The 144,179-nt window shown below is 49.6% G+C and overlaps 1 protein-coding gene across 1 annotated transcript; it reads right to left on the reverse strand.

Moving 5' to 3' along the window:
- Window positions 1–1,786: 1,786 nt before the first annotated feature.
- IGF2R (insulin like growth factor 2 receptor) lies at window positions 1,787–111,444 on the reverse strand. Its single transcript, XM_082855862.1, has 48 exons — window positions 111,142–111,444; window positions 90,628–90,767; window positions 81,075–81,199; window positions 79,403–79,501; window positions 73,867–73,999; window positions 72,493–72,622; window positions 70,645–70,750; window positions 67,942–68,104; window positions 67,605–67,779; window positions 66,666–66,769; window positions 61,170–61,334; window positions 58,602–58,742; window positions 57,348–57,488; window positions 56,142–56,279; window positions 55,415–55,562; window positions 54,738–54,915; window positions 53,955–54,070; window positions 53,173–53,341; window positions 51,462–51,641; window positions 49,048–49,149; window positions 47,821–47,922; window positions 45,315–45,510; window positions 42,321–42,491; window positions 41,374–41,517; window positions 41,118–41,293; window positions 40,769–40,856; window positions 40,101–40,316; window positions 32,938–33,068; window positions 32,613–32,710; window positions 26,814–26,950; window positions 25,485–25,675; window positions 23,875–24,001; window positions 23,102–23,221; window positions 22,549–22,805; window positions 22,066–22,284; window positions 20,319–20,468; window positions 18,013–18,174; window positions 16,687–16,894; window positions 16,211–16,357; window positions 14,717–14,951; window positions 13,863–13,999; window positions 11,542–11,656; window positions 10,666–10,812; window positions 9,905–10,092; window positions 5,972–6,158; window positions 5,343–5,495; window positions 4,317–4,386; window positions 1,787–3,589 (listed from the first exon to the last, which is right to left on the reverse strand). Exons 1-48 carry the CDS (start codon window positions 111,288–111,290, stop codon window positions 3,191–3,193), a joined length of 7,473 nt encoding a protein of 2,490 aa, XP_082711988.1. The 5' UTR covers window positions 111,291–111,444; the 3' UTR covers window positions 1,787–3,190.
- Between the last annotated feature and the right edge of the window lie 32,735 nt (window positions 111,445–144,179).

Below are 144,179 nucleotides of genomic sequence, written 5' to 3' on the forward strand. Positions count from 1 at the left end.
AAATAGAATAAGAGGGAAAGAAACATGAGTAGCTAATAATTCGCGGCCTACCTTTGGCCTTTCCCTACCTTTGGCCTTTCCCTCTACCTTTAGGGGAAACACTGCATTTCCCCCAGGGTGGTACTGACAGCGACTTCCATGGGACTCTCCAAGTTCCAGGACTGTTCCAGCCTTACCTTTGCAGCGCCTCCAGCCCCTCTGTCCCCGAGCACACGGCTGCCTGTCTCCAGGCCCACCCCAGCCCAGAGAGGAGCTGCAGGACCACCCGGCCAGGCCACCCCGCCCGGGCTTTGTGCAGCGAGCCACCCCGGGTGCCCGTCCTTCCAGGGGGCACAGCACACTCAGCTTCCCTTGAGAGACGCCGGCCCCACATCAGCCACGTTCATTTGGGGAAATAAGAAGTCGTGTCGTGACGTCAGAGTCGCGGGGATTCTCCAAAGCTGGTGAGGGGGGTTTTATCAATCTAAGCTGGCCCGTACCTTCCGCTCCCGAGGCACACCATCCCCCTGTGACCTGATCCCCTGGAAGGGAGCTAAGACCTCCACGCCCACTTCTTGAACTGGTACAAAGGGACCAGAGAATTCCTTCTGAATCCCGGGTGGCAGTCGGCCCCCCTAAAGGAATCGTCGGACGATCAGCCTATGTCAGAGGTTGGTGGAGAAATGGATTCAGCTGCGGTTAGAACGTTCTTGGCGGGAGCCGCGTTTCCACTCTCCCGTGGATTTCCTGGGCCCACGGTTTGCCTACACCGTCCTGACCCTCCACTTATCCCACTCCTCCGCCATTCAATGGACAGTCTCAAAAAAGCGGCGGGGCTTAAAGAATTTGGTTAAAAGGAAACTAACTGGAATCTTAAAAGATTCCAATTCCTATTTGCTGTCAGGGAGCGTTTTCCTAAATTACCTGTGACCACAGCTGGCACGGGCTGTTAGTCTGTTTGCAGCTCAAGAGCCTGAGCGAAAGCTTCACGCACACGGTCACTTCCCCATCCCTCTGCGGCCGGCACAAGCTGGGCACCAGGGCAGGTGGCCCGAGGTGCAGACGGAGAACTTCCCCAACATCAAGTTCACCAACAGGGCCAGTGAGCACCTGCAAGTGCCCCGCCCCCGGAAGAGAGGGGCGTGGCTTAGAGAACAGCCCCCTGGGCAGTGTCCAAGGACCAGCAACTCTGGGGTCACAATGTAAACCCTGATAAGACCCCAGAGTGCCTGTCTCAGGAGTGACATTGTAAAATACTTAAACATAAAAAAAAAGTCACCCCAATTGGAAATCATCAGAAAATGAGGCGGGAAGGATGCTAACGCGGAGAAGTCTAGTCTGACATTGTAGTAACTCCCTGTCGGGTCTGCTTTCACATTAATATCCAAGCAGCTCTCATTACTAGTCAGTAATTTCAGATGGAAACCCAACTTGTGCAGGAGAAGCCCTCCTGCCCCCATGTTGGCTCGGGCTGCGCACCAGGATGCCTTCTGGTAGTATGGGATCTGCACACACGGTGGCTGTTTTTTGGTAACAATACCCTTTCTCGGAAGGAGGAAGAATCAGGTGTGGATGAAGCTGACAGAAGCCCTGGGGGCCTCGGGTGAGCACCTACACGCAGGGAGACTCCAGAGAGAAAGCTGATGTGCTGCACGTGAAGGGTCGGCTGCCATCCGGACGTGTAACAGGAGGCACAGAGAGGGCACTGGGCTTGGCAACTAACCAGGCAGCTTTTCACTCTCGTGGGGAAGAAGCAGGAACACCCGGTTAATAATTTATCTTTTATTCAAATTGTTGAATACTTCATATTACAGTAAATTTGATTGAAAAAAAAATGAGGAAAGAAATCAACTTTTAAAAATACACTCATGTTGAAATCAAATAAGCCATCAGCCAAACGGAGTACAAAGCAAGGAGCCCTTAGGCTGGTTTGCTTTCCAGGATATGAATACCACTGAGTCTATATACAGTTCTATAATGCAAGGAAAGTCATTCATTAAACACTTCAAGAAAGGAGCCGACAGCCGGGAAGGACAGTGGTCTCGCCCTCCCGTCCTGCAGACTGAGAGGCCGGCCTTAGCCGCCCCCCTCCCCACCCCCCACCGAGCAGGAATCCAGGTGCAACGCTAGGAGCGAGAATCTGGCCCACTGGCTTTCATGCAATTTCCGTGAGTCACACACTGTGCAAATTAAGGCTTCTTATAGGTCGAATGGTTGATAAACACTTTCTTCTTAAAAAAAAAAAATAAGCACAGTAAAGGTGGTATCATGTGAACCTGAAGAGGTGAGACCTACACCCCCAAGTCCGGAAAAAAGTCTGACATCTCAACTCCATTCTCTCTCTCTCACACACACATACACACACACACACACACACACACACACACACACACACACGCACGCACAAATCAATCTTTGGGTGGGTTGTCTGACTTCACCAGCTGGCGAAAGAAATACTGATAACTGTGCTCTGTGCACCTAGGATTGAAGACGTCATGCAAAAAGCTGCAGCCGTTACTGACCAGAGGCAAACAGCAGGCAGACCCTCCAGAGCCCAGGCACTAGGGACCCACACGTGTGTGTGTGCGCGCACGCACACACGCGCCCTTACGAGACAGAAGCAAAAGGGAAAAGAGACAGAACGGCGGAGTCTAACTTAGAGGACGTGTCGTGGAGCAGTTCAAAACCTCGTATGAAACCACCCGAGCGCCCCAGCAGCCTCCCCGCTAAGGGACAGACAGATAGATTACCCCCTGCCGGCAGGAAAAAACTGTTGTTGTTATTGTGTTTTTCCTTTTTCGCAAACCTGAGTAATTGTCAAAGTCAATAAATAGGAGGAGAGAATTAAATGCTAAAATATAATGATCAAATACCCTACAGGGCCTAAAGCAGCACGGGTTTTCCGCAAACGCAGCCCTCTGTTCCCAGATGCGTCTGGCCCGGGCGCAGTAGGAAGCGCCCGGCGGCCACGTTCTGTGCGAGGACTTGGGACTGAACACGGGGCCCCGGTGCTGCCCTCTGGCAGCTGGAGCGATGCCCCATCCCGGTGACCACAGAGAGCGGCACCCACCTCCTCACCCTCTCCCCCATCAGCAAAACTCTTCCCTTTTGAAACAGTTTTTGTTAAAGGCAAAAATGACAGAAGCATCACGGAGTCAAAAGTCTCATTTGGTTGGAGGTGCCGGCGGAGGCGCCGAGCGCGCCCCGCAGTCTAGATGTGCAGGAGGTCCTCGTCGCTGTCGTCGTGGAAGGAGCTCACGGCCTTCTGCGCGGCCCGGGGCCTCCCCCTCCTGGCCTGCTCCCCACTCATCAGCCCCACCCGGTCGTCCGCTCGCTCCCGAAGTGCCTTCCTGGGCGGGGGCCTCAGTGGCTGCACGCCCTCTGCCCCGGTCCCTCTGCCCAGGTGCACTTTCACCTCCGGGATGGTCAGCACCTCATCCTCGCTGTCTTGGTCGTCGCCGTGCAGGGAGGTGAGGGCTTCGGCTTTCACGGACTTGGTAGTGATGTGACCATTTTCCTGCCCCTCCTTCCCGGGCCTCGGTGACGGCAGCTGGATCTCTTCCATCAGCCACTCAGTTTCGTTTTCGTCCGCCTCTTCCTCCTTGTTCACCTGCCGGGACACAGCAGAGACCGTGGGTCCGCCTGAGACCTCATCAGCCTCCTCTGCCCCCCTCCCTCCATGACCCACCCGGAGTCGGGGACCTCTTCCCAGCCCACCACAGCCATCACGGTCCCATGTTCCTCCTCAGGGAGAAGGGGAGGGCTGGCGACTGCCAGCTCCTGCTGAGACCCAACCAAGGCAGATGGTGTCAGGAGGCAAGAAGGCGGCCAGCGACAAGGACAAGGCGGCAGTGCTGGGGGACGGAGCCCCTCTGCTCCAGGTGCCCTCGGGCAGCAGGGAGAGGGGCCGCGCGCAGGACACGTGGATGACTGTAGTTGAGGGAAGCCTTTCAGAAAGCAGCTGGCAGTACAGTCAAGAGCCGTGAGTGCACTCAGGCACTCTGGCCTAAATTTCTACACACTTATCCTAAGGAAGCCATCTAAATGCCAGAGGCACAGGTATTTTCATTACCATCTTTTTTTGTAGAATAGCCAAAAAAGTATAAGTAAGCTAATACTAAACACTGTGAGAAATTAGCTGCAACCACAACGACAAAAACTTGAAGGCAAAAGAACAGAAAGTGTGTTGGGGTTAAGAGCAGAGGGACATTTTCCCTCTGTCCATTTCGAACTTCCCGCGATGTCAGTTTCCCTGTAGTCACTGACCAACAGCGTGACAACGGTTCGAGCGCGCGCCTGCGTGCGTGTTGTCACCGAAGACCTCAGCAGGGAGCTACCTTTGAGTATCTGTAGGACACGTTTGCGCCTCCTCGGCAGCAGCTGGTGAGCTTGCTCATCACCGTCTCCCTGAAAGGAGACCCAAGTTACTCCAGGCTGGAGCCGCGCCCCCCTCCGGCTCCCGAGTGCCTGCACCCCCAAGAGCACGCGCTCCCTCAACCCTCGACAGCAGGGCTGTGGCCAGCTCAGCAGGAAGGCCGCTTTACAATCAGACGGACGCGGGTCCAAATCCTGCTCCCCGTTTGCATGGTGTAAGAAGGGCCAGAGTGAGTGAGCCAGCATTTGTCCTTCTGCTTTTTCACGTCAATATGAGGACCCACACCTTCCCGCCACCCCAGGGCTGCGCTGAGATTACTGGGCTGACGGACGAACGCAGGGCCGGCTCCCACCCAGACCTCCTGCCCCAATCCTGCGACCCGCTGATAGCCTCTCAGGGTTGGGATGGCTGCGGTCAGCACTCCCCGACCCTCTCTCGCTTGCCTCTGGCTCCTCGGGCAGGTGAGAGAGGCAACAGGGAGCCCCAGGGCTGGACCATCCCTGCGCTCTGGACAGGGCTGACTACACACAGAGCCCTGGGCCTCATTCGTGTGTGACATGAAATCTGCTGGACGGTCGTGCTGCCTGTGAGTGACAAGACCTTTCACCAGCAAAGAGGAGCCCATAGAGAAGGTGTCACAGCCGGTCCCGAACAAATGCTCCCCTTTTAAAGGGCAGACAAGCCAGCTGATCAGAAGGAAGTCAGCTCGTGACAGGTGTTTAACTCTGTCCATCTGTGGACACGTGCAGAGAGCCACATCCTGGGAACAGGTGGGCCAGGCCAAGGCCCGCAGAGCATCTGCCACGTGACCTGACAGGATCCACAGCCCTGGTCAGACAGGACACATCGTCACAAGGATGCAGACGGTTACAAAACACAGCTTTGGGGACCGCTTCCACACTCTGGCTGCTGACGGGCTCAGAAAAAGGAGCCCAGATATCCACTCTGAACCACTGGCCCGTCCCCCGGCCCACTCCCCTCTCCTTACCGTCGCTCCTTCTTATGGAGCAGCAGGGCGAGCAGGCAGCCAGTGAGCGCCACCAGCAGCAGGCTGAGGACGGCCCCGACGGCCTGGCTCCGCTCCGAGAGCCCCTTGCGCTCCTGCGCGTCGTCCCCGGCGCTCTCACTGTCAAAGCCCACCCTGCGGGGAGGCCACAACACTCAGCCACCGCCACCGCCAGTGCCTCGCGAGGCCCAGCTCAGGCGGAGGCCCTGCCTTTGCAGCCCCGCACAGTGAGACGGGATCCGCCAGAGGCGGAGGTCAACAGCGGACAAACCCCTCTGATGATGAGACTAAGGCAAGAGGACTAGGAAAGGCAACCCCCAGCCACACGACCCTCGTCACTCAGGGAACAAGAAAGCCGAGCTTTGGGCAACACGCCTCCCCAAGGCCTCTCTGATCCCTCTGCAAGGCCCCGAGAGCACAGAGGCGCTTCTGGAGCAAAGACTCAGGGACACGCTGGCCGCCCTGGTCTCCCGGGAACACGGCTCTCTTCTCTGGGAGGAAACAGTGATCACAGCCCAGGTAATAGCTTCTCCCTCTCAACAACTCACCTTGGGACACAGCCTCAATGCTCCTGGAGTTAAGGGAACACCGCGGGGCAGGACCCCACTTACCCCAGAGGACACACGGCAGAGGTGTACCAGGAGAAGAGGTACTGGCAGTCGGCGGTCTCGTGGCTGAACTCGGGGATCCCGTCCTTCACCAAGGGGTCACAGTGGAAGAAGATGGTGGAGGAGACAGATTTCGTCTTGTCTTTTCCACACTTGGAGGAAGAGGCAAACACCACATCCAGATCGCCATCTGTCAACAAGGCAGGCGCACACACAAGCACAGCACCATTACCATTGGGGTTTCAGTAGTGGGCCAAGTTTACCTATTCATAGCCTGTAGAAAGTTTGCAGAGACTTAAAATCAGACGTAAGGGTCCTTCATCAAATGTCCCAGATGAGCTCTCACAGACTGCTCAACGCACATTATGGGGCCCCTGCCCTAAGTCAGAATGTGGGAAAGACTTGAACCTTGCCCAGAAAGAGGTCTGGCCTTTGTCCTCCACTAACAATATGACCTGGAGGGGGGGCTGCCTACACGGTATCAGTGCACCTGGAGACCGAGGTTGACCAACCAACCAACCAACCGGCCAGCCAGTCAGCCAACCAACCCACCAGTCAACCAACGAATCAGTTAACTAACCAACCAGCCAGTCAACCAACCCACCAGTCAACCAACGAATCAGTTGACCAACCAGCCAGTCAGCCAACCCACCAGTCAACCAACGAATCAGTTAACCAACCAACCAGCCAGTCAACCAATGAATCAGTTAACCAACCAACCAGCCAGTCAACCAACAAATTAGTTAACCAACCAACCAGCCAACCAACCAGCCAGTCAACCAACCAACCAACCAGCCAACCAACCTACCAACCGAGTGATCAATCAGTCAAGTCTACGTAATGAAGCCCCAATAAAACCTCTGGACACTGAGGGATGGGTGGGCTTCCCTGGTCAGCTCCTGAGCTCTTGTGTGTGCGTTGTCACGTTTATGCTGAGAACATAACACGTCCTGATTCCACAGGGAGAAGACAACAGAAGCGTCTGGCTCCCTCCCAGACTGTACCCTACACACTTCTCCCACTGGCTGACTTGACTCTACGTCCTTTCATTGTAATAAACTGTACGCACGACTGAAACAGCTGTTGGTTCTGGGCATCCGTCTAGTGAATTATCCAATCTGAGGCGGAGATGGAGCCCCCTGAACTTGCAGCTGGTGTCAGAAGTGAGAGGAGCTTGTGTGGACTCTGCCTTGTGTGGACAGCTTTGTGGTTGGAGACTCAAAATCCTCACGACCGGCCACCACGGGAGCACCAGGGAGTGCAGCGTGTGCAGCAACACGCTCGGAGGGCGGCCGAGACCCGGCCCCGCGGGCTGGGCTCGGGAACGCCCCGCGCGTCCTTACTCATAACTGTCTGAGCCATGACCCGAGTGGGCTGTCCCCCAGGCTGGAACGAGGGCACAAACTGGTGAGCCAGTGAGGGGCCGAGGTGGCAGCTCTGAATCTCAGCCAGAGACGGGCTTTGCGGCTTCCCACTCTTGCCCACTCGGATGCATGCAGACTTGTGAAGGGCGTTAAACTGCATTCTTCCTGAAATGTGGACGAAGGCTTAAAACTAAACCTACTTCCTCGCGCTGGTGAATGAAGGCAGTGAAATGATTTCGTTAACCAAGAATAAATAAACGTGCGCACACAAGTGTGTGTGTACATACAGACGCACGCACACCCTGAAGCTGGGGGGCCGCAGGAGGCCAACTAGACTAGATGCAGGCCTTACGGACGCGAAGGTTCTCACTCTAGTGGCTGGGCCCCTGACCTGGGCTGTGGCATGGAGCCTGACCACTGCTGCAGGCACACCCGCAGCTGCGCCCCTGAGTGTGAGAAGGGAGCACGTCGCTGGGACAGGCAGCAGGAGAAGGATAGGGCAGGCGGAGGCAGTCCAGCGGGAAGGCCCGTGCAGTGGCGGCGTGGGACCTGCAGGGGCTCGTGAGTAACCTGATGGCTGGGTCTGGGTGCATTTGAAGGACCAGCTGCTAAGAAAACAGGAGTCTGTCAAAATCTTCCAGGCTGTGTTCAAAAGAGCTTGGACTTTCCTTCTCTGCAGAGCAGTGGCCTTGGAGGCGTTTAAAGCAGCCCTTCAGTCAGTCAACAAACATTTACCAAACACTTACTACAGGGCCAGGCCCTGAGGACAGCACCTCAAGAGAGGGCCCAACGCCACTGCACGACTCCAGCATCTGACCCAGAATCACCGGAAGAGAACAGGGGACCAGTGGGCTGACCCTATGACAGGGAATCACGGAAGCGGAAGCGAGCCAGACTGACCTGGCAGGTCTCTGCCCGGCCCCTGGTGGGCGCTGTCAAGTGCAGCGACCAGCTCAGTACCTGAGCACGGAAACGCCCTCTTCTAGGCTACACCTACTCAGGGAGCAGCTGCTCCCCCCTCCTCGCCGGGAATCTCTCTCTCAGCAGCCCTTTGAGGTCGAAGTCAGCTGGTTTTGTAAACACATTTAATTGCTTAAAAAGCGAGTTCATTCACCTCGTTCAAAAATCACATCATGGGGCTTCCCTGGTGGCGCAGTGGTTGAGAGTCCGCCTGCCAATGCAGGGGACACGGGTTCGAGCCCTGGTCTGGGAGGATCCCACATGCCACGGAGCAACTGGGCCCGTGAGCCACAACTACTGAGCCTGTGCATCTGGAGCCTGTGCTCCGCAACAAGAGAGGCTGCGATAGTGAGAGGCCCGCACACTGCGATGAAGAGTGGCCCCCGCTCGCCACAACTAGAGAAAGCCCTCGCACAGAAACGAAGACCCAACATAGCCATAAATTAATTAATTAATTAATTTAAAAAAAATCAAATCATGAAATGGTATATAGTGAAAGACTAGCTGTTTAAAACAAAAGCACATGAGCTGCCTCCTGGAAATATTCTTTCAAGGTCAAGAAGGAATTAGGAAAGAAGTAAGCGAGGGCAATTAAGAGGTACAAACTTCCAGGCACAAAATAAATGAGTCACGGGTATGAAGTGTAGAGTGTGGGGAATATGGTCAATAATTACGTAATATCTTCGTGTGGTGACACATGGTAACTAGACTTAGCGGGGTGATCATTTTGAAATAGCATTGTAGGTCAACTGTACTTCAAAAACAAACAAACTCACAGAAAAAGAGATTAGATTTGCGGTTACCAGGGGAAGAGGGTGTGGGGAGAGGAAACTGGATGAAGGTGGTCAAAAGGTACAAACTTCTAATTCTAAATTAGTAACAGGGATATCATATGCTACACGCTAAACATAATTAACCCTGCTGTATGTTATATCTGAAAGTCACTAGGGGTGTGAATCCTAAGAGTTCTCATCACAAGAAAAAAAAATTTTTTTTTTCTCTTTAATTTTGTAACCACATGAGATGACAGATGTTCATTAAACTTGCAGTCATCATTTCATGATGTATATAAGTCAAATCATGATGCTGTGCCCCTTAAACTTATACAGTGCTGTATGTCAATTATATTTCAATAAAGCTGGAAGGGAACAAAAGGAACGAAGGAGACGCTCCCTCAGCGCAGCGGCACGCCCTCCCCTCCACACCCACCCAAATACCTGGGTCAGGCCTCTCTTTTCTTCTCATCCTTCTGACAAACACGAAACCTCTCACCCTTCTACAGTAACATCTGAAGTTTCAAAACAAAGATGTATTGTGACAAAAACTAAACCAAAGGGAATGCCGGATGTGGCCATGCACGCCCACCTCACCACCTCTGGTTTAGACCAGGTTTTGCTTGTTTGTTTAGGAGGTGAATCTTCCCTACAGTGAACCGCTCGGGTCTGACACACGCTGCTCAGTCCGCTATGACAGCGCGTGTCAAGACAGAGGATCGGACCCAGGGCTTTTGTGCTAAAACCGATCTGACGTTTCAACCGCAGGGCGTTTGTTCATGAAAATACGTTACAGATCCTCCAAGGAAGTTAAACGTGGCACATGGATGGAGAGTTACCTTGAACGTAGTATTTGGTTTTGTCAGAAGTTCCAACTTTCCTACTGAAGTGCTGGTCGTTGGGCTTCACCTGACAGATGTTGGCCCCGGAGCATGCGGGGTTCGTGGAGCTCGTGATGGAGGACAGCTGGATCTCGTACAGGTACTTGTCCCCATTCGTTCTCATGTCCCCAGAGGCGCTGAATCGCCTAAAGAGACAGTAAAGGTCGGGTGACTCCAACGGTCCTTCAAGAGAGCCCTTTGTCACCTGGACCCAAAGCCCAGGTACGGGGCAGGGCTGCAGGATACTGCCGAGGGCACCTGCCGTCTCTCCGTCCTACTGCCCACCCCTCCGTGCTCTGAGCTTCGCTGTGCTGTTCTCAGGTGCTGTGCCCCGCACCATGCCCGCTTCCCCTGCCCAGGCACAGCCCCGGACCCCCAGACCCACCCAGTGACACCGCTGAGCAACTGACTTTTTAATTCACAAACTAGTAAGCCCAGAAGTTCCTCATCAAAAATTGTTTCAGAAGGTTCCAGCTCCAACCCCTGGGCGAGGGAGGAGGGGCGACTTTATTTTTACGCTCAAGAGAACTCAGCACCTTTGTTGCCACATCCAGTAGCTGAGCAGTGCTTGCCCTCTGCTTGAGCGAAATTTGACGACTACCTGGACCTGGAAACAGTAACTAAAACACACAAACGCTTGGGCCTCTTTATCTCGCAGCCCTCGGCCGGGGAGAGATCTGAATACATGGCCGCGCCCGGAAGGAAAATGCTCCACTGACTTGAAATAAATGTCCCCGAGGCTGAAGCTCCTGCCGGTGGCCGGGTTGGTGATGGTCCCGTTCACCATCTGCACCTCCTGCGGCTTCACGGCGCAGGCTGCGCGCGAGTCCCAGCTGAAGTGGTAGGTGCAGCTGTCCACGTCGAACCTGCAGGCGGCACACAGACCACGGTCACGGCCGCCCTCCCAAACCAGAGGACGCCGCCGAGCTAGGAGGGCGACTTACGATCAGGAAGATGCCCACCCAGCATATCTGCCACGTGAAAAAGCAGGCAAGCGCTTGCATGTGTTCTTAAAATTTAGAAACTGCAACGTCTAAAAGCTGGAAAGATTTGCTCCTAGATTTTTGAATATTTGCTTTACAAGCACCTCACGCTCTCCAACTGATTGAATCCTTTGACAACGCCTGGGTCTCCCCTTTCCCAAGCCCAGTTTCTGGAAGGAATCGGTCGGTTCACAAACACAGCAGCTCACACGCTCCCTCTGCTGGCCAAACGGTGCCGCCCCCCAGCCCCAGACACGTAGCTGCCCAGACGCTTCCAGGATAGTCCAAGAGCAAGCATCCCAGGCGCCACCCTGCAGGCCGCGGGTCCCAGACAGGCTGCTGGAACAGCTGGCCTTGGGTGGCACCCATCAATGCCCTTTTGGTTACACTGTGACATTCAAAGCCGGAAGCCGGTGAAATCCTGCTTTTATGCCTGTCGCAGCCCCCATCCAGGGAACCCTCCCTGTGCGGGGCAGCCCCGACTCCACCAGGCCGCGGGTCTCAGCGGCCGGTGCCCCTCGCCGCCCCCAAGGGGAAACCACGGGGAGAAATTCCGACGGGATCGCGGCACACCCTGCGCACAGCTTCCCTGGGGGACGCCCCTCCCCTCACCTTGTGAACGAAGGCCGGCCCACTGTCTTCGCACAGGTCAGCTCGATGACGGCGGATGCCGTCTTATTGTCACCACACTGATGGCCTTTTGAATAAGTCATGATGACTCTGTCATCTGAAACACAAACGACAGAACTGACGCTATTTCTAGGGCATCGCCGGAGCCCCAGCGTCAGAAGCGAATCCTGCATCACGAACAAACGTCTGTGCCTCTGGAGACTCATTACGCGGGTCATCAGCACCGCCAAGCCTGGCGACCAGCCCGGCCCGCGTCGCTGCCCGCACAGCAAGAGGAGACCGGGTTCAGACCCCAGCCGACCCCCGCTCGCCGTCTCCTCACCTGTGCGGCCGGGAGACCCCCGCAGCATGCGGTCCGGGGCCAAGCGGGGAGCACCCGGTGCAGCGTGCATGCGGGGCCCCCGCCGTGCGCAACTTCTGTGCTGTTTTAGGCGCTTCCCCACCCTGAGCCTCCCGGGCAGGACAGGGCAGGTGCCAGACGTCCACCCTCCAGCGTGACACTCCACACACAACAGCTCTGGTTTCCTCAGGCCCCCTGGCTCCACGTGGAGCTCTTCCTGCTTCTGAAGATGACGTGGTCAAAGAACCAGGGGAAGCCCAGCCTGCAGGGGCCGCGAAAAGCAAGGCCGCGCTTCCAGGGGCACGTCTCACAGGGGCCAGCGACTCCGACCGGCAGCCGAGAGCTGTCCTGGGGGTGCCTGAGGCCAGCCCGGCTCAGCGCACAGACGGTGGCTCTCGGGGGCAGCACGGGGCAGTCCTCCGGCCTGACCCTCAACACACCCGACCCATGTCCTTCGAGGCAGGGGATGCGGAGGGGACGGCACCCGCTGCCCAGGTGTTCTCCGGGGCGTGGCCAAGGCACGGGGACCCCTCGACAGGAGGTGAGGCCCACGCTCCCGGACCCACCCAGGCTCAAGGCTGCTCTGGGTGAGTTTGTTTTAAATATTGGGCTTTGGTGAAAATTTTGTTAAGAAAGGGTTTCACAGCTTTGAAGAGAAATTCTTAAACTTCTGGAACGTGGAACCAACAGGTATAGGTCTTGACGAAGTGCCCCTAGCCCCATACTAGATGAACAACACACTCAACCTTCCACACATCCAGTTACCCAACCTGTGAAATGGAGTCTAACACCTACCCGGGCCACCGAGGACTACACGTGTACACACGCGTAAATCACACACGTACGCACACGTATAAAGCCTGGTTGCCAGGAATGTTAATTCCTCGGACAAGAGTCCAACTCTTCGCCCCACAAGGTCACACCCCCCAAATGCTCATGGGGGTCACGGCGACTGGCGTTAGATGGTGGTCCTCTTGGGGCCTAAGGGTGAGAGCCCGCCTGGCGCGCCAGGGAACAGGTTTTGCTGCCTCATCTTTTCCCGAGGCTTCAACGTTCTAGTTTTTCTCACCTGGCTGTGGGAACCCGAGGGAGAGACGGGTCAAATATCTACATGTGAGGACGAGACAGCAGGGACAGACCCACCTGCAGCCCCATGCCCTTCGTGGCGGCCATGGCCAAGATCTCCGACGGAGGGCGAGCCGTGGGCCAGGAGGTCTGGCCACTCCTGCCGGGGGGCGGGGGGTGACTCGCCCCACTTCCAACCTGCAGAGTCGGAGTTTTTCTCAAGGGTGACAGTGGTTCCCCAGAATTCCTTTTCTCCCTGTCAACAGCTGGAGTGGACATAGGCTCCCCGTGTTCTAATCAGGACAGCTCGGGGACCCCCTCCAGCCAGACAGGCACAGTGAGCGTTGTTTCTTCCTCGTCCTCCCAACGCACCTGACAGCTCCTAAACTAAGAAAACCCTGCCTTTTCCTTTTACGTGATGAAAGAATCTTTCAACAACCAACTGCAAGATGAATCTTCTATTAAAACTACTAAGACAAGCTTCATTTTGTGTTTCCAAATTAAAACATTACGAAAATGTACCCTGAATCGTCTTTACCAGGTTCTCTCATGCCATCGTTCGGCTTCCCCGGACAAACACGTGCATATATACACGGCGGCTGGAGCAGGGACTCAGAGGAACCCTGAACGTTCTGCCCTCCTCCTGAGGACAAATACCTTCCCAAGATCGCCCAGCGCTCTAGACACACAGACTAGGTACCTGCCGTCCCGGAGGATACAGAGCAGTACCTATTCTGATGCTCCAGGAGGTGCCAAGTGCCTGAGAAACAGTTGCTGAAAATGACACCTGGAGGCTTCAACCAAAGCCAGTGCTGACCCTCTGGTCACAGGAAGACACCTCCACATTCCCGAATCTGACACAACACCTGTGACCATGCGACAAGGGTCCAGGCCTTACCTATGACGTCCAGCCTCTGCGTGTGAACGAGCCCCAAGACCTGGACGTCGCCAGAGGGGCTCTTTCTGCAAACGCTGGCTCTTTCAGAGCAGTCCAGGGGCCCTTTGTATATTTTTTGACACAAATTGATGTAGTACCTGTAAAATGACACAGAGAGAGAGGCAAGGTCAGTGTCTGTCCTGCGCACTCAGGGGCAGCTCCTTCCATTCCTTTCAGAAAAGGTAATCGCTCTGATAGCCAAGGATTTCACAGCACCTCTGGACGCAGCACTGAAACAGGTCTCTGGGTAAAGAAAGGCCAAAGAGCGGCTGGATGCCAAAGAAGCGAGTGTGCCAGCCAGGCACGCGGGGTGACCCGAGACCCGGGTGGTTTAGAGTCAGGACAGGCAGCGGCTCAAACCCCGGCGAGTCGTTCCCTCGCTTACGGCTTAGGCCCTCCAGTTCCACGCTCCCCCCTGCCGTGTGGACGGAAGGATCCCGGAGCGCCTGGGGGAAGGCTCTATGCAGGGAGCAGTCAGTGCAGCTAACCCACCGCGGGCCAGCATGGCCTAGGGACTTGGGGTAGCAGAGCTGGGACAGTTCACGCGCCCCGACACACACAGCCACAGACGGCTGCCCCTCACAAACATGAACCAAACCGAGACTAATTCCACCAGGCCCACAGCTGACCAGCAGCTTCTCTGGGTTCTGAAGGTTTCTGTCGCCTCTGCTTCCAAACCACCCGCCGCGCACCAGGCCGCCCTGAGCGTCAGAGGAACGAGGCCATCCCGCCTTCAGAGTCTGCGCTCGAGCACCAAGCACCCAGCCCGTCGGCACGCGGCCAAGGTGGCGGGGGGGGGGGGAGGGGGCACTCACGAGGTCCCATCATGGACGAAGAACCAGGAGCCGGTGAGGGAGGACAGCAGCCGCAGGTCGTAGGTCCTGTGTTTCTGGATGAACTTGCACTCCATCTTCTTCGGGGGGCAGATGACTTTGGTTTTCCACTCAAACGTCACCTCGCACCCACGGATTTCACTGAAGACCTGTGGCCGTCCCACATCGGCATCCTCGTCGCACTTGAAGATAATCGCGGACGTCCGGTGGCTGTTGGCTGGGGCAGCACACGGGGACCAGTCAGACCCGGCCTGTCCCTTGCTCGTCCTTAGGCTCCTCCCCGCCTCCGCTGCGCTGGCCCTTAGGAACCCTGTGCATCCCTGGCCGCTCCCCACGCAGCCCCGGCCAGGTCTCTTGTGTTCCATTCATGTATCTCAACCCTAGACAGACTAAGTTCCCTCGGGGCACAGTATCTCCTGCACTCATCAAGCTCACAGCGATAGCGCGGTGCCTTGCAGACAGATATTCAGTGTTCGATTATGTATGAATGACAATAAAAAATGAAAACAGGGGCTTCCCTGGTGGCGCAGCGGTTGGGAGTCCACCTGCCAATGCAGGGGACGCGGGTTCGTGCCCCGGTCCGGGAAGATCCCACATGCCGCGGAGCGGCTGGGCCGGTGAGCCATGGCCACTGAGCCTGTGCGTCCGGAGCCTGTGCTCCGCAGCGGGAGAGGCCACAACAGTGAGAGGCCCGCGTACCGCAAAAAAAAAAAAAAAAAAGGAAACAGTAACAATAAGATACCTGTAATTCATTACCTAAAAACGCGTCATCCGACAGACCAGGAGAAAGGTCCTGGCCTAACAAGCCTCCAAAGAGAGCTACAGTTGTCCCTTGTAAACCTACCGTTCCTGACTCCTTAATTTGTATCATTTTGCTCCCTGATGACTTACAAACACTAAACAACTTCTCGTGCATTTATCCCATCGCCATCCTTGGGAACTCGCATCAGTCTGTGCCACACGTGTTACTAGGACTCCCTCGTGTGCCGGTTCTCCACGCGGCAGCAGCAAGTTTGCTGGACCTGGCTGGCCGTGACCCCCGCCCCAGCCCAGCCCAGCCCAGCCCCCCACAGAGCAGACGGTCAACCTACGAGCCCCTGCAGGCCTGATCACCCCACCACCACCCTGCAGACCCAGGACAGTAGCAATTCTGCTGAGAGTGAACGTGAATCACTGGTGCTGAAAACTGGTGTGTGGACACAAGTCCCTCGAGCCGGGGAGTGGGCAAGCTGACCACCTCGAACCTGCCCCTCACCTGGCCCCGCCGCGGTGCACGTTCACGGTTACGCAATACGCCCCACAAAACAATTAAAGATGACTTTTCTTTATGGAAAAGAGGCCTGGCTAGAAGATTATATGCAACAGAATCACTGCCGTTGACTTGGACGTCCAGAAAGATCTGAGCACAAAGCAGGCCTCCACCGGGTACAAGGCTACCTCACTGGCCTGGCTGGGACCCGGCGCTCTCCCACTTACAGTGTCTGCAGAAGCCCCACTCGTGGTCTCTGTCGTAGTTTGCGGTGGTCGCACACCAGAGCCTGGCCCTGCCCTCCAGAACACACTCCTCATAGCTCTTCCCATTGAACACGAAGGGGAACACGCACGGGTCGCCTTCTTCAGTTTCTGGAAAGAGAAGAAGTCTGCGTAACCCTGATTATCAGCACCACGCTGGCTGTGCCTTACCAGGCGCCGTCACCTCAAACAAGGATTCCCCGTAGAAATGGTCACCCCCAGCCAACGTGGGGACGCCAGGCCTCCCGGCCACAACGTGACAAGCAGTTCGGGGGCCTGAGAGCTCACACCTAGGGCTGTTAGGATGGATCGTCCCATGGTCTGAGCCAAGGTCCCAGTGCTCGCAGCACCTACAGCATCATTCCTCAGTTCTCTCCTCCTGCCAGGTCTACTTTCATATTTCCTGGGAACGTAAAATTCACCCCCCTGCAAAGATTTACCTGGAGGACAATTATCTCCGTTGGCGTAACTTAAAATGACAGCTTCGTCCTGGTGCCTGTAATCCAGTCTCATCGACGCCAGCCTCCCGAAAGACACCCCCTTGCTCCCGGAGAGCAGACAGACGCTTCCGTCCTTGCAGCCTCCTTGGTCCAGGCCTGCAGCCGCGGTGCACACCCCGACGCTGTAGGTGCGTGAGTCTCGGGTCACCTGGAGAGACATAACCCCGCGGCTGTGAGGGGTCTCCAGGTGCAGGGGGCCAGCGCTGCAGGAGGCAGGCGCTTGCCGGCAAGTGGCGGCTGGGTCCGCAGGCTGTGCCTGGGCGCCTTGGCGCTCACCTCTTCCTCTGGGGCCCTGACGCCCTCCAGAGGGCGACGCCCTGTCCACTCTCTGGGCGCCTTCCACACCGAGGCCCTGCCCTCCGGTGGCAGCCCTGCTGGCCGTGCTCCCGCGGGCCCGTGGGGGGCAGCAGCTGCGAGACCCCAGCCAGCTTGCCCCCCCTTCCCGAAGCCCGCATGTCCCGCCTGTAACCTGGGAGCGCCGGGGACTCAGAGCTGAGCGCAGAGTGGCCACAGCCTGACCGAAGGTGCCTCCCTTGCCGCCCAGCCTCTGCAGGCCGCACCTGCTGCACACCTGTCAGAAGGGCCTGCACCCAGGCACGGTCTCTGTTACAGCAGCCAGGCCGCTGGCACCTAGGCACGCAACTCAGAGCTCACCGCTCACCAGCTGCCGTCCCCTGCAAGGCAGGGATCTCGCGGGCTCGGTCCACGGCCATACGACTTAGCAACGCCTACATCACAGGGACGTAGGCCACGGCCCCAGACACGTAATGAACAGTCCACAGCGCTCAGGCCGGGACCGAGCTAGCCCCCTACACACCCAAACGTGTTCGAGTCGGGGGGCCCACAGCTCCCTCCCCCCGGCACCTCTGTGGTCACGCTGGAAACAGAGGGGGTCCACGTGGCCTCTGTCGGCCTCGCCCCTTACAGGCACGTGGTCACACACATGTCCACACGCGGTCACACACGAGCAGCCACCTGCTCTCCATCTGCGACATGAAGAGCCCCCCTGCCCCCCAACCAGGCCGCAGAACCCTCCAAAACAGAGAATCGCTCTGACCGCGACACTCGTCTCAGGTGTGAGCCGCGACTGGTTTGCACACCGTCCGAGCCCCACCCGGGACAGGGTAAGGCCACCCCCGGCCACGCACTGCCTCGTGGCCACATGTCCTCCAATGATCACACGTGCCACGCTGCGAAATGCAAGCGAGCGTCAGAAAGAACCCAGGCGGCGGCCCCGAGATAGCGGCGCCGGGGGAGCAGCGCTACCTTGAAGGTGCTCTTGGAGAGGGTGGACAGGTTGAAGCTGTAGTGCAGCTGCTCGTCCGTCAGGGAGCAGCCCTCTGCCTTCACCTCGTCAGGACACACCAGCGGGGTCTCCCACTCGAACACGAAGTCGCAGTCGCTGGTCCTCAGCAGCTTCGGAGTCCCCTGTTTTAAGGAAGGGCTCGGGCTTGAACCCACGCGGGTTAATAAGCACAGCGTCCTCCCTGTTCCCCCGCCGAGTGCCAGAGACACCTGCCCGGGGGGCTGCGGGCTCCTGCGCTGCCTCCAGACCGCCAGGGGCTCAGGGTGACCCACGGTGGCCTCTCTCCAAGAGGAGGGAGCCATCGCCCTTGCCAGCGGCAAGGAAGCAGCACTGCCCTCCAGCACTGCGAGGCAGGCCGGCCCACGCCCCAGCTCCTCGCTGCCCCTAGGCTGTGGCCCTGCACCTAGAGAGGGACAGCGTCTCAATGCTCCACGCTGCCAGCTCAAAGGCAGAAAGGGAGGGATCTTTAAATGTCGTCGTGACAGAGAAGTGTGTGAAACCAAGACCCTCCCGCTGCAAAGGACGGAGGCACGTGATTCTGTATGCGTCTCTGCTCCACCGTCTCTGGAAGCTCAGGATGTTTACAGTAAGGTAGAGAAGTGACCTGGCAAGACATTCCACAGGCCAAGTATCATAAATAAATATAAGTCAAGGTGCTTTCTCCCTCCCTCATTCAGCAACAGCCACAAAAACAGATGAGGAATTTCATTTTTAGCTGTAGCTGAAAATCTGTTTTTCTATAAATGTAAGTGAATAAAATATCTCCACTAAAGATAAGAGACAAGGAAATAAAATCTCCTTGAAAATCTTTCCAAACTTGACTGCACACGCAGCGTGAGATACCGTTTCTAAAACCCCAAATTACTGATCACTCTTAGCGCACCGCTGCTCCGAGACCAGCGCAAGTCCAGGGTTACCTGCGGACGTGTGTCCAGACGCCCCCACTTGCAGAGACAAGGGAGCCGACGGTCACGGCTTCCCTCGCCTTGATCACTCACGATTATCCTCACACCCAACAATCTCTGAACAGGGAAAGGTCTGTCTGGGAGCTGTGGGCTCTATATGCAGAGGCCCCAGAAAGCAATGGTTTGTTTCTCCCCCTTCTCTCAATGGCGGTACTGTCTGTCCCTCCTCAGCAGGCTGCTGCCAGGCCACTTCCTGCCACTGTCCAGTCACCCATCTGTGGCAGCCACAGCCCCCCTCCCTCACAAACCTGCTACAGGCCAGGGAATCAGAATGTCATCTTACTGAGATTCTGTTACAGAACCACGATCTTCACTTGCACTCCTTCAGCCACAAGAGCCTTAGAATTCATCACCAGGCAGTTCAGGATATGCGTTTCTTACACACACACACACACACACACACACACACACACACACACACACACACACACGGTCCTGTAATCAAGTACATTAACACTTCTACATATTCACGTTAGCTGAGACAAATACAGACCATAAGTAGCCCCAGTCCACTCACATCAAAGGATTGTAAGTTTTTGGAGTTTTAGAGATTTCAGAAGCACAGGTAAGGGGCCGAAAGCTAGGCTGCCTGGAGCAAAGAGTTCTCCACTGGAGCAGTGGGTGGGCGCCCAGCTGCCCCTGCAGAGCCATGTGACATCAGGCGGCCCTTCTGAGTCAGTGCAAAACAGGGGCCACAATCTACCAATTTATCTCCCATTCTCAGAGCGAGGTTGAGAGAAAATGAATGCAAAACTCTTTATAAAATAGCACTTTTTTTTTTAATGGAAACCAGTTCTGTTTTTTAAATGCATGTAAAACAAAAATCAGTGGCCTCCTTGAAAGTAGACTGTACGAATTTGTTGTAGCTATTTTGATTCCAGAGGTCTTCTTTCCTTTGCTAACTTCCAAAATTTGGATTATGTCCTGAGTGACTACAGCTGCCAAAACATCTGACTTCCGAATAAGATCAGTAATGTTATAATTTTTTAAAAAAAAACTAAAGTTGACACTTTTGTATATTGGTAGGCAAAGGTGAAGGCCGCTTCTATGCTCAAGTGTTTCACATTTTTAAATTACAACAGGCCTCTGTGAGCAAAATCTGCCCTGGTAACTCAGGGTGGGCTTACTTATTGTTAAATTAATGGCTTTACGTTACTCCATGCACCACTGGCATACCACATGATGCGAGACAGGCGTTGTGAATACAGGCATTCTTGGTCCGAAACAGATTTTATGGGTTTCCAGCTCTGGTTCATCGACCCACACTTTGGCTCCTACCTTGTAGACAGGCGCTCACTTACCATGCTCACACCCCTCTTACAATGAAAGGTGATCAGCGAGGTGTAGTTGAAACGCTTGTTCACCAGACAAGGAGTAGTACTTTCAAAGTTCAAGTAAACTTCGTTAGCTATGGGATTGAGTATCGGAGGTCCTGTGACTCGACCAATATCCTAAACAAAGAAAAAAGCAATGTTTCAGAAAAGTAATTTTTCCCCAAGTTAGTGGAGAAACGGCTAGCAGAGAATTGCAAAAATTACATGCCATCTGTTTCAAAGATGAGTAGCACCTAAAGACACTGGGTCAACAGCAGCTCACTTGAAACGTCCTGACAGGAAGGCACCACAAAGAAACCTCAGTTTGCCAGAGTGGTTATCAGTTTCGGTCCTACATTAATAACAATGGTTCTACTTCTGCTCAGGGTCAATTTTTGACGATTCCAGGCAACAGGAATTTCTCTCCCCAGTTACGCCGGGGCGGCTGCACAGTCTCTGGCTCCGGCTGGTGGGAAGCAGGAGCCCACGTGGCTGCCCGAACGATGCCCGTCTCCTCCTGCCCAGCACTGCGCCGGGACAGCTGCTTCCTCGGTGGTGCCCACGGTGTGGCCTCAGGGGGCACTGAGCACAAGCTTACTCACCCCCCCGCCATCTTCTGCGGCTTCGCACAGCCCCTGGCACACACTGGCTGCTCAGCAAGTGTTTTCGAGCAAATGAACACGCAAGTGAAAGGAAAGAAGTGACCGGCCAGGAACAGTGTGTATGTACGTGTGTGTGATGACTGTGCGTGTGTGTGTGATGAGTGCATGTGATGAGTGTGTGTGTGAGATGAGTATGTGTGTATTGAGTATGTGTGTGTGAATGAAGCCACAACGTGCTTTGTTCACCACTGTGGGGCATGTTAGGTCCACAATGACACAACACTCTAATTAGTTCTCTAATTAGAGAACTTGCTGCGTTTTTTTTAAATCTGAGAAAAGGTAGCCAGGTGGGAAAAGCAGACTGGATCTGTAAGCAAGTGGTTCACACCAAGGCTCCCCCCCGCACCACTAGAAAGGCTGACACCACAGCACCTCCTGCCAACATCTGGTTGCTCCAGGCCCTGCACTTGTCACGTAGCTACGCCTCTGTCAAGTTCATAATACGGCCAACTTCCCCACCCCTCCCAACATCTCTCCCCACCAACACCACAGCCAACATCCATTTTTTAAAAGGACATCTAGATACCTTATGACAGGACTCAGTGTTTAAAGAATGCAGAGAAACACACCACTTTTGAGATGCATTTCAAATAAAACATACCAAGAATCTGACAAACCGTGAATACAACTCATGGAGACAAGGTTTAGAGTTCCAAATCTATAACGGAAGGCAGAATACTTGGCTATTAGCAAAGCAGCTTATACCCTTAATTACAACTCATTTACCAAAGAACCTGCCTGCACTTCACAAGCGTTTCAATGACACAAGACCCGCGTGTAGGCCAAGAAAGCAAGTTCCATCGACACCCTTGAGCCTCCTGACCTGATACAAAACGGTGTGTCTACACGTGTGCGTCCACGTTGTCTCCCGTAACTGACTACCCTCCTCCGCCGACAGCTCGACGCACAATTCCTTACAGCCCGCCTCCCCTAGTGGACTCAGACTCACATGGTCCTGGCTCATTTCCCCATTCTTTCTGCCTGAAAACGCTCCAGTGAAAGCCAGAAACACGGCATGAAGGAGATTGTTAAAAATCTTGCAGGATGGTCTCCGCCCTTGGTTCCCTACTCACCATGGGGGCGCCGTCGATGGGAACCTTGCACACAGCGGTGCCGGCGGGACAAGGCACCCCGTGCATGGGGTTCAGCGGCTGGCAGATGTTGATGTAAAAGTCAGGGCTGGTGTCAGAGGCGTCGTCCTCGCTCTCATCGTACGCTTCGTACCCCCCAGTGCGGTGGATGAGGGGGGACAAGTCGATGATGGAGCTGCCGTTCCTCACAGAACATTCCGTCTGTCAAGCAGGAAACACGCCTCGTTGGTGTGTGCAATACGTGTTCCTGACCAAGGCACCCACGACAATAGAAGCTGAACCAAAAAGGCACAAAGGGTGGAAGCAGTGCCCCAAACGCTTGGTTACCTAACATCGGGCACTTTGAACCACGTATGACTGGGGGCCCCAGGAGTGGGGGAGACAGGCTGGGGGCCCGAGGGAGTCGCAGGAGAGGTGGAGCAGGGCCCCTGGGGGGGCCGTGCCACACGTGCCCACCCGACTCACCGCCTGCTCGCAGGCCAGGGGCGTGTGCCAGTAGAAGAAGAGCGTGCACGTCTGCTTGTCCAGGGAGATGAGCGCGGGCCTGTTCGCGGGCCCCGCCTCGGGCCTGCACACGAAGCTGATCACGCTCTTGTAGCTCAGGCCGGTCTTGGAAGGACAGGGGGAGCCGTCCTCGTACACCAGCTGTAAGACCTGGTCCACGTACTTCAGCCTCTTGCTCGCCTTGCCCACGCTGATCCTGGTCTGTCCGAAGCAGGCCCCTGTCCCAAACACAGAAGGGAGAGTGGAAAACACACAATTACGGATTCAAACCACTCGCTTTCCGATGAGAACTTTCTGCAGAACCAGACTTTGAAATTCACAGCCAACACTCTGGAGGGTCCCGTGTGGTTTTAGCAAACGTTACACATCTAGTATTCCATCACGTGGCCACGAAGCCCCCACACCCCTACCAGCCCACTGCTGCCGATGAAGGAAGGCATCTGACCTCTTCGCTGGAGGGACGCGGAGACCGAGGCCGACCTCGGGGCCGGGAGGGCGGGCCACACACACTCACCTACACCAGGGGCGCAGTTCTCGTTGTCCCCGCACACGCTGAGGTAGACCAGCCCCTTCTCACTGTAGGCGGCAGTGTACCCGGCCCTGCCGCTTAGAGAGCTCAGGTCAAACAGGTGTCCTGCTCGGGGGAAAGGATGGGGACACCGTGACCCATCACCGGCGCTCACACACAGATGCCGCCGGCCATCGGGCCTCCTGATTCCTTGTCACGTGTCACTGCCCCCCTTCACTGACGTGGCCCCCAAAACCTTCCTGACAGCTAGAAAGTACCCAGGAGACAGCAGCTCAGGGCGTCCTCCTGCGCCTGGGCCACGGCGATTCCAGTGGGGTTGGGAGGGCCCGTCAGCATCCCTCCCGCTGCCAGTGACCCAGCCCCAAACCTTTCCGGGCCCCAGAGCTGAGATCCTGTGGTTTCCTCGTTGCCCCACGTCAACTCTGAAAGGAGCGGAAGACTGACTCCAGCTCCGCCAGCCTAAAGCTTGGGACCAGCACCCCAGAAACAGGAGTTACGGGGAGCACGGCTTTCAGGGAGGTGCTTAGTCTCTTCTCCACTGAAGAACCACAAGTCAACAGGACCGGGCAGATCCAGCAGAAAAGGCCAAACGCGCACCCACAGGACATGATGCTGCTGCCCGGGGTGCCTGCCCCCCAGCCTCACACTGGGTCTCTCACCGCTTGCATGCACGTGCGCCCACGTGTGTGTGCGCGTGTATGCGTGTGTACCTGTGTGTGTTGAGGGTGTGGGGATGGGCGGCCGGCAGCGGCCCTCACCTGTAGAGGGGTTGGTGACCTGGCAGTTGTCGTGCACGTTGCTCTTCACGGGGCAGGCAGCGGCCGTAGGCCAGGAAAAGGTGTACTCGCAGTCCTCCACGGCACTGAGGAACATGGGCCTGGAGTTCTAGAAACAAGCGAAGGGCAGACAGCTGCTGACAGGGTGCGCGCCTGACGCAGGTAACAGCGCCCACTGGCGCCAAGCAGGAGCTCCCCTGTGACGCACCACAAGCCCGTGACACACCTGTCTCGGTGTCTTCACGGGACGAGGGCAGACTGGGGAGAAGCAAAGGGTCAGGGTTTGCTCCTGAGATACCCCTGGGGGCTTGACACACACAGGGTGAGACAGAGCCGGAAATCCACTCGGGGGGCAGGGACGTTTTCCTACAGCTAAGGCTTTTAAGGTGGGGTCGGGGACAGGGTGGCGAAGGATGCTCAAAGGGCTACTGTAAGGCACGAATGAGGAAATAAATGATAAAGTCCTGAAAAACGGAACCGACATCTGTTATGATGGACATAACAGGAAGACCCTCAGGGAGAACTAGTCATGAACTAACTAATCCCTCCACCACCCGGGCTAAGGCTCCCTGCCTCTCAGACGTGTCTCGTCCACACGGCGAGGGTAAAAGGGTAAGATTCGTGCAGCAGCGCCCTCCTTCCCAGATAAACCAGCCCCCGGCACCCGCGTGCAGAGCCCTCCACGGACCAAGCAGCTGTCTTGCTCTGCCGTGAGCCTCTCTCCTCAGATACACAGCTGAGCTAGTCTATGGGGGCCCAAGAGTCCAGACCCCAGCAGCACAGGGGTCCAGGCTCAGCCTCTGCACAGCCTCCTGAGGCGGAACCTCAGCTGCCACCCCGTCAAGGGGGCAGACCTCAGGCTCCTCCTGCCACAGCTGGCCGCATGCAGCTGGACAGTGGTGCTCTGTCCTGACACTGAGGATGGAGTGCACTGGGCCAGCCTGACCTCACTCCCGAATCTTACAAGACAGCACACAGGCTGCACCTTCATCTCCGTGGCAGAGATGCTCCCGCGGTGAAAACACAGTCCAGAGAAACCATTAATTCCGCCCCCACCTGCTGCACTGCATGTACCAACCCGTCAGGGAAGGAACCATCCAGAGATGAGACGGGAACCCAGTTCCCACGCGCCAACCACACGCCAGAAACAGTGCCCGGCGCTTCACGCCGCCTCTCTCTAACCTCATGGCGATCTGGCAGGACAGGCCGAGCTCGTGCTGGTAACAGGTGCCCCGTTTAGGGAGGTTAAGTGACCGAGGTCCACGGCCAGGAAGTGGAAGAGCGACCTTGGAACCGGGTCTGCCCGACCTTCTGCTTTACCCAAGTGCCTTAATGAGGACAAGGGCAGGTTACCAAACACCAGTTCCCTCTGCGGCCTTCAGGGATCTGAGTCAGACTCCCAAGAGAACCACCGAATTCTGGAACAGGAACTGCCAGGGTGGACACCCCGGGACCACGGGCCCGAGCCGCGCCGCCCACGCCCTTTGTTAGGCTGGGTCACCCCGAGCTCTTCAGCTCACATCCCAGGAAGTGAGACATCGGTCTCGCTGACCCTGGACTCGCACTGGGGCCGAGACAGCTGCGTCACTTACGACTTGGCTCTCGCTGCACGAGAAGCGGATGGTGGTTGACTTCTTCCGGATCTGGTCCGGACACGGGTCACCATCGACGTACCTCAGGAGAGTCATGCCCTCGCTCCCCTGAGGGCCATCCCTCACTCTGCCCAGGTTCACGGGCTTGGAGCCACCCAGCAGACACACGGCCGCCTCCGGAGGGCACGGCTCTGCAGCACAAGCAGAGACAATTAAGAGTGACCGTCAGTCCCTGTCCAGTCTAGGACTTAACAAGGGACGTAACGTCCGGCACGTGACACAGTTGATTCTAACAATTACCTCAAAATATCAGTGATTTCTCTCATTAAGTCAGATGCCAGTGACACCGTGAGTTCTCACTCCATGAAACGCCATTTTACCACAGATGGGTTGGGGGTGAGCATGAGGTGTGGGGAGAATTCAAGGCAGAACAGCCTCAATTATTTCTGATCCCCAAACGAGATGAAGCTGAAACACCTAGATTACGCCCGTGGAACATTTTAAATGGCCTCTATTCACGTGCTACCTTACTTTAAGAAGTCACCAAGAACTGTGCCAACCTCCCAGCCCCCGAAATGTCTGAGTCATCTGCGCTGGGTAAAGAACGGGTCCCACTTCGTGGATTAATAAGAGCCTCAGCGTCACCAATCTAGCCAGCATACAAAGCGAGGGGAAGTGGGCCGTGGCCTCAACCATGCAGAGGAGAAAAATAACTTTCTGGGTTTTTGTTTTTAAAAAAAAAAAAAAAAAAAAGACAGCAGCAGTGCCCACTGTGAGTTGAGCCAGACAAGAGGCTGCCTCAGTAAGGCTGCATAAACTCCAAGAAAACGGGACAAGTTTCGTCCCCAGGATCCCAGGGGGCCGCGGACGGCACCAAGGTCTCCGTGGGCTGCTGCTCCCAGTTGCACGGGCACAACTGAGTTCTAGCCTCATCACCCGCACCACGGGTCTGGGTGCATCCTAACAAGACCCCCCCCCACTCTGCTCTCAGTGAATACAGAGGGCACATACCCAGAGCTCCATTTCCCACCCTCCTATCTCCTGCCCTGGCTAAGAATTACCTGCCACGGTGATTATTTCTACCTACCCTCCAGCTCCCCACATTCAAACAATGGTTACAACGCTCCCAACAGAGCCTTCAGCACTGATTTATCCTGGACCACGCCAGGGATGGGTCATCAAGACCCTCAGATAATTCCTCCTGCTGCTTATTGGCAAAACCACTCATGTGTCAGAGAGCGGTGCACCATTGAAGAATCCGTTCTTACTTCCTCTTCACCCATAAATTCACGACAAGCCATGAGCGCCTCTGCCGGAGACCTCACTCACCCGAGCCGGCCCGCGGAGCCAGAGACTTGCACACGTTGATGAGGTAGTGCTCAGTGGCTCCCGTCCTCGTGACGGCTTCCCAGTTGTCGCTGTACCTCGACAGGGATGAGAGATCGAAGGTGTTCCCAGCCCCGTCTCTGAAGGAAAGAAAGCACCACGGTGAGGTTCGGCTGGATTCTAACGGAGTCTAGCGCTCCGTCTGCAAAGGATCAGTATAAAGGCAGAGTCTACTCCCGACACCCTGGGAATCAGACCCTGCCAGGGACAGAACTCGACACTGGACTCTCCCAGATCCAGGCGGAACCAGCAACAACACAGCTTGAGTTCAGGAAATGTCAAGCCTTAGCTCAACAAAATTATGTATTAACCAAAAAAAGCTAAGAGTAAGCACCTGTCCTGCTCAGGCCGGTGAGAAGACAAGGGTACACAGACAGCTAAGACACGCAGCGCCCAGGGCAGCCCGGGCAGCCCTGTCCAAGCTGGAGGACACCAAGAGTCACTGAAATAAACCAGGCTGATGTTGACCTGCTCAGGTAACGGTTTACTTACTGCATGAACCCCAAGTAGGGACAGACACCGAGAGCCAGCCCTACGCCAGGTGCAGAGTTAATGGTAAGCAAGACAAACACTCCCTCTGCAGGGCGCCAGACCCAGGTGGAGACAGAGGACAGCCACAGGTGCCACTTCACCAGGCGGTAACCTCAGCACATCAGAGGGGACTGACTGCGAATCACCCATTCATTCAAAAACTACATGCCAACTGGGGCTACTGTGTTGAAGGAGAGATAAAAATCGCCCGTTTTATGAAGTCTGCAGAAGTCACAAAGTAATATTGTAAAACGTACAGACGTCAGGTGGCAATTAGAGCGAAGAGGGAAAAAGGCAGGGAGGTGGGTATGAAGTTTGGGAGGGGAAAGAGGAGGTGAGATTTTAGACAATGGCCGCAGAAGGCCTTCCTGAGGAGGCCACCTCTGAATAAACTCAGAAAAACGCGGAAGAGCTAGTCACGCGGGGACGCGGCAAAGCGCAGCACAGGCAGAGGCAGCAGCGGGAGCGAAGGGCCTGAGGTGCAGAGAGCCCGGTGCACCCACAGGAAAGCAAGGAGCCCCATGTGGCCGGAGCAGAGCAGACACGAGGAGTGACACAGCAGGGGCTGAGCGCAGCATCACATGGAGCGCTCCAGCCAGCAGAGACGGGCTTCACCGCATCGAGGGGCACAGCAACAGCCTGGGCCGACTTACAGTCTAACGGGGCCACTGTAATCACTGTGCGGGGCTAGCCCAGCGTGGGTCAGGGGACCCCTGAGGGGCCACTGCGGCGATGCAGGGGCGAGATGAAGACGGCCTGAACCAGGGCAGGGAGGTGCTTCCGCAAGAGAGAACTCTAGATATTTTGAAAGCTGATGGGCCATAAATGGGATGAGAGCGAAAGGATGGAGCTGGCATTGATACTGGCCTATGTGGGAGACACGGGTATTTATTTGCAAAAGCAGGTCCTCAAGAACTTCATATAATGGACCATCTGATAGAAACTTATTGTAAATGGTTAAAGACCTAAAAGAAGAAATTGAAACTATAATAAAAGAAGGGGGGTAGAATGGAGGGAAGAAATGATGAATCAGAGTACCAACAGGGACTTCCCTGGTGGTCCAGTGGTTAAGAATCCACCTTCCAATGCAGGGGATGTGGGTTCAATCCCTGGTTGGGGAACTAAGATCCCACATGCCCTGTGGGGCAACTAAGCCTGCGTGCCGCAACTACTGAGCCCGAGCGCCACAACTGAAGAGAAGCCCGCATGCCGCAACGAAGATCCCGCATTCCGCAGCTAAGACCCAACACAGCCAAAATAAATTTAAAAAAATTTTTTAATTAAAAAAAATAATAAACTGTTTCTAAAATAAGTTTTAAAACAGAAAGAGTACCAAACAGAACTCCTAGCATGAAAAGGACAGTCATGAAAATTAAAAAAGGGGAACAGTCAAAACAGCAAATTAAATCAGCTGATAAAGAGTATCACTAAGTTGGAAATAGGTCTAAGGAAACAGAATACAGTCCAAAAACAGATAAGTAAGATATCTAAAAGACATGGTGAGGGCTTCCCTGGTGGCACAGTGGTTAAGAATCCGCCTGCCAATGCAGGGGACAGGGGTTCGAGCCCTAGTCCAGGAAGATCCCACATGCCACGGAGCAACTAAGCCCACACGCCACAACTACTGAGTCCACATTCCTAGAGCCCATGCTCTGCAACAAGAGAAGCCACTGCGATGAAAAGCCCGTGCACCGCAACGAAGAGTAGCCCCCACTCACCACAACTAGAGAAAGCTCGCATGCAGCAACAAAGACGCAACACAGCCAAAAATAAATAAATGAAAAAAATAAATTTTTTTAAATTAAAAAAATAAATAAATAGAAGACATGGTGGATAGAATAGGAAAGCCTAAGATATGATTAATACAAGTCCCAGAAGAAAAGAGACAGAATAGGTTAGAGGCAACCTTCAAATATACAATCACTGTAAATATTCCTAAGTGAGTAACAGACATTCATCTTTAGCTTAGAAAGCATCAACTTCCAAGCAACATAAATAACAAAGCCATACCTAACAAATCAGACTGAGACTGCAGAACAAATACGAGAGAAAATATACAGAAAAGGTAGGTTATCTACAAAGGAATGAAAACAGGACGGACGGGGACAGATTCTCTAACAGCAATACCAAGCACCGGAAGATGGTAGATTACCTTCAAAGTGCTGACACACACAAAAAACGTATTCACCTGGAATTCTGTACCAAGCTAGTGACAATAAAACTAAGCCTTTTCAAGTAAAGACCAATATTTAACTCGACAGAGTCTCTGTTCGAACCAGCAAGCAGTGTGACTCACAGTGCAATTTGTACCCAGGACCAGTCAGCAACCGTGGAAGGAGCCAGCGCCACAAGATGAACCAGTAATGGACACTGGTTCCTTCGCTGTCCCTAGTGCAAGGGGACACAGCTCTTCACCCCATCAGAGGCCAGAAGCAAATAGTTTGCAAACCAGCACTGCGCACAGCATTATACTAAACAGATTACTTAGAGAAAGAGAACTGGGTCAAAAGCAAGGGGTAAAGTGCAAAGAGGAAGGTGGCCAAAGAAAGAGGGGCATTTCTTTTCCTCTTCAAAAGAAGAAATTTATATAGTCAAGCGACCAATGGATATTTTTAAAAATCGCAATAGTGACTTATTCAAGAAGTAAGAAAACACGTCAGAACAAAAGCACTCGACCACAATACCATGGAGATGGGGAGAGAGTGTTGGGGCTACGACACTCTACGTTATTGTATTGTTGGAGAGATGGGTATAGTTACTAACTTTAGCTTTCCATTAAATCAAAAATACATGTTTAAGGCAACCATTAAAAGAAAATGAATTATAATTCAGGGAACGCATGGTGAGATTTTTTTAAAAAGAAACAAAAAAATATCATTAGTATCCTCAGAGATGATCAGAAGGACTTATTTGAAATTCCAAATAAAAATCTCCAAAGGATAGCTGATTTTCTCAAGTTCAGAAAATATTCCAGAACGGAGTAAAAACACGAAAACAGAAGACGAGCAATTAACTTTTCCACCAAACATACACAGTTCTTGTAGGAAATGGGACAATGCCTTCAAAACTGAGGAGAAATTAATTTGAATCTGTAATCCTACTACAGCCAATCAGATTGAAGAGCAAGTTATGGGCATTTTCAGACAACGCGTGGGTTCTCTCCCATCCAACCTCTCTAAAGTATAGGAGGATACACTCTAACCAAACGAAAAAGGAAGCCATGACAAAGGGCGTGAAATCCAAGAAGCAGGGGATCCAAGCCAGGAGTGATCCCCAAATGAGCTCTGATCAAAGAGCAGAAAACACACGGCCCAAGTCCGAACTGAGTCCTTTCCGAAGAAGAACGGTGATTATTCGTAGACACAGCATCATGAAGAGCCCCGACAGTCTGAGATACAACGGGAAGGCATATTATTCTGTCAACAATAAAAGAGAAAGACTACGTAAAATGCCAAGATTTAAAACCTGTTCGAGGTAGCTATGTTCCAAGTATTAAGCAAACTAAACGTGGAATGATTTTTGGAGCAACTTATGAAATAGAACAAATGGGAATCCTCTGACCTAAACACTAAACCTATCTTCCTTCAGTTAAGAGGAAGCTAAGAGACACAAGATGATGTCATTTCTCTGCAGATCCAATCAGACCGTGTGATTTTGCAGCAAATGATGTTTATGCAATACTGTAAACGCCACTTATTAGTTTTTGATTCTTTAGAACCACCCTCTGAATAAAGCAGGTAAGACCATTAGAGTTACCCAGCAGGAGACACATGTTCTAAACCTTGGCAATGCACCAGCGACAGCCTGCTGGCATTGAGGCAGTGGGAGGAGCGGCTGAAGGACAGGCAGCATCCGAGGCCCTCATCTTAACTTAGCGGGAAGTCAAGAGATGTCTAAAAGTGATGAAACAAGAAATAGAGCTTAGAGTGTATCATCCCATATTCTAAAGGCAACCAGAAGAGGAAATAAAAATGGAACTAATGAACGCGGGGCAGGGGAGAGGGGAGAGGAGACCAGAATTACATTTCTGGTGTCTGAAGACAGAGTCGACCGATACCATTTGAGGTTGACAAGCACGGGTATATCGATCATGCAGAGTCATGCAAGGCTCCAGACAGAACTACAAGAAGACACGGTAGAAAGTGGGATGAGGCTGAGGTGGGGGAAGCTTACTTCATCTGACACAGTTTTCTACACTTACGAATTCATACAATATACACGCATAAGCTTTCATTTTAACTGATTCTTCAATTAAGAATAAAAACTGGAAGGAAACAGGGAAATGATTTTTCCCCAGGATGGAATGCTGTAACTCAGTGATTCTTTTCAGGCTGGGTCCTCATGCAACAGAAACGTCAGCATCTCCCTTAAACATCCAGAAATGTGTAGACCTGTGAAAGCAAAATCTCCAGGGATGGAACCCAAGATGTGTATTTTGTAACAGTTCTGAGGGTGACGCTGATGAAATTCACACACAGTGAAGACCTCCACCTTATCTCAGGAGCTGCCAACCACCTCATTTCAGGAGCCTCCTTGAGCCACAGGAAACAGGACAAAGGAACTGGTGATGGCAGCTGAGAACCTGCAGGGTGGGTGTCGCCCCCTGGCGCTCTCTCCACACACACACACCCCACCATGCAGCTCCACCATCTCCCTCTCCACGTCCTTTTCACCAAACACAGGCAGCATCCAGGGAGGTGCAGAGGCCAGGGGACACCCTGGTCACTCCAATCCACTCACACCCATGAATCATACAAGGTTTCCTGTTTCAACTCCAGTCACTTCCTTGTACCTTAACACAAGGTAATCAAAAAATATGAAAGTCGTGAAGGATTTAGCAGTTACCCTAATCCAACTCCTCAGTTTAACATTCAGGAACTAAGGCTTAGAGAAATCACCTGACTAATCTAATCCCATCCCCCACCCAGCCACTAACTTTTTTTTTCCTTTTTTCATATTTATTTATTTATTTGGTTGTGCCCGGTCTTAGTTGCTGCATGTGGGCTCCTTAGTTGTGGCATGTGAACTCTTACTCGCAGCATGCATGAGGGATCTAGTTCCCTGGCCAGGGATCAAACCCGGGCCCCCTGCATTGGGAGCATGAAGCCTTAGCCACTGTGCCACCAGGGAAGCCCCCGGCCACTAACTATTAAAGCAAAATATTATCAAGTAAACATGACTGCCCCAGGGTCAACACCCGCATCGACTTACTTGAATGAGCACTCGGTCAGGTCGAAGGGCGGGCAGGCATACTGCGTGTGCCACTCGAACAAGTAGGAGCAGTCAGAAGTCTCCTGGAGAAACACCGGCTGCGGAAGTGGAGAGACGTGTCCATGAAACGGGACACGTCAGATAGTCGGCGCTTTAAGGATGCAAATAGTAAGGGATGGGCCGCTCATTACACTCTACACAGACGATCAAGGTGTGAACACAGTGACCAGGAAGTTTTATGAGACGGAAAAGCAGATTCACTTTGTAAAGACAAAGGCAAAGGGGTGAGGGCAGAGCGGCCCCCTGCTGCGTTGAGCACACTCACCGCCTGGGTGCTGCGGTCACAGTAGAAGATGATGGTCGTGGAGCGCCGGTACACCTTATGGCAGGTGTCCCCACCGGTGTAGTTCATCTTCAACACCCCATTCTCATAGGTCAGCTTCTGCGTAAGGAGACCTGCTCAAGAAGCAGCCAGTTCAACAAGGATCAGTTCAGGAAGCCCCAGGCTGGTCAACACAGACACGGTGCCTCACACACGCTGAACAAACACAAGACCAAGCGTGCCTGGCCTATTGGCACTGGACCACTGGCTCCGTCACGTGCCACTGTAGAGACCAGAAACAGTCCTCCTCTCGCCCAAGGCTGCGATCTTATAGACTGACCACGGGATCGATGACGTACAGAGACCCCCGGCCTGACGAGCTCAGAGGATAGCACTTCCTCTTCACAGCCCCTCAGGGAGGCCCATGTACTCACCCCATCAGCTACTTCAACTTCTTTCTTAAAAGATTCTTAAACTTATCATCACTGGCCCAGATGCTGAGACAGCATGAGGACCAACAGCCTGTCTTATATATTTTACAGTCCAACCCTGTATGAAATGTGTCCCCTTTGTCTCAGTTCTAGAAAGTACTACCTCAGAACACCCATTAATAGTCCAGTGCGTCCCAAAGTTGGAATAAAAAGAAGACATATAATCTCAGAATTGGTAACTGGTATTGCTAAATAAGAATGAAATAAACACTAACACCACTTATCAGTACATGTCATGGTGACAAAAATCAAGTAAAATCAGAAACATCATTGGGCACGTGGGGGCAGGGGGGAGGGCCGGAGGCGGAGCCAAGATAGCAGTGTGGGAAGACGCAGAGTTCGCATCTCCCCACAACTAAGGCGCCTGCCGGACGCTGGTGGGGGACCCTGACATCTAAGGGAATGGGAAGAACCCCCGACCAAACTGGTAGGATGTGGGGGGCTGAGGGGGTTGGAGAAGTGGAGACCCGACAGGACCGGCGCGCCCCTGAGGGGTGGCTGAGGTGGGGAGGGGTTCCCATGCCTGAAGGGACCCCCAGGGGCTCCGATCAGCGGGGAGCAGGCCCAGCGTTTTCCCCGCCCAATCGGCCGGGGAAGTCTGCCCAGCTCCCGGACCAGGTCCTATACCCTCAGAGGTCCCCTCCTGGCCGGGCTGATCCTGGGGACATAGGAGGGAGGCCAGGAGAGAAGGAGAGGCAGGAGGGAGGCGGCTCTCCAGGACCAGAGGGGCGGGAACGGAGCAAGGCCGTTTGCCCCACCCACTCGAACCCAGGAAGGCTGCTGGGCTCCCAGGTGGGGTCCCCCGCCCTATGAGACCAGGGGCGGGAGGCATGCCTGGGCCCCTTCTGTTCCTTGAGCCTGAGCCCCACCCCCTACACCCCCCCCGGGCCTTTTCCAGCCCTGTGGGTACTAAGCACAGGCCCCGCCCACCAGCCAAATCTTGCCCCTGCTAAGGCCCCGCCCTCCACAGCCAAGGCCTTTTCCACCTTTTTTTTTTTTTTTTACTATTGTGGTTCCTTTTTACCTTCCAGTTGTTGTTTCGTCTATATTTTTATTTTTATATTTTTTCTAACATACCTGTTAGTTTCCTAGTCTAACTGTATTTTTTACTTTGTTATTGTTCTTTTATTTTTTTTGCCACCCCTCACGGCTTGCAGGATCTTGGTTCACAAGCCAGAGGTCAGGCCAAAGCTCCGGCAGTGGGCACTCTGAGTCTCAACCACTGGACTAACAGAGAACTTCAGACCCCAGGGAATATTCATCGGAGTGAGGTCTCCCAGAGGTCCTCATCTCAGCACCAAGACCCAGCTCCACCCAACAGCCTACGAACTCCAGTGTTGGAAGCCTCAGGCCAAACAACTAGTAAGACAGGAGCACAATCCCACTCATAAACAAACAAACAAACAAAAAAAGAGACAGCAAAATAATATATCACAGATGAAGGAGCAAGGTAAAAACCTACAAGATCAAATAAATGAGGAGGAAATAGGCAATCTACCTGAAAAAGAATTCAGAGTAATGACAGTAAAGATGATCCAGAATCTCGGAAATAGAATGGAGGCACGGATTGAGAAAATACAAGAAATGCTCAAGAAAGATCTAGAAGAACTAAAGAACAAACAAACAGAGATGAACAACACAATACGTGAACTGAAAAATACACTAGAAGGAATCAATAACAGAATAACAGAGGCAGAAGAACGAGTACGTGAGCTGAAGACAAAACGGTGGAAATAACTGCTGAGGAGCAGAATAAAGAAAAAAGAATGAAAAGAACTGGAGACAATCTCAGAGGCCTCTGGGACAACGCGAAACGCAACAACGTTAGAATTATAGGGGTCCCAGAAAAAGAAGAGAAAAAGAAAGACTCTGAGAAAACATCTGAAGAGATTATAGTGGAAAACTTCACAAACATGGGAAAGGAAATAGTCACCCAAGTCCAGGAAGCACACAGAGTCCCACACAGTATAAACCCTAGGAGAAACACACCAAGACACATATTAATAAAACAAAAATTAAATTCAAAGAAAAAACATTAAAAGCAGCAAGGAAAAAACAGAAAATAACATACAAAGGAATCCCCATAAGGTTATCAGCTGATTTTTCAGCAGAAACTCTGCAGGCCAGAAGGGAGTGGCAGGATATACCTAAAGCGATGAAAGAGAAAACCTACAACCAAGATTACTCTACCCAGCAAGGATCTCATTCAGATTCGATGGAGAAATCAAAAGCTCTTCAGACAAGCAAAAGCTAAGAGAATCCAGCACCACCAAACCAGCTTTACAACAAATGCTAAAGAAACTTCTCCAGGCAGGAAACACAAGGAAAAGACCCACAAAAACAAACCCAAGACAATTAAGAAAATGGTAATAGGAACATACATATTGATAATAACCTTGAATGTAAATGGACTAAATGTCCCAACCAAAAGACATAGACTGGCTGAATGGATGGATACAAAAACAAGACCCGTATATATACTGTCTACAAGAGACCCACTTCAGACCTAGGGACACATAAAGCCTGGAAGTGAAGGTATGGAAAAAGATATTCCAAGCAAATGGAAATCAAAAGAAAGCTGGAGTAGCAATACGCATATCAGATAAAATAGACTTTAAGACTGTTACAAGAGATAAGGAAGGGCACTACATAATGATCAAGGGATCAATCCAAGAGGAGGATATAACAATTATAAATGTTTATGCACCCAACATAGGAGCACCTCAACACATAAGGCAAATGCTAACAACCATGAAAGGGGAAATCAAAAGTAACACAATAATAGTAGGGGACTTTAACACCCCACTTACACCAATGGACAGATCATCCAAACAGAAAATAAGGAAACACGAGCTTTAAGTGACACAACAGACCAGAGAGATTTAATTGATATTTATAGACCTTTCCACCTGAAAGTGGTAGAATACACTTTCTTCTCGAGTGCACATGGAACATCCGCTAGGATAGATCACACCTTGGGTCATATATCAAGTCTCAGGAAATTTAAGAAAACTGAAACTGTATCAAGTATCTTTTCTGACCACAACGCTATGAGATTGGAAATCAATTACAGGAAAAAAATTGTAAAAACCACAAATACATGGAGGCTGAACAGTGTGCTACTAAATCACCAAGAGATCACTGAAGAAATCAAAGAGGAAATTAAAATATACATAGAAACAAATGACAACAAAAACACAATGACCCTATCGGATGCAGCAAAAGCAGTTCTAAGAGGGAAGTTTATAGCAATTCAATCTCACCTCAAGAAACAAGAAAAATCTCAAATAAACAATTTAACCCTACACCTAAAGCAACTAGAGAAAGGACAACAAAGAAAACCCAAAGTCAGTAAAGGAAAGAAATCACAAAGATCAGAGCATAAATAAATGAAATAGAAACAAAGAAAACAGCAAAGATCAATAAAACTAAAAGCTGGTTCTTTGAGAAGATAAACAAAATTGATAAACCCTTAGCCAGACTCATCAAGGAAAAAAAGGGAGAGGACGCAAATCAATAAAATTAGAAATGAAAAAGGAGAAATCACAACTGACACTGCAGAAATACAAAGGATTATAAGAGGCTACTACAAACAAACTATATGCCAATAAAAAGGACAACTATGAAGAAATGGACAAATTCTTGGAAAGGTACAATTTTCCAAGACTGAACCAGGAAGAATTAGAAAATATAAACAGACCTATCACAAGAAATGAAATTGAAACTGCAATTAAAAATCTTCCAACAAACAAAAGTCCAGGACCAGATGGCTTCACAGGCGAATTCTATCAAACATTTAGAGAAGAGCTAACATCCATCCTTCCCAAACTCTTCCAAAAAATTGCAGAGGGAGGAACACTCCCAAATTCATTCAATGAAGCCACCATCGCCCTGATACCAAAACCAGAAAAAGATATCACAAAAAAAGAAAATTATAGACCAATATCACTGATGAATATAGATGCAAAAATCCTGAACAAAATACTTGCAAACAGAGTCCAACAACATATTAAAAGGATCATACACCATGATCAAGTGGGATTTATCCCAGGGATGCAAGGATTCCTCAATACATGCAAATCAATCAATGTGATACACCATATTAACTAAGGAATAAAAACCCTATGATCATCTCAATAGACGCAGAAAAAACTTTTGACAAAATTCAACACGCATTTATGATAAAAACTCTCCACAAAATGGGCATAGAGGGAAACTACCTCAACATAATAAAGGCCATATATAACAAACCCACAGCAAACATCACTGTCAATGGTGAAAAACTGAAAGCATTTCCATTAAGATCAGGAACAAGACAAGGATGTCCACTCTCAGCACTCTTATTCAACATAGTCTTGGAAGTCCTAGTCATGGCAATTAGAGAAGAAAAAGAAATAAAAGGAATACAAATTGGAAGAGAAGAAGTAAAACTGTCACTGTTTGCAGATAACATGATACTATATATAGAAAATCCTAAAGATGCCACCAGAAAACTACTAGAATTAATCAATGAATTTGGTAAGGTTGCAAGATACAAAATTAATGCACAGAAATCTCTTGCATTACTATATGCTAACAACGAAAAATCAGAAAGAGAAATTAAGGAAACAATCCCATTTACCATCGCGACGAAAAGAATAAAATACCTAGGAATAAACCTACCTAAGGAGGCGAAAGACTTGTACTCAGAAAACTGTAAAACACTGATGAAAGAAATCAAAGATGACATAAACAGATGGAGAAATATACTATGTTCTTGGATTGGAAGAATCAATATTGTGAAAATGACTATACTACCCAAAGCAATCTACAGATTCAATGCAATCCCTATCAAGCTACCAATGGCATTCTTCACAGAATTAGAACAAAAAAGTTTACAATTTGTATGGAAACACAAAAGACCCCGAATAGCCAAAGCAATCTTGAGAAAGAAAAACAGAGCTGGAGGAATCAGGCTCCCTGACTTCAAACTATACTACAAAGCTACAGTAATCAAGACAGTATGGTACTAGCACAAAACCAGAAATATAGATCAGTGGTACAGGATAGAAAGCCCAGAGATAGAAAGCCCAGAGATAAACCTACACACGTATGGTCACCTAATTTACAAAAAAGGAGGCAAGAACATATGATGGAGGAAAGACAGCCTCTTCAATAAGTGGTGCTGGGAAAACTGGACAGCTAACATGTGAAAGAATGAAATTAGAATACTCCCTAACACCATACACAAAAATAAACTCCAAACGGATTAAAGACTTAAATGTAAGACTATAAAACTCTTAGAGGAAAACACAGGAAAAATACTCTTTGACATAAACCACAGCAAGATCTTTTTTAACCCACCTCCTCCTAGAGTAATGGAAATAAACAATGGGACCTAACAAAATTTAAAAGCTTTTGCACAGCAAAGGGAACCATAAACAAGATGAAAACACAACCCTCAGAATGGGAGAAAATATTTGCAAATGAAACAACGGGACAAAGGATTAATCTCCAAAACATACAAACAGCTCATGGAACTCAATGTCAAAAAAACAAACAATTCAATTAAAAAATGGGTGGAAGACCTAAATAGACATTTCACCAAAGAAGACATACAGATGGCCAAGAGGCACATGAAAAGATGTTCAACATCACTAATTATTAGAGAAATGCAAATCAAAAGTACAATGAGGTATCATCTCACACTGGCCATTCTGAAGAATGGCAATTATCAAAAATCTAGAAACAGTAAATGCTGGAAAGGGTGTGGTGAAAAAGGAACCCTGCTGCACCGCTGGTGAGAATGTAAATTGATACAACCACTATGGAGAACAGTATGGAGGTTCCTTAAAAAACTACAAACAGAACTACCATATGACCCAGCAATTCCACTATTGGGCATATACCCTGAGAAAACCATAATTCAAAGAGTCATGTACCACAATGTTCACTGCAGCACTATTTACAATACCCAGGACATGGAAGCAACCTAAGTGTCCATCGACAGATGAATGGATAAAGAAGATGTGGCACATATATACCATGGAATATTACTCAGCCATAAAAAGAAACGAAATTGAGTTATTTGTAGTGAGGTGGATGGAGCTAGAGTCTGTCATACAGAGTGAAGTAAGTCAGAAAGAGAAAAACAAATACCATATCCTAACACATATATATGGAATCTAAATAAAAATGGTTCTGATGAACCTAGGGGCAGGACAGGAATAAAGACATAGACATAGAGAAATGACTTGAGGACACGGGGTGGTGGGGGAGGGAGAAGCTGGGGTGAAGTGAGAGTAGCATCGACATGTATACACTATTGAATGTAAAATATTTAGCTTGTGGGAAGCAGCAGCATAGCACAGGGAGATCAGCTTTGCGATGACCTAGAGGGGTGGGATAGGGAGGGTGGGAGGGAGGCTCAAGAGGGACGGGATATGGGGATATATGTATGCATACAGCTGATTCACTTTGTTGTACAACAGAAACTAACAGTGTTGTGAAGCAATTATACTCCAATAAAGATTTAAAAAAAAAAATCACTCACACACTGTTTTACAGGAACACAGCAGACATTCCTCCTACTCAGTAAAGTTATAATCTTTAGATCTTAAATCATAAGATATAATCATAACATCTTAAATGTGGAATTCCATCCTTTTGCAAAAAGAGAAGAAACAACCATGGTACCTGCCACTTTCTGAAATCCCTGGGGTCCCCGCTTTGCCTGACAGGATGAGATGACTTTGGACTTGTCATCGGTCGAGCAGACACTTGAGGACAGCTTTCCACAGACCCGGAAGTAATAGGTGTATTCGCCAGCCCTCACGACGGTGTCATTTAGGCCAAGAGGCTTCAGGTCATACATGTTGCCATGCCTTGGGTCTCTCACCTCACAGTTGTCCCCTTCAAGAACACGAGAAGGGAAGGGCAATTACACACACTCACACCTTGAGGCAAAAGTTCTGCAACTTTTAATCAGCTAAGTACTGTCTTAAAAGAGGCATTAAACATCACTTCCACGTTCTCTCCTTTTGTCTGTATACATAAGACAAACTGCCTGACAAACAGCTTTCTCGAAAAGCTTAGGTCACAGGATGAAGATGCACTTAAACAAAACCAAACCCCACGTTCATATTCTCACGCGTGAGATGCCGAGAGTCCGTCAGTCTGGGTAGGTGAGGAAAACGTAGCTGGCAAAGTGAGCAATGGAGTGGAGTAAAAGAATCAAGGATAAGAAGCCGTCCGTCCACTAATGGACGCTTCATGATCATGCACGGGGTTTCACCTCTAAGATGCTGTTAGAGCACCCCTACTTCACACATTCACCAGCATCAGTGAGCAGGGCTGGGTCTTACCTTCCACGCGGACGACGGGACAGGCTTCCACGGTTCTCCAGACAAACACATACTCACAGTCGTCCAGGAGCTGAAAGGTCGGGGATCCCTACAACAGAAACCAACAGCTCACTGTGTTCTCATTTATTTAAAAAATGAGTCAAATGGTAGCTAGAACTATACCCAACTTTCAACCTCCACGAGAAAAATACATGGCACTTATGAAACACATCAGATCTGGGGGGAAACAGCACATTCTCGTCAAACCCTATCGATGGCCTAAAACCCCTGAAAACTCAGGCAAGTTCTACATCAGACAGAAGATCTGGAGACTGGAGGGGCGTGAGAATGAGGCACGGCAGACACGCACCGTCGTGTGGGCGCACTCGAGCGTTATCCTGGTGGAGAAGCGCTGGGTCCCGCACTTGTCGCCGTTGACGTAGACGATGCTCAGGGACCCGTTGGCGGCAACTTGAGGGCTGACCTGCACGACGCCCAGGTTCCAGCTGTTGTCTTCCGACACGAGGCAGGACCCCACTGCACTGCCTGGAAGGGCCAGGAAAGCCGATGAACTCGGGGGTGGGAGGAAAGGCAGAACGAACTTGAGTCCAGTGCTCGGAACTCACCGTGGCAGCCAGGAATATACGGGAGAGGGTTGCAGACACTCAAGTAGAAGGTTCTCCTCTTTCCATCAGCCGAGGTGTCAACCGCAGTCCAAGGCTTCTTGGCTTTGCTTAGGCCACTCAGATCATACTCGTTCCCGGCGAGGTCTGAAACACATGAAAACGCTGGAACTCCCTGCCTTCCTGGCAGCTTTGGGCACCACCTTTCAACCCCGAAGACCAAGGATGCACGAACTTAACATGCATAACAGGGATTTCCCTGGTGGCGCAGTGGTTAAGACTCCGGCGCTCCCAATGCAGGGGGCCCGCGTTCGATCCCTGGTCAGGGAACTAGCTCCCACACGCATACCGCAACTAAGGAGCCCGCCTGGCACAACTAGGACCCAGCACAGCCAAATAAATAAATAAATATTTTTTAAAAAAATAAAAATATTCATAACAGAGAAATGAGGAGATCCACAGAAAGCCGAGAGGCTTCTCCTACAGAAACATACACCTGCCCTGACCCTCAAAACCTCCATTACAACAAATCACCACGGGTGTGGAGGTGAGGCTGGGGGCCACCACAAAGAATGAGGGCTGCTGGAGACCCGGCTCAGCATCCAGGTACACCTTACGGAGCTTTATCCTCTTGTTCTTTTCTTCTCTTACACTGTAAGAAGCTCTGACAGTGTACTTGATTTTTTTCCCCTAGTTTTCTTCTCCGTTCTTAACCAGCTTCTGATCCCAAACTATAGCTCAAAACCATTAATTATGTATCTAGATTCTCTTCAAGAGAAGCTTGACAATTCCAGTATCATTCAAAGAAAATATGTAACACATATATCATGCTGCCTGTAAAGTAAAACATACAGTACACAGAAACACATGTGCGCACACACACAGACACACACGCAGGCAAAGACACACGCTTTTGACCGGCCTCTTAATTCCTGGTCCCCCGGCCTCACCCATGACTTGGCAATCCACCGGAGAAGGTACACAGGCCAATGCAGTTTCAAACTCAAAGAATGTGTCCCGGATCCCCAGGTCAGAGTCAATGTCTTGATGCAGGAATCTGGGGGTCCCTGGGTAAACGTCGTCATTGCAGATGAAGCGGATGATGAAAGTATCAGCCCTCCCTGCGAACAAGAAGACCAGACTGTAGGAAACCACAGCAATCACGGTGCAGCCTAACACGCGTGTGGCACCAGGACAGTGTGCCCGGGAACGAGCCTCCAAGCCACCCTCTAAGGCAACCACGGCGAAGCGCCGGGTCTGGTTCAGGGACCCAATCTGAACTACAAAGTGGCCATGTTCACTGTGATAGCGACCCACGTACAGACGGTGTACACCGTGAACTCGGTGTCTTGGCATTCTTCTATTCCAGGAAGTGTGCAAATGCTATATCCGTTTATCCATCCACTCTCCTTTGCGGGTTTATTGGACAATATTTACTAAGTTCCTTACTACACACAGGAGTGAAAGAAACAAGAAAACCCGCCCTACTGGGAGCTGACACTCCGGTCCAGCGCCCAAGTAGTAAGCAAAAGGCAACCCCTCACAGACCAGTTGGAAACGAAGGAAAACGCAGCAGGGACGGGGCCTAAGAAACCCCAAGGGTGGTGGGGAAGAGGCATGGCGGTTTCCAACGCAGTGGCCGGGCTCCCTGAGAAGGTGCCGTCTGAGCCCCCCCCACTGAAGAAGGGAAGAAAAGAAATGAACTGCCTGGCAGTCTTGAGGGGAGAGCACTGCGGACAGAGGGAACAGCAAGGACCAAGGCTCAGGTGGGGAGGATGGGCGAGGGTGGGCCTCCCCAGTTCCAGAAGCAGGAGGTCAGCGGGAGTGAGCTAGCACAGTGGCGGGCGACCCCCTCAGAGGAGCAGCCAGTGTCCCTCGGCCACTGGACAGGGCTGGCTGCTACTCTGGGCTCCCGCAGGGCGGGGACCACGGGTGGGTGGTGAGCACCGGAGGCTGCGCTAGGGGAAGAACCCCAGGGTCATCAACACGTTAACCCTCACAGGGGACCAGAGATGCCCGGCTAATACAGGAGGAAACTGAGGCAAAAAGAGGGTAAGGAGCAAGTCTGGGGCAGCACGGCTCTACACTACCAAACGTAAGGTAGACAGCTAGTGGGAAGCAGCCGGACGGCACAGGGAGATCGGCTCGGTGCTTTGTGACCGCCTGGAGGGGTGGGACTGGGAGGGTGGGAGGGAGGGAGACGCAAGAGGGAAGAGATATGGGAACATATGTATAACTGATTCACTTTCTCATAAAGCAGAAACTAACACACCATTGTAAACCAATTATACTCCAATAAAGATGTTAAAAAAAAAAAGGGCTGGTTATATGTGTGCTGTGCCCCTGGGGTTGCCAGCGCCTGGATTCAAACCCAGCAGAATAAGTGTCAGCGGCTGTCAGCCACACAATTAGGGCCAAAAAAAAAAATTATATATAAATGCCTAATCTATTTCATTTTTAAACAGCACTCTGGAACTGCAGAGCAGAAGAATTATAAACCAGAATGACGCACGCTGCTTTCTGGATACTGAAGTGAGTGAGCACCTGACTGTTTTGACCAAGAGTTGAAGAGCTTTCCATCTGTAAAGCAAAGGATTACCACTCCCCCGGCTCTACTAAGTTCTCCTCTAACCAACTAAAATTATCTCAGTCTGTGGTCCAAACCCTCCCCAACAAATGATACAGAACAAGATCAATTCCCTTTCTAGGACAACCCTTCCAGGATCTGATAGCAGCCCCCAGGCCCCATGTTTTCTGTCCCTGAAGAAGACCCCAATTCTTCAATCCCCTTCACAGGAATCCTGAACTCATTCCTTCGACGCCCTCAGAGTTCTCTTCCCAGCATGTTCATGGATCCGTCAGCCTGAGCGCGATGCGCACAAGTAGCCAGTGACCGCACACTGCCACGGGTGCAGGAGGGCAGAGCCGTCCCCACTCCCTTCTGGATACTAGGTTCCTCTGACGTCGACTCAGACGCCCCTCATGTTTTCCGCCCCACACATCACACGACGGCCCCCTCCTCAGTCCATGCCGGTGTGGTGCACAGAGCACAGGTTCACAAGCCAGAAGGCGCAGGTTCCAACCTCCGCCCTGCCGCTCACTGGCTGTGTGTGTGATGTGGCTGCACCTCTGTGGGCCTCCGATCCTCAACGCAAAGCAGAAACGTGTTAGTCGGCAGAGCCAGGATGAGGATCGAGAGACCTGGCTGCCAGCCCTGGCTCTGCCCGGCACTGAGCCAGTGGCTCTGTCCAGGGCACAGGGCCTTCCGGGGCCTTCATCACCTGTGAAGCAAGAAGGTGGCTAAGCAGAGGGTGTGAGCGCAAATGAGATGCACGGGGTTGGCGGAGCGCACACAGCACTCCACACGGGGGCACACACGGCGAGCGTTCACGACAGCAGCTGTGACCCCACCACCCCCATCCTCCCGAGGCCCTCAGACTCGGCCTTGCACCTTATGACACCAAAAATGGCAACTTTCAGTTTACAGTCACAGCTGCAGGAAGGAGTAGAAACGTGAACCCACTGGAGATGCAAAACTGTATTTAAAGATACAATCAAGACTGAGTAGAGGAATTGGCGGAAAGGAAGAAATTTAGGAAAAAACAAAGTCACTTCTGTTACCTTCACCCACCGCTTCTTTAATACCTGAAAAACACAGCACAAAAGGCCGAGCGAACACACTCCTATCAGATGAGCCGCTGGAGATGCAGGTGGAGGACACCTGGGGGCGGGCACAGCAGAGCCTAGTGGCCGGGACCCCTCCGGCCGCGGGATGCACTCAGGCGGCTGGGAGAACACACCAGAGGCTGGGCACGTGGGGCTCAGAGGCGGGGAGGGTGGCCAGGACTCAGAGTCTACAGGCACTCCCGTTACACTCCGAAAGGTTTACAGTCACGGAACCCCCAGGACACCGGTTAGCTGCAAACACAGGGATGTGAGCTCACCTCTGGGGTGGGAAGGACGCCCCGTGTAGGTCAGAGTTATAAAGCCCTCGGTGGACAGCTGGAGGCTCTTCTCCAGTCCCACCAGCCTTCCCGGCTTCAGATTCTTCAGCTCTTCCGTCTGGGTCTCTGCCTCACAGCCGGAAGCTGGCTTTCCATCCAAGGTGCCACAGACGGGCATCGCGCCGCACACGTTAAACTGCAGGCCAGACAGCGAGAACCACACACCAACTCAGACCACGTGACTCACCGCGAACATAACCTCGAGCAACTCAAACCCTGCCCAGCCAAACAGGGTTGCCTGCTTGTTATCCAAACAATTGCATAATTTGTTCCTTATTAGGCAAATGACCAACTTTCCATGCCTGGGCAATTAAACCCTGAAGCTAGTACATACAGCAAAAATCAAAGTCCAAATGGCAACGCCCATAAATTGCCTGTAAGACTTTATTTATACAGCCCCGTATCTTACATGCATGAGACACGCTGCATGTAACAATGCAGCATGTATAAGAGAGGGACTATAAGTAGCCAGAATTTTACAGTAGTTTTGATTATATGAGGAAAAGCATATATGGTTGAAGTCACATTAATTAAAAGTAAATATAATGGGATACCCCTGTATTTCTTAAAGCTGTTGATACCATTCGATTTAAATCCAGTAGTTGATATAAGGAAGCAAGATATGCTCTTCGGTACGAGACACGGAAAGGAAAGACTTCTCTACAACTGGTATGTGTCCGTGGACGACGTATAAAAAGTTAAGAACTACACGTACAAAGTATACTTTTTTCTTCAGACCAAAGTTTACTACTTAAGAAATGGCCACTTAAGACTACACCCAGGCAGGTGCCCTGCAGCCACGTGGGCTGCGTGGTCACAGAAGTAGGGGCAGCTGAGCCCGGCAGGGCCAGGTGATAAGGGAACAGTGCCAAGCAGCCGGCTGGTGGGCGGTGGCGTCCTGAGCCCTTCTGGCAGCACAAGGGCTGTGTCCTGACTCCCAGGAGCCTAGACACCCACTAATCAACTCCTCTTCCACTTGCATCGTCCACAGTCTGTCCCTGCTGTCCGCAACTGTGCACCTGCCGCCTCCCGCCCCTGCTACTGCACGGGCACAGCCTTTCCGGCCTGCTTCGAGCACACTGTCTACGGGGCCACCTCTTCCGGTATGTCCGCTACAGAGCTCCTCTGCTGGCACGTTCTCCCTGGGCTCGCCGCCTCTGGCATGTCCTCTATGGGACTCTCCTCTTCTGACATGCTCCCTGTGGGGTTCAGCAAAGGTCCTGTCTGCTTCTCACACTCACACCGACAGCCAAATATACTGTCACCTGTGATAACCTGGTACAAGCCAAACTCCAGAACAGCAGCTTCTGAGAGGGGGTGGGGAGAGGGAGGGCTGCAAGCCACTGTGCTGCTGAGTGACGAGCCCTGTCAGGTGCCTTCTGGCTCTGGAACAATCCGCAGGCCCTCCCGCATGCGCTATGCCTACAAAGTCCCCTTTGCATCAAAGTGCTATGACATTCTCACCCCAACTTCCTGCTTTAAAGGGTGTTCTCTTCTTCCACTGTGGATTTTGCTAGAAGCTGTTAAACCTAAATAAAGATTTTTAAAAAGCTTTCTCCCTGTCTAGCAGCGCTTAGTTTACAACAGAACAGCAGTAAGTGGAGATTTTCCTCCTCACCGCTCCAGACACCCTGTCAGGGCCGCCCGTGAAGGAAGCGCCGTCAGAAGATCCCAGAGCACTGCCGTCGGTCGTCTCCCTCTAATAGGGGAATATCGTTCCCACTTGACCAGTGCCTCTGAAACCCCAGTAGGCATCAGAGCCACGTGGGGCCTTGTCAAAACAGACTGCTGGGGCTTTGCTGTTGGCGCAGTGGTTAAGAATGCCTGCCTGCTAATGCGGGGGACACGGGTTCAAGCCCTGGCCCGGGGAGATCCCACGTGGCATGGAGCAACTAAGCCCGTGCGCCCCAACTATTGAGCCTGTGTTCTAGAGCCCGTGCGCCACAACTACTGGGCCTGCGCTCTAGAGCCTGGGCTGTGCAACAAGAGAAGCCACCGCACCGCAACAGAGTAACAGCTAGAGAAAGCCCGTGCGCAGCAACTAAGACCCAACGCAGCCAAAAATAAATAAATAAATAAAGTTTAAACAAACAAACAAAAAACCCAGGCTGCTGGGCCCCACCCGCAAGACACTGCACCTCCTGCAAGCTCCCAGGCGATGCCCACGCTGCTGGCCTGGGACCACCACTCCAGACGCATGGCCACGGGTTAGGAATAGCCTGTTTTCTAAAGAATGACACCCTCACATCTGCAGCATAACAGGATGGGGCGACCTCATTTCCCCTTCAATCGGGGTTTTCTCATCTCCTCCTGGGTAAAAGCTGCCATCACAGGGCCCTGGGCAATTCCTGAGGGCACCTGCCTCCCCTGCAGCCAGCTGCAGGTGACTTCCACGCATCCTCCCATCCTTTACAAGGCAAATGGGAATTCATCACACAAGCCTTACCACAAAAGTCTTCCCGATGCCCGAGACCACATATCCTTGGGAACTGTTTAGTGGGTTCAGATCAAACACATACCCACTGTTGGGGTCCCTGATGGAGCAGGCCTGCAGGAACAAAAGAGGCAAAGAGGCACATTCAAACCTGGTCCATGAGAACATGGCAAAGACAGAGCAGCTCCAAAGCCTGCCCCGTGTGGACTGCACTGACGCTAAACCCCGTCCGAGAAGCAGCCCTGGGAGAGCTCACGGCCCCTTCCAATACCGCATCTGAAGCGCTCCATGTGGGACACCAGCTCAGAGACGCTGACCTCATCTGAGCTCCTAAGACTGCTTCACTTACCTGAACAAGACCGCTGCTGACCCCCAAAGAAAAGGGAGGAACCGTAAGACCCACAAATAAACCCGTCTCTTCCCCTCTTCTAGAAGGGATAATGAGCCCCTCCTTCCCCCACCACCTCTTGTCTTTTTTCCACCCCACCCGCCATATGCAGAGAATGGAGCAGTGGCCACACCCTCAGAAAACACTGCCGGCGGGCCAGGGTGGCGTGCCCCGACTCCCACCCTCCCTGGGTCCCACAGGCCCAGGACTCTGCGCTGGGAACATTCATCTGGGTAAGCCTGGGCTCGGCTGCCTGATGGAGCCCTGAAAAGGGAGGGAGGGAGGGAGGGAGGGAAATCCGTCCCATCATAAAGAAAAACACCCCTGGGAGGGCAGAGAACACATCTCAGAGCAGCTGGCTGCCACGCTCTGCAGGCAGGGGTTCACCGAGGGCAGGAGCGCGAGCCAAGGCCGAAGAGCGGCGTGAGCCCGGCGCTGCAGCAGGCGCGGGGCTGAAGCAGGGATGCGGCTGGAAGCAGAGCATTAAAACCTTAAACGTCACGTTAAACCACACGGGCTGTGTCCGACAGACGATGGGGCACGTTTTAGGCATGGTCGTGCTATTTAAGCACCCATCTCTGTGGTGACGGACAGCCCAGAGCCACCGCCACACTGAAGGGACAGCGATGTGGAGAGAAAGGAAGGAACCCAGAGGAAAGCTGGAGGCCCTGGTTCTCATCCCAGGACTGGGAGTCGGGGCTGAGGGAGAGGCTCGCGGGATGACTTCCAGATGCCTGCTGTCGAGGCGGAGGAAAGGCAGACGCTGTAAGGGATTAAGAAGCACAAGGGGAGGGGTGCAGAGCCGGGACACCCGGGTGGGAATGGCCAGAGGCCCGGGACCGCACCCGTACCTGGTCTGTGTCTGTCGTTACTTGGACAGGACAGGCAGCCTCCGTGTTCCACAGGAAGCTGACCACACACTCCCAGCTGAGAGAAAATATGGGATGGGTGTTCTGAAAGGACAAATCCGGCATAAAAGTCAATATGAGAAAATGGAACTTGCTCTAACCAAAAGAATACGTGCCCGATAAATAAAAAGAGCTAAAATCTGTGGACTCTCACGGGACAGCGCCAGGCTAGGCTGCACGGGACGCATCTAATTATAACTCAGTGTCCTCAGCATTCCTACTGGGAGATGTTCTCGCCTACGCTCGGATGCTGGGAAATTCACCTGAGGTCACGCCAGGAGTCAGTGGTAGAACTGGGATCCAAACCTAGGTCTGAGTACAGTCCACGCTTCTGAAAACCGTTCTACACCCAGATGCGGAACGAGAGGCAGAGCCCAAGGTGCCGGTGCACGTGATCACGGCCACGCAAGCGCAGACGCAGGCGAGACTGACCTATGGGGCGCGGGATAGGCACGGGGCGGGGGAATGGACCGGGAAGGGGCACACGGAGGCTCCCGGGCTCTATCTGCAGCCGTGGGTCTAGTCACACGGGTGTGCTCATCCCGCTGTGAGTCGCTGACCATCTGGGCACTTTCCTGGGCGTGTTTTCAATAACAAGTGTGATGAGCATTCCTCACCTGAGCCTCAGGACCACCTCTACCCGCCCCCTGTGTACAGATGAGCAAATGGAGGCACAGAGGAGGCGAGACGCCCGCCCAGACACACAGGTGAAGGGGATGCTAGGCTGCCCCGCGCGCCTCACCCACCGAGCGCCCTCTGATCTGAAGTCCCCACGCTCTCAGCCGCAGCATCACCAACAGTGAACTAAACACACACCCACCCATCCCTCTGCCTCACCACGCGGCTGTGGAAAGTCCTGGGACTGCGGAACTCCCCAGGACATGACCCTCATTCAGTGTTTCCTGGGCCCATGAAATGCGCCCCCCCCCCCGCAGCACTGCTGAGGGATACAGTTAACAACGTGCAATGGCTCTGAAAACTGACCAGCACCATCCAAATAGGATGTCACAGGAAAGCTGAAAAAATAAGGGTCCGAGAGAAATCCTGGAACTGTCCACTATCTCTGTGGCAACGAGACACCAGAGAGAGGAAGCGGAGCGGGATGAGGCCCAGGGAGGGGACGCCCGGACGTGCCCAGCAGGAGGCGAGGGCCGGGCTGGGCAGCCAGCATTCCTTCCTGGGACGGAGAGCAGAAATCGGGAAGCTGACTCTGGCTTATCAGAGTGTGTGTTTACAGCTCAGTTATGCGACACTTTCCTTGCACAACTCAGGCTGTGCTCAGCCAGCTAACATTTTCCTTCCCTTATCAGAGTGACCTTAAGCTCTAGAGACATTATCTCTTGGGAAAAACTCGTGTGCTGGCAAAGGACAGAGAAAACTTGGCGTCTGCAGGACGCCTAGTATGTAAGTGACTGAGGCCCCCTGCCTGCGGAGAGGAGTGGACACACCGGGCCGGGTTCTTGTCTACGAAGTGAGAGGACGCTGTAGCAGACCCTTAAAAAGTGGAACCAGCCCTTGGAAAGAATCTGTTTGATAATAAACATGAGCTCTTTATTATTCCCACTCAGTTTCATCTAAGAGTTTGGCAATTATTCAGAAACACACGTGACCCAGGTATAAATGTAAAGCTCCAGGTTAAAAAAAAAAATTAAGTTTAGAATAACAGAGTTCTGGAAATGGACACCAGTGATGCGTGCCCAGCACTGTAAACATACTTAACGCCACTCAACTGTACATCTAAAAATAGCTGAAATGGTAAATCTTATGTTATACATCTTCCACCTCATTGTTTTTAAAAAACCAATGGGGACTATTCCCAATGACCCCGGGGCATTTTTATTTGGAGTTTTCTCTTCTGTTCTGCCCTGGCCGAGGAACTCGGGCCCAAATGCAATCTCCATCACCTCCTCCATTTCCCAGCCTTGATTTTTCATTCCTGCTTTTCTGACGTATTACACACACCTCCCTCCGTGTTCACCCACTGGCCTGAGCTGCACCCAGCCTCAGTCTCCTCTATGAAGTCTGCTGTTTGGACTGAACCGTCTCTAAGACCTATTCTGCAGCCGTGATCCTCAGATCACCAACTCACAGGGACTAACAGGCAGGGCGGCATCTGTACCACTCAGAGAAAGAACTCAAGTCTACAGAAGACCATACGGTGTACGTCACAAACCAGCAGTAAGAGATCAGGCTTAAAGTTGAGAAGGGAGAGCCACACAAGCACCATCACCGTGCTCCTTGCCTCCTTGAGTTTGTATCACATGCTGGCCTGAAGCAGAATTAAGATCAACCTTTGTCCCTGTGAAGAGACACCCAAAGCAGCCAAGGTCATGGGTGACAAGCAGCGCCTTCCTTACCAGGCTGCCCCTGGAACAGACGAGGTGGATCCTGGTGGTGTAGGTGGTCCGTCTCCCATCGCTGGTGGTACAGGCTGAGCCATTCACATACTCCAGGAGGAGGCTGCCGCTGTCCTCCACCATGGGGCCCGTCTTCGCCATCCCCAAGTTGCTGATGGAGACGATTTCAGAAAATGAACCCTGCAAACATGCGTGTCCGTTATGTTTCCTTCCGAAGAGAAAACAACTGATTTCCTCATTGCTAACGCAGTGGATTCTCATTATTCACAGTAGTTGTGTTCTATAAACTCGCTACAAACGCTGAATTAGTGAATGCTGAACCACCGTTCGTACACAGAGGGGAAACACAGTCAGCCCTCCCTATCCACAGGCTCTACCTCTGCAGATTCAACCAACTTCAGATCGAAAATATTCAGGGGAAAGAAATTCCAGGAAAAACAAAACTTAAATTGCCACCGGCATCTACTAACGTAGCATTTACACTGTGTTAAGTATTATAAGTAACCTAGAGGGAACTCAAAAGTGAAGCTGTGTGTAGGTGATGTGCAAATACTGCGACGCTGTATGTAAAGGTCTTGGGCATCCTTAGCCGTTGGTATCGGCCGAGATCCTGGAACCAATCCTCACCCCACGCACCGAAAGGGACGACTGGAGGGACCTATATGTACACTTATGTCACACAGACTGTGATCCTGAATACTCAAGATCCTGGTAGATTCTATTTTCCTTATTTTACAAAAGAGAAAACGAGGTTCAGACATGCTAAGTGACTTATCCAAGGCCACCCCACTAACGGGCATCAGAGGAAGGACTCAAACCCCGCCCACCCGGCCAGGAGCTTCTGACACCGCACTGCCCACCCCCCGTGTCTCCACCCTCTGGCCATCTGGGTAGGAGAGCTGAGACGAGAACGCAGAGCCACGTCAGGCCCCTCTGCGCACGTCCACGGAAGACTGTGAAGCACCCGGTACCGATCTGGAGTTACAAATAAACATGAGCAAGTAGACAACTCGCAGATACAGAATCTGAGAATAACGAGGACTGACTGTCCTTTGAGGCCGCTGCTCCGACAAAGAGCACGCGCGCGTACGTACACGTGTACACACCACGGGGTGCTCACTCTGAACCACCAGAGAGCGCTCGCCAGCTTCCCTCAAAACACCTCCAAGCTGCCGTGTAACAGAAGCCAGGAAAGTACATTCCCGACACGCTATTTTTAAAGAAGCACACATACATCTTTATTTTAAGATGCACCGTGTGCACGGAGCCCAGGGAAACATACCAAAGCTCCAGCAGTAACTGCATTCCATCGGATGACAAAGTGCAGCTCGCACCCTGGCGAGAGCTAACACTTGGATCTAGTTCATCCACAGCAACTCTACCGAGCAGGTGGCCCCCTAATTAGTCCAGAAGTAAGAGCTTTGGGAAGCAAAAACTATGCTTTACAGATGTCTGCTGCTCACGCAGAGACACTTCCTCTGCCGAGTACTGTGAGCACAGGAGGTCCCCGACGCCCAGGCTTTTTTAAATTTTAAATCTGAACAATGACTCGAATAGGATCACATCTGTAGGGGGCAGGGGAGTTCACCCCGAGGCCCCTCTCCCACTCAGAGGGCTTCTCGTCAGCAGCCAGGCCTGCTTAGATCTAAGAGTCCCGGAACAGGCCCCTCCACCACCAAGTCCTGGGCTCAGGAGGGGACGGCAGACTCACTTGGTCGTTTTGGTACTTCATCTGGCAAGCGGCCGCGTACCGATCGCAGCCCGGCACTGGGTTCAGAGGTCGACACACATTTATGTAGTACTTCCTCCACGTGCTGTGTGCCCCGGCACTGTCCAGGGCATACCAGTTTCCTCCATGACCAACCTCGGATTTTGCTAGCCTAAAATTTCAAAGGGAAATGCATGCTTTTCAAGCTGACAGATTTCGGTCCTACGATTCACTTCTAAGCAGTTAGAGAAATACTGAAGGAAACGTGCCCCGCCCACCAAACTACCAAAGCCGGCACACCTGTGTTCTCGAACTCACTAAATGCGGCCCCCGGCACACCTGGAACGGGCCCCGCACCTCTGCACCGACAGGCATCGCTTTAAATGATGCAGTGAAGACTGAGGTTTTGCTGGGCGAAGACTGGTTGATCTCGCACAGGCTACAGGACCATTAGCAGAATTCCTTCTGCTTAAAGCTCCCACCTCGGTCCTGCACCTAGAGCTAACCTGATTCCCTATCATCGGCTACAGGACCATTAGCAGAATTCCTTCTGCTTAAAGCTCCCACCTCGGTCCTGCACCTAGAGCTAACCTGATTCCCTATCATCGGCTACAGGACCATTAGCAGAATTCCTTCTGCTTAAAGCTCCCACCTCGGTCCTGCACCTAGAGCTAACCTGATTCCCTATCATCGGCTGAGTTACATGCTCACCAGCAGGGTCTAATCGACCTCAGTCAGCGCTATCTAGACTGGGGCCCGGCCAAGGGCAGGCTGACATGCCTCACCTAGAGAGGTCGTACTGCTCCATCGTGGAGGGGTCAGTCACCACACACTCCAGGGGCTCTGCCGGGCAGGCGTAACTGCTGTACCACCGGAAGTTGTAGGTAGAGTTATCTTCTTCCTAATCTCAGGACAAGGACAGACACGGGAGGGGTGGCAGAAAAGAGTAATCATTACACAAAGCCAGCATTTCTAAAAAGACGGGGCACTTTTTTCTAAATAAAAACCACAGGAAAGTTAATTTACTTTGCCCATCCCTCTCATCTTATTAAAAGGAAGATTGCCCAGCAATAAATTAAGATGGAAACCTATCCTCTGTTAAACGGGAATAAGGGATGGTTTTGATGCTTTTATGTGTTTTGTACCCAAAACCAACAGTGTCATGGGCTGTGACTGAGGTGTACAGCCCACTGAAGCAACAGCTCAGAAAATGAATACTGCCCGTGTCCTCTGGCAAATCTAAAAGGATTAAAATCATAGGAGATGACGATTTGCCCAGGAAACCAGACTAAAAATAGCTCTCCTTCTAAATAAAGGTCCCAGGACAGGCTCCTGTGTAAGTCCTGAGGAGCCAGGCAACTTGATGGCTTATCCCCAGGGACCATCCCAGCTCCTACGTCACCTAAAACAGAATCTTGTCTCGCTCCAGAAAAGTCACAAGCCCTGTCTTGACCACTTTTTTCTCTTCCCCTGCCTTTACAAGACTGACGTTCTCTCCCTCCTTGCCTGTCGCTCTGCAGACACACACACGGGCACACACATGTGCACACACACAGCACAATTCCTACCTGATATTCAGGGAAACCCACTCCAGCATCTCGATCACAGAGAAAGGTGAGCAGCGTGGCTCTTGGCGTGTGCCTTTCGTTATTGTAGGGCGTGCCATCTTTGTAACTCAGCTGGATCATCCCGTCATAATACGAAAGCTTAGCGTTACTGCGTCCCAAGTTCCAAGACTTCCCACCACTAAAACAAATAAACAAACGTTTCTCAGGAAAGATACCAAGACCAGAAGCTCTGTGATGCTGCGATGCTGAAGGAAGCGCCGGGGACAGCGTAGGGGGTGGCAGTGCCGGGACGGCGGTTAGGACCTCAGCGCAGCGGCGGTGCGAGGGCAATCCCACCCCACACCAGACCCAAATCCACGCTCAGCGCGGCTGGTTTAAGGCACAACTCCCTGGACTGACACACTGAAGGGAGAAGCGTGTACATAAACCCATCCAACAACTGCGAAGTCCCGACTACACAGAAGGGAGGCGCTGCACGAATCCACTCCTGTCCTGCTCCTTCCCTGGGAAACGAAAGCTCCCAGCAGCATCCTCTGGTTTTCAGTCCAGGTCTTCCCAGAGTTTTAACACTCATCATAAAGCAAAGAGGTCAGCAGACAACACACCTACTCCAGAATAAAACACCTGTGAGCACAAGACACCTAACGAAAGACCGGGAACTGGGAACAGTTACTTGCCTTTTTGACACCTGACAGGCTCCCGAGTCCGGCTGGCAGGAGCCCACGGACACCGCACCACACACGTTGATGTAAAACTCGTACTTCTCCGTCTCAACTTTGTAGGCACCATTCTTCTTTGTGAGAGGCGACAAGTCAAAAGAAAACCCTAGAAAAGAATCAAGACCATCCCAGGTCAGCGAGACCACAGTGAAGCAGAGCCCCTCAGCTCCCGGCCTCCAGGAGAAGCTCGCGGCCGGGCCTGCCCAACGGCTGGGACGGGAGCTACCAGGACCGCCATCACCAACACGTTCCCCTTGGAGACGGGTCCCCCATCACCACGCCCCTTCTGCTGCATTCACCGAAGACCCGAGTCAGAGCCCAGAACTCCTGGGTGAATAAATAACCAGTGTGTTCAAAGCGGGACGACCAACGGCCGTGAAAAGTCAACGGTGCTGGGTTTCCTGGCCAGAAATTCATGCGAAAAGCCTTTTCAAACATGATTTACTTCCTGTGCTCCTCAGGTTTTGCGATCAAGCAAACCTACCTCGACTTTGAATATGACAGGTTTTTCATTATCTCAGATAAGCCTGAAACACCAGATTTTCAGAGTTTTGGTCAAACAGTATTAATATAATTCTAACACAGAATATCTCTGAAACACTCACAGAAAATGTTAAGAACAAAACAAAAACAAGCTAATAAGCAGGGCAGGAGAGCCTGCCCCACACGGCGCTCGGACACACACCTGCCTGGGAGTCGAAGACGGTGCAGTTGTCCCCCTCGGTCCTGGACAGCACGCAGGCCGCCGCCGTGTACCACTCAAACTCGTAGAAGCAACCGTTCGTCGCAGAAGTTCTCAGCACTGGGGCACTTTCTAAATCACCTGCCGAAGGAGAAGAAGGACCCATCACTGATCCGGTCTCAAAAAGCTTCCCTTATTCTAAATACACTCCTACAGATGCCGATCTGACGCCCCTAGAGTGGTCAAACCTTCGGAGACAGAAAGGACAAGGCTGGGGGCCAGGGCTCGGGGGGGAGTCCGTGTTTAATGGGGACAGAGCTTCAGTTTGGGAGGACGAGAAAGTTCTGGAGATGGATGGTGGTGTAAACATACTTAAGGTACAATGTAAATGTAAGGTGCTTAATTGCCACTGAACTGTGCCCTCAAAAATGATTAAAATGGTGAATTGCATGCTACATGTATTTTATCACAATTCCTTTAAAATGATCAATCTTATATTATGTATATTTTACCATTTTTAAAAATTAAAAAAAAACTGTCCTGGTCCTTGAACTTATCCCACAGCTGGGAATTTATCCAAAGGAAATTTTCCAACAAGAGGTAGAGAGGATATGTCACAGCACAATCACCAACACTGGAAACATGCTATTAACCCAACAATAGGGAAAATGCTTAAAAATAGTAAAACCAAGCCATTAGCAACAAGGAAGCCCCTAAAAATCATAAACACAACCGTGAGACGTAAAAGAGTCTTCACAAAATACTACGCTGTGAGGAACATAAAAATGTGCGGATCTATATAGACCTTGACCCTGAAAAACAAGGTGCATTGTGTGTATCGACGCTGAGATCACAGACAGTGTTTTCAAGCACTTGTGATGTGATGCTCCCCCTCTGGAGGAAGTGGAGCGGCCTCCACATCAGCCTGCACCAGGCCTCAGGAAGAGGAAGCCGTGCCAGGAGCGTAACTCATCTGGAAAACTGCAGCACAACCCCCCTGGACACCATATGGTTTCTTCATCGCTGCGCTGGGGCTGGGGAGGGGGATCGAGTCCAATGGACCAACACTAATGCTTCTGGAGCCTCGGGGCTCGGCCCGAGCCCGCTCTGCCTCGTCACCCAGGCAGGGGCCGGCGGCAAACCGGAAACTAAAGAATGCGGCTGCCGCTGGGGAAGCCCACGAAGGCGCCACGCGTTTGTAACGTGTACCTGGCTTGCACACGAGTGTTATATTTGTGCTTATTTTCGTGTCGCCACACTCATCGCCATCTGAGTAAGAGAGCTGAATGTGTCCTTTCTCTCTTGTGGGAGAAGAAAGAAATTTGCCCAGATTTTTACTTCCGTCCTTATCTGGAAAAGAGAAAAGAAACGGGAAAAAAACAGAAGACGTGATTAAAAATGAGAATGACACAGACGAAGAGGTACCAAAAATGAGCCGAGACCCCGCAGGTGTTCGCAGGGTCAGTGGGTTTCTCTTGAGTGACAAGTCTGGCAGGGCAGCGGCAGCCACGCTGAGGACCCCAAGGGCACCTTCAGGCTTGGGAGGAAAGTACGAGAGTGAATAAACAACGTCCTCTGAGGGCACAAGAGGCAGAAAGGCAAGAACGCACGTTACACCATCCCGGAAAATAACCCTGTTCCCCCATTTGTGGGGCCCTCAGCTCTCCTGAGACACAAGGTCTGTCGAAACCGAGGGGGCAGCATTTGTCCCATGACCAAAGCAGAAACTAATTAAACCTGTGCAGCCAGCCAAGAAACGTGACCTTTTAATTCTTGGTTCAATTGACTTTTACTGAAGGTCTGTCTCAAGTCCTTCTTAAATGAAGGCAGGGACATGGCTGGACCTGCTTTTAAAAGACACACCACCAATTCTGAATCCTGGGATAATTCCTAAAATCCAACCTGGGTTCACAATCCCTTATCTAATGCTTGTAACAGATTCCAATTACTCCCACTGTCTGTCGTTTTCCAGGTGAGTCTTAAGTGACAAACAACTAATATGCTATCAACACTTACATCCAATTGAGAAGTCGCAACCAACACAGTTACAGCAAAAGGAACCCAAGGGGTCCAGTGCTCTCACACGAGGCTACGGGAGAGTCCACTGGCCTGAAGCCGTAACACTTGAACAATTCCAGGCAGAAAGGTTGTTAAAAATCAAAATCAGTTCTACACGAGCACTGGCAATGCTCCTCCACAGGGGACGGAGCAGAGAGATAACCAAGTTTCCCCCAGCCGCTTCCTCCTGTTTCCAGTGAGCCCACCTCAGAAGGCTTCAGCCAACTTCAAGATACCCGAATGCGCCAGTTCCCTACATTTGAGTCATTAAACTCTTTTCTTCACCATCCTTCATACGCTGAACGCAGAGAAAGGAGGCTGAGATAAACCACAGGAAGAACTTCTAATTCACTCCAACCTGGATGCAGCCGGGCTCCGCGTTACCTAGCACAGGGCACCACTCACCCACAGCGCACACGGCCGCGTCCTCGGGGCAGCCCCTCGCCCGGCCCTTCTGCAAGACCCTGTGGCAGATGTTAATGAAGAAATGCTTCTTTTCTGGTTCCCTCTGGCTGCCATCCACGGCTTCCCAATTCTGTTCCAGTTCTGTAACCAAAAAAAAAAAAGAAAGAGTCTTCCAGCCAAAGGCAGTGATTATTTCTCCGTGAGTCACACCATAAATGGCGATTAAGCGGAAGGTAAAGGCCTGCAGCTCACCAGGCCTGTGGGTGCTAGACGCCAGGCACTCACGTTTCTGGACCCTGCAGGCTGAGGGCACACAAACTCAGCGAGAATCTCAAGCCTGTCTTGAATGTGACAGAAACAAGCCAGCCCCGAATAGCTCCTCAGAAGAGGAGGCTTAAGGGGGGGTGGGGGGGCCGCCAGAGGATTAAACAGCAAAATTCTCCCAAGCCCCGAAGTCTGAAATCAGAAACTGAGAAGCAAAGCCAGACGCCAGCCCGGACTTGAGATGCCACTGGTGACCCATCTGCCTCCAGACCACAGATAAGGCAGACCTGGCCCAGGGCTTCGTGCTCCGTGCCCCCGGAAGATAAACAAGATACGTGGTCCCTTAATTCAAAGGGTTCATGACTCAGTCATGCATGAACAGAAGACAATCCGTGGAAGGTAGAAGGAGCACAGGCTGAGAGCAGACAGCAAGTCAAAGGCGGACCATCCCCAGACAGCCCCCAAAGGCATCACTGGAACCGTGTGGGAAGGACACACAGATAGTGAGGATGCTCCTTCTGCGGACTGGAGACTGGGGTTTAAAAGGAAAATCCCGCGTCCGTGGTAACACAGTCACTACACACCGGTGTCAATAACCGGGAAGGACTCACGGCCGACCACAACAAACACTGTCCTGAAAGCTTTGGCTGGGCTGGGGAGGGCTGCAGGGCTTCAGGCAGGACGACTTCTTTAAACTGTCAGAGAAGGATGTGAGCCCTCACCTCACAGCTTCCTTAGATATCTGGGTGCAAACGCTACACAAATAACCCGGGTCCCAGAGAACCAGAGAGGTGGCCCAAGTCAGCTGAGTACGAGTGCATCTCTGCAACCTCGCGGATCCTAGGATCTGAAACCGCCACTCAGTTTACTGTAAGAAAACTGGGGGGCGGGAGTGTAACTTGCTCAAGTAAACACAGCTGGATGCGGGGCCTCAAACCCATGTCTGAGCAGAGGTGAGAGCTCTTCCCACTCGGCAGACAGAAATCCAGCCTCTTGACCAAGGCACAAACTGTAACCACGGCACCAGCACCAGGGCTCAAAGGTGCTGAACCAGGAAAGCGCCGAGACGGTTATTCCCCCCGGGCAATTCGCTGCCCGACAGCATCTATAGTGAGGCTTGTGTTCAAAGGAGAGCGTTCCAGCACCCCACAAAGGAGGAATTCTCCTTCTAATATGATACTTTCCCAAGCAGCTGGGACTCTGAACACGCGAGTAATTGCTCCAATAGTAGCTGGTGACTGTGGCTTCAGGCCGTTCTCCCTGTCTTGTGCACTATTCCACTTTACAGAGGCAACTTGCTTCTATCTATGCCCAATTCCAGGGCTGCTGAAAGGGTGACACTAGAAATCCCCACCTAGACCCGGTTATCCCTGTTGGGTGACCCCACGCTTACTGCTCGGTCTTCTGCGCCCCCTGCTAAATTCCAAGGCCCGAGGGGGCAGGGGCCGTGCTCGCCAGGTTTGCTGCCGTACCCCAGCACCTCGTCCAGCCCCCGCCAGCAACAAACACTCCGCAAGCCTTGGTTCACAGGGCAAATACATTAACCTCGATGGGTCGTCACCATGAGCCAGTCCCTGTGACAGGTCCCACATCCCGCCGCCTTTCAGCCTCACAAAAGAATCTGAGGTTGGTCAGGGAATGTAAATCCTGATTTAGAGACAGGAAAGAGGCAGTGAGACGGGGCAGGGGAGACGACACACACCTGTCACCCCAGGTGTGCAACCCTCTGGGCCTCACAGTCTCTGTGGTAAGTGGGAACGCTGCCTGCTTGAAGGCTGCTGTAAGAGCTTAAACTGTTTTTAATTGAGCTATGACTGACACACGACACTGCATCGGTTTCAGGTGTACAGTACGAGTCGATGTATGTATATTCTGTGCAACGACGGCCTCAGTAAGTGCGGTTAACGACCATCACCACACGGAGGTACCAATTTTCGTGGGGATTTTGACAACTTTTAAGATCTACCCTCTTAGCAACAAAAGTTTAAAAAGAAATTTTTTTTTTCTAATCACAAAGCACAGGGCCTGGCACACAGAGGCACTTGGCCGTTCTTACTGAACTACGATAAGATGAGCCCAAGATATTCCAAGTAGAAAACGGTAACGCCGACCTCAAGTTCAGATATCTCGCCTCCTGATTCAGTGTCATTTCTGATAATGCATACTGCTCCGTGAGGAGCGGGGAAAGGCCACGATACAGTCAGCTGACAAGGAAAACTGTAACAGCATTTCCAAACGTGCTCGCGGGAAAGAGGCGAGAGAACGTGCGCGAGCACACACGGAGCGGGCGGTGGGCCGCCTTACCTGAGTGCCGGGCCAGGGCCGACAGGTCAAAGCGCTGCTTCCCGTCGGAGACGCCGCAGAGCAGGGCCTCCTTCTCGTCCACGCAGGCGTACTTCGTGTCCCACGTGAAGAAGTAGGAGCAGTCCACCTCCCCGGTGAACACGGGAGCCCCTCTCCCGTTGTTACCTGTGCCGCATCAAAAGGAAGAAAGCACCCATGATGTGACCAAAACCCAGGAACGTCCCAGGAGCAGAGATCGCAAACAGGACACCCGTAGCAGCTGTGCAGGCAAACAAGTTCCGGGCTCAAACCCCAGAGATCAGAGTGGCTTTACTGCGTTTCACACGACCTAAACCCTGCAAGGGCAGGCCTGTGTCCCTTTCATCTTGGTGGGATGGCCTCAAGAGGACAGAAGCCTGTTTTCAGCGGGGTGTGAGCCCCAGGCAGCGGTCAGTCTCTGACAGGCTCATAAACACCAAGCCAGAACAGGGAGTCACCGGAAGGGGGGCAGAGATCAGGGCTCCAGTTCCAGGAGTGCCACTGGCTTAGTGATGTGCGTGTGAGCAGGACACGCTCCCCAGGACTCGCCCCCAAAATGAGGCTGGAAGAGGGGTAAGGTCTGCAGCCGCTCCCAACTGAAGGGTGCCGAGGTTTAGTAACCTCGCCCCGAGAGGGGCCGGCATCCTGGATCCCGGGGACTCTGGCACACGTGGGTCTCTAACGCCCCACTCCAATCAGTCCGAGGGAGCCCCACGGGGTTCTCAACTGTGAGCCCTCCCGGCTCAGCTCCGCTCTGCAAGCCAGGCCTTCATGTGCCGCCCCCCCCATCCACGTAGCGTGGGCTTCAGCAAACTCTGTTGACTTTTCCCGTACCAGAAATTCTATCCCCTCGCCTTTCCGAGCTAGTGCACTGCTGGCACGACGGTCCGTTTTCCACCCCTTGATGGTTTAATAATCCTCCCCTGGACCTCCTACATGATTTACCTTTCTTGAGGTTTAGGGCCCTGGAGTGCACAATGTTCTAACGGAAATAATATTCTGTACCAAGGGCGAATGCTGTTTCAACTGCAACTTCTATTGAATCTTTAATATTATAAACATCATAATTATAACACCAGCGACAGCGGCTAAGGCACACGGAGCACAAGCTGAGGCAGGCGCCATGCGGAGCACTGAGCCCTCCACAGGGGTGGATGCAGAGAACAGGCTCAGTGTTAGGTACTTCACATACATTCGCGTATCTCAACCGTGAAATCCTACGACACAGGGACGACCTTAGTCCCGTTTTGCAGATTTAGGGGGGCTAAATAATTCGCCTATGGCTTCATAGCTAGAGGGCAGAGGAGCCAGAAATCAAACCCAGACGGTCTGGCCCCGGAGCCAGACTCATAACCGCAAGGCAAGACTTCCCTGCGCTACTGTGTGTCTTTGGTTTGTTGGGTTTTTTTTTTAGTAAGTCCTCTAAGCCATTCTCTTTTAAGAACCAGCGCTCCCAACTTCCCTTCCGACAGCACCCGCTCTAGCTGGGGGTCCGCCGTGCCCTCCACCGAGGGAGCAGTGAAGCTGCTTCGCCTCTTTCCCACATGCTCCCCACCCGTCTGCCCCTTCAAGGTTTACATACAGTTTAGTCCCACTGGATTGGTGTTTCACTGTTCAGAAAAGATCTGTGTTTCCTGAAAACTTGATGCACTCACAGTGTTTTTCTTTTACCAGATAAGTTTACAGACGATTAAATGATACTATGAATGGTTCCAGGGTCCATTCCTACTCAGGAGCTAGATTTGCATCTGAAACTTACTAATGATCTGCTGGGAGAGCCCATTTTAAATAAAATTTAAATAACCACTGGCATGCACCCGACCTGCATTCTTATTTAATTCCTCCAAGAATTTGAGGAGAATAGTAAAGGAAGACTCCCCACTACCAAACCACGCTGTTTATTTAAACACAATGGCCTTGCCATCAGGACCGCTAAGCCCTACGGTTTCCAGCCACCAGCAGGATGAGGATGACTTTCTGTAATCTCTCCATCAATCTCATCCCTGAAAGTTTCCTGGCTCTCCAGGCTCCAGCACATCCCCCAGCACACCCTTTACGTGGCCTGGCGGTACGTGGATCCTGCACCAGCTGAAGGCAAAAAGTGGACCCTCCCAGTGAAACCCAGCTCTGGCCTGAGCAGCAGGCGGCTGCCCCATCCCCCCACCGCTCTGGGACAGAAACCCGTGCTGCCTGCTCACCAAACCGGTTCATCTTTCCCTCTAGGCCCACGGCTAAACTGCACTTCCCGCCTCACTGCCTCTGAGGTTGGGCCATGCCTCTTAGTTCTGGTCCATTAAGAAAACAACTGCTGTTCCCATTCTGCAGAGTCCTTGGAAGCCATGCCCACAGACAGCAGCAACACGAGGTGGAAAATGCAAAGGTCCCCACACGACCACGTGGAGCAGAGCCCCCTAAGGCCCGAACGGAATTAAAGAAAATAAGTCTTCAGCGTGATCATGAGTCACCTGAATCTGTGGACAGTTTTTACTGGCCTATGCTAACACACCGCACTCCTCCCCCCAAAACGGTCTAATGTCCTTATGTGCCGGGATCACCAACAATCAGGTATCACATTACATCAAACTAGATACAAGTTATTGAAACAAATGGTAAAATATATATATATATATTATGGACAAAAAAATAAACTTATGCACCTCTGTGTCTTGAAATGCATGAAACCCTAGATTCAGAAGCATAAATAATTCCTGGAGATCCAAGTTGAACTATAAACCACATTTCATAATATTCCATAGCCAATCAACACCCAATTCAACATGCAAAAATACATTATTACCAGTAAACACAGAATCCACCAAGGGGTTTTCTCTAAAAACTCTAAAATTTAAATTCAAACAGGGTAATAATGGAATGGTTTCAGCGTACACAGAGCATAGTACCTACAGTTGGCTCCAAACCACAGAGCTGGAAGGAGTCTTAAATATTTCATAATCCAGCTCCAGCCTGAGAGGAGGCTCAAAAACACCTCGAGTCTCTGGATCTGGTCTCCGTGTCACGATCACAATGACATGAGTCTTCAGGATTAAGGCACTGCCATTAGTTTTGTCAGGTCTGATAATGGCACTGAGGTTGCATGAAGGGACGTCCTTTCCTGCAGTCTGGGTGGAGTGTTACGATCCACTGGTGACGTGACAGAGCATATAAACGTGAGGCAAGTTTGGTGAAACATTAAGAGCTGTTAAGCCTGAGTGGTGGGTGTGCAGGTTTTCACTATAATGTTCTTTCTACTTATATATTCGAAAGCGTGTGTGGCGAAAAGGAATGAAGGGAAAACAAATGGCCTCTCCTATCTGTTTCCCGCCTCAGCCCCCTTGGGCTCCAGCTTCCTGGCACGACTCCTGGATGTCCATCCCTCTTCCCTGGGAGCCCCTGACCACGGGCCCTTCTCAACATCCTCCTCGTCTGCTGGGATCTTTCTGGATCATTATTCCATCCTCCCAACATGCCCAAATGAGATCAGCGCATTCCCAAAGATCGCGGCCAAGTCATTTATAAAAAGTGCGGACAGAACAGGGCCAAAGGAGGTAGCGACAGGACAGAGGGAGCCTCGGCCCACACAAGTCGCCCACCGCAGGGCAGCCCAGCAGCAGGGGAGTCTCGGAGACCCGGGCAGCCCGAGTGCCTGAGGGCCTGGGGACTTGCATTTCCCAAGGGCCTGGACACAGAGTAGAAGGGGTGGACTTCGGAGAGGGTCTCCGACGAGCCTGGAAGAGGTGAGGATGACGGAAGAAAGATGGAGAATCTGGGGAAGGCAGGGCGGGCATTCAGACCAAAGGGAGATGGATCCAAAGGCCACGTCCAAGCCAGATGCATGGCCACCCCTGCTTAGTCCCTTCACGCTGATTTCTAGATAAAGTCCAACTCCTCTGCAGGACACACAAGCTTTTCACAACGTTGCTCCACCCCCTTCTTTAGCCATGGCTTGGACACCCAGCTCTGACCTGCTCACGGCTACCCAAATTCCCGCCTCTGCATGAGCTGTTTGTTCCTCCTGCCACAAAGACCAGCCCCCATGGCCACCCGGCTTCTGCGCCCGGCTTGCCCCTAACTGTCCTGCAGGGCTCCCTCACCCAGCACCTCCTCTTAACTGCCTCGGTCCTCGGGGGTAGCCAGACCCCAGACCCCTGATCTCAGGGCCTCCCTCTGGATAAAGGCCCAGGTGACAGACCTTGCCAGGCACCCGCAGCCTGCCCGCGTCCCCTGCACTACGTCATCACCGTCCTCATCTCTCTCTCTGCTGCTGGCGTGTAAATGCCCGGGGAGCTCTCAGCCATCACGGCATCCCTAGGCTTCGCAGGGTCTGAGCAAACACGTACTAATATAATGTGTTCAACGCATCAACTGAGAACATGCCTCCAACGTAAGCTCAGAGCGCACGTGGCAGGGGTAGGGGGCTGACAGGCAACAGTGGGCTGAGAACAACGGTGACAATGGCCAGCGGCACCAGGAGTCAAGGGGTGTCCTGCTGTGAGGTCTCCCTCCTGCTTCAGTCCAGGTGATTCTCTGCCGACTCTCCGGGCGGGTTACCAGCGCTCGGCGGTGGTCACCACCCCTCCTGCCTGCCTCCACCACCAGACCTGCTTCTGGAGCACGGCTCCCGTCACGCACAGCTGCCTCCCCCAGGCCCCGCAGTGAGTCACGAAGGAACCTGCCCCGTGACCAGATGGTTAAGAGCTCTACCATAGAAACACACAAAACAAACAGTGAGGGGCCAGGAGACCCTCAGGGGTGGGGCAGCCGTGCGAGACTGTGCCGGCTGTGCGGACGGGGGCCAGACCCAGGCGGCTCCCAGACCGGAGCTCTGTGCAGGGGCTCAGCCGGCTTGCGGGGCACCTAGGGTCACGGCTTGGGGGTCCACTGATTGGACGGCTCTCTCAAGATGGTGGGATCCCATCACCTCTCAAGAGATGCAAACTGTGTTCAGAATCTCTGAGATACGGACGGCAGTGCGGCTCTGTGAAATGCCAGTGCCACTGTGACGTCAAGGTAGCTTCTCCGAGTCACTCAGAAAAACCAAACATTCCACTTAAAGTTGCCCTGGGGTCTCTCGAGATCCCCAAATCCCACCTCTACAGCAGGGCCACCATTTGCAAAAAGGGTCACCTAGAAACTCAGTTCCTAAAAGAAGAGTTGTTTAGTGACAAGCCATCAGAAGGTGGTGAGTAAACCCAGACTGCCGGCTTTGAGCGCACTCCGGGAGAGCCAGCATTCAGGACAGAGAGGCTTTCCCAGCGAGCCTGACGCTGGGCCCAGTCCCCACACAAACAGAAAACGGAAACAAGACGTGTGTGTCAGGCGTCGGCAGGGCGGGGTGGGGTACTCCTACCTGCTACGACAGAGGGGGCCTCAAAGGGGCCACGTCTGCAGGAGGACGTCTGAGCACCCCACTCAGCGCTCCCCGTTTCCACGGAGCCCGCCCACCCGCGCAGGGACGCAGCTGACCCAGGGCGCACTCACCCGCGGTCTGATTGCACGCGAAGTTGATGACGCTCATCCGCTGGAAGCCGGAGCTGCACGTGTCGCCCCCGAAATATACCAAGGTGAGGTCTCCGTCTGAGTACCTAGGTTTTTGCAATACACACACGCACGTGTTTGGTAGAACCAAGACAGAAACTTGAATCCTTAAACATTTCTACAGTGAGCCTTCGCATACCATCCACAGAGCAGCAGTGACACAAAACAGCGAGCCCTCTCGCAGGCTGGGGAAGAACCGTCTACAGGAGAGGAGTTCCAAATGGACGGGCTTCTCGTCCTCTTACTTCAAAGTAATAACTGGCTGGGAAAAGGCACTGAAGGTTTTGCTAGGACCATGAGGCCTCTTCTGCTCTCATATTCGGATTTGGTACAAGATAAGTAACGCCCAAGAAGACACAGCTTTTCCAGCAGCTGCCATGAAGTCTGACCTGAGGGATCCTGGTCCCTCAGATCAGAGAAACTACATTCTGATAAAGCTTTTGTGAAGGTAGCTACCGAGGTAAGGGTCACGAGAATTGTGATGAATGCGTTTTCCTAGTTGTTCAACGCTTGTGTGTGATGCCAATGGTGTTTCAGATTCTCAAACCACCAGAGAAAAATCAAAACTCCTCGGAAACGTAAATTTTAACATACAAAAGCCATATCAACTTATGAAATAGCTTTCCTACAGTACGGTTCCCTGCAAACAACAGATTATAAAGCGAACCACATTAACAGAAGCATTCTTACTGTAAAGCCAGGAGAAGCATCCACTGGTCAGGGACAAACGGCACCTGCCTGACTCATGCGGGAAAATCATGCCAGCTTAACTGATTTCCCTGTGCTCTGCGGAAGGTGGAAGGAGGAGGAAGGCGGGGGAGTATGTTACGTTTCACAGGAACACGCGCGATGCACCGGAAGTTACGTGGAGGCCGTACGCACCGAAGGGTTTGGCCCTGGAGCTTCCCTGCCACTTTGACTTGAGTGGAATCTGACTTCTTCACTTGGCAAACTGCAGCATCCTTCTTGTCACAGATGTGTGCTTCAGTTCCTCCACAGACATTCAAATAAAAAACATATTCCTCCCCCTCTGCGGTATAGTACGAGGAGTTTGAAGCTAAGGAAAAGGGAATAAACAAGAAGAGGCTCTGTTACGCACACAGGTGTGGGTGGCAAAGTGACAGCATCAAACTCGAAACGCCCACCCCAGGGCAGGGGGAGCTCGGCCCCTGGGCTCTCATTCCCGCTCCCACTTCCCGGCCCCCAGGCACCCACTCACCTCCGAGCTGGCTGAGCGGCTGGAGGTCAATGGCGACGTCGTGCTGCTCGCTGCTCAGAGAGCAGTTCCCACTTTCCAGGTAATCCCTGTGGCAGGCGTACTCAGTGATCCACTCGATTTCAAAGCGGCAGTGGGATTTCGCCGTGAGCTTGGGAAGGGTGCCCTATCGTGGACGGGGTGAAAGGAATCAAATTAATTCTTTTCATGAAGCTTAAATGCAGATGTTTCTGTGCTTCTGAAAAGCCAAAGGTATGTTACTGGGGTTTGACATTTTTCTGTTCTTTTGTCTGCCTTACAACGACTGCATTTCCTTGAAACCCTTCCAGTCCCTTCTAGAGTCACGCGCAAGCGTCAGCCTGGGAGCCCGCCCTGAACGCGGTATCACCCGCCCACCACGCCCCTGGCAAGCAGTCATGACGTGTGAAGGGCCTGTGGTCCGTGCACTCCTTTCAATCACAGGTGCCGCTGAGCCTGTGCCAGATGGACCACCCCCCCCCCGCCCCTGCCCACTGGGTGGACATCACTGAGCCTGCATGCATCTGGGGAGATGGTCCCTAACCCCTTTCCACGGGAACGTCCATGGCTCTAGGGCACACTTCACCTGTATTCACATCTGTTCCTGCCCCTGGGTGAAGCCAGGGTATCGCCCACCACACACCCGGCTTCTGGGAAGGATGCCACGAAGTCACTGTTCACCGGGGGGCGGTGTCATCTTTCTAACCTTCCCTGGGAGAAACGTCTCCCTGGCCTTAGCATCAGGAGTAGCTGTGCTGATTCCAGGCCTCTCACTCTGCAAGCGTCTACTAAGCACCTGCTACGTGCCAGGCACGGGACTAAGTGCCGGGTTTCCCGTCACATGATTAGGGAGGTGCAGAGCTGCAGTCCAGCCCCGACTACTGACTCAAAATCTACGCGTTAAGCCCTTGGCTCAGAGCCGTCAGACATACATACAGTGATGTGGACCAAGTGCTGAGTGAGAGAAGCTGGACACCACGTGCTGTGCGACTCCACTTGTGTGGGATGTCAGGAAAGGCGAGACAGAAAGGTGGTCCCCAGCTGCCGGGGCTGGGGGAGCAGGGGAGTGATGGCAACTGGGCAGCAGGCTTCTCTGGGGTAATGGAAAAGTTCTAACACAGACCGTGGCGCTGACTGTGCGATTTTGTTAGTACACTAATAACCGTTAAATTGTACTTAAAACAGGTGTATTTTTGTAGTACATAGATTCAATAAAACTCTTTTAAAAAGATCTGCGTGGCAAGGTGAATGTTTACTCAAGTTCCAGCTCCTAGAAGCATTCAATGAGCCAGTGGAAATTCTTCAGTAAACCTTCACGTATTAAGGGGTCCAAGCCCACGTGACCCAAGTTCTACCCAGGGAACAGTCAGGCTGGAAACAGAACCCTCAGCTCCACTGATAGCCCACCAGCCCAACGGCCTCACATCCCATGGAGAACAGAGGGGAACTCTCCATTCTCTCCCTCGTGATAGTGTGAAATGATTTCTCACTGAATGCAGCACAAGTAAGAAAGGGAAACACTGAAACCACTGCCGGCTTAGAACATCTCATCAGGCTCAAAAGATTTTGATTCACATCTGTAGGATGGATAGTATAAATAAACAGTCCTCAATATCACATTCAGGACTAACGCTGATTACTGGTCAATCAGGTCTCTGCTGAGCGGACATCACGCGACCCTAGAAGTCTGGGGACAACGAATGGAAAGCTGGCTGGACTGCACTTCTGTCTCCATACACGCCCCCCTACACACACACACACACACACACACACACACACACACACACACACACACACACACAACAGGCCAGTTGCCTGCCAGAAACCAGAGCAAATTCCACGTTTGTTTGGGGGGAGGGGAGGACATTCTTTGGCAAAAGAATTCAGTTCCTCCTACTTCATTCTACAAGGAGAAGGCAGAAATAAATTGGAGGAAAGCCCTACCCTTCCTTCCTCCCTGGGGATGTCTCCCCTCATCTGCACCGCATCTGCAAAGACACTTAAGCAGCAGTGGACCGGTGAGACACCACTGGGCACGGGGCCCAAGGACACCCCAGACGCAGGCCCTACCCTCAAGGAGTTTACAACCGCACTCGAATTGAGTAAACAGCCAGAGGACAGGGTGGTCAACTGCCCGGGAGAGTGGCGGGGGGCCAGGGCGGGGGCGGGCAGGCGACGGGGTGACACGCTCCACTCTGAGTTGGCAGGAACCTCCCCCCTTCTGGCTCTAATTCTCCTACACTGGTACCCACCCCCGGAACCTCAGCCGCTGGCCCGAGCCGTTTCTGCCAGGTCTACACGCCATCTGTACTACTCCCTGCTTACTCTGTGTCTATAAACCAATTAGCTATTTTTACCGTGCCTCATCTGAAGCACTAACAGACGTGAAATCACAGGTTTAGGATGATAGGTACGGTCTTTTCAGATATTCATTCCAACCAGCATCGCTCTACAATTTTTTAAAATCTGTCTATGAACCACTTAACACCGCACTCGACCCTTGAACAAAACACCGTTCTCTTAGCATAGACACCCCCCGGGTCGCTGAGAAACAGCAAGCCGAGCACGTGCGTCCGAGTCAGTCCCGGGCAGCGTGGCTGCCGCCTCCACGGAGGCATCTGTCCTGCACCAGCCCCACCCTGACTTGTGCTCACGCCACTGGGGCGTCCTCTCAGACAAGCCACTCACCTCTCTGCGCTCCGACGGGCAGACAAACGTGATAGTCACTGCCGGGCTGTGACCCTCACAGAAGTCTGGGTGAACTGCCCCTTCTTTCACATAACTCAGGACAAGCCTGGAGGATACACGTCGAGAAAAGAGGGTCAGGGTTACGAAAGTACAAATTACATTCCAATTAGTCTGCTGCCCTGAGCCGTCAGCTCAAGCGTCTGTTCTCCCTTTCCCCGTGTGTGCAGAAAGGGAGACCAGAAGCTTACGCCGTGAAAGGAGCCATAGTACGAAGTCAGTTAAATTTATTTCCATTTGGGAAAAAAAAATTTTTTTTAAGTAAACTTCAATGAGTGCTTTAAAAAAATAAGTAGAACAACCAACATATAAACTTAAATACTGAGAAAAGCTTATAAACAATCTAACAAAACAAAACAAACACCGCCCGGCCGGCCAATTGCATTTCAGCCGCAAGGCTACACAACCACTTCTTCTCTAAACGACCACTTCTCCGTGCAAGCGGAAGATCTTTTTTTTTTTAAGCCTGGAGACAGCCCAGCGCGCTGGCGACACGGCCTCCCGCGGCCAGGCAGAGCCTGGAACCGCCCATGGGGGCGCTGGCCTAGCTGTGGGTTGTGGCCACAGTTCCCGGTGCACCGGCCACAGGACCACCGAAAACAGATGACCTTCCTTTCCTCTGAATACACGCTCAGGCTTTCGCTCGACGCCCACGCTTTCCGAATTCGTCTCTAGCCCTCCCAGTAGGGAAAGACACCCATTTATCACTTAGGACGGTGCAACAGGCTGAACTGTGTCCCCGCAAACTTCGTGTGTTGAAGCCCTAACCCCCAGGACCTCAGGATGTGACCGTATTTGGAAACAGGGCCTTGGAAGAGGTGATTAAGTTGAGTTTGCTGCTGTGGGCCCTAATCAGACAGTATGGATGTCCTTATAAGGAGAGGAGATCAGGACACAGACACACAGAGGAGAGGCTGTGAGGGGACGCAGGAGGTGGCTGTCTACGAGCCGAGAGGAAAGGTCTCAGAAGGACCCGCTGACAGCTCGGCCTCCGGAACTGAGAGGAAACAAACTTCTGCTGCTGGAGCCGCACAGTCTGCGGCACCGCTGTGGCCGCTCTGGCAAACGAATTCAGACGCATGTACAGGAACCTCCCAGACGTTTTTAAATTTAGGTTATGCCCCAGCTCTTCCTGGGGACAGAAGTGTGATCTACTGCACACGGTGACACACCACTAGTTCCAGACTAGAGCAGGTGCAGCGAGGCGTCTACCAAAGGCTCCTGGAACAGGGAGAAAATCAAAATCCTCGATCCAAGTTCACGATGTGGCCACGTGTGACACACTGGAGAAAAACCTCTCCCCACCGAGAGAGGTACAAACGCATGAGAAAAATGTGTGTAAACAACACAGCTTATCAGGAGAAATGAAACATCCCCACCGGGAACTAAGGAGCGCCCCCTCGTCCCAGTCGGGAAGCAAACTCTGCACCCAGAAGGGCGGTGGCAAAGCGGCCCTCCTGTCACTCGCCTCCAGGACGGTGTTTTTTAAAGAACAGATAAAACCACGGACGTAAAACCAACGTCACAGGTGACAAAGCAAGGGAGATACCCAAACACACCTTAAGGTAGGCGTGACTTCATGAAGTGGATACCCGTGAGGACATGGGCTGGATCCTGATACACATTTTCCTGCCTAAGTCACCAAGCCTACGTGACTCAAGCAACGACCGCTAACTTTACAAGCCTATGCGAAGTAGTAACACTGCAAGCCCTGCTGAAAAGGGATATTCTTGCAACTCCCTGAAAAGCCAGGCTCTTGCTGAAGATTACACATGCCACCAGCAGACCGACCTGTCATCGCTCATGAGCTTCAGTCCCTCCTTGGGCCGGCCGACGTCGAATGCCCGGTCCCCTCTCACCAGGCAGGCGGCAGTGCCGGTGGGACAGGAACGCACCTCCGGACTCGTGGCCCGTAGCACCTCTGTAAAACGTGTGACATTGAATCAGAGAATGTGTCAAGTGTAGCAATCACACTTAACCTTAGGTCCAGGGTCCCTTGTAAAAGTTATCAAATTTTTTTAAGTCTCCATAAGTGATATAAGGTAGCAGAGGTCTGGAAACCCAGAAGAGTAGGATCCCATCCCATCCCGAGACCCTGGGCAAGCCAACGACCGATCTGAAAGTGGAAAATGAGAACAGCTTTCCTGCCCTGCAGGGCAGCCGGGAAGTGAGGGCGAAACAATGTAAGATGCTCACTCTGTACCTGGTACATAAGAGGTGCCGATAAACAGAGACTAAGGTGCTACTGGTAGTTAAGGGACACAGCCCTTCTCCTAGAGCTATGGGAACCTTAGAATCACCTACAGACAAGAAAAGGCAGGGTCTCCATGGAGTGGATTGGTGGAAAGATGAATAGATTCATGGAAACAACCTATGGACAGTTCTGGGTTCGAATCTTAGATCCACTCCTTTCTGTCTCTATAACTTTGGTCAAACTGCAGACGGATCCAATTGTCAGGGCTCTACCTCACCAGTCTGGGGGAGGAGTAAAGAAAAGAACAAACTAGATGTGCCTGGGATAACAGCCAGACAGTACAGCCTGCCGGCAGCAATACCACAATGACTACAGCTGTGTTTCTCTTTAGGCTGCGTTACTTTTATCGTCACCTGCCACCTTACACGTTACAGGGGGTTTACTGTGCATCTTCTCCAAGAGTGCAGGAACCTCCATGTGCTCAGTGCTGCAGCTCAGCGCCTAAATTAGAGGCCACCACGTAACAGGGGCCCTAAAATAGTTCTGCCGTGGATGGGTAAATATCACCCAGCCTGGGCTCTACCTAGTTCAAGTCTTATAGCACTCATGGAGGGCAGGGTTTCCATGTCTCCTCTGCCCCGGCAGCTCTCAGCACCCCCAGGACCCAAATCAGCCAATTCTCCCCTCATCGTGAGAAAGAAGGTTTACTTGAGAATCCTGAAACCCAAAGCATCTGGCAGACAGAACATGTTGGCATGGCCAATGGTCAGAATGGACTTTGCGATGGCATCAGAATTTCCTGGGGGCAAAGGGGAGGGGTTGTGCAGAGAGCATCTTTGGGGACAAGCTTTCTTAGAGGGCCCAATCAGCGACAGGGTTATCCACAAAGGAGTACGGTGCAAGGGCAAAGATACTGAAGCCTCCAGAGAAATCCTTCACCATCCCCACCCACAACGCCCCCGGACTCAGACCTATGTCTCTGCAAACGTTGATGAACAGAGAAGTGTCCAGGTCAGAGTCGTCCACCAAATAAGCACCGCTGATCTTGATCAGTGGGTTTAAATCATGCTTCTTGAGCTCTTTGTCAAACACGTAGCACGGCACCTAGGAGAGACAGGAGAGAACACGAGTCTTTGACACACACCTTCCTGGGGGCTGGGGGCTCAGCAAAGCCTATGCCCCACATCATGGGACACCAGTCTCCACGCCGTGAGGTTCCCCGATGACAGCAAAGCCAAGGCCGACAGGGCTCCGGTTGCTTCTGCCCACCTGTTCCCTCCCAGCCGCCCCATTCCCGTCCCCCCTCGGCGTGCTGTCCTGCTGCCGCCTCTCACGCACGTCATCCCCTGTCCCTACACCCCCACGGCCACCACGCCGCAGCCCTGCAACCAGCGCAGACGTTCCCGCCTGCCCACCCTCACTGTCCTCTCTCCCTCTCCGTCACCCTCTGCTGGACGCAGCCACTACCCACTCTGACCTCACTACCACTCTCGGCCTTCCCCCCCCGCCTCACGCCAATGGCCTTCCCCTGCCCGAAACTCTTTCTTCACTTGGCTGCCTGGCCTCCAGGGGCTCCTGGGGTCCCTCTGCCCACAGCCTGCTTTCTCAGCCTGCTGGGAATGTGCCTCAACTTCCTTTGAACGGACCCTAAGTGCAGAGGTGTCCCACGGCTGACTTCTCGGCCGCTCATTCCCCTGGTGACCTCGTGCACGACGCATTAGGTACCCGCCACTGGCTCCCAAGTGTATGTTTCTAGCTGTGACCTCTCCCCGCAAGCCCAGACTTCACAGCCAACGCCAGCGCAAAAGATGTGTTCGTGAGCAGACTCTGCAGACAGAACGCCTGGGTCCAAACTCCGGGGCTGACACTTAGTATGACCACGAGCCAATTGAGCCTCTGTGCCTCGGTTTCCCCATGTGTCAAGTGGGAATAATAACAGTAACTATCGATACTTCACAGGGTTGCTGTAAAGACTGAACGAGTTAATACACGTAATGCTCTTGGTGCAGGTGCTGGTGAGTCAATGTAAGTGTCACCTGCTGTTATTTACCGTTGTCACTTAGATACACAAAAGCATCTGAACTTTAACATATTTAAAATAGGCCTCTTTTCCCCTCGAAACCTGCTCTCATCCCAGCATTCCCCACCTCAGGAGCGCACAATCATTCAGCCCGTTGCTCAGGGCCAAACCATGAAGGCCACGGAGAACCCGCACGTTCCACATCCAAACCATCGGCAAGCCCTCTCCGCGCTTCAAACCCAACCCTGGATCAGCTCCTCCGTTACCACTCGTGTCCAAGCTGCCATCACCTCTCGCCTGCAACAGTCTCTTTTAACGGGACCCCTGGTTCCAGCTTCCATATCCCCTTCCCCCAGCCAATGTCTCCACAAGCACCAGATCAATCCTTTTAAAATTCCATTGGGTCACATCACTCCCTGCTCAAAATCCACCAGCGGCCTCCCATCACACTGAGGGTGAAATCTCAGCTCCTCCACGGTCTCCAACCTCGGGGACCCTCCACGCAGCCACGCTGGCTTCTGGGTACAGATCAGCCCCGTGGAAGTGATGCTGCCTCTACCTGGGATGATTCCCTTATAGCCCCACGGCTCTCTCACTGCGTCCCGGCCTCAGGTGAAGGGCCACCTGCGTAGTGGGGCCGTTTCTGACATCGCCAGCTCTCTTCTTCAGAGCACTGGTGTCTATCACCGGGCACCTCTACCTGCTAACCTGAGTGTAAGCTCCCCGAGGACAGGGCCTTTGTCACTGCTGTAGCCCTAAGCAAGGCTTAGGACAGTACCCAGAACCTAACAGGGGTCCGTTGAACACCTGCTCACTAACATGAAGAGCAGTTCGTCCTCTGGGCCTCTAGCTGGATTCTAACTTATGAGCACTCTCTCATCTCTATGAATGAATGGTCTTTTTTTTTTTTTTAAGTCAAGGAGTATATCCAATCACGTTATACACTTAAGGTATATGCAGTTTTATTTGTCAGTTATACCTCAATAACGCTAGCGGGACAAAAAGGGGTGTAGGAAGAATGTCAAGGAACCCATTACAGGTGGCAAGACCCTGTGCTTTCGAAGTTCCACCAAATTCGGAAGGCAAGGCGTCCCAGCCCAGAGATGTACCCCCGAGTAGAGGCCCGGGTCGCCCAGTCTTCACGTGAAACATCCCCGTATCATTTTAATCTCCTCGGCCAAGGAGTATTCTAAAAACTCATGTTCGCTGCAATCATTTCAAGATACTTTGTTTCATCACTTCCTATGGATAATTTTCCTTAAATTGGCTTTTAGAAAACTGAAGCTATTCACAGCAGGTCCGTTTACAAAAGTTAATGTTTAGCTTTTAAATGTTTCTCAGAAAGATGCTATCAAACCCGCAGGAATGCGCTGACCCACTAACCCTCTTCCCCTGTCCTGTTTGCAGAGACTTCACGGAGAGCAAACGGATGGAACCCAAGGACTTGCACCCCCTCGGAGCCTCAGGGGGGCACCTAAACTCACTTCAACCAAACCCTTAAAGCAAAGTCTCCCGTTGCCTACAACGCTGGCCAGAGATGCTGACGCCAACCAAGGAGGGCGAGCATGGGCACAGAGCAGGTGAGGTCAGGAGGCCAGAACCACGCCTGGCACTACGTCCTGCAGAAAGGCAACGGAAGTGCAAGAAAGGGAGGACTGCAGACCCGGAGGAGGCTCTAGTAAAAGTAACCTGCGTCCATAATCCTGCAAATCTAGAGCCTGTCAACCCCCAGCAGGATAACACAGAAACGTGAGCTCAACCCAACGGGGCAGCAATTCAAGAAAGGAGACAAAGCAGCAACTCTCCAGCTACAAAATAAAGACGAGGGAGCGGGACGGCACACAGCAGGAGGGAAGATGGGGCCACACTCCTGAAACCGGCTCGATGTCCCCGAAAGGCTTGGAGGCTTCCAGTGAGCCACGCCTGCTGCGGACACCCGGCTCCAGGCCGTGAGCAACTTCTGGCTGTCTCCCGACTCCAGGAAGGAACAGGAGACACGCCCAGTGCAGCGCCCCCCAGAACCGGGGGGAGCATCGGAAAAACAAGCAAGGCTCCTGGGGAAAGTCCTCCCACTTCCTGCTCCCCCAGCAGAGCAACGGAGACATTCATCAGCGCAGGAATGCGGCGGCCGGGGGAGGAGGCTGGTGCCAGCTCCCCACACTGCGCACTGAGCCACCCTTGTTAACGGTGTACGGATGTACATTAACCGTATTTATGTAACTCCGGTGAGACCACTAGCTTGCCAGTTCTGCATTCTCTGCGTGTCCCAAGAGTAGGATGGTAGGGGATGTGTGTCCACGAGCTTTTACAGAAATTATGATCTAAAACGACCCCACCAGAATCCACTGAACAAGCGCTACACCGGTGGGTTTAAAAGGCACTTTCTGGAACCACCGTGTTCTTTGCTCATCACACCATTCCAAATCTGACAAAGCCAAACCAACAGAAGAAATGAGGAGCTATCAATAAGGTGTGGAATCCAGGTTTTTTTTAAGGAATGATGAGTGTTTCGACATTTCATGTAATTTTTGAAGTTCTATCGTAGCCTGTAAGGTTTAATCAAATCCTACTGAAGACAGAGAAAAGGGACTATGCTTCATAGAGATCTGCTGGCGGTGACAGCGTTGCTTTTGCAGCCATCATGCTCTCTGGTTCTTCCCGTCTAATCTAGCTACACCTAAGGCAGAGCGATGCCCTCCATACCTTCAGTCTATGAGTTCCATGAATGCAACAACCCTTTCAAAATGTAAGGAAATTCCTAATGCTTAGCCCACAACATGCCCTCGATAAACGAAAACTCCACGAATAAAGCCCGGCTGCCAACCAGGCCCAAAGAACTGACCACTGGGAACACACCAGCACTCCTCCTGCATCTTTGGATCAGCTAAACGTCACTTCTGAGAAAAACACAGACTGTATCTCCCCGTTCCCACCCCCCAAAATGACTTAGAACAGGGGTCAGCACACTTGTTCTGTAAACATGTTAGGCTTTGTGAGTGACGTAGGTCTCTGCTGTGTATTCTTCTCTGCTTTTTTTTTACAATCCTATAAAAATGTAAAAACCATTCTTAGTTCTGAGGCTGTACAAACACAGGATGTAGTTTGTGACTTCTGACCTATAGCACAAAGAAAATCAAAAACAAGTCACTATTTCTTTATTTCTTTGGGGAAGCAATTATTCCCTAGGTGGTGGGAAACAACTGTCAGTTCAGCAAAGCAAGGAAAAAGGACGCTCGGTTAAAACAGGAAAAACGGGTGTAATAACTGTCAGCTGGAGAACCAGGGCCCAAGAGAAGGAGCCTCCGTGGGGCCTGGAAGGCCTGGGGTCTCACAGGAGAGCAGAGGGTGTCTGGCACTGCGGTTCAGAGATGCTTTTCCTGCCGTTAACTGTACATTGGCAAACAGTTGAAGCTAAGTTTCAAAATGCAAAGTTTAAATGTGACACCATCTCCTACTAAATATCGGTGTCATTTCATTAGGCCTTACTTCTTCCCACACTTTGAACTTTCTTCCCATTGAACATTCCTTACACCCACGGAGGCAGCATTCCGACTGCCTTTTCTTTTGTAGACTGCCACAGCTGAAGAGTCGGGGATAACTTACTATTCGTAACTAAATTTGTTTTTGTTTTTGTTTTTTAATCTCCCGCTCCCTCCCCCTCCCCCTGCGAATCCCTAAATTCGGTTTTATTTTTTAAGAACAAACATCTCTTTTTGCCCTTCTTAAATGACAGCACATTAGGTCATCAGCAGAAATGACTGATTACTCCCATCTGTCAGTTCCTAGTTCCTGAGAGTCTTTGAACTCAACCCTTCAGAACAGAAAACTAACGGAGAAAAGTGAGAAAACTCAACCCATGAAGACTGTTGTCTGGGTGAACACAGGAAGTCACCTTTAAGACCCGGGCTGGTGGGAGTGGGGAAGCGGCAGAGGAAACTGTCTTCTGCCCCCTCCAGCACCAGGGGAAGTCAGAGGCTCTAGGCTAGGGAAGAGGGTGCTTCATCAACCACCAGGAACACTTGACCAGATACCAGAGAAAGAAGGGGAGTAATGACGACAGTCCTCTAGTCTCTGAGGTGAGCTGGCAAAGAACTGAAGGGCCAGGCACACCTGACCTGGATCCACAAGGCGTCCAGAAGCCACCCCAAGGCTGAGGAAATGCCATCTGTAGGTGGCATGGTACCTAAACCCAAGCTCGACTTGGGACTCGGCTCTTGAGTTGCATGGCATCAGAAACCAAGAGCTAACCTGCTCTACGCAAGTGAGCCATTCCATTTCCAGTCCGTCCTGTGTATTTAAAATGCCCCGTCGTAGAAATAAGAACCACCCAAGACAACTGAACAATTAAATCACATGGTATCTCTGCTCAAATGGAGTTTGAAAACCACAATAAGATTTCTACCCCAAAAAGTTGGCGTCAGTACTTCAAATCCTAAAGGTCCCAGGATGTATTGCACAAGCATGTAACCTTGAAGGGCCCTTGTTACCTCTTTATTCGCTTTAAAAACGTCTTTCTTGCAGGCTGCAGTTGTCCTCCACTCGAAGTAATGCACACAGTCTGTTGCAGTTACAAATTCGGGAGTTCCCTTTTTTAAAAAAAAAAAACGGAAAAATAAGTTAGCATACTGCATATTGTAAAGTGTTCTTTTTTTTAAGTCAGAAACAGTGAAGGCTAACGAAAAATCTTAAACTAGCAGCGGGAGGTGGGGAATGACACACAACTGTTTTAGTTAAACAAGGTCATCAAGAAGTTCCCAAACCCAAAACTTCTGAGACAAAAGCTTCATAAAATCATGTTGGAATTTGGCTATAAATGATCCAAAACTGTTCTACTGCCCCAACTATGCAAGTACAGTAAGCTCATGGGAAGTAATCTTCACTGACCTCCCACTCTCAAACTCCAAATGTTCTCTGAACCAAAAGCCAACAAAACCAAAGCCAGAAAATGTGACCTCATGCTTCCTGGAAGCCGCGGGAGGAGGCCCATCTGGACCTGACCGAGCTCGTACACCAGCCTTGCTCAGACGCCCCTGCACTTGAGGGCGGCCCCTCCCAGCAGAAGGGGACCAGCGAGGACTCCGAACTGGTCAGCCACAGTGTGGCTGGTTGATGAGACGTGGCGGGGACTTACCTCTGGGCGCCCATGTGCAAATCTGAAGAGTTCTGTGAATTCTGGTTCTCACAGGGTGAACACAGAATTCTTGAAGACAATTTAGTGAAAATTCAAACAACAAGCTAGCTTATTCTGTAACTCAGACCTCCAGATTTCATACCACTGCAAACAGATTTTTTTCCCAAGGTTTCAACATGGGCAGCAGTGCAACTGATAGGCTGGTCCAAAATTAACAACATAAGTTCTATTTTTAAAGTTCTCCAGACAAGACAGTATGGCCCTGAAAATGCAACAGTCACAGCACCAAATTCTAAAAATGATACTTCAAAGCAATCTGGTAACCGCCTAAGTTTCACTCAACCTGATTTTTCTGAACACTTGGATTCTTACTCTTATTAGAGAACATTCACAGGGTTTGTACACAAACTGCTTTTGCTAAAAGCCAGCAACCATTTGCTGAGAGCCCCTTTCTAAACACTAAAGATTAAAATCAAAAAATCACATACAATATGCAGATAGTGAGAACACCAGCATCACGCTTTCGACAATTAGGTCCCATTTCAACACTAGCGATACCCCAAAAGTTGGGAACCCCATTACCCACTGGCCAAGGCTTCTTCTAGACAGATGTTAATATGTTCCATTTAATGTAAATGGGGACAAATGTTTAAAACAATAAACACATTGCCTTGACAATTATCAAAATAAAATGCTGGGAGAAGTTGTTTCAGAAAGAAAAAAAAAAAATTATGCTGCAACATAAACATTCAACAGTGCTTTGAGTTTAAACACCCTAACCTTTACACTGGAGTTTTACACAGGATGTGGGTCAAATTTCACTTAAACGTTGTAACTATAGGCTTAGGATTTGTTTACTTATTGGTTCTTAATGGTGACGGTAATTAGGCTGGGGTTCCTGTTCATCTGTTTGCTGGTGTTTTTAATTTTGCTCCCTTGGTCGTCCTAGAGTACCCGCTACAGCAAGAACGCCCCAAGGACAAACGTTTTTAAAAGAAAGATTATAAAGTGCCTCTGTGTGGACTCACCAAGGTTTTCCCACATAAGAAGGTGATGCTACTCTGCACTCTGTGATTTGTGCTCTGCTGCCCGCAGCTCACTGTGGTGTTGAATTCCAGGAGAGATCTGGTTGCGTTCTTCAAATGAGAGTCACCTATTCGAAAGAAAAGAGTATGAACGAGCCATAAAACATTCATAACCACAGAGCTATTTCCAAGCATCAGCAAAGTAAAAATGGCACTATAATTCATTTGAAAGCTTACAAACGGCCCCTTCCCCAGAATTCTCCATCTCAGGAATGGCATCCCCACACAGCCCCAAACACACTGCACTCAGTCCTATCTTCCTCTCACCTGTCACATCAGAAAGTTGTATTGCTTCTACCTGCACCTCAAATGCGTCCACCTCTCTCCTTCTCTACAACTACTGAAACCACTGTCACCTCCCACCTGTATTCTAGCAACAGCCTCCTAATTGGGCCCCTTGCCTCCAACTCCTGTCTCGTCCCTCACCATCCTCTCTTCCCCATCCATCTTGCACCAAAAACATAAATCAGAATACATAGCTTGGCTGCTGAAATTCTTCAATAACTTCCCATCATCCATGCTATAGAATCAAAATTCTTTAGAATGGTCCACAAGTACGGTGATCACTTCTCAGTCTGCCTGGGATATTATTGCAATAAAAAGTCTCCATAATATCAATATGATGGTAGTTGGCACAGGAACAAATAAACTGACAAACAGACTGTAACGAAGATCAAGACACCAGAACAGAGAGCACACAGACATATCTATGAGTCAAACTTTGATACACAACAGAAGTAACGTATCAGGTCAGTGAGCAAAGAGACTGTTCAATAAATGAAACTGGAAACAAAATGGCAATCCATACAGGAAAAAGGATAAAAACTGAATCCCTACCTACCACTGTATACAAAAATCAACTCTAAATGGATTAAAAGATGTAAACATCAGAAACCAAATTTTAACTCAGTAAAAGCTGGAGTTATCTTTTAGATCTTAATGTAGGGAAATACTGAAGACTCAAAAGCATTAACTACAAAAAAAATAATAACTGTGGCTTATTAAAAAGTTTATATTCATGAAAAAGTAGCTTAAGGAAAACTATTTAAGCTATTTTTTAAAAATAGCTTAAAAAAGTTTAGAACAAGTTATAAACTAGGAGATACAAAGAGCTGGCAAAGAACTAGCATCAAGAAGATATATACTCACACACAAAAAAAGTTTTTTTATAATTCTAGGAAATAAAATGAACGATGTATGACAGAGAGAACACGCTAGAGGAGAGAGAAGGGAAAACCCACACCTAGTCACAGTATGGTGATTCTAATATCAAAGGCAAAGATACAGTTCTAAAGCTTCTAGAGGGAAAGAATTGATCACATGCAATAGATAACTCAATATAAAATGGACAAGACATGATCAGACAGGAGAAAAACGCCTTCATAAATAAAGAGATGTTCAACATCACTGGTGATCAAGACCATGCGGCTTACCAATTCCAGTCATTCTATCGACAAAAATTAAACACCAAATGAGGGAGAAGAGAAGATCCAGAGCTCTCCTGTGTTGCTGGTGGAAGTGTGAACTGGTACAACCACTACATAAGTGGGCATGGCATTGTGTCCTATCATTGAACGTTCATGTACCCTACGGCCTAGCTATTCAACTCTTAGGTAAATACATAAGCGAAAGCCATAGACGTATACATGACAAGAAACATGTGAAAGACCATCTCGTGTTCTTCACACTAGCAAAAACCTGGAAACAGGGACTCCCGTGGTGGTCCAGTGGTTAAGACCCTGCGCTCCCAACACAGGAGGCCCAGGTCCTATCCCTGGTCAGGAAACTAGATCCCGCATGCCGCGACTAAGACCCAGCGCAACCTAATTAATTAATTTCTTAAAAGCCTGGAAACAACTCAAATGCCCATCAGGAGAAGAGTGGACAAATTAACTCTGGTAGATCTACAATATTACGTAGGAATCAGAGGAATAAATCACAGTGAAAGATAATATAGTTGTTTTTCAACAATATTGTTACCACTTAAGTCCCAAAAAATTACACACAGCGTGATACATACTTTCTATTAAGTTGAAAACACCACATACAGCCAGACATTTGAGAAAGAGAGAAAGACAGACAGACTCTGGGAAAAGAGAGGAAAGAAGAAAGAAAATCATTCGCTCACAAATACAGGATGTGAGCGAATGATTACCTCCAGTGAAGAGAGACAGGAGGATGGAAGACCACACAGACAGTGGTTATTGTCAAGGTCCTGGATTTTGTTAGAGAAGGGGTTCGTTGCATTATCCAAAACAACTAATTAAAAAACAGAAAGAGGTGACTTCACAGATTGATGATGAGTGCGTGTCATGACCTCAGGATTACAACTGGTCCAATTTGATAAATACACCAGAGATCTTTGAAAGAGAGAGACAGAGAGTAGAAAGGGTAAAAATTAAGACGCCAATGGAGAGCGGATAATGGCTTTCAGACCCACAGCACCATACCAACAACAGTACAGCGGTTCTTTCTCCTGCCTGCCTACGTGATTCGGCCTGCCAGAATCGTCCTTCTCTGCCAGAAACTCCAGAGTTCTGTTTGAAAATCTTTTTTCGACTGCATAGGCGCAAAAGCCCTGAGGCGGCTGCGGGACCGAGGACAGCGCCCGTAGCCCCGCCCACAGTGGGCGTGCCTGGGACCGGGAGACAGGGTGGGGCTTCGACGCGCCCTGCAGCGCTGCGCTCCGGGAGACACGGAGGGCGGGCTAGGCCGGTGGGAAGCGGCGCGCGCAGCGGCCAGGAGGGGGCGCTCCCAGGCTGCGGGTCCCCCACCTTAAAGACCCTCCCCCCACGCCTCCTGTCCCCCCATACGGCGGCCCCATCCGGCCCTGTGCCCAGAGCTCCTGGGGGCTCCTCATAACTGCTGGGTTCGCCCTGAAAAGAAAACGAGGAGGGCTCTGGCCTCAGGCCGGGAGGGATCCGGCCGACCTCTGCCACCGCGGCGCGGGGCACCGGCATCCCTCAGCGTCAGGCCCCATCGGCATCGCGCCCGCCTGTCCACCTTGCCTTCTTCCTCTGCCCGCTCCACCTGGCGGCCAGGACCGACTGCCGACCCCGGCACTCGGAGAGAAGCCGCAGTGCACCGCGGCAGTGAACCGCGGCAGACAACCGCGGCAACCGGCCAGCCTGGCCGTCCTCCCCGGACGAGAGCCGGGCGAGGACTGCGGGGCGGCGGCCAGCACGCCAGGCCCACGGCCAGCTCCCGAGGACGGCGCCAAATGGGCTGGGCCGCGCTCGCCGGGCCCGCCAGACCGCGCCGGGTCCTCCAGACCGCGCGCCGGGCCCGCCAGACCACGCTCTCCAGGCCGGGTCCGCCAGACCAGACCGCACTGGCGGGGCCCCAGCAGACCAGACCGCGCCGGGTCCTCCAGGCCGCGCTCTCCAGGCCGGGTCCTCCAGACCAGGCTGCGCGCCCCAGGCCCGTCAGACCGCGGTCTCCAGGCCGGGCCCGCCAGACCAGGCCGCGCTCGCCCAGGCCCGCCAGGCCGCGCCGGGTCCTCCAGACCGCGCTCTCCAGGCCGGGTCCGCCAGACCGCGCTGGGTCCTCCAGACCGCGCGCTGGGTCCTCCAGACCGCGCGCTGGGCCCGCCGGACCGCGCCAGGCCCACCAGACCGCGCGCGCCAGGTCCTCCAGACCACGCTCTCCAGGCCGGGTCCGCCAGACCAGGCCGCGCTCGCTGGGCCCGCCAGACCAGCCCGAGCTCGCCGGGCCCGCCAGATCGCGCCGGGTCCTCCGGACCGCGCCAGGCCGTGCGCGCCAGGTCCTCCAGACCACGGTCTCCAGGCCGGGTCCTCCAAACCAGGCCACGCGCGCCGGGCCCACCAGACGGCGCTCTCCAGGCCGGGTCCGCCAGACCAGGCCGAGCTCTCCAGGCCAGGCCGCGCCGGGTCCTTCAGACCCTGCGCCCCGGGCCCGCCAGGCCGCGCTCACCAGGGCCCGCCAGGCCGCGCCGGGTCATCCAGACCGCGCTCTCCAGGCCGGGTCCGCCAGACCAGGCCGAGCTCGCCCGGGCCCACCAGACCAGACCGCACTGGCGAGGCCCCACCAGACTAGACCGCGCCGGGTCCTCCAGGCCGCGCTCTCCAGGCCGGGTCCTCCAGACCAGGCCACGCACCCCGGGCCCGCCAGACCCGCCCGACCGCGGCCTCCAGGCCGGGCCCCCCAGACCGGGCCGCGCTCACCTGGGCCCGCCAGACCAAACCGCACTTGCCGAGCCCGCCAGGCCGTGGCGGGTCCGCCCGACCGCGGTCTCCAGGCCGGGGCCACCAGACCGCGCCGGGTCCGCCAGACCACGCGCTGGGCCCTCCAGACAGCGCTCTCCAGGCCGGGCCCTCCAGGCCGCGCTCGCCCGGGCCCGCCAGACCAGGCCACGCTCACCCGGACCCGCCAGACCCGGCCACGCGCCACCGGCCAGGCCCCGGGAGGTCCTCCCGACCCTGCGCGCCAGGGCGCCCGCCAGGCCACGCTCGCCCGCACCCGCCAGACCCGGCCACGCTCCGCAGCCCAGGCCGCGCCGGGTCCTCCCGACCCTGCGCGCCAGGCCCGCCCGGCCGCGCTCGCCCGTGCCCGCCAGCCCCGGCCACGCGCTGCCAGCCAGGCCGCGCCGGGTCCTGCAGACCCTGCGCGCCAGGCCGCGCTCACCAGAGCCCGCCCGACCAGGCCGCGCTCCGGGCCTGCCAGGCCTCGCCTGCCACCCTCGCCGTCCGCGGCCGAGCCCAGCCGAGCTCGCAACCCGGCCTCGCTGAGGCTGCCGGGCCTGGCAATCGCGCCTCCCCCTGCTGCCTCGGGGCCCAGCTCGCGGCCGCCGGGCCTCCTCAGCACCTCGCTCAGAGCCTGCCAGCCAGGCCGCCAGCCCTCTCCGTGCTAGTCTCCGACGTGCTCCAGCAAGGAAGGCCTCCCTCGCTGTCCACTCTCCCTTCTCTATTGTACCGTGTCTTTCGACGTGTGCTGTTCACGTGTTATTTCACCAAATTAAGAGTCCCCTCTGTCCAACTTTCCCCTACAGCTACTGCCTCACTTTTCCGCTCCTCTTTATACGAACACTCTGAGATTTCTACTCTCGCTTCTACCAGACACTCCCCTCCCCTTGTCCCCTGCACTGGCTGTTCCCCCAGAGCCACGTGACCCACGGCTTTTCGGCTTCAAGTCTTTTGCTCAAATGTCACTTTCTCAGCGACACTTACCCCACTGAATACTCCTGAACACACACTCCTGAGACCCCCAGCACTCCTGACACTCCTTCCTTTTCTTTTTTACAGCATTCATCACAGTCTGATATACCACTGAGCCATTGTTTGTTCTTGTCTGTCTCCCACTCCACTAGAATGGAAGCTCCATGAGAAAAGGGATTTTTGTCTGTTTTGGTGACTGATTCAAATATTTGTTACAAATAAATAAATGAATATTAAGCGTTGGCTGTTTTAAAAATATTTATATATACATATATCTGTCATGGTGTGATTTAACCAAGTAAATCAATAAAATACACTAAAATTTATTGAACTATCCCCATAGTTAGGCTGTTTCAGCATATTTGCCACCATTACCAATGCTCCAAGTAATTTTTTTGTACAAAAATCTATGTACAGTATTAATTCCTCCATTGTTGGTAAGATTACAAAAGTACATTACAGGAATCTAAGTTTTTTAATTTGACGGACAATGCCAGACAACCAGGAGAGACTATAAATGAGATGAAAACATGAGTTATACCTAAAAATCAACCAGATATCATCTTAAATATCCAATAGAATTATATAATTTTAGAAAATTGAAGATACAAGAGGAAAAGGTATTTTCACATGTTAATAGAGACACAAAATTGAATCTAGCGATCAACCTGGATAGCTGTTGTAGATTTCTGTGAGTGCACACAAGAAGCAGACAGTAAGTATCACCTGAAGTCAAGGGTCAGGCTCCTTAAGAGTAAATGAAGTCACATGACCAGCAACTACAATTGAATTCACTCTATCCTACACCCAGGTCACCCATAAAAAAGCCAGGCAGCATCCCAGGCTTTGGTGGTGAGTAACCTCACGTAACATCCTTCCTTAGTGGGTCTGCTACCTCGGTTAAATGGGCTGGTAACAGCCTTCATGAAGTGGACACCTAGTTTTTAACCCCCAGAAAGATTAATTAAATGAAAACCATGGTATTAATATTTAGGATTTTAGGAGGTATGTGAACATATTCAGTATTTTTACATACTTGCAATGTCTAATTTTATAACTAATTCAAAGGTTATAACTAAGCAATTGATTTAGAATTGTGACAGTATTTGAACAACTAAGAGAACTTCAGGTTTATCATATTTCTACATTTAAACTATTAAATTTTTAAGAATTATTATTAGTCCTTAAGTTTTTACTGTCAGATCAGACATCTGAAGTACTTTAAAGAGAAATCAAATATATAAAATGTATAAATCACTTTAAAATGTGAAGATGATTCAACTCGGTTGTAAATGGAACCAAATGGTTGTTCACAGACCCCATATAAATGACTGCTAAACTCTGTTAGATTTATACATGTAACAATATAATATCCTTGGCCTAAGGAAGAACTAACACAGGATTTTTTATCAAAAGTAATGTATTATTATTTAAACCAAAGCTGAGGTCTTAATATTTGTTTCTTAAGTACAAAAACTGCCCTTGCGGGCACTATAAAACTCACATCAACAACGATCTTCCCAGAAGGGTTACAGACAACCATCTTCCTATAGCAATGTACGAATGTGCCCGCTTCTAGGCTCCTTGCCAGTAGTCCATGATTCAACCATTTAAACTTCTGCCAATGTGACTGAAGGAAAACTAGATTTCATTATTGCTTTGATTTGCATTTACGCCTGGCTTACTAATGAAGCTGAATTGACCATCTGGATTTCTTCTTTTGTGAATTGCCTGTTCTTAGACTTTGCCATTTTTCTACTGGGTTGTTTTTCTTACCATTTATTAAGAGAAATTCCTACCTCCTCCAGATTAAGTTTCTATGTTACTAGGTTTTTCCCAATGTTCTACTGTCTTTTTACTTTTAATTTTAACTAATCCATAATTTCTGTTACACAATATGAAGGAGAGGTCTAACGTTGTTTCCTAACAGATAAACAGCTTAATTACATACAAATTTTAGGTTATCCGTTAAGTTCTCGTATGTATTTGAATCTATTGTTAAACTAACTCTTCTGTTCCTCTGATCTGCTCCAGTTTTTGTGGCTATTTTCAAAATTCCCATTTTTTTTCCTTTCTAGGAAGTTCATGTTAGTTTCCAGCTGTCCTCTAAGAGCCAGGAGTTCAGGTTACCCACCGTAGTTCCCATATTAGCTCTACAACTGTCTGATGTGACCCTGTGACTAGCAGAACAAGAACCCTGAATAAATCGACAGGCTCTGCAGCTGGCCTGCCAGCATTCAAATCCATAACCATGCAACCTCTGGCAAGCTGCTTATCCATTTAATGCTTCAGTTTCTTCATTTATAAAATGAGGGAAATGAGATCATCTACTGCAAAAGTTGTTGAATGAATTAAATGAGATAGTCTACTTAAAAACCTAACACCTGGCATGTAAGTGCACACCAAATTTCGTTATTATTTAGTTATAAAACTAAATTTACAATAACAAATTTAGTTATTTCTACCGTACAACACAAATTAGCAAAATTAGATCAGATTCAAGATTATCTGTGATAATGTTAATGTCACTCTCATTCGTTCATAGTAGTGTGCTTTCCCGAGTTGAAGGACAGGGTAATAACCACTAGTGCTGAAAGTACACATCATCTAGCATACCATTCTCTCCCTCAGGGAGTTTGAGGCCCTAGGAAAAGTATGTCATGTGTGTCTGGGGGTAAAATGAGATTAGAAACAGCTGGTTTATATCATCATCAACTAGTAACAATTCATCTTTTTAACTCTCCCTTTTAACCAACCTTTCCTAGTCCATCAGGCCCAGCTTTCTAAAAACACATTCTATCAGATTACCTCCCCCATTATCATCACAAAGAACCTATAACAGATCCACTACCTACCCCAGAAAATATCAACTCTCCTGCCTGGCTTTCAAAGCCGACCTGACTTGGTCATTCTCAAATTTTGTGCCAACCTCACAAATCACCCTCCTAGTGACTTGTGTGCATCTGGTATACATCTACGTTACATTACACTATACTGCACTACCACAAACTAGAAGACACACTTTCATTACCCAAAAATGCTAAGCCAGTATTATAATACAGTCAAGAGGAAAACTACTTTTCCTCTTTCTGAAAACCTAAGTAACACTGGCCAACAGGCCCACTTGTGGCCTCTCTCTCTGAATGGTCAAAAGATCCCAACCAGGAAACTGGTGATCTCATTTCCAAGTTTTTTAAGTATATCACAAAGTAATAAAATTTGGTCCAAGAATTCAGAACAACCTGGTGCTTTCTCAGATCTCTACCCAGGGCCTCAAATCCCTCTTACCAGTGTTTTCAATCTAAACCGTCTCCGTGCTGGAAGAGGGAAATCAAACACACGCTGGACCTGACCAGGAGACCTCCCAGACCTCGCTCTTCTTACTCTAAACCATTACTTTCTAAAAAGCCCTTTTTAACTGTGCTTAGGAATTTCCATTCAAGATGAGAGATGGAGCTACCAAAGTAAGCCGCCCCTCCCAACTCCAAAAACCTACTGAGTTCCCTCTTCTCACTGCTACACTGTCCCCGGTCACACGCTGTTCTCCACTTCATGACTGACCCTCACCATCAGACCTCACCATTGAAAACGCCTTGGTCAAAAGGTCACCACCCACCGACATCCATGACATCACATCCAAGGATGGCACTGGCTGCCTTTATGTCTGCCCTACGGTATCTCTTTAGGCATCTGCCCCTTTCCCACTCCATGTAACTTGGTAGGGCTGTCAAGCACTTGGATTACCCTGCCAAAGGAAAGGGATACTGACCAAAAAAAGAGGGCTTTGGGGGAAATGAAATGAGCCCTACCTAGGAGAGAAAGGTTTGTGCTTTTTCCTCTGGGATGGGCAGTCCTTAGGACTATTTAATTTTTAGTGTAAGCCCAAAACCAGTGACCGTCTTTGACCCCATGTGAATACAGACTGCCTGAGACTCAAACCACCACAGAAGAAGGCGGACAGATACAAGGGGGAAGGGATCTAGGTACCAGAGGAAATGAGGTGAAGCGGGGAGAAAAGTAAGGACGGGGTTTAAGAAAAACATGAGGAGGCAGATCCATGGAGAAAACATCCTTCTGTATCAATAAACACAAACGTGCGTAATTCTTCACAATGATTGCATAGTATCCGCTAGATGGGAGTAACCTAATCTGGTCTCAAATTGGACGTTTAAATTGTTACCACTTTTAACTCCTATAAAGCATAAAATGTATATTATGTATCATAAGCATATATAATTGTATAGACAGCTGTATATACATAGAGTCATTTTTGCAAAATTGGGATCCTGCACATCCAGTAATTTAAGGGTAGTTTTACTTACCCACGGAACGAAAGCTGTTTGTCTTCAAGTCGTGCATACAAACAGCACTTGATGTTCCACACTGGGCAATATTCACATTTCCACAGATGCTGATTTTATAAAGCATGTTATTTCTGGTATCAACAGCTTCCCATGTATAACTAGAAAGGAAGAAAAGCAATTTGTCACTGTCACTGATCTGCCAATAATTAAACTTCTCTCTAGTTTCATATTCAAGCCACAGTTGCTTAAGATTACCATAACCCAGAAGATACACTTTCATTAGCCAAAAATACTAAAGTCAAACTATGTTAAGTTGAATAGAAGCCAGGGCAGAAACCGCTAAATACCACCTCACTCTGGTTCAATCCGCCCTGAAGCAGCCTCAAGACTCCATGAACATTGAAATACTTAAAATTCTACCATTAATTTAAGAATAGCAGCTCAGATGTCTAAGTCATTGCTCAAGAATCATGTTGAATTTTAAGATAGTGACCTTTCCAATCACACTGGAATGCTGAAAAGCCAGATGATTGTTTTTAACTTCATCTTAGTTAAAAACTAGTTATGGCATGAAAGACAGTTCTAGCTCTGGTTTTACTTTTTGCAGCTACAGTTCAGATCTGAACTGACAAGGTGAAGCTGTGCCATGAGGCAACTGATCCAAAGTCAGACAAAATTTACTTTAGGTTGATTCAGTGTTATCCAGCATTTTACATGCATTAAAACTTGCTGTCTAGGGCTTCCCTGGTGGCGCAGTGGTTGAGAGTCCGCCTGCCGATGCAGGGGACACGGGTTCGTGCCCCGGTCTGGGAAGATCCCACATGCCACGGAGCGGCTGGGCCCGTGAGCCATGGCCGCTGAGCCTGCGCATCCGGAGCCTGTGCTCCGCAACGGGAGAGGCCACATCAGTGAGAGGCCTGCGTACCGCAAAAAAAAAAAAAAAACTTGCTGTCTGTTCAAATCTCTGGCAAAGTAGATATTGAGCAAACTGCCCATGAACCAAAATGCACACTTGGGACAAAACACAGTTGACCCTTGAACAACATGGGTTTGAACTGCATGGGTCCACTTAATATGTGTATTTTTTCCCCTAAGTACTGTACTGCCATATACCGAACTACATGATCCACGGTTGGCTGAATCCACAGAAGCAAACTGCGGATACAGAGGGCGAACTGTAAAGTTATATGCGAATTTTCGACGGGGGTGGGCAGGGTAGGGGAGTGGCACTCCTAACACCCACACTGTTCAAGGGTCAACGATAATGCTCTGTCAGTCCTGTCATAAAAACTATTCTCAATTCTCCACTCTTCCCAGGGAAAATGTTGTGTCCATTTTGTAAAACTTCCTCAGCAAGGGTAGACAGGAAATGAGGAAAGAAAATAAAAAGTTCCCCGCAAAACGCAAGGATACATTCATGCAACAGTATTGTTGAAAGGAAGATAAATCAAATCAGACTTGCTTCGGCTAGGCCTATCCCGGAATTGTGGAGGGCCTGGGTGTGAGACCCTGAGGTTGCTAAACCCTAAGAGCCTGTGTGTGTGTCAGGAGTACCCAAAGCAGTACCAGCTGGATGAGAGAATGCACTCCCCCAGGAGTCCACTTACCACCGCGGAGACAAAACACCAGGCAACACACCCCTCCCTGACCAGAGCCCGCCTCCCCAGAGCCCCGCCCAGCAATGGAGGAGCCCTAACCCAGGGTTACTGGCAGGCAAGGAGCCAAGCATTCTCCTGAACCCAGGTCTGGGGACCCATCAATTCCACCTGCTAGGAAGCCAAGGACCTGGGCACAGTCAGCACGCAGGCAGGGCTGCAGAATGCTCCCCTGGGAGTTCTGACAGCCTCTGAAGTACAAGAAACCTGAAAAACAGGCTGGGCTGCTCTGGTGAGGGCCCAGCTGGGCTCAAAAGCAGTTACCACTGAACGCAGCTTCTTCATCCGTAACACCTTAGAGATACCTCCCAGAGTCAGGAGAGTTACACGGCCCGAGAAAATGACCCAAATAATACCAGGCACGAGAAAATCAGCCATCAAGGCCTGTTTCTTTTGACCTTCACTAACCTTCATTCATTTCGCTTCACAAGATATTTTCTTAAGTACTTAGTGAGGAGTACAGCGATGATCAAACAACAATCAGACCAAAAAACCCCTGCCCTCCCGGAGTGTATATTCCAGGGGAGGACAGAAAATAAACAGGTAAAGAAATACACAGGAAAAGTCCATCTCCTAACACCAGCATGCTTTTACGAAAACAAAATAGCAGAATGTGATAGGAAATGACCGAGTAGTTACTTAATGTCGTTGCGGAAGTCTTTTGAGATCATACTCACCCTGGGGCTTGAATGACAAAGAGCAACCCGGGGGAGATGTGGTGGGCAGAATATCCAGCAGACTTACCAGCCCTTTTGAGGTCCTGAGGCAGGAATAAACTCAGCATGTGGATGGAAAAGAAAGGAAGGCCCTGTGGCTGGAGCAAGGTGGATAGACAGACCAGGAGAAGATGACGCCCAGGAGATGGGGACACCTGGTCACACAGATTAAAGGAAGCAGTTTTGATTTTGTACTTGAAGCAAAGAAAGGCCACTCAAAGACCCACTCTGCGGATCTTTCCTTAAAAATTTAAGCTAGGGTTTTCATGTGCAGAGTATTAGTAAACTTTTCTATTAATTATAGTTAATTAAGGAAAATCGTGAATCTCTTACTCAGGACCCCTAAGTTTTTCCAGCATAGCAGACATCAGATTTAAAGCCAAATTTAAAGCAATGGCATCATTAAAGTGTTCCAGAATCCTAAGAACATGAGAGGTGTGTGAAGGTATTTGAGAATGAGTGAATGAGTAGGAATCAACTCCAAACACATCCATGTGGTTACTGAAAATGCTACGCTTTTCTTAAAACAGAAACCCACTGCTGTTTTTGCAGAGGTGATAGTTAAATAAGCTAGATGGAAAGTGCCTGTGTTTGTGGAGCAGAAAAGAGATGGAAAAGAGTAAAATGCGGGATGTTGTCCTGATTATCTGGAAAGCAGCGTTCCTAGAAAGAAAGACGTTGCTCTAGTCAACTATATTTCTTTTCTCTATTTGTATCTCATCATATTTGCTTTCTGTCAAGATTTATCAAAATGATAGGCGGTGGGCCTCCCTGGTGGCGCAGTGGTTGAGAGTCTGCCTGCCGATGCAGGGGACATGGGTTCGTGCCCCAGTCCAGGAAGATCCCACATGCGGCGGAGCGGCTGGACCCGTGAGCCATGGCCGCTGAGCCTGCGCGTCCGGAGCCTGTGCTCCGCAACGGGAGAGGCCGCAACAGTGAGAGGCCCACGTACTGCAAAAAAAAAAAAAAAATGATAAGCGGTTATCAGATTAAGGGGTGAGGACCCTGCGAAAGTACGTGAGTGCTGGGTTTCTTCAGGACTTTCATTTAACCACGCACCACAGGGCAGCAACTCACAAATCCAAACTGCAGCACCTGGGCAAAGAGTCCTTAGTCATCTCCCTTAAAACTGGAGAAATGGCATCTGCAGGCTGTCAGGGCTTGAAACGCTTGGATTCCAATGGACGCGTTTTGCTTTAAAACAGATACACATGCCCAGTGCCTTGTATCAACAGGAGCTCAGGGATAATCACTCCGTTGAAATCATCGATCTGAAAACTCATGGAGCATACTCCCAAAACTACAGTGTATCCTGCTATGCCCCCAGTTAGATTCAAGTGTCATCTAGATAAGCTTTCACTAGGAGGAAATATTTTTTAAAGATGACTTCATTAAACTTGAAAATCACAGAAATATCTGATAGCACTTTTTAAGAAAATTACATGTTTGGAACTAGATGATCCTACACTCCTGGCCAGATTGAAGGCCACATTACCAGAATGGCCTAGGCTGAAACCATTCGTTAAATTTATGCTAAAGTTTTAAAGCACCATGATAATATTCTAGAACCAGAGAATGGCTTCAGAAATAAAAGTTCAGAGACTAAATAACATTTAATGATACATTTAATGAATAATAATCTTTTGTCCAAAAGTTTTCCACTAGAAAATTCTCTGCGATAAAGTGAACATGTACAGCCAAAATGAGGAAACCCAACAGTATGATTTATTTAAGAGCCAAGCAACTGAGACCGTTCAGCTGAGATTCCCAGGGAAGTCTATATTCTAAACTAAGCTATTTGGACTTACACAAATAAAGAGGGAAAAAAATCTAACAGGAAAAAAATGAGACCAACATATTAGACCAAAGAGAAAACTAAGCTGTAATATTAACATTTTAAACTTTTAGCAGGAAACAAATGGTGGAATAAAATACCTGCAAGTTGTGTGGAAATGTAGTCTTCGTTCAGAGATACACACACACACACACACACACACACACACACGAATGTTTTAAATACATCTGCGCTACAAGCATCTCCTGCGGCAGGATAGGTATGAAAGCCCAGTGGGCATTTTCATGAAACTCTGACACTCATATCAGGTCAAGTCTTCTAAAAGACACCGTGGTTCTCTGCTGTCCTCCATCTCATCTGTGAGAAACAGGGATGCAAAGAGGTGGAGCAGAAGAACCACGAAGGCTGGAGGAAGCGGGTGGTCCCCGGGGAGCATCACCCAGAAGCCCCACCCACTTCCAAGTCTTGCAAAATTCAGTTCATATCCTCTGAGGAGGCAGCCTAATCCCGGTTAGAAATGTTCCTCCGGACACAAAACCACCTGTGTTAGAACCCTGGCTTCGAAAATCAGCAAAAGCAAGCAAAATCCTTGCCATTCTTACCTCATTTTCCAGAGTATAACATGCTGCTAGCCAATGTCCCCCTCGCCCTCTTAAAAACTCCAAATTCATTTCAAAGCAAACCTGACGATTAGACACACGGGTACACATGCAATGCCCCCCGGACCACGTGGGCTAGTCCCTGCTGCATCCTTAGCTCTGATGCCAGCCCTCCTGGCATTTCCCACCACCCATCACTAGATCTTCTTAGGTGTCTGGCATCCCCAACTGCCCCGTGGCTCTGGACAGGAGTGTCCTCTGCCCCAGAATGACATATGGACATATATATGGACAGAATCAATATATGCTGGCAGGTTGGGAAGGAAGCCGGTCAGTGAACTAAGAACGCGTCACAGCAAACTCTCAACCACAGGCCCTGACAGCCACTCAGCAAGCCACCCAATCACCTCACGCCATTAATCAACTCTCCTGAACTCCTCTGCTTCAGAGCCAGAGACTCCAAGGCTCAGAGACTTGAAGCTCCTTGCCCAACATCACCCAAGTATGAAATGACAAGGCCAGGCTTATGCCAGGCCTGTCTCAGCCCCACGGGCCAGCGCTTACACTAAGGTAAACTGCCTCATTTACTTTCAATTTTTTTACGTTTTTTTTTTTTTAACTTTTCAGAAAATATTTACTTTCAATTATAACACTGAAGCTGGCAAACCATTCCAGGAAACTTTACAATTTAAATCTTGTCACAATAGATGCCCCTAAAATGGCAGATCCAGGGGCTTCTCTGGCGGCACAGTGGTTAAGAATCCGCCTGTCAATGCAGGGGACACGGGTTCGAGCCCTGATCCAGGAAGATACCACATGACGTGGAGCAACTAAGGCCGTGCACCACAACTACTGAGCCTGCGCTCTAGAGCCCGCGAGCCACAACTACTGAGCCTATGCTCTAGAGCCCGTGAGCCACAACTACTGAGCCCACGTGCTGCAACTACTGACGCCTGTGTGTCTACAGCCCATGCTCCACAACAAGAGAAGAGAGAGGCTGTGAACTTTGTGAAGATCCAGGCTACCCTATGTGAAACTGATCAACAGATGAGACACTTTTCTGAGCTCAAGTTCTTGCCTAAGTTTTCAACTTCTGCTACTATTTCCCCCCCATCCCGTCCAGTTCTGCTTCCTCTTTTGCACAGTCTGAATTGCCACACACCAGAGGCACTGCCTTCAGCAACCTATTTCCCACACCCAACTGGTTTCCATGGAAAGAATATCAATTCCCTCAGCCCCCTCCTCCCCATGGGCTGCGCTCACCTCACTTTTGTATCCAGGCCGGTTGAGGATTCCACTAAGGAGGAACACATCTGTATTGTTTTCCCCGCCTCAGATGCACACCCTCCTTTAAAATGACTCCTTAGCTCAGCAGAAAGCTGCCCTCCGAAAACCTCAGCCAAGAGTCCAACAGCGTCATCAGTAACTGGGAAACATTCTGCAATCGAACCAGCGAGCCAGCAGGGAACAGGGGAGAGGACAGAAGTCGCACACAAGGCAAATGACTTTAGGAGATAATATCTGATTCTAAAGTGAATTCTGGAGACTTCCCTGGTGGTCCACGCTCCCGATGCAGGGGGCCCAGGTTCGATCCCTGGTCAGGGAACTAGATCCCACATGCACGTCACAACTAAGAAGCCCGCATCCCCCAACTAAAGACCCAGCTCAGCCAAAATTCATTAATTCATTAATTATGTTAAAAAATACAAAAATAAAATGAATTCTGTGGCTGAGATATGCCCTGGAGGTGGACAATTCATCTCATTGTGTAAGGTGAGCACACAGGCTGTCGTTCCCTTGAAAGAAAACTTGAGACCATCTGCCCCTGACTGTAATGCCACCCCTTCTGCCGAAACTACCCTGGACGATGGCAGTCAGTCTGCGTCTATTCGGTGGCACAGAGGTTCCATTTTAACCTCATTTGGTTTACATTTCATAATATCCTGAAAGGTGTTGGCACATCACCAATTAGAAGGAAGTACACAAGTAGCGTACTTGTGTCAACCAACCCAGAGGCAGGAAGGCATTTCTACTTTCCCAGTCCTGTTCGGCAAATGGCACATTGAGAACGCAACCTGGTCAAAACGGGACCAAGCTAGAGGTAGCAAGGAAGAAGCAAATCTAACTGGCTATCACAAGTGCCTAGAGATCAGAAAGCGTCATGAAGAGAAACACAAAGCCGTCTCCACTGAATGCGGTGCAAACGTCTGTCCAAAAGAGACCAGTCAAAAGAAAAAGCCAGGCTTCCCTGGTGGCACAGTGGTTGAGAGTCCGCCTGCCGATGCAGGGGACACGGGTTCGTGCCCCGGTCCGGAAAGATCCCACATGCCGCGGAGCGGCTGGGCCCGTGAGCCGTGGCCGCTGAGCCTGCGCGTCCGGAGCCTGTGCTCCGCAACGGGAGAGGCCACAACAGCGAGAGGCCCGCGTACCGCAAAAAAAAAAAAAAAAAAAAAAAAAGCCAGAAGGCTACAACTGGACAATTATTCTCAACTATGTGACACTGGTGTCTTAATGTGACACCTCTCAAGTTTTCATATATTATCATCACTGAATACCTGCAAAACTGCAACACCTTGCAAATATAATTTGCGGTTCTTTCTAAATTTTTAAAAGAGCTAACATCTAAAACGAAGTATATAAAGTCCCACTATAAAACGTATGGTATGCCCAACCCCTTAAAGAAAAGAAAAAAAAAAATCTTAGAAAACCGAGTCCCTGGGACTTCCCCCAGTGGTCCAGTGGTTAAGACTCCAAGCCTCCACTGCAGGGGGCGTGGGTTCGACCCCTGGTCAGGGAACTAAGATCCCACAAGCCACGTGGTGTGGCCAAAAATACTAATAATTTTTTAAAGTTTTTAAAATATTTTAAAGAAGAAAACTGAGTCCCTTCCCTCCAAAACAGCTCCATGAACCTTCATTCTGTCCTTTACTCACATGTGGCCACACGGCCACACTCTTTTGAAATCTTAGTTCCCCCACTCGCCATGAGTCTTGGGGTTATGGTAATGGCCATGTGGCTGTTAAACACTTGATTACCGGCCTACAATCATTGGTACATAAAGCAGGATAGAGGTACGATGTAATCAGTAACAAAGTTAGTAAGCATGTACGAATCCATAATTTGGCTTCCTTTTTAAAAAAAAAAAAGATATACAAGCTAAACCCACATAGCATGGTCACTGGCTAGAGGGAATGTTTTTCTGAATCTAGAGTGAGCAGCGAATACCAAATTTGGGGGATGAGGGGAATGCAAAGTCTTTGCAACCTGAACATCAAAAAAGATTTCTCTGCTTCTGGCCTGCATCCAAGTCCTCTAACAGAACATTCAGGAAACATTTGGCTCACTACTGCCCCTTATCATCATCAGATAGTTTCTCAGCTCATACCTCCAGACCACCAACCTTCAAAATCTGCAACAGTCTCCTAAAATAGGAAGAGGGGAGGGAGTGGTGGGAAATGGCAGAGGGAAAGGAGGTCATGGAAAGAGGCAGGGTTTCCAAAACGGACATTTGCAGCAGAAATGTCAAGAGCATAATGTAACCACTGTTGTCGATAACTTTTTGCTGCTGACACTAAGAGAGAAAAATCTGATCTGACACAGTAAATACGCACCCTGATCTGAAGGCCGGGGGACACATGAGCCTGACACAGCATCATGGCCAACGCTTATATAGGAAGTACTTCACTTCCTATTCTAAGAAACCCACAAAGCTGTGGATAAAGATATGGAGCCAGCAAAAAAAAAAGCAAGGAAATGCCAGACTTTAGTCTCTGGTTTTCCCTGGTAGTTACGCAGGGTCTAGGAGCAGGAAGCCAGTGTCTGGAGAGGGATCCGCTGGAGGCGAGGCTCTAAGTCAGCGTTAGGGCCCGAGGCACCAGGGGGTTGGCAGGGATGCTTTTAAAACCGGCATCGTGAGTGAGTGACCGGGAGAGGTCACGAGAACGAGAGGCAAGCTCCCCCAGAAAGGTGCCAGGGCAGCAGGGGAAGGAGCCCACACACCTGGGCCTGAATCCTGCCCCGCCCTGACCAGCCCTGTGGGACACACTTAAGCTCTGTGAGCCCCGCCTTTCCAGTCTACAAAGTTGTCTACCTCACAGCCACAGCGAGGAAAATCAAGACTGGGAACGTGAAGCTTTTGAGACTCTTACAATCTAAGCTCTCACCTGGATCAACAGCAGGACTCAGACTGCCTAAAAACTGAGTTCACCGACTTACCTTGCTGAGTCCATCCTAAAGGACTGTCACACGACACTGCCAGGCCCTGGAGAGGAGACGGAAAGGGGGGGGCAGACCCTTGTTTGGGGGCCATCTCCAGGAGCAGCTCAAGACAGAGACCGGGGGCTCTGAACACACACGCGCTCACACACACAGAGATCTGCGCACACACCAGCCACCTCCTGGGACGTCTCAGAAGACAGAACAGGCACTTGGGAGCACCCAAGCCTGCACCATGCAGCCACCAGCTGCCACCAGAACAGAGGTCCGATGAATCGGAACCTTGTGGAAAAGGATAGGTCACACTCTCCCTCAAGAGGTTTCACCGCACTGCAAGGCTGGGCTTCTTAGTAAATCGGCACGGCCCTCCACAACAGAAATCTACCACGAAGGACCGCCTGTCCTGCCTCTGCTACACCTGCCGTATTTTTCCTCCCATCAACTCTAAGGTACCAGGATGCAGGCCAGGATTTCAACCCGAAACCCTGCTCGCTGAGGACCTTTTTAAAATCTAGATGCTCTCATACTTTGTTCCTCAAATGCAGAAAGAAGGGTTGAATTCCAGCCTAAACCCCTCCTTAATTATATGGATGTCGGAATTCAACTGCCTTTAACGTCAACCCAGCCCACAGCAAAGATATCAAACCTTAAGGCTCGGTCCCCTCATACGCCATCACCAATGTCCCCCAAACCCTCCCAGATCTGGTACCCTTCCTTCAGAGCCCTCAGTACAAGAGGAAGTCTGCCTTCCTAATTTCCAGGCAGTCAGCTCAGCTGGTTAGCTTGCGATACTGATGAAGCCATTCTCTGGGGGGAGTTCTTCACAAAGGCCAGTGATGTTGTCACAGGAGAAGACTCTGCTTTCAAGATGCTGGGGTCATACAACTCAGAAACCCTAACACCCAGCTGGGGACCGGAAGCACAGTGCCACGTCAGCGGTCACCTTCCTGCGTTCATCTAAAAGAACAACTATATCCCCCCACCCCTCCCCAAGCACTTTCCCTGAATGACCTGCGAACACTGTCACAACCTCCACCCAATCCCTCCAGGCAGTCCCTAAACCTGCTTTCCTCACAACCCTGCCCACCTCTGAAAAGGGAACTCCATCCTTTCGAATGCTCAGACCAAAAACCTAAGAGTCCGCCTTTCTCCTTCTTTCCTTACATCCCATACCCAATCATGGGCAAATCCTATCAGCTCCACCTTCAAAGTATCCACAATCTGACCACTTGTCACCACAACCCTGGTCCAATCTGTTATAACTTCTTACCTGGTCCATCAGAAATACCAGCTTCCCCTCTAGGTCACTCCTGTGCCCAAAATCCTCCCAGGCTCCCGCCTCCCTCAGAATAAAAGCCAGAGTTGTACATTTTTTTTTCATTTTTTTATTGAAGTCTAGTTGATTTACAATGTTAATTTCCGCTGTACGGCAAAGTGATTCAGTTATACGTACACATACGTTCTTTGTCAGAGTCATCTTGATGGCCTGTGGGACCTGGCCCCCAGCTAATCCTCTGCTAAACATTCCTGCCTTCCACCCTCTCCCTTGCTCACGGTGTTCCAGCCACGTCAGCCAGCATCCTCGCCGGAGCACTGCTACGTGGGTCCCTCTGCCTAGAACACCCTTCCCCTGTTAGACGCGCAGGTCTCCGCCTACAGCAAGACCCCGGGACAGTGCACCCTCCATGAAACAGCTCCACCCACAGACCCTCTCCCCTGCCTCACTCAGCCCATCCACCCAAGTGTCTAACTCACACGGCCCCCTGCAAAGGATCCACCCTCAAAAGGCAGAAGAGAGAGAGCGCCTTGTGGGCTTCTCACTCTGTATTGTGGTAACACTCCTCCGGCAGACAGCAGGTGGGGAGGCCTCAGAGGACACACAAGGTGGCTCAGGGGAGGCGCGCCCTTGTCACTTCTAGGAAGCCACCCCTTCAGCACGTCCATGCTGGTGGTTTGGGTTTCTGTTTGCAGGCCAGGGGTGAGAGGCCAGGAGTGCTGGGGAGTGGCTTTCAGTACAGAACAGTGTTTTTTAAATGTCTAACTGGTTTTCAACTAGAGAATCACACAGATGGTAACAAATTAATGTCACACACAATCAAGACCCAGTGGGCTGTCGACCCCTGGATGAGCTCTCCGTGTGCGCTCCGCATGTTTTATTACCACACACACGTATGTGCGAAAGATATTTACAGCATTAAAGCACAAAGGCCCTGATATAAAAGACAGCTCCTCCCAGGCTGCCACCGGCAAAGGCCACGTTTCACTCTTTCCACATTCCTTCGTCTTTCCCTGGCCCCTCCATATCCTGAAACAAAACTAGAATTGATACTTTCACAACCTCTGATTTCCTGCAACTCTCCTGGCCCCCAATGAGCAGTGACACGTGCAGGACTCTGCTCCGTCGCCCTGGGGAAGCTGCCCTCCGCAGGTTCACCAAAGGATCTAAAAGCAACAGCAAAATCCCAGCGAAGGTCTCTGGTCGATCTGAAAGGCAAGTTTCATGCTCCCAGAAACTAGAGGGACTGGGATCTCCCAACCCTGCACACAGGCCGCCCCCCCTCCCCGTGCTGGTTACCATAAGGACAGAAACAGGCATGTGACACACTGCTTCGGGCACCTCAAAACCCCAGTAGCAGCAGCTGGTTCTTACGTTGTACGGCAAAGTGGAGCTGACGAAGGGCTTTCACATCCATCCCGCCGGCCGCATTCTTGCACCCGCTCCCCACCTACAACAAACGCCCCGGAACCCAGCACCCACCCCCTCCAGGGAAGCCGGGGTGGGAGCCCCTTCTGACCACGGACACCGTGCATTAGTCCTCTGGGCCTCCAGGGCCCCTACAAAAGACAAACAAGGAGGCTCTCTCTTCTCCCCTGGATGGTGGACTAATGCAGCCACCACAGGAAGGAGGGCGATGCCAAGAAAACGGCAGGAAAGGGCCTGGGGCCGCCTGACATATGGCACCTGGCACCCGCCCAACCCTACACCTCCTTGTGCAAGCGAACTCGAGTTGGGCTTTCTGCTACTCAGAGCTAAAGGAATCCTGAAGGATACATACCTCGCAACCACAGAATTCTGGATGCAAAATGGACCCTGAGAGTCACACAGCCCAGTGGTTTTAAAGCTTTTTTAAATGATGGAGATGTTTCTTTCTCAAAAGGACTCTTACACGGAGTGCCAATGGCTAGAATGGATAAAGACGAAATGCCCTCTGGTTGAGGCAGAAAGCCCTAGGCACTAACGGAGAAGCCGGGGGTTCAGAGTAACCAGCTAAAAATATCACTGACCTAACGCAGAGACTCTTAACCTATAGAAATAAAGCAATCACTGCCGCCACCACCGTTTATGAACACGGAGGATGGCCAGGCACTTAAACGCACTCTGGTTCTCACACCACCCGAAAAACATGATTAGCACCCTGATCTGACACAGAAGGAAACCAAAACTCAGCAGATCGGTAACTGTCCACATTCAAAAGCTGGACAGCTGACTTCCAAAACTCCACTCTCAGCCCTCTTGAGGAGGAAACGGAGATCCAGAGAAAAGAGGTGATCTGCCACACCAGCACAGGAACCCGGCTCTCCCGACCCCACCTGCAGGCAGCCCTCACTGTACCCTGCCGACCGCAATCAACAGAGATCCAGCAGCTGTCTCCAAGCAGGAACAGGGCTGAGCGTGATACTCAGGACAGAAAAGCACCTCAGACCAGCCACACAGACACACCAGCCAGAGGAACGCCCTGCCCATCCCCCAGTCTCCCCCCAGCAACTTGCAGCCAAGCTCCAACAACTGCTCCCAGCTCGATCCTGCACAGCTGCACAAAAAGAGACCACAAATGTCCTGGAGAAGGCTTACTGCAAAGAGCACGATCAAGAAGCACCCGTCGTCACGAGGGCACCAACACCATGAAAATGAGATGACAAATGCCAACAAAGAAACTGGGCCCAAGGAAAGAGAATTAATAGAGCAATCAGAGCAGGACTTCACAATGCATCTCCCACGGGATGAGAAGAGCTGTGGCAACCATGAAGAACAGGCAGCTGTGAATATATATCAACTCTAAACCTTGTTGGAATTTTTTTAAAAAACAGGAAAGTTGAAGAGCTTATGAACAACAGGAGAATTGCTGGCCTGGGAGCCAGAACACGAGACATTCTTCTGGAACCCTGACCAAAGTGGTAGTCAGATACAAAGTATAAAAGAGAAACCAAGCAGAACAAAATGTAAGTTATGATAAAGAACGGCTGAACAGCACAATTAATGAAACTCTGACCCAAGCAGAGAACATTTTTTCCAAACACACAGAACACTATTAACTTGACTAGGTGCTAGGCCACAGTTTCACCACATTTACTGCCCACAGTGCGGGGGTGGGGTGGGGGTGGGGATTCCATTTACCTGGGGAAAGAAAAGATTTTTAAAAAATAGTGGGCCCAGGAAGTTTAAATAGTTAGAACTTTTGGGTACAAGAAGGAAATATTTAGAACTGAAGGATGAAAAAACTACGTATCAAAACCTAAGTAGTATAGGACTCAGGACAAAGAAACACATAGCTTTAAATTCATCCCTCAGTTATGTAAACTGATTTAAAAGATCTAAGCTTTCAACTCGAACTAGAAAAAAAGAGGATAAACAACAAGATCCTACTGTGTGGCACAGGAAACTATATTCAATATCCTGTAATAAACCATAATGGAAAATAATATATATGTATAACTGAATCACTTTGCTGTACAGCAGAAATTCACACAATATTGCAAATCAGCTATACTTCAATTAAACAAATTTAAAAAATAAAAATTAGGTAGAAGTTAGAAATAGCAGAAATTAATAAAATCAAGATTTAATGGTGACAGAGATGGTGAACCAAAAAAAAAAAAAAAAAAATGCTATGGGCTTCCCTGGTGGTGCAGTGGTTAACCTCCACCTGCCAATGCAGGGGACACAGGTTCAAGCCCTGGTCCGGGAAGATCCCACTTGCCACGGAGCAACTAAGCCTGTGCACCATAACTACTGAGCCTGCACTCTAGAGCCCGTGAGCCACAACTACTGAGCCCACAAGGCACAACTACTGAGCCTGTGCACCTAGAGCCTGTGCTTCCCAACAAGAGAAGCCACCGCACGAAAAGCCCGCACACCGCGACCGAGTGGCCCCCGCTCGCCGCAACTAGAGAAAGCCCATGCGCACAGCAACGAAGACCCGATGCAGTCAACTATAAATTAATTAACTAATTAAAATGCTAGTTCTTTTGAAAAGACTAAAAAAGGGTAGAAAAATCTTTAGTAAATATGTTAAGGGGAAAAAAAACAGGAATTTTTAAAATGTACCTACAGATTCAAAAAGTATTTCCAAAAGCAAATATGTAGCATGCTACATATTTATATATGAATACATAATTAAAATGACAATTTCCTCAGAAAATACAGATTATCAAAATTGGCTCAAAAAAAGTACAGAATCTTAATAAACAAAGTAGATGAAATGGAAACCATAATCAAAACTCCTCTTCCACTACATTCTACCTCCACAAAGGCACCAGGCCCAGATAGTTTTACTAGTGAGTTCTACCAAAATTTAAGGAAGAGAAATTGTCCATCCTATACAAAAACTGTTCCACAGCATATAAAATACTAAAAGCTAACTGGCTCTCTCCACAAAGCAAACATTCTTTATACTAAATTCAGGCAAGAATAGTACAGCAAAGAAAATTATAGCCCAAGCTCACTTAAAAACACAGTTGCAAGCCTCCTATATAAAACATCAAGAAATAGAAACGGATCTATTTCTATTTCACCTTTTCCTCACATCACACATAAAAATTAACTAGCAAAATTGATCACAGGGCTAAACATAAAGTTAAAACTATAAAACTTCCAGAAACAAACATAGGAGAGAATATTTTTGACCTTAAGAGTAGACCAGTTGTTCTCAACTGCAGGTAATTTTGCCTCCTCCCCACCCCCTGGGGTCATTTAAAATGTCTGAGGACATTATTGTTTGTCACAAATGGGGGGAAGGGTTGTTCCTGGCATCTAATGGGTGAGACCAGGGGTGCTCTTATCAATGCTAAGGACGGGCCCCACAACAAAGATTTATCCAGGCCAAATGTCAAATGTGCTGAGGTTGAGAAACCTTGGTACAGGCAAAGATTTCTTAGGCTACACAAAGCACAAACAATTAAAAAAAAAAAAGATAAATTGAAGTCCATCAAAATTAAGAACTAACCTTTCTTCAAAGAATATATTAAGAAAATAAAAAAGCAAGCCAAAGACTGGGAGAAAATACACATTATACATACGTGAGAAAGGACTTGACCCATAATATATAAAGAACTCTTAAAACACAGTAAGATGACCCCCAAAAAAGTGTGTTAAGGGATGAGAGGGAAAAACAAAAACAATTTTTCTTAAAGAATCACTACAAAAGATATCCAAATGGTCCATAAGCACATGAAAGATGTTCATCATTAGGCATCCCAAGAAATACAGAAAAAGATGCCCAACATCACGAGTCAGCAGGGATATGAAAATTAAAACCACACTGAGGTACCACTAGACACGCACTAGGATGACTAAAATTAAGAAGACTGATACGATCAAGTGTTGTTAAGGATGTAGAAACACTGGAACTTTCACACTGCTGATGGGAATACAAAATGGACAACCCCTTTGGAAGTCAGTTTGACAACTCACTCACTCCCCATTCACTGAACAATCCCACTCCTAGGTATCCAAAAAAAAAAAAAAAAAGCGTACGTCCACACAAAATCTTACACACAAATATGCACAACAGCTTTGTTTCATAATAGCCAAAAACTAGTAACATGTAAATGAGTCTTGGGTCAAAAAGAAAATCAAAACTAAGACTACACATTATTTAAAACTGCAGGACTTCCCTGGTGGCGCAGTGGTTAATAATCCACCTGCCAATGCAGTGGACACAGGTTCGATCCCTGGTCCGGGAAGATCCCACATGCCGTGGAGCAACTAAGCCCGTGTGCCACAACTACTGAGCCTGCGCTCTAGAGCCCGCGAGCCACAACTACTGAGCCCGCGTGCCACAACTACTGAAGCCCACGCCTAGAGCCCGTGCTCCACAAAAGAAGCCACCACAATGAGAAGCCCGCGCACTGCAACAAAGAGCAGCCCCTGCTCCCCGAATCTAAAGAAAGCCAGTGCACAGCAACAGAGACCCAAAGCAGCCAAAAATAAATAAATAAAAAAATTTTTTTAACTGTAAAAAAAATTTTTTTTAATAAATAAAATAAAATTAGCAAAACTAAAGGGAAAAGGACGTTTGTTGCTGCCTCCCTGGGGGGAGCAGTCGTAGCCAGCGGTCTCCTGGATCTGTTCAGTTGGTGGTGTCTCCACTCCAGCTCTGGCCCTTCCCAGTTTTCCCCTCTGCTTAAGAAATGCCTAAGGAATACTTGGAGAATAAATGAATCCTGTGTCACCCTGCCAGGATTAAAGGGGAGGAGACACCATTAGCATAAATTCAGGCCTCTGTCCCTCACTGGTCATGAGCCAGCTATGAGGAAGATACAAAGGACCCACAGGTATACTGGATCTCAGCTACCTCCACCTCCATGACCAGTGGGGGCACTACCAAGAGGGCTCGTGGCTGGGACAATAAAAAGGAAAGAGAAAAGAAAAAGGAGAAAAAGAACAGTATCTGCAAAGGAACAAGCTACTTTCCACCATCAGTCCCAGTTCTTCGACCCTCATGAATTCTCTCTGCCCAGCACACTACAGTTTTATAGGCCAAGATCAAAATAAAGATGAGACATCTAAATTATTTTACTCAACCCCATCTTTTAAAAATCCCTCCGTGAAACACTGATAAAAGACATGAAGCCCAATCAGGAATTCATTTCCTGGGAATCTGTCAGGACGCTGTTCTAAGAATTAAAGCATGCGGTCTAACATACCCCTAATTAACAATCCTGGGCTACACACACTTATTGTTGCAAGAAACATACACAAATGGATGTGGTCCAGGTTCAACATGTGGCCTAAATTAGGCATATAAGCACTATTCCTTCAGAAAAATCACAGGGAAAAAAAATATCTCCTTAGAAACATCAACTAAACCAACCTCAACTCCCAGCTGGCTTCATTATTCTCTTGTCCTCAATGTAACAAAAACTTTCCAGCATTTATACCCAAACAATTGGGGGAAAACTTGTTCTGAATAAATTTTAAGGTACTTAACTAACTAAATCAAGCCAGCCCAAAGCATTACTTTATAACTAGTACAAACTGTTAGAACCGCACTCATTGAGAACGTTAACACCAAAATAAAGGGTGGAAACTAACCGATTACATATGTAAGATGGCCTTTTACAAAATGTATCTCACACAGTAAAGAGTAAAGCTGTGGACAAGTGGAGGGCCTTCTAGTCACTCTGGTGACTCTGCATGGCTGCGCTCTGCCCCCCTCACCTCTTGTTCTCGTGGGTCCTGCCCCAGCGACCTTTGGACATCCCTCACCAGCACAGCACTCCTTCGGGCCCCAGGCCCTCCATGCGTGCCAGTCCCTCCATGCGTGCCAGTCCCACAGGCACTCACGTTGGCCTCTGGATTCAAGTGCTTTCTTTCTACTACACACCACCTCCCGAGAAATAGGTGAGTGCTAAGAATCACCGACTTTTTGCACAGCACAGGACTCACCTGGTGCGTCAATCCTTGTGAAGCTTAAAAAACACACAACCGAGGCTCTCCTAAGAACAAGCGCTAAAAGTGCCGAGAGCGCAGATACACTTTGGGAAACTCGCCTTTGTCGTGCCTGCTTTTCACTGCCCAGCTCTGTCCACAGACACAAAGATATGAAAGCTGCTGCTGAGTCAGTTGCTTCGCTGTTGCCTTCATCCCCGCCATTAACGAACTGCAAGGGGACAGCACCCTGCCCACCACCCTCACCCCAGGAGGGGTCAGAGCCACACGGGTGCCCTGCAGGCAACCCTGAAGCAGCAGGCCCAGACCTCCCTCGTGTTGGTCCTAAGGGACTGCAGGTGAAAAGTACCCTCTCAGGTTCTAGAGAGCTGGGCTTGGGAGGAGAGGTGGTTTTCCCAGAAATCCAACTCCCTTTTCCAGTGACACGAGAACTGCCTGCCAGGGCTCTAGCTGATGCTGGGTGGCATCCGGGCACCCCAAACCTGCGCCTGAGGGGATCTGGAAACCGCGCCAGGCACCAAACCACCAGGAACAGGAGAGTCTTCCACGGAAAAACATGTTTCTCGTTACAAGCAACCAATTTACAAACATTTGGAACGTGACCCGGTGTCTATGGGGACTGCTACCACCGACAAGCTGCACAAACAGTAACAGCAGAAGTCTGCTTTTCACAGTGAGACCTGGGGAGTTATTTACAAGTGGACGCCCAGGGGTGGAATAAAAGGCAGCTGAAAACATCCGGCTTTGGGGCTACTTGGTAGAATTTTTCAAACTGCATTTAAAAAGATGTTCAGCCCATGTTCCCATTCAAATATGCGCTAGAGTTAAGGAACTTTTAGCCAGTGTTACCTCATTCACGAAAAACAATTTTTTTTAAACCCCCTCCCCAAGGGTAAAAAAAAAAAAAAAAAAAAAAGAAACAAGTCTTAATGAGTATTTAAGCCAAGGAATCCATTTGAAACAGGAACAAATAGAAAGAATTCACTTTGCAGGTAGGGAGTCTGAAGTGTAGATTTTTAAACACAGCTATGGGGAAGTCTCAAGGAGAAACCACAGAGCAGTAACGGGAAAGAAATGTGCACAAGCCCAGCTGTGACCTGCCTGGGGCTGCGGTCCTGAGGAAGGCTGGCAGAAAGGACCTAAACCAACGTGAAAGCTCTCCTAAGACCTCAGAGGGCACATGCTAAATGCATATCCCCTCAGAACACCATGGAGCATTTCCTAAGTTACGCCCACGTGTGACCATGAGGCGAAGCATTTCAAGATACAACGGCCATTTCCTACTGGACCAAGAGACCGAAGTCCACCTGGAGATGAGGATCATAAACCGGGTTCCAGGCGCTGGGACAATACCACCCTAACGCAGAAGTGAGGGCCCCCGCAGAAGCCGCGGAGTAGGGGTCTGCCCTCGAGGCCAACTTTAACCTCAACTATTAAGAAATCAATTCCAATTTGCTAACAACACCAAGACTTCAACACCACGAGCCCAGCTGAGCTAACTTCTCACGGATGCGTTCTGTCGCAGCAGCCATTACTCCAAACTTCCTCCTTTAAAGGTCAGTTGCAGCTTGACCTTGTGTCAGCTAGGGCCCTTTTCTCTGTAACGGGGGCTTCCGTGAGTAACTACTATCTTAGGGCGGCTAACTGGCCTACTAACTTAAGTGCTGTAAACTCTCCCTCCCGCCTCGCTACCCCTTTCCAAAAAAGGGAAAAGAAAGAATACGGGCCTTTCCGTTTCGATTGTGAGCTCGGCCTCACTCTCCAAGTCCTGAATTCAAGGGTAATAGGACCATCTCTGATGCCAGGGAAGAATATGAACCCCATAAACGGCACCACAAACTCAAAATTCAGCTCAAAGTGGGCTAAACCTCACTTCATTCTGCGAAGTAACTTGCTAACACCAGGGATAACTTGACTGTTCACTCATCTTTCAGAACTTTTCATCCTTTTTTTTTAACCAAAGTTTAAAAAATAAATAAAAGTTGTACTTTCCATCATCCTAAACAGTCCAAAGAAAGTTGGTTAGAAAATTCTCGGAATTGGCAGTTCCCCAGCCCCAGGACTCCCGGCCATGGCAGGACACTAACAGCCCTCATTGGGACGTGCGATTATACAATCATGGTTCCCAGAGCAAAAGACTCCACTAGAATAATCCACCCGGAGACAATGACATCATGTGAACAACTAGACAGGAAGTTAGGCTCGGAGAAGTGAAGGGTGAAGTCTTGAAAGCCAATACTGGATGACCACCCTCCACTCCCCCGATCCAAAAAAAAAAAAACCCAAAAAGTCACCTTCTGCAGAAAGTCTACTTTAAAGAAAAAATGGAAAACCCACATGGAGGAAAGCAATCAGCAAATGAAACCAAAACCCCCCAACTCCACGGCCACTGGTGCGGGTGAGTCTTTCCACACTAATGGCCCCCTCCAAAGCCCCGCTGGTGGAACTTTGAGGAAAACGTGGAGTGGGAACAATGCAGAGCGGTAGTTCCTGCGTCCTCCAACTTTCGCAGGCACGCCGCTGAGAGGGCAAGCGCTGGGCGTGAGGTGGCCGCAGTGTGTCACCCGGGCGGGTGGCGGCGGCCGGCCGCTCGCACACAAAGCCGCCCTGGACTTAGTGACAGCCACAAGTGGTCCGGCGACGGACCCCAGCCAGCGCCGGGCCGCCGGAGCCCCCGCGCCCCCCGCCCGCGCCCATGACCCCCAGTCTCTTATCCTCCGCCACCACGCGGGCAACTTTCCCTCGGGGACGGGCTGACCCAAGCCCGGACCAGAGGCGACTCGGGGACCCCGGCCCCTCCCCCGAGCGCCCCTGCCCCCCACCCCGCCCGCCGCGCGCTGGGGCAGCGCGACAGAAGCCTGCACCCAGGCGGGCCACCCACCTGCACAGCTCGGGGAACTCGGCGCCCTGGGTCCCCGCGGCCCCCGGGACCCAGACCAGTAGCAGCAGCTGCAGCAGGAGCAGGGAGCGCGGCGGGCGGCCGGAGGGCGCGGGCCCCAGGTGGGCGCTCCGGCCGGCAGCGGCCCCCATCGCGCCGGGCCCCGGCTGCGCGGCTGGAGTGGAGCTAGCGGCGCGCGGCTGCCGGGGGCCGCGTTCGGGACATGGCTGCGCCGCCAGGGCGGAGGCGGAGGCGGAGAGGAGCGCGAGGAGCTGGAGCAGAGCAGGAGCCCGAGAGGCGCGCGGCTTGTCTGGACTCAGCTGCGGCCCCGGAACCGGTCACGTGACCGCCGGGCGGCACCGCCCCCTCCCCCGCCCAGCTCACATGACTCGCTTGTTCAGGTGATCCCCGCCCGCCGGGCTCCGCCCAGGCCCGGTCACGTGAGCGTTGCACGCGCCGGGCAGGAAGCGGCGCGGCGGCCTCGCGGGCGCAGGTGCGGGCTCGAGGCCTGCGTCCCGGATGCTGCCACGGCGGGGACCCGGCCACCGCCTCAGTGTCTCCCAGCGCGCGCTCTGGGTCGCGATGTGGGTGCTTCCCAACTTGGAGTCACCGTTTCCCACCCTCGACCGTTAGGGAGGGGAAAATAAGGCTTAGACTTAAGGTGCCGTAAATGCCACCGCACAGCCCTGTTATTTCGGATCATTGATGAATGGGAACCCACTTTTCTTGCCCTACGGAAGTAGATCGCAGAGCCCTAACAGAGGCCCTAACATTGCCCAGCAAAGCTTCTCACAACCTTGTGTGACAATGTTATTTCCCAAGCGTGGGCTTCCTACAATAAGGAAGGGCGGCGCCAATATAGGAACTTGAAATATAGAGGAGGCAAAAATGTAACTATCAAGCGAGTGCCACTCAGCAAAGCTTTATTAATCCCGCTATTCAAATATTTTATTAAACCCGTACTATGTGACTGACTGAGCTAGGCACAATGAAAATGAGAAGGTAAATCCGAAAAGACATGAACTCAAAAAGTTTACCTTACACAGAATCATCTGATTATTATACAGAATAATCATGATGGTAACGGCTCATCCTTTTTAATGCTTACTCCATACCAGACACTGTGTTAGCACTTAACATGCATGAATCCAGGAACCGTTATAAATGAGGAACGAAGGCACAAAGATGTTAAGTAACTTACCCAAAGCCACTTTGATGTGGCAAAGCAGGAATTCAAACGCATACAATAATAGCTAACATTTATTGAGCAGGTAATTATGTGCCAAGTACGGTTGTGGTGCTTTGATTTAGCTCAGTTAATCTTAACACAATCCTATAAGAGATGTATCTTTATAGCACCCATTTTACAGATAAGGAAACTGAGGCACGGAGAGATTAAAAAGCTTGCAAGTCACACGGCTAGTAAGTGGAGAAGCCAGGGTTTAAGCTCAAGCTAGACAGTCCCAGAGCGTGTGGCTTGGCCACGATGCTATATTGCCAAAGAGGAATATGGCCCAAGAAAGGAAAGTTGGTGTGGTGGCTCAAAGGGCGTGCTCAGATATCCAACTGTGGGCATCATGAAAGGGTTCATATTTTGCAACTCCAGTGTTATAATTGATACAGGCAAAGATCTTCAGTGGAAACTAAAACCATCAGGTGAAAAATAATTGCAAATCGGAATATTCACTTTGTCTCAAAGGATATTTCCCTAATAAAGAAAAATATATCTTTACAATGGAAAGGTCTGGTAGAACCACCTTTATCGAGAAATTAAAGTTCATATCACCAAGATTTGGAAAAACTAACATTTTCTGCTTCCTAAAATGATGCAATGAAAAATACTGCTAAAGGATAATATTTAAAAGAGAGTATAATCATGACTCAGATGCAGGTGTAAAATGAACATGTGTCAAAGATAATACTTAACTCCTTAATGTCAGACCACTAACATGTTCCAACTGGTTCAAAAGAGAATCCAAAGACGATCCAACACATACACGTGCAGTCAGGAATGCTGAAGTTAAGTTGCCTAATAGATGGAAGATTAGTCAATGCTCATAGGTCAAATGAATGTCAAAGGAACAAAATTTGCATTTCTAAAGACAAGAATGCTAGACATTACCATCAGTATTCCACAATTTAGAGAGTTGTAAAATAGCTCAATGATAATGAAAGGCTCAAAACCCCATAGAATCAGCTAATGCCCAAAGTTGCATTAGGCAGCAGCTAGCTTTCCACTGAAGTTACCCAATAATTTTTTTGGTCCATTTCAAAGTCTTTCACAATTTCCCCCTGTAGTACACAATATCACTTATGTGGTGTTATTGCCAAGATGTTTAACCTAAATCTTATAAAGATAAAACTATCAAATCCAGATTGTGAAACATTCTACAGGAAAACTGAACTGGACAATTCAAAAATGTCAGTGCTCTGAAAGATGTCCCCCTTCCCTCCTTCACCCACCCCCCCAAAAAAAAACAGCAAGAGTAAACAACAGACTGAGGTCAGATCTGACCAGGTAGCTGTTTTATAAATAAAAAATAAAGTTTTACTGGAATGTAGCAGCGCCCACTCATGTACTCCTATGGCTGCTTTTGCCTACAATGGCAGAATTAACTGGTTGCAACAGAGTCTAAAGTATTTTACCATCTGGCCTCTCCAGAAAAAACTTGCCAACCCTTGTTCTAGATCCGTAGTTATCAAAAGTGTGGTGCATGGACCAGCAGCTTCGGCATCACCTACCAGCTTGTTAGAAATGCCAATTCGGGCTTCCCTGGTGGCGCAGTGGTTGAGAGTCCGCCTGCTGATGCAGGGGACACGGGTTCGTGCCCCGGTCCGGGAAGATCCCACATGCCGCAGGGCGGCTGGGCCCGTGAGCCATGGCCACTGGGCCTGCGCGTCCGGAGCCTGTGCTCCGCAACGGGAGAGGCCACAGCAGTGAGAGGCCTGCGTACCGCAAAAAAAACAAACAAACAAACAAAAAAAAGAAATGCCAATTCATGGGCCTCACTCCAACCTGTTGACTCAGAATCTTTGGAGATGGGCCCCAGAAAATTGTTTCAATAAGCTTGGTAGGGGATTCTAATACACACGATGGTATGAGAACCACTGTCGCAGAAGGGTGAGTGAGAGAATTCCCAGGTCTCTGGAGAGTTCCTGGGATGGGCTGCCAAGGGAGGGTCCTTGGCTCCAATCAGGAAAGAATTCAAGACGGAGCCATAGTAAAGTGAAAGCGAGTTTATTTAGAGAGACGCGCATCCCATAGACAGAGTGCAGTCGTCTCAGAAGGTGAGAGTGGCCCGGGGGTGTGGAGGTGGTTAGCTTTTATGGGCTGGGTAATTTCATAGGGTAACAAGTGAGAGGATTAATCCAACGATTTGGGGGGAAGGGGTGGGGATTTGCAGGAATTGGACTACCACCCACTTTTTGGCCTATTATGGTCAGCCTAGAAATTGTCATGGCGCCTGTGGGTGTGTCCTTTGGCATATGCTAGTGTATTACAGTGAGGGTATAATGAGGCTCAAGGTCTACTGGAAGTCAGATCTTCTGCCATCTTGGACATAACTGGTTCTAACCAGTTTTTGTTGTATCCTCAAGGGCTGTGTCATTATTTTAATGGTTGTGCCCTGCCCCCTTCCCTCTTGTCTCACCACTGTCTTAAATTAAAGGAAAATAAAGAGGCAAGACAAGAAAATGTGATGCATGACCCTTAACTGGAGCCCAGATCCCTAAAAAGGAAGGTGTAAGGGACACTTGGGGATATCTGGGAAAACTTGAATGTAAATTGCATATTAGATACTCTAAAGTCAAATGGTAGAGGACATAACTCTCCTGTATTTCATTTAAATTTTGCAGCAAACCTTTGAGAAAACAGAGACTTGGAGATGTAGCTCAAGACCCCGTGTTATGGGTTGTATTATGCCCCCTAAAAAGATATGCTGAAGTCCTAACCCCCACTACCTTGGAATGTGACCTTATTTGAAAATACGGTCGTTGCAGGGTAATTTTTGTTAGCTCGTACTACAGGAGGGTGGGCTCAGTCCAATATGACTGGTGCCCTTGTAAGAAATGGTGTAGAGACACCGAGACACACACAGAGAAGAAGGCCTTATGAGGATGGAGGAGTGAGATATCTGTAGGCCAAGGAATGCTTGAATGAAAAACCACATGGGAACACAGAGAAACAACTCTGGCCAAAGAGTGTGCTAAATCCTGGGCTTATAGAATGTGATCCTTCCCTCAAGTAGTTTATGATTTAGTAGGGGAGATAGCCAATTTTAATATAAGTTTGGAAAAATTGTATTGGGGTCAGCTCCTACAGGATCTTAAATGGGGACCTAAGAAATTTAGATTTAATTGGATATAAAGTGAGGAACAATAATGGCTGATAAAATACTACCTATTAAAAAGTCACTGTGTCAAAAACCATTCCTGTATTTCATGGTTTACTCTTTATAGAATCCTCTGAGCATAGGAATCCTATCCACGCTTAAAACATGAGAAATTCAGGTATAAAATTAAATACCTTCCCTGGGGTCATGCAATTAGTGAGAGCTTCAATGTGAATGATATGATCTAGTATGAAAGTCCAAGATTTTAACTCCTAAACTTCCTTCTCATTGAAAGATTTGGAACATGAGAGAGAGAGAGGGAGAGTTAGTTCACAGTTATACTTCAGGAAAATCCATCTAGCTGCAGGATGGACTGAAAGCCACTTTAATAAAAGCACCAGAATTAAGGTGACAAAAGAGACAGTGGAAAGGCTTTTGCCCTTCCCCAGGAACACCCAGTTCCCATTTGGTTAACACCCGGCCAAAAGTAGAACTCAGGTCTTGTGACTCTGCAGGGCACTTAGGTGCCCAGTGACCACCTGGAACAGCGGCAGTGGGAACAGAGGGGGCATGGGAATAGAGATGGATGTGGTTGGCTGCCTTCCCGCAGGCATTGCCCATGCCCTTGTTTGCTGGCAAAGCCCACCTCCCACTAAAGAGGCTAAAGATGTGAGACCCTTGCAACACAGCCTTTCTTACAACGGAGGGAGAGCATATGCCCCAATCCTGACCGTGGAAATTGACGGGAAGTCTCCTGAGATTTTTCTGCAAAATGTTTTTCTCTCCAATAAGTGATGCAAAGGAAATCCTCTCCCCCCCCAACCCCACTTTTTTTTTTTTTTCCTGGAAGCAGTACTGTCTGTATAAGGCACTTGTAGCTGCTACAGCCCCTTGTAACTCCAAGGGAAGATATGGCCGACACAGTGGGAGAAAGATGGAAAACGTCAGGATCATTGGTGACGTTGCCGACCACTTCACCAAAAGCCTAGAACTGGCCAGTATCTGATCATTCGCTTTATGACATGATAAATAAATTTCCTTAAGCCGTGTGTGTTAGTTAATAATTTATTGCCTCTCAGCTCCAAGCGCACACTTCAATATATGCTATTTTATGAACAAAGGGATTCTTGTAAGTAGTTCTCTTTACAATAAGCATGATGTTAAGCTTTCTGACCGTAGAACACGCTCTGGAGGGAAATCTCAAGAGAAGAGAGTTTCCTGCTGTTTCCAGGACATCCACACCACTGGTTGCTGACTGCCTGCCCCCCTACCTGCATGCCAGAGAGTGACCTAATGCAACTACAGACCAGCCTGGCTATACTAGGGAACTTCTCTGCTATTCAGTGAGCTGAACCACACCTTCTCCAATGAGATCTAAACCCCTTCCAAGCTTGTCCTCCCTTGGTACCAGCCCTAGGGTACCATACAGAGTTCCTTTATATCTTATAGTTTCTCTTTTGTCACAGTTAATAATTTTCCAAATTGAATATCCCCTGTTTCTATCCTCTGATTGGACCCAGACTGCTACACCATGTTTTTCTGGCTTTTGTATTCCTTGCAGCCCAAAGCATACCAACTGACAACACAGTGCAACGCTTGGCAACTGGTTGGACAGAACAGACAGAAGGCGTCAGTGAAAATTAAAGTTTCTAGGGCTTCCCTGGTGGCGCAGTGGTTGAGAGTCCGCCTGCCGATGCAGGGGACACGGGTTCGTGTCCCGGTCTGGGAGGATCCACATGCCACAGAGCGGCTGGGCCCGTGGGCTGTGGCCACTGAGCCTGCGCGTCCAGAGCCTGCGCTCCGCAACGGGAGAGGCCACAGCAGTGAGAGGCCCGCGTACCGCAAAAAAAAATAATAATAATAATAAAGTTTCTAGATTGGAAAGAGTGATGCCAAGAACAGAAAAAGGGAACAGAAGAAGAAAAATGGATTTGAAAAGAAAGATGCTGTGTCCTTCTGTGCAATAACTAGTCAGGAATAGCCAGGGGAAGGTGCCCTGCAGGCACTGGTAATACAACATGAACCAGAGCTGGGAGTAATTACAGGGGAGACAGTTGCAAAGACAGGAGCATTGGTGATGGGAGGGGTAACTGGACAACAGCAGAGTGAACGAAAGAGCCCAGGGAGAGAACAAAATGGATTCTTGGTGTATTCGTGATCTACTGGAGTATGATAAATTACCTTACAGTGACAATCATCAGTTATTAATTCTCACAAGTTTCCGTGGGTCAGGAATTCAGACAGGGCCCAGTAGGGAGGTCTCCTTTCTGCTCCATGACTTTTGGCTCTGAGCTGGAAGATTCGATGGCTCAGAGCAGGAATCATCTGAAGGTTCATTCGCTCCAATGTCTGACGGTTGGTGCTGGCTGTCGGCTGAGACCTCAGCTGGAATGCCTTGCATGTGGCCTCGACACATGGCCCGAGCTCCTTCAAACATGGTGGCTGGGCTCCAAGTCAAGCAGAGAGAGAGACAGAGAGAGACAGAGAGAAGGGGGAGAGAGGGGGACTCAGCTTGAAAGTCCCAGAACACTGGTTTGGGTGTGCACTCTTGGTCAGGGCAGTCACTAGGCCCTGCCCAGATCCAGGAGGAGGAGCCCTGGACCCCAGTTTTCAATGAGCAAGTGGAAGGGGACAGGTATTAAGGTGTGGCCATGTTTGGAAAATGCAAAGTGCCCCTTTGGGGAGCACCATGTTTATGGGGAAGAGAGAACAGGCCAGAAAAGAAGCAGAGACATGGAAAGCAAACTGAGGGGGTTCATAGGAGCTGAGGGGGAAGAGAAAGTTCCTGTGAAATTCCCCTTGAGAACTGTGTGGAGCTCATTATGAGACGCACATGTGAGAATGAACGGTGGCAGCTGCATTGTGGCAACTTCAGCAAGAATCTCACTTTAGGTTGGTGGCTGGAAGGGAATGTCCTCGGATTAATTACAACATTCATTCTTTAAGTTCTCCTGAAGTAAGTGAGAAGATGGGAAATAATGTCCTTCAAACAAACCATCATGTGACTCAGGATATGTGCTGTGGTTTCCTTAGTTTGTAACATTCTCTACAAGGAGAGTCAGGAGCTCATGAATAAATACAAGCATTTGATTTGTATTAGCAAGACTTCTACGAGTGAGGGCTCTCAAAAAACTATAATAGGACCATTGGACCACCATCTTTCTCTTCTCTACTCACTCTCCACAACATGCGTAATTCCACGAGAAGACAGTAAAGTTAATTCAACAAACACATATTGAATATTTATTTTTTAATTGATACTATACTCAACACTAGGAGTGCAAGGAAGGCACAGTCCCTGCCTCAAGGGACTCAGAGATTTAAGAAGAAAGATGAGAAACCAACAATTTACTACTTAGTGTCATAAGGAGGTAGGCAATTACTTACAGGGAGCTAAGGGAGACAGAATTTCCTCTAAGAGGGATTCCCGAAGGAGAAGATTTGAGCTGGTTTAGCCAGAACACGAGTCAGAGTAAAGGATTGGGGATGGGGTGGGGGATTGGGGAGGGGAGGTGCTAGTGAGGGTAGCTCAAGCCAGATTTTGAGGAACTTTGTGCTTTGCTAAAGAGAGGTAAGTCAGAAAGAGAAAGACAAATACCATATGATATCACTTACATATGGAATCTAAAATATGACACAAATGAACATATCTATGAAAGAGAAACAGATTCACAGACGTAGAGAACAGACTTGTGGTTCCCAAGGGGGAGAGGGGTAGCAGAGGGGAGGATTGAGAGTTTGGGGTCAGCAGATGCAAACTATTATATATAGAATGGATAAACAATGAAGTCCTATCACAGAGCACAGGGAATTATATTCAATATCCTGTAATAAGCCATAACGGAAAAGAATGTGAAAAAGAATATATACATATGTATAACTGAGTCCCTGCTGTACAGCAGAAATTAACACAACATTGTAAATCTACTATACTTCAATAAAAAATAATAATAATAATAATAAAGAGAAGGGAAACTCGGGAGGATTTTTAGCTGAGTAGCCACATAATCAGATTTTTATTTTAGCCAGATCACACTGACCACCCTGTGAAGGATAGGTGTAGGGCTCATGTGAGAGGGATTTACTAGAGGCAGGGAGGCTGGTTGAAAAGGAGGCTGGTAACTTAACCCAGGTGTTATGGGTTGAATTGTATCCCTCAGAAAGTTGCTAAAGTCCCAATCCTCAGTAACCCAGAATGTGACCTTATTTGGAAACAGAGTTGTTGCAGATGCAATTAGTTAAGATGAAGTCATTCTGGAGTAGGGTGGGCCCCGATCCAATATGACAGGTGTCCATACAAAAAGAACATCACGGGCTTCCCTGGTGGCGCAGTGGTTGAGAGTCCGCCTGCCAATGTAGGGGACGCGGGTTCTAAGCCCCGGTCTGGGAGGAGGATCCCACGTGCCGTGGAGCGGCTGGGCCTATGAGCCATAGCCGCTGAGCCTGCGCGTCCGGAGCCTGTGCTCCGCAACGGGAGAGGCCACAACAGTGAGGGCCCCGCGTACCGCAAAAAAAAAAAAATTGGGGTTTGTATTTTTTTAAATACTTTTAATTGTGGTAAAATACACATAACATAAAATTTACCATCTTAACCTTTTTTTTTTTTTTTTGCGGTACGCAAAAAAAAAAAAAAACAATAAAAAGAACATCATGTGAAGAGGTAGACACACACACCAGGAGAACACCAAGTGAAGGTTGGAGTTATGCCACCATGAACCAAGGAACTACCGGAAGTTAGGAGAGACGCCTGGAACAGTCCCTTCCCTAGAGCCTTCAGACGGAGCACGGCCCTGCCAATACTTTGATCTCAGACTTCCGGCCTCCAGAACTATGAGACAATAAATTTCAGTTGCTCTAAGCCACCCAGTTTGTGGTACTGGTTAGAGCAGCCCCAGGAAACTGATCCACCAGGATAGAATGATGAATGTTCTCGTGAAGGCTGCAGCAGTGGGAACAGAGAACAGAAAGAAGTGCAAACTCATCAGCATGTCGGGGACCAGCTGTGGAGGTTGGAAGAGAGAGGAATTAGGATGAGTCCCAGGTTTCTGGTAGGATGCCTCGGTATTTGGTGATGCCATCCACTGAGAAAGAGGAAATCCTCCTAAAATGCAAGCTCTGTGACTGTGTTTGCTCGTGCTGGATCCCAGGGCCAGAACGGTGATCGCTCAGTACCTAGATATTTATTGAATCAATGGAAAAATGAAATGAAATAGGGAAAAGAGGAAGAGTGTCTTATATCTATAATACACACATAGATATTTTCAACATTTCCCCTAACCTCATCAAGTTTTTGTTTGTTTGTTTTTGTTTTTTATTTATTTATTTATTTTGGCTGAGTTGGGTCCTCATTGCTGCGCGCGGGCTTTCTCTAGTTGCGGCGAGCGGGGGCTACTCTTCATTGCGGTGCGTGGGCTTCTCATTGCGGTGGCTTCTCTTGCTGCGGAGCATAGGCTCTAGGTGTGCAGGCTTCAGCAGTTGTGGCTCGCAGGCTCTAGAGCGCAGGCTCAGTGGTTGTGGCCCATGGGTTTAGTTGCTCCGCAGCATGTGGGATCTTCCCGGACCAGGGCTCGAACTTGTGTCCCCTGCATTGGCAGGCGGATTCTTAACCACTGCACCACCAGGGAAGCCCCTCATCCAGTTTAAAAGTTCCATATAAATATATATTTTTTGTTTAGCCTTATTTTCAAAGTTCCCTACTGTCCAGATTTTCTCCCGCGTACTTACTGTTCCCTCCCTTTTCCTCTTCCCTTATTCTAAGGTGCATATTTTCTAATCCTAGAAATCAGAACCGTGGTCCCTTAAAGAAAGTACACTTAGAGATACCACCACACATAGTAAGTGCTCAATAAAAGCTACTATTGTTATTGTTATCAGAATAGTGAGCTTGTACTGCTCTTAAAAATCTGGGCCATATAGCTATCATACATTCCCCCTTTTATTTCCCTCCTCCTCACGTCATCTGACTTCTTACTAAGTCTCCTTCTTTGTCCTTTGTTTCATTGCTAACCCTTCTTTCTGACCTGCCTGCTACTCTACCATGAATCTTTTGACCTAAGATGGAAGAAATGTATATGTTATCTACTGCCGCTTAACAAATTACCCCCAAACTTGATGATTTAAATAGCAATAAGCATTTATTATCTCCCACTTTCTGTGGGTTGGCAGAGAAGTTCGGGCTCAGTGTCTCTCTTAAGGTTGCAGTTGAATGTTAACCAAGGTTGCCATCACCTGAAGGTTTGATGGGCTGGATCTGCTTCCATGGTGCTCACTCATGTGGCTAGCAAGTTGGTGATGCTGTTGGTGGGAGGCTTCAGTTCCTCTCCGTGGGGCCTCTCCACAGGGCTGCTTGAGCATCCTCACAGCATGGTGACTGGATTTCCCTCAGAGCAAGCAATCCAGGAAACCAAGATAGGAGCTGCAATGCTTTATAAGGCAAAGCCTTGAGTTACATACCATCAGTTTGCCCATATTCTATTGGCCACGTAGACCAACACTTATATAATGTGGGAGGGAACTACACAAAAGCATGAATGCCAAAAGCTGAGGGTAACTGAAAGTCATCTTGGAGACTGGCTGCTACAGAAAGGCAGAGGGGAAGGTGAGGGGCTGAAGAAGGAAAGGTGGAAGGGATAGTGAATGCATAATTAAGGAAAAGCAGATATCAGAGGTAAGTCTTTTTTGTGAACACTGTATTCATTCATTCCACTGTTTTCTCCTTCATTTAAAAAAATTTTTTTCAATTGGGATAGAGCTGTTTTACAATGCTGTGTTAGTTTCTACTGTACAGCGAAGTGGAGTTCCCTGTGCTATATAGCAGGTTCTCATTAGTTATCTATTTTATACATATTAGTGTATATATGTCAGTCCCAATCTCCCAATTCCATCCCCCTTTCTCCCCTTGGTGTCCATATGTTTGTTCTCTACATCTGTGTCTCTATTTCTGCCTTGCAAACCAGTTCATGTAGACCATTTTTCTAGATTCCACTCTCCTTCATTCTTAAAACTAATTTTTTTGTGAATAAACTTCATCAAGATAACATGAATCAACCTTTCATCTATGTGAAGTTATTTTCTGAAAATATTTAATTTTATTCCCCATGGTTAATGACAAATTTTATTCCTGTCCCAGTTGTTTGTGTTTTTTTGAATGGCATGTCAAGCTTATCATGATGAATTATAGAATTCAGTGTTCTCATACCCCAACCTATTTCTCTATTTATAGTAGCGTGTGAACTTATTGTTCCTAAGAATTGAATTTGTCATTATGGACATATTTATTTCAGCAGGCCTATGTCAGTGATGCTGTATGCAAAAGGCTGCATTGGCACACCTCACAGAAAATGCAAGCCTATCCCAAGAAACTCTCCCAGTGGAACTGGTAGCAGAGAGAGCCTCGGGCATCTGAGTTATAATCCAGTCTCCGCCTCTTTGACTTTGGAGGTCATTTAACCTCAACCACACTTTCTTCATCTAGAACCAGGGTCAAAAACACTCTCTTAAGACCAGATGGTAAATATTTTAGGCTTTGTGGTCTCTGTCACAACTATTCAGCTCTACTATTGTAGCATGAAAGCAGCTATAAATCTTTGTAAGCAAATGAGCACGGTTGCGTTCCAATAAAACTTTATTTACAAGGACCGGCGGCCATCAGCCAGATTTGGTCCAAGGGCTATATAGTCTGCCAACCCAGATCTAGAAAATGGACACATGTAGAGGATGTTGTGGTTGACTGCTTGATATCTATTACATCACAGCTGATTAGTCTGAGCCAATCAAAGATGTCTATCTCCTGGGCCGTATTAGTTCAGAAATGGGTGTGCCTAAGCCATTCTATGCCAGTGATACACAAGGAGAGGGTTATTGAAGCCTTCTGGGAAATCAGCATCCCTGCTCTTAAGAAAATGCTGCTGCACAAACTAGCCTCTCTCTCTCTCTCCAAGGCATGAACGGGGAATCTTATAGGTCTAGTCACCACCATCAGCCATCCTACCAGCCTTAGAGAATACTTGACAATGCAGATGGCAGAGAGAAGCCTTTCTCTAGACTTCTTTGCATGTGACCTAAAAAAAAAAATGTCCAACTTCTCTTTATTAACTCTAAGTTGGGTCATCTGTTATTTCAGCTAAAGGCATCCTAAGTGAAAACCCCATTCAAAGAGTAGTTATGAGATCTAAATATGATAGCAGTGTGTGTGACGTGGCATGCACATTTTTCAATATATATCTCTGCCAATATGGGTATTGGTAAGATTGAAATAATCCAAATCCTCCCGCAGATCATCACTGGGTCTCAGTCACATTGACTGTCTACACATGCCTTTGACACCCTCATTTCATTAAAAATGAACATCATCGTCTCTCTTGAATAATTTTTTTTAATTGCGAACTATCACTTCTCATAGCTTGAGATACCTAACCAACATAAGAAAGACTTGGTGGAAAGAAACCAACAGTGATTATTAGCCTGTCAAAGTGATGAAGTAGTGGCATCTGCAAGAGTGGGTGAAGGTTCTTATAAAGCAGTTTGTTTTTCTTTCTTTCCTTCTTTCTTTTTTTCTTTCTTTCTTTCTTTCTTTCCTTCTTTCTTTTTTTTCTTTCTTCCTTCCTTTCTTTCTTTCTTTCTTTCTTTCTTTCTTTCTTTCTTTCTTTCTTTCTTTCTTCCTTCCTTCCTTCCTTCCTTCCTTTCTTTCTTTCTTCCTTCATTTTCTGGAAAACAGCAATGGGGAAAGTTAAGTTTGAGGAATGTGGGACTAGAGTCAAAAATCATCTTCTTTGACTATCCGACTTCTGCCCCTGAGTAAATAATTACATACTAGATCTGACTAGCCCTCATAAATAATATTCTCTAGTATCAAAAGGGTATTAATGGGGACTTGTGGTTATTTATGAAGATCAAAAAGTGCTGAGAACATTATAAAGTTAAAATGCTCCCAGTCTCATTTTCCCTCCCTCTCTCTCCACTCCCCCTGGAGACGGTTCTCTCAACTAGCAGTATTTTTTTTCTGTTTCTTTTTTTATCTATCCATGATGACCCAGTTCCATGACGATTTGAAATTTGAAACAAAGTAATGAAGTAATCCAATACAACATTTCATAACTTATATTGCTGGCAACTATGTCATAGGTACAGTATATGAGAGATGGGTAATAAATAGACATTCTAATTGATCAAGAACTTACAGTGTACCAAGTATTGTACACGTACGGGGTGGTTGACAATCATTCACCTTCACAACAACTCTGTAAGGCATCATTTTCTTCATTTTACACATGAGAAAATTGCAGTTCCTACGAGAATAAAGCGACTGCCTAAGGTTGTAGAACAAGGGAGCGGAGGGACCTCGAGTGGAATACGGGTCTGTCAGATTTCAGAGGAGGTTCAGGGAGAAGAGGTCGGGTGGGAAACTATGAGAAGTATGAGAAGAGCTCATGTTTCCGGGGCGCTGCTGGCTGAGGGTCAGCTCCAGAGTGCACAAGCCACATCGGGGTGGCAGGGCTCGGGACATGCCCATTGCGCACAAGCAAGGAAAGGGGACAACAAGCTGCCCAGAGGCAGTGAGACCCGTGCCAGCCCCTGGACACGTCACGGCTGCGCGGCTGCCCTCACCCCCAGGACGCCTGGACTGGGCTCTGAGTGATGATGGAACTGGAGCTCAGCTGAAGTCTAGTTTCTGATCCCAATTCCAGTCTATCTTCCTGGAAACCTTCCGTCTTGCCTTGCAGCCCAGCACAAACCCTCCTTCTCTATGATGGCGTGGTGGTTCCCTCCAGCCCAGTGGCGCCTCCGCTCTGAATGCCAAGGACACGCCTCTTCCTTGGCATTGGCCATGTACTAACTCACTCATGTCGTTAGTTAACTTCCCATGTGGAGGCATTTGCTTAGGTAAACTCAAAGGCAGGGGCTGTATTTGATTGATTTTTTGTGCCCACATGTTATTTTGTGTGTCCTCCACAGGATCTAATACAACGCTGAAAGGGAGCAGAATCGGCCGCCCCAAAATGTGCCGCTTTGGCACGTGGATTGTTTTGAGCTGAAGGCAAACAAGACCCAGCAGATTCAAGAAAACCGTTTACTCTTCCCGTAACGACCTGAAAAAATTTAGATAGGGGGCCTGGCCAAAAAGAGAGCTATGATCAGAGATGATCTTTTATCTGAAGGACCTACCTGTGGCAGGACAAACATCTAATTACCAAACACCTGCTCTTCTCTTGGCCTGTGAATCCCCCTCCTCCCCTTGGAAGCCCCAGACCCCATCCCATTCCTTAGCTCAGGATGGCATATAAGCCCCAACTGCCCAATTTGTCCTGCGTCTCACGTCATTGAGCTCCCATATGTACGTAATTAAAATTTTCTCCTGTTAATCTGTCTTCTATTAATTTAGTTATTAGACGAGTCAATTTACGTATTAATTATTAGATCAATTTAATCAAAGAACCTCGAAAGGAGGAAGGGAAAAGTTTTTCTTCCCGACAACAAGAAGCATGTAATAACATTCCCTTATTTGATGTTGAATCGACCTGGTGAGAGAGACTGACCGGTGACATAGGTCTACATGTCTGGACCTTTTTCTGTAGGCCCTTGAAGGCACAGGGGTGTTTATGGGATGTACTATGGTTTTGTGGTTAAGCATCTGGGCTTTCAAAAGGCATCCTGGGTCTGAAAATTTGTTCTCCTTTTACCTTCTAGCTGGGCCATCTGGGTGACTAACTTAACCTCTCTCCACTTTAATTTCCGAATCTGCAGAATACAAATAGCAATTAGTGGCTGGAAAGTGCCCACCACTGTCTTGACAGAGAACTTCCATGTGCTCCATACATATTCAGTGCTTGATAAATAATATGGGTGTGGTGATGGTTTTTAAATATCAGTGACAAAATCATGTGTTGAATGCACATGAAAAGGTAGACTAAGAATGAATAGAAAGGAACTTGACATTCAACTGTGCTGCTCTCTTGCTGTACACCTGCTCTGGAGATGTATTTTTAATTTCTATAAAATGGGAATCCTCTTCTGTTCCACACTGTGCTGTGACTCTTTCTTTGGACTGTAGATTGTAAACTAAACAGTACTAATGGAGTGTCCCTCTGTGCACAGAATTCAGTTCTTCAGTGGTATTCATCAGGGACCCAGGAATTATTTATATTTCTCTATATCAGTGGTCCTCAAAGTGTGGTCCAGGGACCCCTGAGGGGTCCTGAGACCTTTTTAAGGTGTCCATGAGGTTAAAGCTCCTTTTATAATAACACTAGGATGTATTTTGCTTTTTTCACTCTTTCACGCAGGTACACTGGTGTTTTCCAGAGGCTCCCTGTGGTGTGGTGATGTCAGATTGCTCAGCTAATGGCTTAAGGGTTTCACTATTCCTGTGTTTTAAAAATTTCTCAGTTTTAATATTGAATATGGTAAATATCAGTAGATATAACCCACACTTAAAAAAAAGTACTTTGAGGGCTTCCCTGGTGGCGCAGTGGTTGGGAGTCCGCCTGCCGATGCGGGGGGCGCGGGTTCGTGCCCCGGTCTGGGAGGATCCCACGTGCCGCGGAGCGGCTGGGCCTGTGGGCCGTGGCCGCTGGGCCTGCGCGTCCGGAGCCTGTGCTTCGCAGTGGGAGAGGCCACAGCAGTGAGAGGCCCACATACTAAAAAAAAAAAAAAAAAAAGTACTTTGAGTTCCTCAATAATTTTTAAGAGTGCCAAGGAATCCTGAGAGCGAAAGGCTCAGGAACCCCAGAATTAGATGCTTTTGCACTAGCTTCCAAGTGCAGTGTGTGTGACGTCACCTCACCCACATTCCTACATCAGCCACCTTACAGTCTTCATTGCCTCTGTTATTAAAGCCACAGGAGCAGGGGTGAAGATTCCCTTTGAGTTTAGAATACATATTTCTGGTCTGTTTAAAGAGGCCCTGCCAGCATTCTTGTTTACAATTACAGTTGCAAAAAAAGCAACACCCTCTTCAGCTCCAGGCCTACAGATGTTCTCATGGAATAATCATCTTCCTTGTAGCTTAAGAAAAACACACACCATTACAGGCTGCTACTCCAGAAAACGGTCCCGGCAAACCAGCTGTTCTAAGTGTCTCTTTGTTCTGCATTTGATTTTCCACCTTGAACGCTGTGCTTTGCTTTAAGCAATTCTGCTCTAGAGTTTGTGAAATAGCTCCACTGAGCAGTTCTTATAATAATTTTCTGTTTCCCAAGAGTATGCTATAGGCACTGTGGTTACAGAAGTTAGAATAGGCCGGCGGGGTGGGCTAATTATACGTAGGGACTGTTGCTTCACGCTTTCCTGTCCTGCAGACTCAAGGCAGATGGTGTGATTGTTCACACAGCAGGGACAGATTTGCCACCAAAGGGACAGGAAATCTCGGCGGGAGGCACCCAAGTACCAGGGGTATGTCGCTCATTGACCTGGGCATCCCGCCAGCAAAACTTTCCTTTTTGGACAATGAGAGAGACCGCTTGTGTGGGCTCCACCAAGGCTAATCGAGCTCTAATTTGCCCAAACTTTGGAACCTGCTGGCTTTAGGCTAAAAAGAGAAATTAGACACCTTTCAAGAACAAACAGCAAATGCACATTCCCTTTTAATTATACTGTCTAATCGCCTACAAACAGGATCCTTCCTGAATATAGCCCCCTCCGGAGATGACTGTTCAGTAGACGAAGTAGATCCTGAGTGTGTTTACAAAAGACAGCTGCTTTCTTTGGCTAGTTGTTGCCATTAATCAAAATTTATATGGAATGGCTAGTCTTTGCCAGAACAAGAATGTAATCAAGATGACCCTGAAAGGTTGAGAAAGGTTAATAGACTGAAATAGAATTCATAAATTCCACTCATACGCAGAGCTAGTCTCCAAGTGTCCTTCATATATTGAAAGAAGGTCCCTTACTTAGAGGCACACACAATGTAGTAGGTCTACAAATACAAAATACAAGACAAATCAGTACAGTTCTGTGTGTCCCATCCCTAGGGCCACCCCAGGCCCAGCCACCATCTGCGCTAGCCTACTGCAGCCTCATCCTCTGCTGCTAGGCGGCAGCCACTGGGAAGTTTTAGATGTTTAGAATGTTCTAGAATCAGATTTCAACGCACTCGTTGGTGAATTTCTCTCTCAGCAATTCAACCCCACTCCACCTGAAAGCTGTCCTCTGGTAACACAGTCCCTCCTCCTTAGCCGTGGGCCTGAGTCACCCACTTGACCCAGACCAGGAACAGCAACGTTTGCAAATACTTATCTGTTGGGCTCAGGAACCGTTGCCTGGGGGCCCTGAGGATGTGAAGACTCAGATGCAGAGTTACAGAGCTGGTTTAAGCTCCCAGAGCTGAGATAAAATATGCCAGGAGCTGAGGAAGCAGAGAGGAAGCGGGAATGCCGGGTGTGGGCCTCCGGCAGCCTTGAGCCTGAAAGAGTTGGAGAGACCAGCCCCCGGTGCCCTTTGTTGATGAGCAGCACCCTGTCTATTGTCTGAGGGCCCAGGTCACTCCCGAGTCCCCTGATGTGGAGGACGGAGGTGCTCGCGGATGTGAGCATCCTGAAAGTGGGGCTGGCGGGATGAAGGGAAATCTGACCTTTGACCAAGGGCTTAAGTGGAACCACTTTTTACCCTCCCCAACCAGGTGGAATATCGTGACCCTGTTACACTTCCCAGGACTGGGGTAACTCTGCCTTCAGAGTGGAAGCACGTGGAAACACAAGAGCCATTTCCCGCCCAGAAGGCTGAGCTCAGCCTGCACGTGAGAAAAAGGCAGTTGTGAGTCATCCATTAGATGCTGGGAGGGGTCCCTGGGAAGGGGTCCAGCATCCCATCTCCTGGGCTGACTGCTGCAATGGGAGAGTACAGCAAGCGTGGTCGAAATCCCAGGTAAGTTGAAGGATGCCTGGCTCCCAGGAACTCATCCTAGAGGCTGCAAACCCCCGAGACAATTTCTGCGCCCACGGGGCCCCTGAGTGGTTGGGCAGCAGTGCTGAGGTGCTCAGGCAGGTGAGCCTTTGAGAAGCTTCACAGGGGACAAGGCAGCAAGGAAATGGCCAGAGTGGCCAGGGGTCCTGGGCTCTCCCGATCGGGACAGAGACCAACTAAGATGGCCCGGTGAGGGTGGCCTTGCAGGACAGTGTACCTCCTTGGAAGGTAGCGAGAACAAGATGACCAAGGACCATCGAGCACCTCCCTGACCCAGAACAGTAGGGGACCCTCCCCCGAACCCTGACACCACCCAGGGAGAAAGGACAAGGGTGAGAGGTTGGAGAGGATCACCAATTAACCAAGCAGTTTCCCAAAAGAATCTGTTGTAAACCAGAGGCAACCGGATTATGGCAAGTTGAAGTTCTCCTTCAGAAGAAATGAAACGTTGTCAGCTAAGTTGAATTCCATTTTAGAGAAGTCACATTTCCGCACACCTCAGTTTGTGGATAGAGAAATTTATGCCTATTATGAGGTCACAGCAATATCCTGCTAAAAGAGTATTGTTTCCCATTGCACTTGTAAATTAATCCAAGCCCTGGCTTGTGGCCTCCAAGACCATGAACCTGTTCTTCCTCCTCTGGCTCCACCTCTCCCCCTCACTAACCTTTTGTCCCACTGGCCCCCTTTGTGAACAGCGTGACGGCTCCTTCTTTCCTGACTCAGGCTTATGTTTCTACAGTTTCTTCCTCTAGGAACACTCTTTCCCACACCAGCAGAGGAAACTGGCGCCTTCTCAAATTCGGAGAGGCCAGCTGCAACTGTGCCAAACAGTTGTTCTCGCCACATCTTCTTCTCTATCTCAGCACTCTTTTCTTTTCTTTTTCGCTCCATACAAAGCATTTCATACTTTATTGTCACTTATTGCGCAGCCAGAAGAATCCTGAAAAATGATGATACAGGTGGTCTCTTTTTAAAGAAGAAATTTCGTATTTAGGGAAGAGATAAATGAAGTCAATTATTTCCTTACAAATTATTCTTTTAGTTTCACCACCAACAAAAATGTCTACTGTTTGCTGAATGAATAAATGACCTTAAACACTGCTAAGATTTGGTGTGTCACTTTATATTCATTCTTATCTGAGGCTGAATGCATGCTGGATGTGTCAGGAACTGTGGCTGCCTGAGACATGGCTCTGTACAATGTGTTGGAGCTCTGTCCAACGTGTCAGTCTCATTCCAGAGAACTCTGTGTCATCAACTCCTGACGAGCCTGACATAACTCGTGTGACCATTCTGGGTTGCTATAATTCTTGACTCAAGGAAAGAAATCTGAGAGTGTAATTATTCTGTGAGAACTCGTGACTGGTATATGTATACATTTTGGAAATGTTTTTCAAAATTATAATACATATATGAAACTCCTAAGGACCATGTGTCCCCAGACTGGGATATGCTGCTTCAAATATTAACCCGCCCCCCAACCCCGCTTAAAGACCAGGCACCTTCTTACAACTCAATTATAAAAAGACAAATAACCTAATTTTAAAATGGACAGAGGAGGGCTTCCCTGGTGGCGCCGTGGTTGGGAGTCCGCCTGCCGATGCAGGGGACACAGGTTCGTGCCTCAGTCCAGGAAGATCCCATATGCTGTGGAGCGGCTGGGCCCGTGAGCCATGGCCGCTGAGCCTGCGCGTCCGGAGCCTGTGCCCCGCAATGGGAAAGGCCACAACAGTGAGAGGCCCGCGTACCGCAAAAAAAAAAAAAAAAAAAAAAAAATGGACAGAGGAATGAAATAGGCATTTCTCCAAGAAAGATATACAAATGGCCAATAATCACATGAAAAGATGCTCAGTGACATTAGTTATTAGGGAAATGCAAATCAAAACCACAAGATACCACTTCACATTCACTAGGATGGCTAAAATCAAAAAGATGAGATAACAAGTGTTGACAAGGACACAAAATAGCACATATTATATAATTCCATTTACATGAAATGTCCAGGAAAGGGAAATCTATAGAGAAAGTAGATGAGTGGTTGCTTGGGGCTGGGGTGAGGGATGGCGGGGGGACAGGTAGCTAGAGAGTATGGGGTTTCTTTTTGAGGTGATGAAAATGTTCTAAAATTGACTGTGGTGATGACTGCACATATCTGTGAATATACTTAAATACAATTCAGTTATATACTTTACTTTTTTTGAATTATTTTATTTTAATTTTTACTGGAGTAAACTTGCTCTAGAAGGTTGTGTTAGTTTCTGCTGTACAGTGAAGTGAATCAGCTATATGTATACCTATATCTCCTCTCTCTTGGACCTCCTCCCCACCCCATCCCACCCATTTAGGTCATCACAGAGCACTGAGCTGATCTCCCTGTGCTATACAGCAGGTTCCCACTAGCTATCTATTCTACACATGGTAGCGTATTTATGTCAAACCTAATCTCCCAATTCGTCCCACTCTCCCCTTCCCCCTCTGTGTGCACATGTCTATTCTCTATGTCTATGTCTCTATTCCTGTCCTACAAATAGGTTCATGAATTATATACTTTAAATAGGCAAAATTCTATGGTATGTGAATTATATCTCAATAAACCTGTTTAAATAATAATTTTTTAAAAGACCAGGCAGGCTATGGAATGGAGTTAGAGAGGTTTTCCAACACACATATTCCGGATAAACCATCTTTTTTTTTTTTTTTGCCATGTGTGTTCTTTATTTTTTTTTAACATCTTTATTGGAGTATAATTGCTTTACAATGGTGTGTTATTTTCTGCTGTATAAGAAAGTGAATCAGCTATACATATACATATATCCCCATATCTCTTCCCTCTTGTGTCTCCCTCCCTCCCATCCTCCCTATCCCACCCCTCTATGTGGCCACAAAGCACCGAGCTGACCTACCTGTGCTATGCAGCTGCTTCCCACTAGCTACTGATTTTACATTTGGTAGTGTATATATGTCCATGCCACTCTCTCACTTTGTCCCAGTTTACCCTTCGCCCTCCCCATGTCCTCAAGTCCATTCTCTAGTAGGTCTGTGCCTTTATTCCCATCCTGCGCCTAGGTTCTTCATGCCCTTTTTTTTTTTTAGATTCCATGTATATGTGTTAGCATACAGTATTTGTTTTTCTCTTTCTGACTTACTTCACTCTGTATGACAGACTCTAGGTCTATCCACCTCACTACAAATAACTCAATTTTGTATCTTTATATGGCTGAGTAATATTCCATTGTATATATGTGCCCCGTCTTCTTTATCCATTCATCTGTTGATGGACACTTAGGTTGCTTCTGTGTCCTGGCTATTGTAAATAGTGCTGCAATGAACACTGTGATACATGACACTTTTTGAATTATGGTTTTCTCAGGGTATATGCCCAGTAGTGGGACTGCTGGATCATATGGTAGTTCTATTTTTAGTTTTTTAAGGAACCTCCGTACTTTTCTCCACAGTGGCTCTATCAATTTACATTCCCACCAACAGTGCAAGAGGGCTCCCTTCTCTCCACACCCTCTCCAGCATTTATTGTTTGTAGACTTTTTGATGATGGCCATTCTGACCCGTGTGAGGTGATACCTCATTGTAGTTTTGATTTGCATTTCTCTAATGATTAATGATGTTGAGCATTCTTTCATGTGTTTTTTTGGCAATCTGTGCATCTTCTTTGGAGAAATGTCTATTTAGGTCTTCTGCCCATTTTTGGATTGGGTTGTTTTTTTTTTGATATTGAGCTGCATGAGCTGCTTGTAAATTTTGGAGATTAATCCTTTGTCAGTTGCTTCGTTTGCAAATATTTTCCCCCATTCTGGGGCTGTCTTTTCATCTTGTTTATGGTTTCCTTTGCTGTGCAAAAGCTTTTAAGTTTCATTAGGTCCCATTTGTTTATTTTTGTTTTTATTTCCATTTCTCTAGGAGGTGGGTCAAAAAGGATCTTGCTGTGATTTATGTCAGAGTGTTCTGCCTATGTTTTCCTCTAAGAGTTTTATAGTGTCTGGCATTACATTTAGGTCTTTAATCCATTTTGAGTTTATTTTTGTGCATGGTGTTAGGGAGTGTTCTAATTTCATTCTTCTACATGTAGCTGTCCAGTTTTCCCAGCACCACTTATTGAAGAGGTTGTCTTTTCTCCATTGTATACTCTTGCCTCCTTTATCAAAGATGAGGTGACCGTATGTACGTGGGTTTATTCATCACCTTTTTAAACCAGGAACACATTCAACACAGTGGCCTCTAAGTGACCAGTGCAATGCTGTGCACATAAGAAGAATTCAGTAAAATTGCTGATAAATAAATGAGCAGAGAAGTAACATACTTATGAGTGAGTATTTTCTGTTTTTCCTAAGAAGACTGAGTAAGAGGGATAAATGCCAGGAGGAAGCTTTAGATTAGGCATTTGGCAAAAATGGCCTAACGTGAAGGCTTGGACCATATAGAAGAATCTGTCGTGGCCTATTCATTATAAAGTTGAAAATCAGTTCAGTCCAGGAAGGGCTCAGTGAACTTTTCTCTGGCAAGAATCAAGTGATTCAACCCCCCTGTGTGCTGTTACCAGCCCTTGACTTTTCCTCAGCTGTGGTAAACAGCATGGAAAGCCAGAAGCATCAAAGAATCAACAACCTAGTGGGAGAGGCAAAAATAACACCTCCCGAGCAATTAAAGAGTAAGACCTAGGGGCTTCCCTGGTGGTGCAGTGGTTGAGAGTCCGCCTGCCGATGCAGGGGACACGGGTTCGTGCCCCGGTCCGGGAAGATCCCACATGCCGCGGAGCGGCTGGGCCCGTGAGCCATGGCCGCTGAGCCTGCACGTCCAGAGCCTGTGCTCCGCAACGGGAGAGGCCACAACAGTGAGAGGCCCGCGTACCGCCAAAAAAAAAAAAAAAAAAAAAAAGGGAGCACAGCTGTATCCCTGTTCTGAGTCCAAACCACAGGCTAATAATGGTTCAACTCCTCCCAGACAGGAAACCGGACTCATTCTGAAGAACATTGCACGTGGAACATACTTGGTAAAAGTTGGACGGTTGAATCTCTAGAAGGATCCTGGATCTGGGGTCGGGGGGAGGGTGAGAGGCCCTGGTTTCCAGAGAAGGAATGCTTCCCTTGGGGCCACAGAGGCCACCAGATCTCCCTGTGCCAAGAGATGAGCTGGCAAAAAAAAAAAAAAAAAGGTTCTTCATGTCAGTGGGGGGGAATTGGCTCTGGTCGTCAGGATAGTCTGCCCTTCCACACGGGGGTGTCGAAGAGCACATTTACACACTGGTGGTCTTGATGTTTCCCTGCTCAATTCTGATGCTAAATAGTCATCATGTGACAGCCACAGCCTGAGAAGGGCATGATGACCAGGAATTTCAACCCCTGGAGATGAATACTTGGGTCATCCTACCTGGAAGGCTGCCTAGACCAGCAGAGGTACTGGCTGAGTGGCAGGGGAATCTAGAATGGATGGAAAAGGAGGGGGTGGGGAACGATGAATAGCATGTGACCTTGAGCAGACCAACCTTCCTCCTGTATGTTTCCCAGGGAAAGAGACTGACCAGAATCCTGGAGTAGCTATTTCCAGATGAGGTGAACTTAATATATGAAGCAGTTGTGCAAAAAGTGGGCTGTAGTGGATGATGGTGCCCTGCCCACTTTCCCCCTTCACATTCAGGACACTAGTTTCTCCAAATGCAGGGGATGTCTACTGCTGAAGGCTCACAGCTGTGTTCTTTTCCGGGTGTGGTCCTCAACCGAAGGGAGATGCCCCACCTGAGTGACATCCCCTCTCCAGGGGCAGCCCCCAGCCAACGACTAGTTAATGCAAAGTTAAGAAGATTCCGTCCCCTTACCTCATTAGAGACATTGCTGTGTATCCTGGTACGCATTTAGCAACCAGTTCTCTGGGAAGAAAAGCCCTGGTTTGTTGGGCGATTTCCATGGTGTAAATACTCCCACCCACTGCGGCCCATTTCCAGATGAAGCTCATCACTGAATGAGGAGCTGCAGGGAGATGCACACAGTCACCCTCCGCGAGCCGGTAGGAACCTGCCAGCCACACCTCCGCGTACCTCGTGAAGGGCCATGCCAGACTCAGAGCTCCCGTGGCATCGGCTGAGACCCGCTGAAACCACATCACATCTCGGCATCTCCTCCACTCAGCTCTGCTTCTTCACTCCTTACAGGCGATGGTCCTGAGACTCTCTCACAAGCTCACGATCCTCCATCGCAGAGTCTATTCCTGGGGAACCCGCCCTGTAACTGCCCCTGGGGCTCTGTGTCCTTGGGAGTCTGTCCTTGGCTTATTTTCTCCTCACTCAGTAATCTTTCCCTGGGCAGCTCCATACCCTCCTACCGCTAGCCATCACCTCTGAATCAGATGACACTACTCCACTCTGGACTTCAGGAAAGAAATTTCCAGATCCCTATGGAAGTCAAACAGATTTCGCTGCGGCTTAGAACTCGAAGCGTACAAGCTCATTATCTTCTCCCGAAATCTGCCTTTTCTTCTACATTCTCTTTCAGCAAAGGATTCAACATCTTCTCAAAGGCATATAATTTCAAAACAAAATAAAACAAAAAACTCAGAAGTATCTTTAACAGTTCTTTCTCCCTAACTCTTGGCGGTCCTCTAGTTTTCTCTCTCAAAGTCTGTCCCTTTTCTCACATTCTGTCTCCACCTTACTTAGGTCCATAATAGCTTTTGCCTGCACTGTCTTAATGCCTCCAAGAGTCTCTCTGATTCTTTTCTCTCCATCTTCCTGCCCACACTGGTCCACACCAGCAACATCCAGTGTAGCTAGGTCTAACGGTCCAGTAGGAAGCAAGAAATGCAAGGGCCACTCTATTATTTTAGTCTGTTCCTCTTAATATATGCCTTATAATTTACATGTTATATCCATAAATCCATAAGCTTTTATCTTTTATAAATAAAATATTTTAGTGGAATGCATGCTCACTTTTTTGTTTGTTTGATTTTTAGTGGTACATGATCAAAAGAGTTTGCAGGTCACTGCTCGCCACTAATCCAGTGACCTTTCTGCCTCACAGATCCTCTTATGTCCCTCCTGTATTTGGTGACTCCCTGGACTCAGATGTCACCTCCTCACTAGACCTCCCCCAGTTTCCCACATCATCAACTTCCTTCCTCATTTATCCAGAGATCCTCATATGACACATACATTTTGGGGTTTTGCCTTGTAATATAGAAATTGACATAAAATGTTGTTATTCTCTGGTAGATTTTGACCTCGTTGAGGACAGAGACTGTATATTTTTCCCCAGAGCCTCGCATATAGGAAGATCGATGTTTGTTGAATGAATATTTTAAGTATCATACACCTCAAAGACTGATCTTAATGATATATTTTACATTTAAATAACCTATCTTTCATAGAAAGCATAATGGTAGTTAATAAGACACTGTGTAGGATTAAACAGTCATCCTTTTCAGGAAAAGTTAGTGCTCCCTGACAGTCGTTAGGTTACTGGCCACAGAAACAAATTCACAGAATGATATTACCACCAGGTGGCAGGATGACAGTGCTCTTCAATTTGTATTTTTCAACTTGAGTTCTCTTCCAAAACATTATTAGCCTACCCGTTAAGCTACCTTAGAACACATCATGTGTCCCCAGAAGAAAGTGGAGTTGGAGTTCCTTCTACTCCTGGGTCATCCTCACCCCTTTCTGTTGAGCCCTGACCTTTGCAAAGGGCAGCAGGTCCCAGGTAACGCCGCTCTCCTGAGCCCGTGCTGCGGGAGGTTCTGACCCGGCAGGTCTGGTCTCTGCATGGAGAAGTCTAATGCAGTCATCTCGGCTGCAATACATGTGGGGTCAGGGCACCAGGGGGCTTCTGCTGGCAATTCTCCCTCTGTACCAGGCACCTCCTCTCAGACCCCAGCGAGCCAGGCAAAGGATAACCTTTGGAGATGTTAACACAGGGTGCCCCCTGCATGTCCCTGTGTCCACATTCAGTCACAGGGTGCCCGCCCACATGGCTCGTCATTGGTGTCCTGCATCACACAGGATGCAGAAGCAAAAGAGTCAGTACTTGGCTTTGAGATTTGAGAGCCTGGTTGTAGGTACTTTTTGAATGGATTTTGGGGGAGAATGCAACAAGGTGTTCTGCTCTTCCCCTTTCTCCCCCAGACTGGATAAAGATTCCCAGATAGGGCCTCTCTGGAGAGAAGAGCCTTCCAGTCGATTATGCTGGAAACCTGGGCCCTGACCTCTCCCTCCCAGAGAAGCGCCAGATCATCTGGGGGAAGATAAGACCAAAAGGGCAAAGTGCCACCTTTCCTGTTAGAGCCTAGAGGGGCCAAGAGCCCAGGCAGAAGGACAGACAGGGCCCTGCACACTCCAGCACGACAAAATAAATGTCGTTTATCAAAGACTCGCCAAGTTCTGGGCACTATTTTAGTTCTGACTCATTTGATTTTCACAACCACCGTATGAGTTAAGTTATTTTAATCCCTATTGTTTTCGAAATTATTTTAAGCCCTATTGTTTTCGGATGTGAAAATGAAGTTTTTGCCTTGCTAGGAAATGGCGGGGCAGGTCTTCACATCCAAGCAGTCTCTAGGCCCGTGCCTCTAACTTCCGTGCCAATTGTTTCCGTGATTGGGGCATAAGGAAGGAAAGGAGCAGAGCCTGCAGGGGGCTGAGGTCGCAGGAGGTATGGCTCAACCATGAGCCGTACCACTTGTCCCTGAAAGGCCAGGCAAGACATCTGATCAGACCTCCACCTCCACCACGGCCCCCACTTAACCCTCCAAAATTTGGAAGTTAGTCTGGGGAAAGGCACTGACCAAGTTGATTTCTACTCTCCAGTGGGTTGATGTCTCCACATAGGAATTAAATTCAGTGTCAAACTCCAATTAAAAAAAAAGAATGAATTAAAAAAAAGTATTTATAAAACAGAAACAGACTCACAGACATAGGAAGCAAACTTACGGTTACCAGAAAGGATGGCGGGCCGGGGGTGGAGAGATAAGTTAGGAGTTTGGAATTAACATATATACACTACTCTGCATAAAATAAACAACAAGGACCTACTGTACAGCACAGAAATTATATTCAATGTCTTGTAATAACCTATAAGGGAAAAGAATCTGAAAAAGAATAGATATATATGTATCACTGAATCACGTGGCTGTACACCTGAAGCTAACATACATTGTAAATTAAATATACTTCAATTAGAAAACAGTTAAAGAAAAAAAAATTCAGTTATCAGAAAAGTAAAGAAAATTTCCGATTATCCAATTTCTGGCACATCTGGCTTGGTAGACCAAGATTCATGCCCAGTAGAATAAGGGGAGGGAAGAACTGAAGCCCGTGCTGAATAACTGCCCAAGCCGGGCACTCTTTATCATCAATACCTTAATCCTCCCCACAGCCCTCGAGGGGCTGATGACCTCTCCACGTTGACTGAGCCAGGATCTAAGAGAGCAAGTTTACAAGGCTGAGACGAGTGCGAGGTGGAGCCAGGATTCAAGTTCAGATTTGTCCAGCGGAAAACTGCAGGGCATTTGCACCGTGCCAGGAAGCCTTGCTATTAGAGGTCAGCGCATCCGAGGCAGCTGTCTCACAGGTGAAGGATGAAGGGTAGGCTCTTGGACATGCCAGCCAGCTGGTTCTTCTCCGTCCCCTCACTCCATCACTCTGACTGAACACAGAAGATTGTCTTCTCATTCCGTAGGAGTGATTCCTGGTTTGCAGTTTTTGGCACTGGCTTATCTCTGATTCTGATAAAGGGAACTCTGCTGAAAAGCTCTTGGCAGTGGTTCAGTAGAGGAATTTTGAAAACTTCAATAGCTTTATTGAGGTATCATTGGCATGCAATAATTTGCGCATTGACAGACAATAAACTGTCCATTTGAAGCAGACAACTTGGTAAGTTCTGCTATATGTACACACTTGTGAAACCGTCAGCACAGTCGGGATGGTGAAAATATCCACCCCCCTCTGAAAGCTTCCTTGTGTCTCTCGTCTGTAAACCCTCCCTCCCTCCCTGCTCCCCTCAAGCAACTGCTGACCTGCTTTCTGGCACCCCAGATTAGTTTGCATTTTCTCGACTTTACATAAATGGATTCGTATAATATGGACTCCTTTTGACTGGAGGTTTTCGCTCAAAATAATTATTTTGGGATTCATCCACCGTGTTACATGTATCAACGGTTCGTTCCTTTTTCTGGTTGAGTAATATTCTATTATACCACCGTTTGTTTATCCATTCACCTGGTGTCTCTGTTCTGTTCCATTGATCTATTCATCTATCTTTCTATCAATGCCACACTGTTTTGATTACAGTAGTAGAATTTAAGGTGGGATGAGAAAATGATTTAAAAATGCCCCTGAGGTCCATTCCATGCAGGAGAGTCTGCAGGTTCCTCTTTCTTTCCCAGGACAATGAAAAGCCTGTGTTCTCCTCCCAGAGGGCAGCAGGGTCCACCTTTTGCTTAAATGGTCTTAGAACAGTTGCCACACGAGTTGCAGCAGAGAATATTCTGGGCTTCTGTGGAGAATATCAGTGTGGGAAACTGCAGAAAATTGCCCCGTCATTTGCTCCTTCCTCCCTAAACCAGCACCTGAGCCAAACTAAGAGCAAACCCAGTGACCCGGCGCAGCCCCTCCCTCAGGCAGGGAGGAGCATCCTCCTTCAGGAACGAGCCTTGCTGGTTTCCCAGCGCAGGGTCACCCAACTGGACACTTGTTAGCTGTTTCTCTAGAGATGTGCAGATGGTAGGAGACTGAAATTAGCCATTAAAATACAATTTGAGAATGTTAAAGAATCCATGGCCCTATCTCCTTTCCTTCCCTGTCCCTCTTCCAACATCACTCCCAATCCCTCTGCTTTGAAAATTGTGAGCCAGTTATGTACTAAAAAGGAAATAGAAAAAAGAGGCTGTCTTTCGTCTCCCCACACCCTCTGGGCGCGGTACTGACTCTCTGTGTCAACTTCACGACTGCACGCTGCAAAGCTTTGAGCCAAAAGGGAAGAAGTGTCTCTGGAATCTCTCCGTACTATCTTCACAAACTGTCTGTAAATATAAAACTATTTTAAAATTAAAACATTATTTTTAAAAAGTCAACAGAGCCATTTGAAAGGGAAGTTAGGGAAAGGGAAGATTTACTAAAATTGCTGAAAAATAACACTACCGTTCTAAAAAGTAACCATCCTCTTTCTTTTCATCTTCCCAACTGAAAATTGACCGTCCATCTTGCAGATGCTTCTCTCTGATTGGGTATTTATTTCTTCAAGCTGTAAGATGGTCCTTAGATGCTGCAGGAAGCAGAAGCCTGAGTGTGTTTTTGTTTCACCCCCACCCTTCTGGGTGAAGACACCCACCCATCTGTTACTCCCTCTCCCCAGCACTGATTGTGTCATTTTTCCTGGTTTAATCAGAGATAAGTAGAACAGATATTGAAAGCCTCCTCAAAGGAGAGTCTGGAGATGTTCAGTGCTCACAGAAGGTATGAAAGCATGGAATTTAAACATGAGAACTTCAGGCTGTTGTCATGGTCACCACTGTTCTTGTGTAATAAAGATGGAGGACTTAAAAACATCCATTCTCTGTGCTGGGAAGCAGGGTTGGCAAGGCTGATACTGAAGAGTATCCCACTAATGGGATAATCACATAAATGGATAAAGACAAAAACACAGGGTCTCTCACCCACTAACACCAACCTGTCTCCTGGTTACAGGTTTGCCTGGGAGGAAGCCCATCCAGTAAACACAAGTGTCTAAATGAAAACAGAGTCCCTGGAATCTGACTCTGACAATACACACTACCGAGTGGAATTCCATGAAAGGCAGGTCTATCTTGAACCTCAACACAGTTATTACTTAAAAAAAAAAAAATCACAAGGAGGAGTTCAGGTTCATACTGACCACTGCATAGCATGTACAAGGGCAGCATCAATCTGAGACTTTTAGGTACTTACCAACAGAACACGGAAGGTGTTAGATACTCATTCACAGGTCAAGTCAATCCTTCCCTGTGTGAGCCCTGTGTAAGAATGTGTGAGCGGCCCTTAGGTGACCCCCAAGGAAGCCCACCTCCTGGGATTCATACCTTTGTGTGATCCCCTCCCCCTGAGTGTGGGCAAGACCTGTGCCTTGCTTGTAACCAAGAGAACATGGCAGAGGTGATGGGATGTCGCTCCTTGATCAGTTTACCACATATTGATAAGTTCCATCTTGCTAACAAACATGCTGGACACTTCATCACTGGCCTTGAAGAAGTTGCTGTGAAGTCAAGGGCCACAGTGAGCAGCCCACAAGACAGAGAATCATGGGTGCCTCTATTTTCAAAGAGCAGCTTCCAGCAAGAAGCCAAAGGCTTAGCCCGGTGACAAGAAGTAAATGAATTCTGCCAACCACCTGAAGGAGTGTGGGAACAAGCCTTACTCAGCCCCGGCCGACACCTTGACCACAGCCCAGGCTAAGGACCCAGCTAAGCCATGCCCAGACTCCTCACCCACAGAAACCCTGTGATGATGAATGTATGTTATTTTAAGTTGCTAAATTTGTGGCAGTTTGTTATGCAGCATTGCTGACTGATACAGAGGATGAAATATACTTTTGTGCCTTAGCCATTTTTACTTTAACATAAAAATTTCGTTCCTAGGAGGTCCCTTCGTGCTATGAGAAGCATCCTTTCCGATTCCTTCCTGCCACAGAAGGGATCCCCAAATCCAGGCTTGTGCTGGAGCCCCATCTGAAAAACATGACAGTGGAAGAAGGGTGGTGCTCCAAAGGAAAGCCAGGGTCCCATGACCAGAAGAAAAAGGAAACAGAAAGTGAATATCCCCCAAATAACAATTGCCCCCCTGAGAGTCCAACCAACTTAATTTGACAGAGGAAGAAATAGGCCCCAAGAGGTAAATGGCTTCCAGAGTCCACACCCCATGAGAGGGTCAGAAGCAAAACCACGTTTTCTCATCCCCAGTCCAGGACTCTTATCACTAGAGCACATTGTATGACTCATGTTTTTGGATGATCTTATTTCTGTTCCTTTAACCTATTTAGGCATATTTATTCAGTGAGAAAACATTAAAATCGAAGTTAAATTATTCGTGAAAAGTTTAAAAAATCCAACAGTGGAATCAGACTTGTTATTTGGAAGAGAAACGCCTATCTGGCTGCCCTTTTAAAACATTTCCAACTGGGTTTTGCATACTTGGGACTTTGAATTACTCCCACAATCAAGAACAACGGAAGAGCCAACACGAACGTGTTAGAGAGAGAGAAGAGAGAACTAAGCTTTGGGCTTCTATCTCTCTCTCTCTTTCCGCACACGCAAAACTCTTGGGGGTCTTTTCATACAAAGAGATGGAAATGTAGGCTCTCTCACTGGAAGAAAGCTTTGAGCTCCCAGAGTCAAATGCCCTCCAGTCTACATAAATGAATGAGTAGCTGCAGGGCCAGTTTGGTGCTGAGCATGGTAGGCTCGGTGGCCGAGGTCCCCTGCGGGCTTCCTTCCCTCACCACGTGATTTCCGTCAAGCCCACCTGAGATGCAAGAGCACCAGGAGCTTCCAAAGGCAGCAGTAGATGTGAAAGAGGCTTCCTGAGACCGGAACACAGCTGCTCACTGCCCCGCAGTGGCCCTGGTATCCCCAGAGCAGCTGCGTCGTGGACCGGATCCCTTAGGAGCAGCATGTCCCTGGACAGGCCCTCGGAAAATAGCTTCTGGCCCTTGCCTCCTGCATTGCTTCCTACTATTATTTCAGTCGGCATGCTCTTAGGGATGGCCACAGTTCCCCCAAGGCCGAGGGGCGGGGGAGGAGGGAGGTTGCCGATAGAGGAGAGAAGGTAAGTATGAAGCCACATCCTGCTGTGTGACTCAGAGCAAGGCACCCTCTCTGAGCCTCAGCTTCTCCCGTATAGAATAAAGGTGATGTCTGTTGCCCTACAACCTCTCCATGGGGAGCAAGTGAACTGACGTGGGTGAGAGCCGTGCCCAAGGTGTTTAATAAATACCCAGCCAGTGGGAGCCGATTCCGCCTCCGTAACCACATCTCAGCCACAGCTGAGGCCCGAGGGCTGAGAAATCATCATGACTGGCGCTCTGCAGTTTACTGCGCCCCACATTCTAAGTGCTGCTCGTATAATGGCGTTCAATCCTCACAACCACAGGTGAGATGAACACTATTATACTCATCCCCGTTGTACAGATAAGGAAACTGGGTCACGGGGAGGGTGAGGTTTGGGGCAACCAGCTAGGGCGCTGCCACGGCCAGAACACAGACCCAGGCAAAGGGGCCCCCAGTGTCAGGTTCCTCATTACCACGTTCTGTCACCTCTTAGATAAATGCAATCCCCCCCAGAAGGGACCCAGCAGCCCGGGGGCCCAACCTCCTCGCCCTTATTTCCTCCCATTCTCCACCATCCTCTTCTTCAACCCTCTTTGGGTCTGGGATTCCTCTGTCTCACTCCAAGATCCCTAGCTTTTGACCCTCTCTGGACCCCTCCACATTACAGCCTCCACTGGGTCACCTGCCCCGTTGGTATCCACTGAGACCTGTGGCTTTCTCTGCAGCCTGGGGATGGTCCACCTGGCCCAGGGCCTGAAAATGAGGAAGTAGGAAGACTGCTGTTGTTGATCATTCGGCAAAGGCTTCTTGGTGGCCCATTGAAACCAATATAGAATGATCAGACATAACGCGCCCGACCATGCTAATGTAGCAACGATGCCGGCCAATCATCAACAGATCTGACACCCTGGTGGTGAGTTTCCTTTCAGGTAAGCCCCAGGAGGAAAGAGACATGGCTCCAGAAGGAGATCACACCTGGGTTCTGATGTGCTTCCACACAGGTTTTGTACA

Source organism: Leucopleurus acutus, assembly GCF_964270905.1.
Source record: "Leucopleurus acutus genome assembly, chromosome: 15".
NCBI lineage: Eukaryota > Metazoa > Chordata > Mammalia > Artiodactyla > Delphinidae > Leucopleurus > Leucopleurus acutus.

Coding starts and splice junctions, on each gene's coding strand:
- IGF2R (XM_082855862.1), bottom strand. CDS start 111,290: ATGGGGGCCGCTGCCGGCCGGAGCGCCCACCTGGGGCCCGCGCCCTCC. Junction 10,813..11,541: donor GGCCGGCCTTCGTTCACAAG/GTGAGGGGAGGG, acceptor TGCCGCCTGCAG/GTTCGACGTGGACAGCTGCA. Junction 3,590..4,316: donor TGTCCTACAGATACTCAAAG/GTAGCTCCCTGC, acceptor GTGTCCCGGCAG/GTGAACAAGGAGGAAGAGGC.